General features: G+C 36.9%; 1 non-coding gene across 1 annotated transcript; it reads left to right on the plus strand.

Annotated features, from left to right (window-relative positions):
* Positions 1-137,413: 137,413 nt before the first annotated feature.
* Positions 137,414-137,569, plus strand: LOC125393001 (U1 spliceosomal RNA). Its single transcript, XR_007229667.3, has one exon. It is a non-coding gene; the product is annotated as a U1 spliceosomal RNA (small nuclear RNA).
* The last annotated feature ends 6,610 nt before the right edge of the window (positions 137,570-144,179 follow it).

Here is a 144,179-nt window from a genome sequence, read left to right on the forward strand (position 1 = left end):
TTTGCTCCTAATTGCATCTGTAAAGAGACAGTGCAATTTTCCTTGGCCACCATCACAAATGCAAATGACTATGAACTTGAAAACCCTCAGGCAGACTTTTCCCCAAACTGACTAATGGGATATTAGGGGAGGCTGTGCAAATGAACCTAATTCCATATGAACATCTATTCCTGTGCACAAGACACCACATGAGACACTTTTATATAATTATCTTTTGAAACAAAATCCTTAGATCTGGGTTTTCTCTCACTTCATAGCTGGGCTCCATCTTTTCCTGAGATGATAATGAAAGAAATGCATTGAGAAAAAAAATTCTCTGTAATCTTGGAGGATTTTAATTCATTATCTTTGACCCCAAAGTGTAATTGTTAGTAAAAATTCTGTAATGTAATCCTCAAGATAAATTATTTAAAAGGAAAGAGAATAGACACCATACATTTGCACCATGAATAATACACATATGTGAATTTTTATTTAAAGTAAACAGCACATTTATAAAGACTATGAAATAAAAATAAGAAACCTAAATATACTTGGTGCATCAATAGAGTTAGCCATGTTCAATAATGTGTAGATATATATGTCATATAAAATATCCACTATGAAATAGAGAGATACAAAATTATAAACATTTATGTTCACTTGTGTCTTTAAGACAGTCTGGAGTAAGCTTGTTGTTGGGAACATTACCTTAATTCAGCTCGTCTCCACTCGTCCTTGTGATGTTGATCCAAAAAATTTTAGATAAGATGCGCAAAGTATAGTGTAGAAGATATGCAGAATTAATTGTGAAGGGGAGCACTTCTAATAGGGTAGAGTGGAAAGTTATCAGAGAGACTACTGTTACATGCTATAGTCTACATTTATATTATTTTATAAGCTTCCTAGAATAAGTATGTTTTTCATAGGGGACTTTTGTCCTTTCCAGGTGACTGACAGGCATATTTGAATTGAGTTTTATAGGAGAGAGCAGTGGTCCTTTGCCTCTGTACCGTGAGAAAGTGAAGAGCAAGGAGAGGAGGGTACTTTTTGGAATCACTGCTTTTGACAACAGTGGAAGGTAAGCTGCCACTAACAGAGGTTACTGTTGTTTATCCCATGATGTATAAATATGCCTTGGTGGGAAATAGAAGGCAGAAGGTCAGTCATGGAGACAGAGCTCAGTTTGGAAGTCTAGATGACTGCCTCAGCTTCCCCCGCTGATTTCTGGTGGATATTGAAAGCACTAACTTTATGCTGTCACTTTTAGATCCGGTCACAATCGTGCTACCATAGTCATCTTTCCTGGGTGGAGTGGTTGGCTGATTTGATGATATCTTGCTCTTTGCTTCTTCTTTCTATCTGCCATTTGCTTTGTTTATTTACTTGTATTTTTGCTTGCTCTCTACTTATTGTACCTGTTCAAACCTGGAAACATGGGTATTGTAGGTTATTTTTTGGACCATATAAAACACCTTTTATTGCTCTAACTATGTCCTATACTATATTTTTTCCTCGGCATTGTCTACTTGAGGAAGATTTGAGGAACTATCTCTTTACATTTTCATGTGTTGTTATAATAATTTGATATTCTCTAATTACATATGTGTCTCTTATAACTGATAAACTTTTTAAGGGAATATTTCCGGCTTTAATTATATATACTTAGCAATTTTTTTGTTGAATTACAACATGAGAAACATATCATTTACATATATATGTATATATCATATATACATTAAAAATCTGGTTGTCAGCTATAGTCATTATCTAAGTGGTTTAAGGTAACATGTAGATAGTATTCTGTTAATATGAAAAAAATGGTGTCTTCCACCTGCACAGAGTACTAGTTTACTAAGTGTACACATCTGTAGATTTTTTTGAGGTAGGAAATCTCTCCTTTGTCTTCATTGCCTGTGCATTTTACACATCTCTTGGATTTCCTTTATTAAAGTTGCCTTTTTCTTCACTGTGCCCGACTTTTCCTGGTCTCAGGTTTGAGCCTTATGTTGATAAGTAGTGCTTTGGACATTACAAATTTATGAACACTCTTGAAATATTCCTTTTGAAAAAAAGTGACTTGGTAATCTCTTACCAATGCTGTCTGCACTGTCTAATATTAATGCTACAATTCTTAACGATAATCTCTCAACTCATGTCTGCAACAGGCTTCCATGGACTGCCAGCCCCCAAATCATAACTGGGAGACTTATTATTAGTAATGAATGCGTGGCCTTATCCTATGTTTGTCACACTCGTTCTTATAGTTTATTTTAACCAGTTTCTCTTCATTTACATTTTGCCTTGGGGCTTTTTACCTTTCTTCCATTCTGTATGTCCTACTTTCCCTGCTTCCTCCAGGTCTGTCTGTCTGACAGCTGCCTGGTTAGCTGGCTTTGGGCATCTCCCTCTCTTTTTCCCTCCTTCCTTCCCCTCTTAATTATTCCCTCTGGCCACCAGCTCCACCTATCCCTCTTTTGCCCAGCTATTACCCATTCAGCTTTTTTATTAGACCAATCTGGTGCCGTAGGCAGGCAAGGTGAAACAGCAACACATCTTTACATAATTAAACAAATGAAGTATGAAGAATTATAACACGTCCTTATACAGTTAAAGTAATATTTGACAACATAAACAGATATGCCGCATCTTTGTGCCGTTAATGTTCCACAACATGTGTTTTCATCTATAGTACACTCAAAATTACCAGTACTATCTTGAAGCAAAATAATAATTATCTGTTTTGTCTGCATGAGAAGAATGTAACTGTTTCCCATGCACACCAATGTGCTCTTTTCCTGGGAGTTTGGCACGCCATCTTTCTTGACCTGAAATCTTGATCCTTCCCCTTTTTCCCAAAACCTCTCACTTATGACGACTAGGTCATACTATTTGCCCCCAAATATGCATTTTATTTACGTTCATATAGTTATTTTTGATATCTTATGTATGACAAGATGAATGACTGAGTGCTGTTGTTTTCGGACTGCTAATGCTCATCACACCATAGGTTTCTGTCCATCACGCACACCCCATCCAGGATTACTCCAACCAGGAAGTAGCATGAGCGTAATGAAGTGATCATTCTCTTTTTCCAGCTTTAGGTGCATGACAAGGGATGAGATGCACAAATGCAGAGATGGATAATCATATTCAGTTAGAGTTTGATAGAAGAGATGCCAGTGCCAAAGCTGGCATCAGGCCATCCATGGGTTCCATAGCAGGCAGAGAAGGTAGGTTACGCACTTCTGGATCTTAAAGTAAGATATTGATGAATATTTTGAGAATGTGGCTCTTTCATGGGGTACCACACATTCCCGATATAGTGTGCAGACACAGACTGTACTTTTCCACCAAGAGGCTCACAGGGTCCAATGAGCAGAGGACATAATAAATCCTTGACCACTGAATTGGGCGCCGTAAATATTATTATTTCCCTCATTTAGTGAATGGAACCAGCAGTTTATGGAAGGACCAAAAGAAAAGTCAGGGAAGTGTTCCCATGTAATTTTAAATTTTGTTTGGGTTTACCTTTCTTAACATTTGGAATGAGTTTTTAAAGTTTGTTTCAGAGAGGAAAGAAAATGTCAGTTAGAAGAAACTTGTAACACCCTTTTACCTCTACTTTATATTCTTTCTACAAACAGGATTTTTTTCAAATATACCTTGATAAGAAGGGCAAGATACATTAATGAAAAATCCAGAATGTCACAAAGATACATAATGAATATGGAAATGTATATCTGCAGACTGTAACCCAAGGCTGACTTGTGCCTTATGAAGCATTGAAATAACATTTATTTATATTTTCGAAATTATAAGATTATTACATCATTTCTCCCTGCCCTTTCCTCTTTCAAACCCTTTCATATACTCCTTTTTTCATATATTCATCAATATCTCTCAAATTGATGGCCTCTTTTTGCATTTTTTGTTACATAGATGGATATAAATATATATAATAAAATATGTATATCTAAATATACCATATATACTTACTTATTTCTCTATACAAATACACACTGTTCAGTGTGTACAGTGTCACTTGTATGTGGGTTTTCAGGGATGAACCTTTTGTACTGGATAATCCGTGTGCTCTTCCCTGGGGAAGACCATCTCACTCTCAGCACTTCTTAGTTTTCTGGCGTTCTTTGAGCAGGGTGGAGCATGGTGGATCTCCCCTGTCCATGTTAGCACATCTACTAGTCAGCTCTTGTTTGACAACACTTATTTTTATGCTGCCAGTTAGTTTTTAACTCAATGTCTTTATATTGGAAATGATATTTAATTCACTCTATTTAGTTTTATATGAGAGTTAGGGATGTGATTTCACATGCTAAATTTTATGAAAAGGTACTAAACTCCAAGTTATGGTCAAATGTCTTCTTTAACCTATAATACTATGCCAATCTGAAACAGTGGACAAAATTCTACTCCATATTTCAAACTGATTCAAATGGGATTTTCTCTTTCTAAGATTTTAATCTTTAACCTTTTCTCCTTTTATTCAAGTTTCCAGTTCAAATTTATTTGCATTTCATTCAACTAAATCTTCCATTTACTCATCCCTGACATAGGATAGGCTTTCCTTTAAAAAAACTATGCCGGGGTTTTGTGTCACTGACTTTTATTTTGTATGTGACAAAAAAACAAATGGTGTCCGAAGTCTCAAAAGAAATATTGGAGAAATTCAACTGACATTTCTGGTGAGTTAGCAAGCTCTTAGGATGCTGTCATTGTTAAGAGAATGGGAAAAATAAAAATAGAAAGTGGAGTGATGACATTGGTTTTCTTCTTGAAATATCACCTGCTGATTGCACTTTCTGAAAATAAGAGTGGGAAAAAAAATCAATTTTTAGTTAATGTGTTGTAGCTAGAAGGAGAGGACAATGGCTCACCCCAGTCACTAAAGCTGATGAAGGGTATGATTAGTGCTCAGGACAGAAAAATCACCCCAAATTACCCAGGAATTTATTATTTACCAAGCCTTAAGTGTAATAGGACCCACATCTCAGATAGGTTCATTTGTCTTTCCATCTGTTTCAATCTAACTTATAATTTGCAATTATAAGCATTTCATTAATCAGCTAACAAGGCATATTTATAAGGCACATTAATTCATAGATTACATCAGTAAATTGGCTTTGTTTTAAAAAGCAGCCTTGGTGTTTTATTGAGGAAAAGTTAAAGCTGTTTACTCCATGGTCTGGTTCTATATTAAAGTATTAGATGGGGAATTGAATTTAAGATCTAAATCAATGGGCATGCTAAAAATGCTTTAGATTATTATTACTAGGGTAAAGAGTCAAATTGTTGATTGAGACTGATAATAGACAATAGATGTAAAATGAATATATTTTTTAAAATCCAAGAACAATGATGAACATGCCTGAGGAATTAATTTTTCATGTTAGGATGTCAGGTTCTCATCTTGTTTCTATTAGGTGTGGTCGCAATATCTTTACTATTTCCAGAAACTAAGTTTTAAAACACATAATTAGGAGAATTAACATGGATTTTGAGTTCTTAGAAATATTTTAGTCAACTATTTTACAATATTTTTTAGTTAAGTGTTTTGTTTGCATCTGTGACTTATTAGTCTAAATTGTGGGATTGGTGGTGAATAATTATTACAAATACACTTATAGGCTTGCAATTAATCAGATGCAAACTTTCTTTTCTTGGTCTGAAGTTTTGTTGGTACCTAGACAATTTTGAATGCCTGAGTTAGAATCTGAATTTCCTCAAGTTCTTCGATTAAATTGAACTAACAGCTAGATGACGGTCCCTTCATTGGTTTATATTTTTACACACACACACACACACACACACACACACAACAACCCACATTTCTGTCATTCTGAGTTAAAATATGGTTCTTAGTCACTCTTTGATCTAACTTGACATTGACCGTCTCATTATGTATGAAAAATATTATCAGAAGCATAATCAATATTTGCTGAAATTCCTGTGTCTGAACAGTTAATCCCAACCCCCATGGCTCAATAGCATGTCTTTTTGGTAATTATGCAACTCGGCTACCGTTTTAGCTTGAGCGAGAAATACTTAAACCCAGTTTTGTGTTTTCTATTCAGCTGTGCTGCATATGATTAGCATCTAGTGCCTAGAGCATTAGGAAAACCTATTGATTGGCTTTCACACACAGCTACGGATAGCAAAATGTTGAATTTTGCTGCAGGTAAAATGTGTCCTGTCAAATAATAATCAACAGCCAATTCACATGTGTATCTGAGGAAAGAGTTCACATTTTGCAAGTGCATTAATATTGATTCCAGCCTTCTTATTCATGTCGAGCACTTACCGTACACATTGGTGGAAGTGCTTTGACTTTGGATATTTTTCACATTAATATTATTTTATATATTCTTTCAATTAAAACCTACCCTGAAGACAATCATTTTGTTACTGTTTCTGAATTTCCCATCCCAAAGGAAAATGACTGACTTAAAAAAAATTACGGAATATATTACCAAGGCCATGTAGCAGTTTCCGAGACACGGCTGTGTTCACAGAGACCAGGCGCTCGAGCCAGAGGTCCCTCTGACCAGGACCCTCATGGAGTCTGGATCCGGGAATGAGCAGCTGTAGAATGTTCCATGTATTTCTGTTACTGCAATGTGGGGTGTCTGGACCAGATTAGCACCAAAGTAATTTCCATTTTAAGGAAAAAAATGACTTTCAAAAATGTTAAAGTAGAACTCTTAAGCTATTAGATTCCCCCTCTTTCTTTCCCCGAATGCTACTCATCGGTATTACTTGTAATGCCACTGAAATAATTATTTCTTTTCAGCTTTGGGTGTCTGAATTCTGACCGTTTCTTCACCATCTTTCCCTTTCTAACAGACAAAACAAAGAGAATCCATGTATTTCATAAGGGAATGACTCAGTGAAAAAATGCAACACAACATACCTAGACCTTATACCTTATGACAATCTTTGCATCTGAAAGGCAACCTTGTATTTGTGTTTTTATTACAGAAATGTGACAAGGAGGATATGGATGGGAAAGGACACTCAAATAGCTATACAAATAATCCACATACCACAATCAGTCTAGAGCCACATCATCTCTTATGATTTGAATCGCTCCCCTATGCTCTCAGAGAAAAACCACGTTCATAGTATTATAAGCTCTTCCACTAAATACAATGTTATAGCTTCAATAGAGGATGTCGTGTCTAGACAGAAGCATAGATTTAGGGCAATTTATGACCTTGTTATTAGTAGGTACAAACGAAAAGATAATAACTCTTTTGTATTTTGTATAGTTGTATTTAAAGTTTGTGCCATAAAGATGAAATAAGAACGTATAATCATTAAAAGATTAACTTAATGACTTATCTTGGCCGATAAAATGATGTCTAAATAAGATGAAGGGGAGTGTCATTTGGACAATTCCCCCACTTTCTTGTTACCCGTTTTAGAATCTTAGTGTTGCTTGTGAAGCTTTGTGTTGGGTGAATATGTGTTTGTAGGTGTCTGTGGAAAATGTGTGTATGTGCAAACTCAGAGAGGTCTTTCTGTTTTCTGATACTCCTCCCAATGGCCATGAGAAGTTTAACTTAAGCCATTTGGTATCAAATATCTGCACAGTAACGCAGTTGGTGAACGAAATGAGGACAAACCTGGAAGGTAAGCTGTTGAAAGTCCCAACGTGAGTCAGTGAAGACCCCATTGGAGCTCTTAGTGTTGGTGACAACTTAGATTGTTTTCTATAAACAAATGGAGCTCCAATTGACTGGGGGACAGCACCTGCTGCAGGGGTCAAACTGAGTCACACTGTTGTCAGAAGTTTCTGTCCCACCTGGTCCCCTAGCTGTTCAGTCCCAACAAAGCATACAGAGGCTTATATTAATTATAAACTGGTTGTTCTATTAGCTCAGCACTATTATTAACACGCTCTTACAATTTAAATTAACCCATAATTCTTGTCTATGTTAGGCACGTGGCTTGGTAACTTTTCTCAGCGCAGCATTTTCATCTTACTTCCTTTGCATCTGGGTGGCGACTGCAGACTGAGCCTTTCCTCTTCCCAGAATTCTCCTGTATAGCCTCACCTATACTTCCTACCTGGCTACTTCCCCATCAGCTTTTTACTAAACCAATATTAGTGACAAATCTTTACAGGGTACAAGAGCATTATCTTACAGTACACCCGTGGTTCTCTACAGGCCTTCTGAGAGATGTGAAGGTATTACAAGGAAATGTGAAAGGAAAATACTCTGTAGAAGAGCAAAACAGGAGAAGGAAGGCAGAATGGGTGAAGGACGCTTGGGGTCTAGGAAAAATCTACATAATACAGAGTGGGGAGAGTGAAATGATGAAGGAAAAGAGAGGACGGCATAGTTGAGAACAAAAAGTTGGTGCATGGAGAGAGTTAACAAAGCTCCCAAATTGGCTTTCTTTGAAGGCATCAGTATTATTTGGTGGTTGATGTGGGACTCTGCTATGACTTGTATGTAACCAATAACACAGTAAAACATCATGAGAACATTGTAAATTTCTATAAACTCCTAAAATAGAATGATTTGCCATTTCAATGGGAGTTTCGGTACTTACCATATATTATATTAAATACCGACTTTAGCATCTAAGTTTAATACTGAAGCATTTGTTTTACAGCAAGGCCATGAGACAACATGCACACTCTACTGACCTGGAATTGAAAATTTTAATTAATTTAATTAATTTAAAAATTTAATTAATGAGAATAGACTCACATTAACTTCTAAAAAGCAACCATTTTTTTTTTTAAAAAGCAACTTTGTTAATCAAGTGAGGAAACACGAGGAGACTATTTAAATACTAAGGCAACTTTATTTCAAAGCAAAAATACTTTAAAACTACCCAGTCTTGCATAGGCCACAAAATGAGACCAAAATAAAGAATAAAAGATGCTCCAGTGGGGTAATTGTGTAATAAACAAGACATTAAAGCTGGAAGGGGGCCACTGTGTGTAGAAGGGATAGGGGTGGAGGAGAACCAACATAAACACATTTCTGTTTGGGAAAATGACATGAAAACCTAAAACTTTGTACGCTGTTGAAAAGTAATCAAAAAAAAAGTAATGCCCAAGCTGCAAAGAGCTATCATTATGCTACTTAAAGATCATGTAAGTATATGTTTACTTCTCTCAATAGCTCCCTGGGTCCTCTGACATGCTTACATGAAGCCAGGGGATGCTTTTGCTAACATTTAAATAAGGTCACTGTGGTCAGTGCCATCATCTGCTTACCAAATATCTACTTTTCTCTTTTTGTTAACAGAACTTAAATGTGATAGGAAGCAGCATCTCCAGAAATACATTCTCTTTCCCAGTTTATTTGTAGGTAGGGTTGACTACTTTTCCTTTATATTCAAAGTATGTATATATATATATATATATATATATATATATATATATATATATTCCCATTCAATTATTTACACTTCCTTCCCTCCTCCCAATCCCTTCCTGCTCCCCCCCCTCCTCCCTCTCCCATCCTGCTTGAGAGAGGACAGGGAACCCTGCCCTGTGGGAAGTCCAAGGCCCTCCCCACTACATCCAGGCCTAGGGAACTGTGCATCTATATAGACTAGGGTCCCCAAAAGCCAGAACATGCCATAAAAACAAGTCCCAGTGCCTTTATCAATGGTTTCTCAGTCAGCCCACATTGTCAGCCACAATCAGAGAGTTGGTTTGATCACATGCTCATTCAGACCCAGTCCAGCTGGATTTGGTGAGCTTCCATTAGAAAAGGCACACTGCCTCAGTTGGTGGACCAACCCCTCGCGGTCCTGACTTCCTTACTCGTCTTCTCCCTCCTACTCCCTTTCAACTGGACCTTGGGAACTCAGTCCGTTGCTCTGATGAGGGTCTCTGTCTCTATCTTCATCTGTTGCTGGACGAAGATTCTATGGTGATATTCGAGATAATCATCAGCGTGATAGTGGGACAAGGACAGTTCAGGCACCCTCTCCTCTGCTGTTCAAGGACCTAGCTCGGAATATCCCCGTGGACACCTGGGATCCCCTCTAGAGCCAAGTCTCTTGCCAACCTTAAAATGGAGTCCTTAATGTAGGTATCTTGTTCCCTGCTTCTATATCGGCCCTCCCTCCACCTCCATCCACCCACTCCCCCAAGCTCTTGCCAGTCCTTTCCTTCTCCCTTCCCTCTCCCCCTCTCCCCTTTCCCCAACCTCACCGCCACCCCTGCCCCCACCCCCATGCTCACAACTTTTGCCCTGCAATCTTGTTTGCTTCCAATTTCCAGGAGGATTTATATATGTTTTTCTTTGGGTTCACCTTGTTATTTGACTTCTCTGGGTTTGTGAACTATAGGCTTAATGACCTTCGTTTATGGCTAGAATCCATAAATGAGTGAGTCCATACCATATTCATCTTTTTGGATCTAGGTTATCTCACTCAGGATAGTGTTTTCTATTTTCATCCATTTGCTTGCAAAATTCAAGATGTCATTGTTTTTTACCGCTGAGTAGTACTATAATGTGTATATATTCCACACTTTCTTTATCCATTCCTCCATTGAGGGGAACCTAGGTTGTTTCCAGGTTCTTGCTATTACAAATAATGTTGCTATGAACATAGTTGAACAAATGCTTTTGTAGTATGATAGGGCATCTCTTGGGTATATTCCCAAAAGTAGTATTGCTGGATCCTGAGGTAGGTTGATTCCGAATTTCCTGAGAAACTGCAACACTGATTTCCAAAGTGGTTGCACAAGTTTGCATTCCCACCAGCAATGGATGAGTGTTCCTCTTACTCCACATCCCCTCCAGCAAAGGCTATCATTGGTGCTGTTGATTTTAGTCATTCTGACAGATGTAAGATGGTACCTCAAAGCTGTTTTGATTTGATCGCTAAGGAAGTTGAATATGACCTTAAGTGTCTCTTGGCCATTTGAACTTCTTCTGTTGAGAATTCTCTGTTCAGTTCAGTGCCCCATTTTTTTAATTAATTGGGTTAATTAGCATTTTAAAGTCTAGTTTCTTGAGTTCTTTATATATTTTGGAGAAGATCTTCTCCCATTCAGTAGGATGCCTTTTTGTCTTAATGACAGTGTCCTTTAGTCAAAGCTTTTTAAAGCCAATCTAAGTCGGAAGGTTATATTGAACATCTTTTATGGTTTTGAAGAAAACTTCATCGTTCTTGATGGAAGAACAGATCAATTACTATTGCTTTTTCTTCTTTTCTTTTATATGTTCATGGATTGGGTGCTTGTTCATTTGGTGATATGCATGACGATAAAAGTCAACACTGTTGAAATGGTGGAACACAGTAGAAATGATCTGGATCCCAGTGGAACCTCAACAGTAGTCATTCCATTGCTTGGTTATGGTTCTTGAAACATTTTTTTTTATAGAAACAATCTCTTTGCTCTAATCTGTTAGGTGTTTTGTTATTTGTAGTTCAATCTATTTCTATTTGTTTATTTATTTTTACTTTTTGTTTGTTTGCTTTGAGACAGGATCTAACTGTATAGCCCAGGCTGGGCTTGAACTCATGATGAGTTTCCTGTTCTACTCTCCAAAAAGCTAGGACTGCAGGAATGAGCAACAATATCTGGTATAATTTTCTCTTACATGACATATTAAACATTGAGAGTTGCATGTGTGTAGTTATGAGTGTATATATACTTAACTTGATCTTTCTATTTTATTATGAATGATAAACTTCACTACACAATATGGATTTTTTTCCTCACTCTCAGCTACTATTTAAAACTTTTAGTAAGAAGAAAGAGGAGGGGTTATCTTGAAAGAAAAACAAAGGGTTTTGCTTCTCCGCCTATTGCCTAAAATCAAATGAAAATAAGGGGCACATTTCAGAAAGCAGAAAATTCAAGGTAGCAATAATGATGTTGAAAATGTCATTTAATTAATTTAAATATTCAATCACCTTCATTAATCAGTGTGTTTTAATTTATTCAAATATTAGTGAATGACTATGATAGTGTTGTTCCACAATGACTCAGGCATTTAATTTTTTTTTTTTTTTTTTTTTTTTTTTTTTTTTTTTTTTTTTGTACATTTTATTAAATTATAAAAGTTTCCATTTCCGCCCCCCCTCCCAACACCCTCCCACTCCCCCTACTCCCCCTCCTCCTCCCTCTTCGTCCCCCAGGGCAGTCAGGGTTTCCTGCCCTGTGGGAAGTTCCAGTTCCTTCCCCCTCCCTCCAGGTCCAGGAAGGTGAGTGTCCAAACAAACTGGATCCCCAAAATCCATTATATGTAGAGGAAACAGGTCCCAATGTCATAGTCAATGGCTTTTCAAAAAGACTTCGGGTCAGCCACAGTCAGAGAATCCGGCCAAATTCGGAGAGTCTGGTTAGATCACGTCCTCGTTCAGTCCCGGTCCAACTGGCCTTGGTAAACTCTCATCAGATCCGTTCCCTTGTATCAGTGGGTGATAGCATCCCTCGCAGTACTGATTTCGTTTTTCATGTTCTTCCTCCATCTGCTCCTCATTTGGACCTCGGGGGGCTCAGTCCGGTGTTGCAATGTGGATCTCCGACTGTATCGCCGTCCTTCGTCAGATGAAGGATCTATGGTGATAAGCAAAATATACATCAGTATGGTCATGGGCCACGGCCGATTCAGGCACCCTCTCCTCTGTCCAGAGAGCAATCTGGGGGATCTCTCCTTGGACCTGGGATCCCATATATAATCAAGTCTCCTGTAAACCCTAAGATGGCTCCCTTAGTTAAAATATAATCTTCCCTGATCCCATATTCATCCTTCCTCCCTCCCCCCCCCCCATCCCAGGCCACCAAGCTTTCCCCGTTCTTCCCCTACTCCCTTCTCTCTAACCTTCTCCCCTTCCATCGACCCTCCCTCCCCCCCATGCACCCGAGGTTACCTGGGACTCTTGTCTATTTCCTACCTCCTGGTGGATAGCTAAATAATCTTCATCAGGTTCATCTTCTTAATTAGCTTCTCTAGGATCACGAATAATAGGCTCAAAGACCTTTAATTATGGTTAGAATCCACTTATGAGTAAATACATACCGTGTTCCTCTTTTTGGTTCTGGCTTACCTCACTCAGTAAAGCGTTTTCTATTTCCATCCATTTGCATGCAAAATTCAAGATGTCATTGTTTTTTACCGCTGAGTAAAACTCTAATGTGTATATGTTCCACACCTTTTTTAACCATTCTTCTATTGAGGGGCACCTAGGCTGTTTCCAGGTTCTGGCTATTACAAATAGTGCTGCTATGAACATAGTAGAACAAATGATTGGAAAGGATGAAGTTAAACTTTCGTTATTTGCTGACGATATGATAGTTTACATAAGTGACCCCAAAAACTCTACCAAAGAACTCCTACAGCTGATAAACACCTTTAGTAACGTGGCAGGATACAAGATCAACTCCAAAAAATCAGTGGCCCTCCTATACACAAAGGATAAAGAAGCAGAGAGGGAAATCAGAGAAACATCACCTTTCATGATAGCCACAAATAGCATAAAATATCTTGGGGTTACTCTAACCAAGGAAGTGAAAGACCTATTTGACAAAAACTTTAAGTCTTTGAAGAAAGAAATTGAGGAGGATACCAGAAAATGGAAAGACCTCCCCTGCTCTTGGATTGGGAGAATCAACATAGTAAAAATGGCAATTCTACCAAAAGCAATCTATAGATTCAATGCAATCCCCATCAAAATCCCATCAAACTTCTTCACAGACCTTGAGAGAACAATAATCAAGTTTATATGGCAAAACAAAAAACCCAGGATAGCCAAAACAATCTTATACAATAAAAGAACTTCTGGAGGCATTACCATCCCTGACTTCAAACTCTATTATAGAGCTACAGTATTGAAAACAGCTTGGTATTGGCATAAGAACAGAGAAGTCGACCTATGGAATCGAATAGAAGACCCAGATATTAACCCACAAACTTATGAACACCTAATTTTCGACAAGGGAGCTAAAGGTATACAATGGAAGAAGGAAAGCATCTTTAACAAATGGTGCTGGCATAACTGGATGTCAACCTGTAAAAAAATGAAAGTAGATCCATATCTATCACCATGCACAAAAATCAAGTCCAAATGGATTAAAGACATCAACATTAATCCGTCCACTTTGAACCTGATAGAAGAGAAAGTGGGAAGTAGTCTACAAGATTTAGGCACAGGAGGCCTCTTCCTAAGTAGGACCCCAGCAGCACAGACAATAAGAGAAACAATGAATAAATGGGATCTACTGAAACTGGGAAGCTTCTGTAAAGCAAAGGACACTGTCAGTAGGACAAAAAGGCTGCCTTCTGACTGGGAGAAGATCTTCACCAACCCCTCATCAGACAAAGGTCTGATCTCCAAAATATACAAAGAACTCAAGAAACTAGGCACTAAAACTCTAATTAACCCAATTAAAAAATGGGGTACTGAACTTAACAGAGAATTCACAACAGATGAACTTCGAATGGCCAGAAGACACTTAAGGTCATGCTCAACCTCCTTAGCGATCAGGGAAATGCAAATCAAAACCACTTTGAGATACCATCTCACACCTGTCAGAATAGCTAAAGTCAAAAACACCAATGATAGCCTATGCTGGAGAGGTTGTGGGGTGAGGGGAACACTCATCCATTGTTGGTGGGAATGCAAACTCGTGCAGCCACTGTGGAAATCAGTGTGGCGGTTTCTCAGGAAACTGGGAGTCAACCTCCCTCAGGACCCAGCAATTCCACTCTTGGGAATATACCCTAAAGATTCCCGAACATACTACAAAGGCATTTAATTTTTGAAAAAATATGGTAAAGCCCAGAGGAGGGATGGCTCACTGGAGAATGAGTGCAGGGTACTTTTCACAGGAATGTGGCCTTTTTATGGTATAAGGTTTACTTTTGGGAAAGTCAGAATTAAATTATGCTTCTTCCAGCTTATCAAAGTACATCGTGTCCATAAAAATGGCTCTTGAGGTGAGACTTGTGGGTTTCTGAAACTCAGATGGTGATACTATGGAGGAGACAAAAAAAGGAGGAACTCTGTGGGAAAGGGTTGAGCCTCTTTTCATCCACAGTACAGGAAAAAAGCAACAACAAGCCACCTCTACATTATACATTTATTTTTTGGTGAAAACTAGTTTTTACACTTATGGGGATTTAAAGTTTGTATAAAGGGTGAGCAATGCTTTGCTTGAAAACACTTTAATTCTGTCCACTTTGTTGTTCTGTGAGAATCAATGTAACTTACTCTTTCCTGTCTTCTTCATATGAACTTTTCACTTCTTCAGCACGTAGAAAAGTATATACCTCCAACATTTTTCATCTAGATATATTCAGAAAATATGTTTGTTGCCCAACTCACAGTATTTTAAAATTGTATATTGTTTAACCATGTAGAATAGGGACATGTTGATATACTATCTTTCAATTGGTTGACAAAATTCTCTCCTACCAAATATACAGATATGCATGGGGTCTTATTTCTTATAGCTTTTTAATCATGATTATGTTCTTTTAGAAGTGTGTTTCCATAGAGTCTCAGGTGTATAATGATAAATCAGATCGTGAAGAACCTACTGTGCTCCAGGCTCCTGATGGAAAGCAGTGCACATAAAGTAGCACATGAGCGTAAAATGAAACATAACTGAATGGTGTCGGTAATAAGCAAGGCTAAAGGTCTGTGCGCCTAAGCGTGTGGCAGCTTGACACACAGACTAGAAGTTAGCTGAAAGGAAGCAAACTCAACTGAGAAAATGCCTCCATAAGATCAGATTGTAAGGCATTTTCTTTTTTTTTTGTAGGTCAACAGAAGAGTCAATAGTTTTATTATTTAAGGCATTCATACACAAAAGATTATGTATGATTTGTCCCGATGCTCATTCTTTTTTTGACATTTTTTTATAAAAGTTTATTAATTTATAAAAGTTTCCATTTCCGCCCTTCCTTCCAGCACCCTCCCACTCCCCCCACTCTCCCCACTCCCTCTCCTCTTCCCTCTCCATCCCTAAGAGCAGTCAGGGTTTCCTGCCCTGTGGGAAGTTCAAGTTCCTCCCCCCTCCCTCCAGGTCCAGGAAGGTGAACATCCAAACAGACTGGGCATTTTCTTAATTAGTGATTCATGAGGGAGGGCCCAGCCCATTGTGAGTGGTTCCATCCTTGGGCAGGTGGTCCTAGGCTCTATAAAAAAAAACAGGCTGAGCAAACCCTGGGAAGTAAGCCAGTAAATAGCATCCGTCCAGTGCCTTTACATCAACTCCTGCCTCCAGGATCCTGCCCCTTTTGAGTTCCTGCTCTGACTTCCTTTAGTGATGAACAGTGATGTGGAAGTGTGAGCCAAATAAACCCTTTTCCACACAACATGCTTTTGGTCACTGTGTTTCGTTGCAGAAATAGAAACCCTGACTAAGACAAGATCTCCTGTTTGGATTAAAATTGGCTAATTGGTGGATTATTGGGCACAGCCGGCCTACAGATGCTTTTAAGTTGGTCCAAAGGGTAACAATGATTAAATTTTTTTTAACAAACTATGTTAGTGACTAACATTTTAAATGTCTGATATTTAGTGTGTTATTATTGTATATTTAGTGTATGACAGATTTCATACACTAAACCTGAGCTAACTTCTTTCAAAAAACAGAATTATCCAATGGAGGGACTAATAAAGCCCTCCATGGTTAATGCTTGTTAAAGTTTTTGGGCATTAATATATATATATATATATATATATATATATATATATATATATATATATATATATATTCCTGTACTTTCTAATTTCTTCATTATTTCAAATTAAACTTGAGTCTCCAGGTTTTTAAATTTGTAAGCACTGAGGACCAGTGTTAATAAGATTTTCTTCATAATTTCTGCTTAGTAATTATTTATACATGAGAGTATGTCCTTTTATTTAGTCTCTCTAGCTAACAATAAGGTAGAGATCTTAGTGTCTTATAGAATTAATTATTTACATCCTATTGATATACATGAGAAATGTCTCAGTCACTGACATAATAATCAATTAATAATCTAATCATTAACCATAATCTTTCATGGAAATCAGATTTTAATCTAAAATGCTCTAGAAAAGCATTTGGTTTGTTTTTTGTTTTTGTTTTTAGGAACAGGGTTTCTTTGGGTAACAGTCCTGGCTCTATGGGAACTCACTTTGTAGACCAGGCTGGTGTTGAACTCAGAGATCTGCCTACTTCTGCCTCCAAGTGCTAGTTTAAAAGCTGTGTGCCACCACATCTGGCTTACCATAGGACTTGAGAAAATGTAATATATTTTTGAAAATATCACATGAATATTATTTTTTTCACAAACTATATATCAATACAACAAATTTCAGCTTCCATAAAGTTTATAAAAACATTAATGAACTAAACAGAAGTCTCATGGAAAATGAATTTCACTTAAATTCTAGGTCTAATATTGCATAGCCAGACTGCTAGAATAACAGATTTTCTTTTCCTACTAGTCTTTATGAGTGGGAAGGGTAGAGAATAAGGAAGAAACACCATTGAATTCACATGTTGTAAGAACTATAGCAATGGTGACCTTTGTATCAGATTTTATATCTTTTCCTAGTGTAAAGCCCTCAATCCCAAGTAACCAAAACTGTGTATCAGAATGAACCATGCACACACGTGTCACTTTATAATACCCAAATGAGAGAAGAATTCAGCTATCTAACCAGAATGATACTCTGCCCAGCATGGAGATGGAAAAAAGTCTCGCTGGAGTAATTGATTTTAAAATTCACATATGGATAATGATTTGGAATTGTTAAAAATGTTCTCATGTCTTACAGCCCTCTAGGCTCCTTCTAAAGCTTTATGCCCTCTGTGCAAGGAAGGAAAATGCTATAAAAGGCATCCCCTTTATATTCAAATCATTGTAAATGCACATAATATCTTTTCCACTTTCTACTTATAAATTCTGATTTTTAAAACAAATTAGTTGAATTTATCCATTTATTTTACATCCTGACTTCAGTTCCCCCTCCCTCCTCTCCTCCCGTTCCATTCCCCACTTCCCCTATGCCCCCACCCTAGCCCCAATCAACTCCTCCTCTGTTTCTGTTCAGAAAGGGGCTGGTCTCCCATTGGGTATCAAAGAGCATGGCAAATCAAGTTGCAGTAAGACTAAGCACATTTTTATGTATTAAAGCTGGGCACCTCACCCAAGTATGAGGATTAGGTCATACTCCCTAAAAGCCAGACAAAGCATTAGGGACAGCCCCTGCTGACACTGTTAGGAGTCCCACAAGAAAACAGCTGCATAGTTGTCTCACATATGTAGAGGACCTAGGTTGGGACCATGCAGGCTCCTTGGTTGTTGGTACAGACTCTTTGAATTCCTTTGAGCCCAGGTTAGCTGTCTCTGTGGGCTCCCTTGTGATGTTCGTGATTCCTCTGGCTCCTACAGTCCTCCATTCCTCTCTTTAGCAGGATTCCCCGAGTTTGGCCCAATCCTGGGCTGCGTGCCTCTAAATGTGTTTCTTCTATCAGTTACCGGATGAAGGTTCTCTGATGACAATTGGAGTAGTCACCAATCTACGAGTATAGCAGTATATACGAGTATAGGCATCATTACACTGACAATTTCTTTGTCTCTAATTAGGCTTGGTTCTCTTCTAGGTCTCTGTGCCATCCAGTTTTTGAGTCCTGGCATTCCAAACTGGGAGGGAGGTCAAGGTCTTTATGGAGGAACTCTCAGAGACAGCGGACCAGAGCTCGTGGGAGCACACGGACTGTGGACCAACAGTTAGGGAGCCTGCATGGGACTGACCTAGGCCATCTGCATGTGTGTGCCAGTTGTGTAGCTTGGTCTGTTTAAATTTAAAGATGACACAGGAAAGTTCCCTTCTTCCCCAGTCCCCGTTTAGGGCAGAGGGCCGGCTTGTCTGCACTAAGGGATAAAATTGTAATGTAGAAGAGGATGGGAACCGATGTAACTTGATTTCAAATTCATGCCTTTGAAGTGCATGGGATTTCTTTCTGTTTAATTTTTACAATTAAACAAATCACAATTGCAAATTACAATTTGACAATTATGGAAAATATTTAAGGTAAAGTTAATCGATTTTGTTTCTAAACTCTGTAAGAATGCTTGGCTCTTGTCCTGTTTGTATCACTCCAAGTGATCACAGCGACTATTACCATATAAACATTTCATTACCACCATTCCCATACGATGAGAGTAACCAATTTCTGTAAGAAGCTCCTTTCACCCCTAGAAAACAATATAAAAACCTGGATTAGTGTGATGGGCAAAGGGAGAGTTTAGGAACTATTTATACCACCAACCTCAGATCTAGTCTTCTTTTAAAATTTTTCTTAAATTTCTATCTTTATTTCTCATTTTCCTTATTTTTGCATTATATTAGAGACATGTATTTGGGAAAGAACATCAAGATATAAATAATACATATTCAGTCACCAGCAGGAGCAAATGGCAGTGGTGAATGAGAAAGTTTACATGTTTGTTAAAAATTTAGTTTGGCCCTTTGATTTGTAAAGCAGATATGAAAAAAAATCAGTTTGAACAAATTCTCCTGGCAATTTTCTAGGAGTTAACCTTAAGAAAATACTAATTAATATAATAAATAATTGAAATTACCTAAATTTCAGGAGGCCACTCAAAACTGGTGCTTATAGGTGCCCTCAAGAGGAAAATATTAATATATTGGCAAACATAGTTTTTTTAGTGAAGTATAGTATAATTGCATAGTAAAATAAAAGGGAACTTCTTAACGGTGAGTAAGCAGAATAGATTAGAGAAATAGCTGGCATTGTTTGCTACAGTGGAAGTTTGGGTACCGTTTTATTCTATGTTTTAGGTAGAAAGTTATTCTTCCTATTTGGGGTGGGATTTCCGAGGATGATATCTTAAATTGTTTGGGGTATCTAAACCATAGAAAGCAGGGTTAGAATTAAGCCTACCTACAATGTTTTTCTTTAAAATATGGCTTGAAGAGCCCCAGTGACAGAATCTACTGTCTAGATTAGAGCCCATAGGCAAGATGGATTTGTTGCTTTGCATATTACTGTGCCAAAATACTTGACAGAATTAACTGAAGGAAAGGTTAATATGACTCATATTTTCAGAGAGATTTTAATTCATGATGTCAAGAAAGGCAGAAACACATGGTAGACAGTTCCCTATTATGACAGAAGAGGAACAAGGTGTCCAGGTAGGGCAAGGCAAATGTAATTTTCTAAGACCTGCTTTAAGTGACCTACCTCTTCCAGCTAGGCACCATGTCTGAAAGGCTTCATGTCTTTCAAAAATATTTTTTACCAATACACATTACAGAGATCAAGTGCTCAAAGCGTGGCATGTATGACGTTCAGATTCAAGTCATAACACAGGGCAAGGAAACACATTTTCAAAGTGGATACCAGATCTTATCCTAAGCATCTGGAATCAGAACTTACAGTATTGCCGTGAGCGTGGTCTTGTAAAGCTTTGTGGGGGATTCTATTACAGATTCCAAATATAATAAAAAGATTGTTTTTTAAAAAGGCTTACTTTTATTTTTACTTATGTGTGTGTGACTATGCTGTGTGTATATATGTCACATTCATGTGGGTGCTTATGGAAGCCACGAAAGGGAATAGGTCTTCTCAGCTGGAGTTAGAGCTCACCTAAGGTGAATTCTGGGAATCAAACTTGGGGCCTCTGGAGGAACAGAAGGCACTCTTGCCACTTTGAAAGAGATGTCTCCAGGTGTCCAAACAAGATTTTCAAGACATTTTTATGAAATTTAAAGAAAAAGAATCAATAAACTAAGGTTTTAGTATTCTAACTTTATTGATAAAAACATAATTTTAAATAAATGTCTCTTACTCTTTTGGTCATGTTGAGGTCACAAGAACGAAGAAAATTTCCCCACCAAACATCAAATCTACTGGTACTTACTAGGTAACTCTCACCTTTCAGAACTATGAGAAAGAAATGTGGTTTATGTAATCCATTTTTTGTTATGATAGCCAGTATTAACTAAGGCATATGCACCATTCTCACTTCATATTTGATTAAAAAATACATCAAGAGCAACTTACCATTCCTTATGAATATCCTCTCATGACCCATTATTGTATGTACTTTGCGTTGACAGTGAACGTTCTCCAAACCTGGTAAGACTTGCTATAACAAACTTCCCTTATGTGTCCTTATTCAGAGAGACTTTTTGCTTATGTCATTACATTCATTGGTTTGTGGTACCCTGGTTTTGTATACGATTATATGCATGTACCAGAAACCTTTGAAAGTACCTACTACATCACCTTGCATGATAATAGTCTAAGTCTATACAACATTCAATTAAGAATTGTGCCATAATGAAGGCTTCCCAAGTCTGGACAGCTAACGAATGCCAAGGGACATGGCATTCTCACTGCTTTTGTTGCTGTCATACTTCCGTGTATGTGGTGACAAGGTTCTGAACCCACCTGTCAGTCAGTAGTCAGAAGAAAGGTTTCAGAAAAGAGGCACTTCTGTGAGCTGAATTCAATTACTATTTGAGGAAATAGATGTAATTTATATTCGCATGCTGTAATCTAGTTACCTATGCAATTATAGTGTCTTGAAAATATCCAAAGAAAGGCATATGATAAAAAAGTGCAGGGATAGTTGGATGGAAAAGAAAGTTCAGAGTCTGTCTTCAGACTTCATAAAATGTGTGTATATTTCAATATTATTAAAATGTCTTTCCATTCTTTACTGTTTAAAAGGATATTAAGGGACAAAGATGTGCCTCTACAAGTAAAGATGCCTGCTGACATCCTAGCAACTAGAGTTGGGTTCCTGGAACTCATATAGTGGAAGGATAAAACTAACTCTCACAGGTGATCTTCTGATGTTACATTGTAACATATGTATATGCTCATACATACACAGATGAAAGCAAAATGCAAGGAAAATATTTTAAGATCTAAAGCCATGTCTAATATTGGTTTTATGACTCACCGGTAGTCAGTTATTTACTCTCAATGCAGAACACATGGTTTTAAATATTAAAAATTTCACAGAGACACTGTAGGGTATAATATTAATAATCTCTTTAGAATGATACAGGGAGATTCCTGAAAAGTCTGTCAAAGATTTTAAAAGAAATAGTCAAAAATTTGCTGTGCTACAGTAGAAATCCTTGGTTTGTGAGTTGCTGTAGATTTATTGCTTCTAAGTTTGGGAAGTACAGGTCTTGCAGTAGCATGACAGTTCCAAGAAGTGCCTAGTAAGCTTGAATCTGGAAAAAAATACCTACTTGGAAATAGGGGAATGTTTTATAGAGGAAGACATTAAAAAGTTTTGAGATAATTAAAAAATTTTGGAAGTCATTATTTATTGGATTATTCTTTCAAAATGCCTTGGTTTAGACTGTGACCCCTTATGTCCCCCCTGGTCATGAATGTACTTGGTATCACGGCCCTTAGAAAGGTAATGCATATGCACATAAATGGACATTGTAACAGAATTCATCTAAAAGTTGACCATCATGAGATCTATGAAAGAGGTCTCAGTAGAAACCAAGCACGTTGAAAAGATGTTCTTAGATTTCCAGCTTCCTGAATTGTGGGGAAGTGCATTTTGTTGTGTAAGGCACCTACTCTGTGATGTTTTGTCATAACAGCCTGGCTAAATGAAAGAGAGACTAGGAAAATGCAATATGTTGTGAATCTGGGCTGGGTGGAAAATAGTATGTTATGTTGATTCTGAATTAAGCTTGGAATATTGATGAGCCAGACAAAAAGGCAAGGGGAAGAGGAGTGCGGTGTAATTGTGTTATGGTCACAAATGGGTAAGAACATCACTCACTTAATTAATTTAATTTGCTGAAACAAAATTTAGGGTATTGCAGAGGTATTGAAGAATTCTCATCTTTTTTGTTGTTGTTGGGGGCACAGCACAAAAATGCCACCATCATTGCTTGAGTTTGAATGAAACATCTTAGACAGTCTCATGTGTTAACAACTTGGTTCCCCACAGGTAGCACTATTTAGGCAACTGTGGATCATTCAGGAGGTGAGCCTTCTGGCGGAAGTGAGTTGCTAGGGAACAAGTCTTCTGCATTATATATCATGGATCCAGTTCACCAGAGCTCTTGTTTCCCAACCTGTAAAGTATAAGTAAACAGTTTCATGCTCCTACTGCCAACACCTTCTCCACCTGATGAGCTGGAACTTTATTGAACTTGTTATTTTTCCTTTCAGTTATCTAGATGATTAAAATTATAATTCTACTCTACAATATGCGTTCATCAAAATATTACCCTGATAAACCCAAATTTGGTAGACAGCAAAAAATAACAAACACTGGGACAGAAATTACTGAAATGGAGACTAGTAGAATACTTTATAAAATCAATCAGACAAACCGCTGGTTCTTCAAAAGAATAAACAAAATTGATAACCCACCCTGTGCAAACTAACAAAAGAAAGAGAAGACTTGAATTAATAAAATTAATGATGAAAATGTATTGTTTCAATAAACTCCAAGGAAATGCAGATCAAGAGCTACTTTGATAGATATCTTAAGCCTGGAAAAAGTAGATGAAATGAATATGTTTCTGAACAGACATGATTTTCCAATAGTATACCCAGAAGATACAAACAACTTTGACAAACTCATAACCAATGAGACTGAAGCTGCATTGAAGTTTCCCCTAAAGAAGAGCAGAGTACTAAATGAGTCACTGTTAAAGTCTAACAAACTTTCAAAAAACATTTAATGTAACATGAGGGACGGCTTGTTGGGGTTCCTATCCCACCCAGTACCCCACAGCCGGCAAGTCCCAAAGAAAATCACACAAAGTCTACATTAGGTTATAAACTGATTGGCCCATTAGCTCAGGCTTCTTGTTAACTCTTGTAGTTTATGTACACCCATTATTCTGATCTATGTTAGCCATATGGCTTGGTACCTTTTCCAGCTGTCAGCTCACATGTTGCTTCTTCGGTGATCTGAGCAGGAATGGCAGAGGGAGCTTCCTCCTTCTTAGCCTTCTCCTACTCTCATTGCCCCACCTCTACTTCTTGTCTGGTTGACCCGCCTATACTTCCTGCCTGGCCAATCAGCGTTTATTTAAAATATGATTGACAGATTACAGAAAATTCTCCCACACCAATTTAAGAAATATTTAAGTTGTTTCACAAAATAGAAAGAGAAGGAACACCACCTAACTAAGTCTGTGATGTCCTGATCCTAAAGCTGGAGAAGGGACAGCAAAGAGACAAACTGCAGATTTATTTTCCTGATTAAACAGTTACATCTATTCTCAATAAAATATTTTCAAACTGAATTCTGAGACTCTGTAAGAGTATCAAACATCAGAGCCAAGTTGGATTTTATGAAAGCAATGTAAGGTTCTTTCTGTGTTCACAAATCAATAACATAATGCAGCATATAAATAGATTTAAAAGATAGAAATGAAACATTATCTCAATCGATGGTGAAAATGTACCTGATAAGTTTATGATGTCTTCTTCATAAAAGACCTGAAGAAAACAGGAATAGAAAGAGCATCAATGTCTTAGTTAGGGGTTTTATTGCTATCGATACTGAAAGCAACTTAGAAAAGAAAGGGTTGTTTTAGCATATAGGTTCATATCACAGTCCCTCACCAATGGAAGTCAGGACAGAAATTCAAAAACGGTAGGAATCTGGAGGAAGGAGATGATGCAAAGGTCATAGAGGGGTGCTGCTTACTGGTTTGTTCTCCATGGCTTACTTAGCCTGCTTTCTTATAGAACCCAGGACCACCAGTCCAGTTCAATCCTATCGGATCTTTTTTTCAGTTGAGGTTTCTTCTCAAGTAACTCTAGCTTGTGTATAGTTGACATAAAACTAGCTGGTACAGTCAACATAATAAAGGCTGTGTGTATCAAAGTTACCATCAACCTATGAAATAAGGAACCGTGGAGAATATTTCCTATAAAATTTGGAATGAACTAAATGTGTCCAGTCTCTTGGCTTTTATTTAGGACATTGTTCAAAGTTTTAGCTAGTCAAATAGGATTAAAAACAAACAAAAACCAGGCGGTAGTGGTGCACAGCTCTATTCCCAGCACTAGGGAGGCAGAGGCAGGGGAATCTCTGAGTTTGAGGCCAGCCTGGTCTACAGAGTGAATTCTAGGACAGCCAGGACTACATAGAGACACTCTGTCTTAAAGAAACAAAGCAAGCAAGCACACAAAACAAATAGTAAGCAATCCACATAGGAAAGGATAGGCATTAAAAATGCCTTTACCTTCTGAGTCATCTCACCAGCTAGAACTTATTCCTTAGGAATTTCAGAAATAAATAAGCTAGTTTCGCATCCCATAAAGTTTGAGAGGGTTAGTGCTTGAATTACAGAATTCATGCCATGCCACTTGATAGTCTTTAAGAGCAAACAAGCATAGCTACAAAATGGAAATTTCCCCATGAAAATTTGCATCTGTGCTGTTTGGTCTGATGGGCATACTAGCCAAGGGAAACCAGTTACTGCAGATGTCTATGAAATCACTATTTTCATGAATTTTGAAGTCCAAATTACCCTGAATAGACATTTAGATTTTAAGTGTCTAGATTATTTTAATGTAACTGGTACTTGATTATATGCGGAAACTCAAGTAAGTATTTAACACTTGCAGAACATCACAGCCCAGTTCTAGTTCCCGAGGCAGAAAGGAGTTTATTCTAATGTCATCCTATATATCAAGTGCTCACACAAAGTCAGAGAACTAAATGTAAGATAATACATTGCACTTCTTTTCATTTATTTAAAGTCAAGAGATTATCATCTAACTTAATATTATTATTCTTTCAAATGTAATATTTATCCAAGACAGCATATCTGTACCAACAACTTTATGGATTAAAAGTCATTATATGAATGAAATAAAAGAAAGTGAGTGAGAAAATATGGAAATTGAAGAAATATGTTAAGAGAATTTTGTAAAAACATAATGACAAAACATGTCACATCTTTTGGAAATTAAAAATTTGCATTTGTGTTTTGTCAGTAAAAGATAGATATGTCTGGCATGTTTTAAATCTCTCTTTTTGTTTAAGATTTTAAGTAAACTTTATTAAAAAAACTTAATAATAAAAACTATCACACACTGAAATTTGCCAGATTGAATGCCTATATATTTCAATGAAATTCTGTACAGTTACAGTAGCCATTCTAAAGGTGTGGCACATCACATTAGATGCTACATTTCACTATTTAATATATAAATATGTTTTTTAGTTTTGAAATTATAGTCTGATCACGCCATTTCTTCCCTTCCCCTTTACCACATCAACCCTCCCATGTAACCCTATTTGCACTCTTTTAAATTCGTGACTGCTTTTTTTCATTGCTGCTACCTACAAATATACATATACACATAAATTATATGTGATATATATGATGCATTTATCTGTCTAGGCATACCTATACAAAGTGAACTAGAGATTAACAGATCTTTCTGTACAGGTGAATTACTCATTCCCCACACCAGTACTTTCTAGGAATACTGATGAATTCCTTTCTTTTTTACTGGTGAGACATGGAGATGACAAGCCATACTCTGGACTCAGTAATTTTGGTATATGTGGCAGGTCAATTCTAAGCAGAGGGAGGGTTTGAAACCTCATGGTTTGGATCCAGAGAGCTAGATTAGTTGATGCATCTGGGATTGGGTAGACAGCTCCCTGTAGTGTAACTGCTTTGTAGATCAACCATTTGACATCAGTGAAGGCAGCTGAGGAGCATAAATTCAAAAATGATGAGTGGACAGTCATTAACTTTTTGAAAATATTTACGACTTAAGAAAAATCACTAATGGATAGTAAGAATAGGCATTAAACAAAAGAAAGATTTCTGTTACTTTAATTGTGACAATAATCTATCATTAATGTTATCTTGGAATGTACTTCTCTCTGATAGTTTTTAATTTAGTTTTACTTATGTGTGTGTGTATGCATGTGTGAGTGGGTGTGTGCACATATGGAGGCCAGGGGTCAATGTTGAGTGTCTATTATTATCCACACTATTCGAGACAGGATCTTTCATTGGACCCAAAAGGTCAAAGAATGTCTGGCTGACTGGCCAGTGATCTCTTGGGATCCACTTATCCCTGGCTCACATCATGAAAAATGTGTTTGCCATCAGCTTTTATGTAGGTACTGACAGTCTGAACATAGGTCTTCATGCATGCAAAGCAAACATTTGATCCATGGTACCATTTCCCTAGGCACTGATTGTGTATTCTAAAAGATATATTCTGAATCTGGGTTTTTCATCTGTACTTTTTATTTTATTTTGAAGCATAACTCAAAGAAAAATAAAAATACAAGTTACTTTATTTTTTTTTCCTGCTGGAGATGAAATACAGGGCTATGATTATGCTAGGTCCAAACAGTTTTATCACCCCTGATAATAATGACCCAAATTCTATTTTTATTTAGTTAAAAATGTTAAATTTTACTTATTATAAATATGTGTGTTTATGTGTCTTTCTGTGTGTGTCAAAGAGTGATGTGGACTATGGAGGTCAGAAGACAACTTTTTGGACTTGTTTTTTTTCTGGAGTTTTTTTTTTTTTGTAAGATCTTCCACTGGCTCACCCATCTTAATGACTTGAGTTTTACACTGTACCTTGAGATAGTCTCACTGAGATTGTGGGCTGATCTTGACCTTAACCCTTAGTTCAGGTTGCCGGAGCTTCCCCCCCATTCTGTCTTAGCAGCCTCTGCAGCTGCTGTACCATCAGAACTGCCAAAATAGAACATTTCAAAGCTGTCTACCTAGTGTGACTATTAGGAAATACTGATCTGGTGATAATAAAATATATGCACCACTGACTTATAAGTTTTAATACCTGAGTTTCATGTGACATTCTTCCCCACACACAAGCAAGGCATGTATTGTCTTCTTACCCCCGTATTGTCTCTCTGCTGTTAGCAACCAGATGTCTTTAATCTCCTCTACACCTGACTCCTTGATACTCTGAAATTGTCTTGGGGTGTCCAGTCTTTCAGTCTTAAGACTGCCTGAGTCAGAGGATTGGGTCTGTTATTTTCACATCATATACTGAGTCTACCTCCACGGATTGTGCTATGTCTTCATTAATTCCCACCGCTACTCTTCAGTTGCTTTTAATGTTCCTTTTAATGTTCTTATGACTTTCAAGTTATTATTGTCAATGAAAGAGAGTCCTTTGATACCTTGGAATTTTGGTCCCGTTCATTCATGGGTTGTCTAAATTCGGGATTGGGTAAATGACCAATGTGAACGTTGCAGTTGAAAGCAAGAATACTTAATTGAAAAATGTTCATTTTAAATGTGGAATGCAGTGTATTGATGGAGGAGGGTTATCTGTCTATTGTGTTATTTTCATTGGTCAATAAAGAGACTGCCTTGGCCCTTTGATAGGACAGAAAATTAGGTAGGCAGAGTAAACAGAACAGAATGCTGGGAAGAGGGCAATGGAGCAGACGCCATGGAGCCAGCCACCAGGTCAGACATGCTGAATCTTTTCCGGTAAGCCACCACCTCGTGTTGCTACACAGATTATTAGAAATGGGTTAATATCTAGATATGAGAGTTAGTTAGTAACTAACTCTCTAGAGATAATGGGCCAGGCAGTGTTAAAATGAATACAATTTGTGTGTTGTTATTTCTGGGGCTAACCTAGCCGTGCAGGAGCCAAGCGGGATGAAAAGCAGGCCTGCCCGCAGCTCCGAGCCCTCACTACATATGGCGCCCATGTGGATAACTGAATCCACAGAAAGCTTGAGAAAGCTTGGGAAAGAATAGAGTAAAGCATGTTTTCTTGGTAGCAGCAATTTCTCAGGTCTGTGCTGCTTGCTAGAGGCAAGCAAGAGGTCTCATCTATGAGAGGCTTCCTGACTCAGCTTTAGCTGCAAAACCTGCAGCTCTTTTAAGAGGTCCTGCCGTGAAACACTTAAACGGTGTTGATGAAAAGCTGAACGCATGCTTTTCGGTTTTCAGCTGTAGCAGGAAAAAAGCTGTGCTGTTTTAAAATGCTGGCTTTCTGGGCTGTCCTGCCAGGGAAAACTCTGACTCTTTCAGGCAGGCAGCCCAACTGAGTGTGGTCTGTGAGCAGAATGCTGCAACTTGCTTGCTAGCAAGGACCTTGAAACGCCATAGAGTTGTGACAGTGAAAACAGCTCTGACTGGTATCTCAGCCATGAGGCTTAAAAGTTAAAAAATGAGCTGGATCTAGCCATCAAAGCCATGACTCTCCATATTGCTTAGTAAATTAAAGGCTCATGTAGTCAGAAAAAGAGAGATATACAGTAAAGAGAGATTCAAAGAGTAAGAAAACCTCTAAATGGTTTACAGTGTGTTAAAAATATATGCAGGCTAAAGGTTAAAGTCATTAAAAATAAAACAGAAAAAAAAGGAAGTAGTTAGGTGTGGTGGTACACACCTTTAATCCCAATGCCTGAGAGGCAGAGGTATGTTGACCTCTGTGACTTCAAGGGGCAGAGGTAGATTGACCTCTGTGACCTCAAGGTGTGGTAGTACACGCCTTTAATCCTAGCACCAGGGAAGCAGAGACGCGTGGATCTCTGTGAGTTCAAGGTGTGGTAGCACATGCCTTTAATCCCAGCAATGGGGAAGTAGAGACAGGCAGATCTCTGTGAGTTCAAGGAGAGCCTGGTCTACAGAGTTATTCCAGGACAAAGATATACAGAGAACCTGTGTCAAAAAGTAAAAGTAAAAACAAAAGAAATAGAGGTTAAAAATAAAGCTGCATAAAGATGGAAAATACACAGAGAATCTTCATACTGTATGCTATTATGCTCTCTTTGAATTGTTTGAATGCTGAGGAAGGAGCAAAAGCTGCTAAAAGATATTTGTTTATAGATGCTGCTGAACTAATCCAAGATAGATATTTTGAAAATACCTTGACTTCAAAATTTGGATCTAAGGTTATGATGCTTTGGAAAAGTTCTTTTATTTTCACAGAGGATGAGACCCTGTGGATTGCTTCTATCCCAATATGGTCTGATAGACCATGCCCTCCTGAAAGGTTTCTGTGAACACCCTCAAAAAATTACTTCACTCAACTGCCGACTGAGATGAACCTGGCAGACAGGTTATACCATGAAAGACCTGATTAACTGCGCCCCTATACAGCAGGAAGAAGTTTGGAGAGAAATAACTACGTCCATATTCCCAAATATTGCTTATAAATGTTCTTTTACATTTAAAGGGGGATATGATATAGATATGAATAATTTGCATTGGTATGGATTTTAAGGTCAATTTTGTTATATGTGTATATATTTCTGATTTTGATTGCATAGTTCATATAAATGCAATGTATAATTAAAAATATAGGTTGTTAATGGATAATCATCGATAATAGTCAAGCTTGTAGTAATGTTAGTCTGATTTTCTAGAAATGCATAGATATATTTCAGATAGACATTCATATCTTTCAAAGACTACAGAACATGGCATTTAATGTTTTAATAACTTAGGACTTTTCATGACAATGAGACACATCTGTTCCTGGCAGCACCAATCTACTTCAAGAGGAAGATGGGCATCGAAGAGGCTCCTTATGGAGTTGGTTAACCATTTGGGCAAGAAACTGCTCTTGCTTGGACTGTTATATAAATTGGACACAGAGAACCTGCAGAGAGAGGACTGCTGAACTTGCCTAAAGGTGAGATGATCTTTCGGGGTTCCTGATTCATGAAAGAGTCTGTGAGACATTCTGCAGGACACAGCAGATAGTGACTGAACTGTCTTTGAAATTTCCTGCTTCATGGAAATGTCTGCTGGATATTATGGGCCTAAAGGCCGAAAATAGATGCCCCAATGATACAGAGGAACTTTGGGTGACTGTCCAGGCAGCGAGATGTCTCTGTCATTTCTAGAGTTTTGAAAGTTGCTTACTTCTTGTTTACTTAGGTAATATATCCTTCTGGAGTCTTTGATGGAGTTGAAGAATGGATAGTCATAGTTATAGTTTTCCATTATCATGATAAAGATATAGTTATAAATATTGTGACTGTAATTCTTGCTTGATAACTGTTTTGTTATGTGTAATTTTACTATGTTAAAATGAAAGCCTTTCTTTGTTGTTTAAACAGAAAAAGGGGAAATGATGGAGGAGGGTTATCTGTCTATTGTGTTATTTTCATTGGTCAATAAAGAGACTGCCTTGGCCCTTTGATAGGACAGAAAATTAGGTAGGCAGAGTAAACAGAACAGAATGCTGGGAAGAGGGCAATGGAGCAGACGCCATGGAGCCAGCCACCAGGTCAGACATGCTGAATCTTTTCCGGTAAGCCACCACCTCGTGTTGCTACACAGATTATTAGAAATGGGTTAATATCAAGATATGAGAGTTAGTTAGTAACTAACTCTCTAGAGATAATGGGCCAGGCAGTGTTTAAATGAATACAATTTGTGTGTTGTTATTTCTGGGGCTAACCTAGCCGTGCAGGAGCCAAGCGGGACGAAAAGCAGGCCTTCCCGCTTCTCCTCACTACAGTGTATGTTTTTAATGAAGTTTTTATAGACACAGAAACTAATACCTATTGTTTTAGTTACTGTCCTATGGCTATTAAGAGACACCATTATGACATATTCAATTGGGTTCTGGCGTACAGTTTCAGATTAAAAGTCTATTATCATCATGGTAGGGAGGTGACTGTCATGGCATTGGAACAGTACTGAGAGGTTTACATCCTGATCCACAAGCAGCAGGTAGAAAAAGAGAGAGACAGAGACATAGAGAGACAGAGACAGACAGAGATAGGGACAGACAGAAAGACAGAGAGATTGAGAGAGAGACAAAGAAACAGAGAGACAGAGACAAACAGAGACAGAGATAGGGACAGACAGAGAGATTGGGCTTGATTTGGACTTTTGAAATCTCAAAGCCCACTCTCAGTGACACACCTACTCCAACTAGGCCATCTATATCTTCATTCTTTCCAAATAGTTAACCAACTGGGGATCATGTATGAAAATAAAGATACTTACATAGGTCCATTCTCTTTCAAACCACCACATTTACATTGAAGATGATATATTAATATTAAAAACATTCAGGTCATTGTAACTTCACCCAGAGTATTTATTTTTGAAATACTTTCAAAATTTGCTGTGAGTGGGTATAAAGGGGGTTGCTGGACTGGGATATAAGTCAGAACCTAGAAACAACCTAAATGTTCCTTGACCAAAGAATGGATAAGGAAAATGTGGTACATTTGCACAATGGAGCAGAAAAAAATAATGACATCTTATATTTTGCAAACAAATGGATAGAGCTAGGAAACATTATTTTGAGTGAGGTAACCCAGACACAGGAAGACAGTTATCACATGCACTCACTCATAGGTGGTTTTTAAAACATAAAGCAAAGAAAACCAGCCTACAAACCACAACCCCAGAGAACTTAGACAACAATGAGGACACTAAGAGAGGTTTACATAGATCTAATCTACATGGGAAGTAGAAAAAGACAAGGTCTCCTGAGTAAATTGGGAGCATGGGGACCTTGGGGGAGGGTGAAAGAGGGAAGGGGAGAGGCAGGGAGAGAAGCAGAGAAAAATGTAGAGCTCAACAAAAGTCAATAAAAAAATAAGTCTAGGAAGGTGATTTCAGTATGTTATATTATTATGCAACTGACATCTTATTTTATATAATACAGTTTTTATAACAAATGAATCAGCTTGATTAAGGTTTTCAGACTTCATGGAATGACACTGCAGTCTGGGTGACGTCACTAAGGCTTTCCAGTCTAATCAATATTTTGATTCCAAAATTATCTTACATTAAAGTATGAATGTGCCAATTTGTTAGATTAATTTTCATTAATAAAAGTTATTGTTTATGTTAATTTTAGACTTACAGAAAGATGAACCACACAGTGGAAAATTAGCCATTTTCTCTTGTTGATGAATTAATGGTTCCTCTGTTGAAATTAAAGACATTATTGCCTTCCTTCCATCATTTGTTCATACTTCCTTAGTTTTGACTCAATGACTGTTTTTTTGTTTGTTTTAGAGCAGTGTTTTGTTAGCCCCTTCATAGTTTTGATAATTTCTCACATTTTCCATTGTTTTTACCTTAATGGGTTTGAAGAGTGCCATGTACGCACTGTAGGCTCTCCCTTCTCAGCCATTGCAGTATGATGTTTCTGCTGCTATTAGATAGGTAGTCTGGCTTTTGAAAAGGTGATCACAGAGGTACAATACCAGTTTTTAATATAGAATATCCAGGGCATGTGAAAACTATGCAGTTTATGACTGTTGACTCTGGCCACTGGTGTCATAGAATTGGTCACTTATCTGCTTTTCCTCTTTGAACCTTCCCATTGCTTTTCCATACTATATTTTTTGGAAGAAAATTACTATGTGAAGCTGAGATGTGGAGCGCGCCTCTTTCAGAGTGGTGTATTCTTTGTATTGTGTTACACAAGGGCTTTATATCATCTCTGATTATTAATTGACTCAATTACATGTATTAATATGACGCTATACATGTTTATTTAATCCTCGTCATTATACTCCAATGATGTACTATTGATTTGTCATAGTTGTTCCAGTTTTGGCCTGTAGGAGGCATTTCAACAGGGTTCTGTGCCCTTTGACATCTCCTTATCACTGTATTTTGCATTGTTAGCTGTTATGTAAATCAGGCCAAGGAAATTCCTGCATCTTTTTAGTTTGCTAAGCGCTTTCAACATAAAATAGTAGAAGTTAAAATATATAAATTCTAAACCAATTGACAAAATCCTCTAAATTTTCTTCTGTGATTATGTTCATGTGATCAATTATATTAATTGGTTATCACAGATCGAAAAACTTTATTTATTTCTTATGATACATTCCACTTAGCAGTGATATGTATTTCTGCTGACATATATATTTGACTTGTTAATATTTTGTTGAGAATACTTGGATTGGCATTCATCAGAGATATTGGTTAATAATTTTCCTTATAATGTTTTGATGTGGTTTTTGTATTAATATTTAGTATAAAAGACTTTTTGATGACCTAGGATTTTTATCAATTTAATTAAATACAAGCTAAAGTAATTCAAATTTATTCTACTTAACATCATTATTATATAATGATTACAACATTCTGCTATGGACTGAGGTAGGTGAAATATATTCTGGACTTCTTATTGCTGACAGTCTAAGGCTGAATATATTCCCTTAAAATAGGAAAGTATGGATCACATCAGCCATAGACAGAAGGAGGAAATTCCTATATAAGCTATTTGACCAACAGATGTATGTGTCTACCCAAAAATATTTGCAGTGGTGGAGCATAGATTTTTATATTTTGTTTCTGCTTATTCCAGGAGCTAAGGAAAGTGTAGCTATACAATGAATACTAAAGAAAGTCTTTCCAATAAAGGAGTAAATTGTTGGTATGTTTCTGAATAAAGATCTTCCCTTGGTATTATGATGAGGATCTTAAATTGTCATAAAATTGTCTAAGTGCTGTCAACCCCTTTTCTATCAGTTTTCATTACAATGCTTTCTTATCTTGTCACAATATTTGAACAGCATGACAATTTCTATGAGATTTAAAAAATTATGTTGTGATTTATTTTTGATTAAATACTTAGAAGGGATATAAATAAATTCACTTGTCTAAAAATTTAAATATCCAGTCAGAAGAAGGGGATATATATGCATTTGTGTGTACACACGTATATAGTGTGTACATGAATGTGAATGTGTACAAGTTCATGTGTGTTTTTGGGTACACATATGCCACAGTGTATATTTGGAAGTCAGAGGACAACCCAGGCATTGGTCTTTTTTGATGTGGCATATCCTGTGTTAGCTGTCTTGTCTGAGTATCCATGGGCTCTCCCATCACTGCCTCCCTTCTGTCCAGGCACTCAAGAATTTCTAGCTCTGTACCTAGCTTTTATGTGGCTCTAGAGATTCAAACACAGATTCACTCACTCGTATGACACACACTTTATCCACTGAGTCGTCTTCCCAGATCTCAGTTTTATTTTGATGACTTCACATCCTGAGATACCTGCTCCTTCTTTGCTTTCTCAGTGGAGTGCCTTGGGAACAGCTGAGTATGGCCCTTGTAATCATTACCTTTAATAAAAGAGAAATTACCTGTATTGACCACCACCATAGAGTTTTTTCTTTGCATTGTGCCTCTACTCTTTTCTCAGCGCCTATGTTGAACAATACTTGCACTGTCTACCAGTGCTTATGAGTCAGTTGAGTGAATCTAGTGTCACAGGTAAAAATCACATTTCTCCGTAGGATCTTTATTAGCCTCAAATAAAACTTTTTGATACATTGTGTCAAATATAAAATGTTATTAAGATGAATTCTGTTTCTTTTTTATTTTTTAACAAGTGCTATCTCATTAGCAATTTTAAATTGTATGTATGGCTTATACTCTGTTTTCTCTTCAGATTGTATAAATCTTTCACCTTTTACATGTATGGCTCACATCTTGGTTTTATTGGACAGACTGGAGGACAATTGAGAATATATGAGATTGCTATTTGTCATTGAAATTAAGTTAATTATGGGTATTCAAGTGCTCATGATGCATCTGCTCATTTTTCAGATGCCATCATACAACACAAGCAGCTTGTTACCCGAACATTAATGTTCCCAATGGATTTTACCATGGTAGGAAGTGATGGTAAGAAGTCAGTAGAAGCAATTATGCATCAAAGAATGAAAACAAGTTCTGCAAGACGGAGAGGAGAGGGCGCTGATTCCCGCTTAGGGAGCTTTATCTCCTCTAACACAAGTGTAATCAGTTGTAGTAACCTCTTCCTAAGTGTTCACCAGGCTTGCGTCCCTGCGCTGTATTCCAGTCATATTTGTAGTCCCTTTGCTCTTTCTGCGTGAAACAGCTTCTGCTTCACTCTGTGCACATTCTCATTATCCATGCTATTGACCCTTGAGCCCGGCTAAATTATTCTCTAGGCTTGATGTCTGCACATTCCACAATCTGTAGACCACCAGGGGAGTTTAAAAAACGTTCTCGCAGCAAGTTTCCCTTATGTAACTTATGCTTCATTTATATTTTCGCATAAACAAAACACTATAAACTCATTTTTATTGCTATGTTCTGGAACATTTTCTACATTTCTACACTTAAATTTCTACATACTAGGTCGTAGAATTCTCAGTACTGTTTTTGTCATCTGAGGGTGACTATAGGTTAAATGCTTAGTTTGATTAATTTATGTTCCAAAAGGGCAGGTGCCATGTGACAGTGGGACTGTTCATTCAAATTTTAGCTTCCAGTTATACTGTATACAACACAGAGACTGGTCCACCATGATAGATGGTATCAGCCAAAACATTTTGATGGAAAACTAAAGTATCTTTTCTTTCAATTTATAATGATCCTGTGTATCTTTGGAACTTTTGAGCTGACAGAGATCTCCTCAAAACATTGATGTTTTGGGGAAAAGAACTGAGAGTATTTCTAAGTGAATAGCTGTTTAGCATCAGGGCCTGGTTGAGAATTTGGCCAGTTGGAGTTAGAAACAGTAATCTTCCATTTTGGTGATACAACAGTTAAAATAATTAGTTTATGTTAACTGTATCATAAGGTGGTATCAGCCTTCTCTTTATGGGATAACCCCTTTTACTTAGTGATTTTAGAGATATCTGTGATTGATGAAGATACTCTCAGTTCAAGAAGGACTTTTAACAGCATCAGTACATGTTTACGTAGAAACAAATCCTGGTCACACTATTTATCTTCTTACAGGAGTTATACCTGTGGAACTAGGTACCAACATGGGAGACAGTCTCTTTTGAAGTTGAGGATAAAGGCTGATGAAAAAATATTGTACTGATGACCAGGGATCGGAGGAGAACAGGCAGGTGGATGGATGTTTGACAACTCTTAGAGTCTAACATTCCCTCTCCATATTAGCTTTTCTCTTGGCTAACAGTTGAGTTGAAAAGCAGAAAGTAGAGCTAAGAAGAATCAATAATAGGAAGTCTGAGGTAGTTTACAGTCAACAAAGAGAAGATGAAATAAACTTCCACCCTATTTCAACCAATCTTCTCTCTCTCTCTCTCTCTCTCTCTCTCTCTCTCTCTCTCTCTCTCCCATTAAGTGTGCTTTAAAGATTCTTTACACTGCATTTGCATTTGGCTTACTGTACTTATGGGATGCTTTTTTTTTTTTTTAAGTCCATGGAAGGGTTAGTTATTGAAGACGACTGTCTTGTAACTAACACTTTGGATTCCCAAAGAAAATTGACATATTTAAACTAAGCTCCTTGCAATTCATGGAGCTCATGAGTTTTTGATCCTGTTAGAAAGCTTTTTTGAGAGTTCACTAGAGGTGTAAATGTATCTCCATGTGACTTACAATATACAATTTAGCCTTGTTTCCATTTTACAAATGCCATTGAATCCTGCACATGTTGTGTATTAAACATTCTGCAGCGTTATCCAGATAATCCTATTAAAAGCATATTTCTAAGGTGTAGAATTCTCAGGAATATGAGAAATGATAAAATATCTTTTCTGGATAATTTTCCCAGATGTTTGAAAGCAAGGCTTATTTAAAACACAAACCTAGTGCTTCAAAGGGAAATAATTATTTTTTGTTCTTCTTAATTGCATTATCTGTTTGAATTCATACAAATAGTTGATTTAAAAACAATCTGTGATGAAACAATATATGGGGTCTAGTGATCTTAACCAGTTGCCTCATATTTTATAGTTAGAAAACTCATGTGCAGATGTTCCATGTGCTGATTTATTATAAGTCATAAAACAAACTATAGATCAGAACATCAGGTTCATGTATTTTCATATCCCCAAAGCTCATGAATATGTCCCGTAGAACACAGCTATAACTAAAATGGGCTTTGCTATAATTTCTATTTAGTGATAGCAGAACCTAGCTCTTCCCAACTCAACATACACAAGCATGCATCTGTTTATTTGACACAAATCACTGTTACTCATGTTGAATTAAGAAATTTCAAGATTATTTTAGTTTTTGATATTTACTGCAAAAATACTCATGGCATTATATTATATATTTGGTGGTAATTTTTCAACTAAACTGATTGCATAAAGCATATTAAATATTTTTGCTCCATACTTATTGTTCTTACAGCTCAATTTTCTCTCTATTGGTTTTAGATTCTCTTTTACTGGCTATGGTGATGTAAAAGTGTGAGTAAGGGCTTTAAAATAGATCATAACAGTGTCTTTCCCTAATTTGTCCTGAACCAGTTACCTATTCTTCAACTATTCATTTATGTTTTTAGTGAGAAGATACAACCTCTATGCTTTAAAATCAATCAAGTCATGAAAGTAGAAGGATATCACATATATAATAGACAATGAAGATTCTGAAAATTTTAAGAAACAGATTTGTGAAGGTATATATATCCTTTTAGAGATCTTGAGTCCCTTGTTTTCTTGCTATGTGGAAGTCTATATTAGATGACTGCTCTCAACTTCTAATTCTAAATGCAATAGTCTTTAAATTTTATTCCGGGAGTGATATGGATCTTCTTATCCAACAGACTATAAAGATCCAGGCAGAGCAGTGGTTACTTACTGTTCTACCAGAGCAGTGATGTTCTTGAGAAGTTCTGCACAGTGTGCCTTCTGCCTACACAGCCTTCTTCTCAGCTCCCTAGCCCTTCCTTTATATAAGGAGGACAGTCGTGGACATCAAGTTGAAGCAGGACTGAGCTCCTTCTCCTGCATCAAGGCTGGGCAAGGTAATCTAGCACGAGTAACAGGTTTCCAAAAACCTGCTAAATGTCAGGGACAGGTCAGTTTCTGATGACACTTTGAATACAGTAAGGTGTCTCATTGTCAACCCACTGTCCCAGGGAACAGAAGTTTATTCATTAATGACTTGCCTTAAAATGTGTTCATCCAACTCTGGTTTCTTATTCTTCTCTCTCACTTTGCCAAGCCCTTCAACCCTCCACCCCTCCCTCTTTTTTATTTCACAACCTTCCTCTACTTCAGACCCCTGTCATGATGCCATGTGTATTCCCATGTCACAGACCCAGAAGCAGTTTGAACTACTGACTGACCATGTATTGAAACTCCCCACATTGAGAGCCAGAAGAAGCACTGTTTTTACATCGTTGCTCTCAGTATTTTGACTCCCCGTGCCCCCAACACACTGACTTTGTTCACTTTCGTCTATACTTAATACTGAGTAATGTGTATAGAAAAGAAAAAAATCTGTTTTTTTCTTAATTCTGGAGTTTTAAAACCTGAGAGTGTGGTGCTGGTATCTAATGAGGGTGTTTGTGTTTGTTCATCTCATGGTAAAATACAGAAGAGTCAGTGAGCATATGATTCACGAATCAGGCCAATCTTCATTCTTTTGAGCAACCCGCAGTCAGGGTGATGTTAGTTTGCTCATGTTCCCCATGATCTAATGACAAAAGTCTCACCTTATAATACTGTTGCCATGAAAATTAAATCTCTAAATTTTAGCATGAATTGGTTAGTCAAGCCATAGCAGTTAATCATTCTTTGAAAATTGATATCATAGTGCAATACAAATTTTCTTTTTCTCCTGTGCCTATTTTGCTTTTTGTTTGCGTCACAATCTTGGTATATACTCAGGCTCAATCAGGCCTCCTGTGTGCCTCAGGCTACAGTTCAGCTCCTTCTTCTCCTGCCTCCACTCCTTGAATGCTAGAATTATATACCTGTGTTTGTTGCGACACGTGCTAGAAAATCTGACTTGTCTGACTGACTTAAGCGTTGGACCCTAACTTCTAAGAAGTTCCTGCAGACTGCCCATTAATCTGTTCTTTCCATTAATTAAAAAACTTTGTTATCTTCTGACTCAGCTTGTCATTCTTCTGAGACTTTTATTCTCTTGTCTATATTGCTGTTTGGTTTGGTTTTCTGCTTTGTTTTTTTGAAACAGGTATGAATACGATAGTCCACACAGGTTGATCTTAAACTCAATCCAGTCCTCATGTCTCTGTCCCCAGAATTCCGAGACTCCAGAAAGGAGACACCATACCTTGTTGTATATATGTTTCCACTTAAATATCAATGCCACTTTGGCTAAAATTCCAACTTTGGCTTATTCTTTGTAATATAAATCCATGAAGTTTTACTTTGTACTTCTTATCAAAGTTTCTGTTGAGTTTTGTGCGTCAGAAAACCACCAAAGCAAACCATCCTGTACAAACATACAGAGGTGACTCTGCCAATGCTTTTTCTGAGGCTTCCCCAGCGTGTTACCTGTGCCAAGTAGGTAGACGGGAAGAATGCCAGTAAGGGCACACCTTTAATTAAGAAACAGCGAACTAAAGTTGTTGGCTTGAACTCTGCTGTGGATAATTGAGAAATCCTGCTCTCAAAAACATGTCTGGTTTCTGTTTCCAGGGAGTGTCGCACTCTTGCGATTTTTTTCTTATTTATGAAGATATTCTGACTTTAATAAATTCAGATGGATAAAATTTACAGCTATTGCAAAAGTTGAAATTTAAGCCAAACTATTCGAGTCAGTTTTCATGCAAGTATATCCTTTGGTTAAAGTTAGAATTTGGAATAATTTCATCAGTTATGACAGACAGCTTTATAAGTCATAAATGGCAATGTTGTTTAATTTCTATTTTTTACAAGGTTAAATGAGGTAAAAGACATAGTTAAGCTTAGTAAGTTGGTGAAATTAATACATGACTGACTATAAGGTGGTTAAACTCTGCTGTTGTTTGATTTTATTAACACACAGCACTCATGTTTCTTATCAGGATACAGTGTGGCATAATTAATAAATGTATAAAATGTATGATAATCTCATCTAGTAACTGGCGATGGCTCCAGATCCTTTTTGAAATTTAAATTCTAAACTTCATTGTTTGCCTGGTGGGAGAGCTCTCTGGCATTCTTTGTTCTTTGAGTTTTAATGTCACCATGATGCTGTTCATCTACAGTACGAGAAGAGAAGGGAAAAATCTATTACTTGGTCAAATAATTTATTTAAAAAAGCACTTAAAATAGTTCATTTTATTTATGTGTTTTGTCCACATGAAGGTATGTACAACACACGGGTACAGTGCTGGCAGATCCAGGAGATGGCATCAGATCTCCTAAAACTGGGACTAGGTACTTATTTGAATCATCTTCTGTGTGCTTGGAATTGAATCCGGGCCCTCTGGATTAGCAGACAGTAGTCTTAATCTCTGAGCCATCTCTCCAGGCTATAATTTGTTTTTTACATTATGAGTCTTCTATAAAGAACCCAATAATGTGAATTAATGACTGAGGATACAGCTCCATGGAAAAAATACTTCCTAATATGGGTAAGGCACCAGGCTTAATCTCTAGCAGTGCAAAAATATCATTATTTAATTAATAAAGCAGTAAAGTAAAATAAGCACTGGGAAAAAATAAGGGGCATTTTATAAACTTTGGCCCCACTACAGTAAACTGGTACTTTATGTTAGAAATTGAAATATAGTGATTATTCTAAGTACTTTTAAAAACTTAAAAATACACAGTTGAACTGTTGTAGCAGTCTTGACACTCTGACTAGGAACCCAGGTTATTATTATTATTTAAAGCCTTTGGCATTTTGTCATGTTCACAAAGCATGCCAAGGACTAGGGGAAAAGAGAGCAGTAACAGATTCTGTAGCCTTCAAACACTCTGGGGTTACTATTTTCGCATTTACTCAAATTTTTCTGATTTTTCTCACTGACTACTCTTTAGTTCTTCCATTGATCATCAGAATTTTATAATACAGAGGAAAAGCGTCCTTACACCAAAACTTTAAGAAATTGTTATCTGATTTTGATTCCCAAATATTTGGGTATGCTTGAGAATGGTAGAGCCTTTTTTGGCTCTTCGTTTGGCTTTGCTTAGAAGTTGGGATGCCAGACACCCACACTCAGACAAAGCCTTTACTAAGCCAAAGGCATCTGCTTTTATGTCAAGAACTCAAAGAATGAAATTCATGTGATTCTGAGGGTGATTTAGAGAGGTGTTTATTATAGATTCATAGGTAATGGTTACAAAGAAGAGTCAGCACAATCCTTGTGCAGCAGGAGAAATCCCAAAAATAAAGACCGTTGATCTGTTCCTCTTGGGGACTTAAAAAGGCACCGAGATGAAATACGGTGGTGGTGGTGGTGGGGCGGGCATGTAGAGGATGAGCCATTCAGGCCCATGGCCCAGCCACACTTAGGTGCCACCTGTCAGTTTGAATCTCCGTCTCAGTCAGTGTTTAGGCAAAGGTGCTCACTGAGGAGAAAACAGGAAATGCTCTCTCTGGTATTCCTGGCTTTCTGCAAGGGCTTTCTCCCAACAGCTACTTTGAGCTCTTGCCTTACAGGACCAGTTTCTATTTCCTGTTCTCAAGAGTTTAAAATAGGGATTTTCCTCATTACTTTCTTTGAAGTCAATCTATAATATTTCAGAGAACTTGATAATTACTCTTTTAATGCAGGGGAAACTGAGGAAGGTGATGACTATATGATGGTGATGGTCAAATTCTTACTGTTGTTTGCAATGTGCATTTGATGTAAAAAAAAATCTGCCCCTTTTGATTACTTCTCTCTTCTTCCAACACTGAAAAAACACCCAAGGCTAACATTTGAACCCTTGTCTTTTACCTTACTCATTCTTCAAGTAAGTTTTTAGTTTTGTCACAGATTCAGAGCGTACTCACATTTTATATAAAGACATCTAGATTATGTCAGGCTGGGTCTGAATTGTTCTTTCCTTAAAGGGAAATAATCACAGTATTATTTATTATAGATGCTTTCCTAGAGAAAGACTTACCAGGGTTTCTTTTGTTGTTCAGGGAAAGGTTCTACCGTGGCTAAAGGTAAGGACTTAGGTTTCAGTAAACATGATAGATTTTCTTCCATTTCTTTCTAAGAGGAAAGACCACTGATATCAGTTTCATATTGTTTCATAAAACTTAGTAAGTTTTTTTTAATTTGTCATCTCTATATGCAGAAGCTTACTGTTAACTGCAATATGGGACATTTTGCAGTGTCTCCCTCTTCTTTATCACTTAAGACTATATTCCAAAAGACCTTATTATCTCTGATATTGTATGTGGGGGGGGATCCGCTTCTATTATGATTCATCTCTTTTAAGAATATTTATGAGAGAGAGGTAAATGCATTTTTCACTTATACATAGCTTGTAAGAGAAAGTATGAAAGTAGCAGTAACAGTAAAGTCCCTATGAATATATTAAAGTTCATGAATCAAAGTCAGATATATTCTTTTATTCCACTCTCAAAAAAAAAATTCCTTGTCATGGGAACTTTCTAGTCACAGACTAGCAGAATGAATCTATTCATTCCTGGTGCTGCTGTTCAAATGAAACCTACATGCCTTTGAAGTTTTACTTTAGTTTGTGTGTGGTTAAGTTTGGAGTCTTAGCAGCTGGTGTGAAAAATCCCGGTGTACATGTGAATACTTGATAGGGAACGGCTATATATTCCACAAACAGACATAAAGTATGACTCCTTATAAATCTGTCATTCTAGGTCATAATTAGTGTAATTCTATTTTGTTTTTAGTTGCGTGACATCATTTGGTTATAAAACAAGCAACTTCATCATAAGAAAAATGTTTAAATGTCAAGTCAGCAAATGCCCAGAGCAAATTTCTCACGTGCTAACATAAAGAAAATCTTGCATAGACAAGCATTATAGAAACTTCTGAAAGGAGGTTAGAATAACAAAGGCAAACCTCACTTTGTCTGATACAATTGAAACAATTGTGAGAACCCCCGTCATGTACGTTGCGGCTAAAAGGAGCCATCAGGATAAGATGTGAGCATTTCATTGAGGCATTTAGCATGCCAGGCACATTGGGAATATGCAACAGGTAACATCAGAGAAGAGGTTAGAAACTGTAGGAATTTGACTTTTTGGACTACTTTGCAATGGTTTTCATTTTGAACAAGAAGCAGACAATGTGTTTCCAGGGAATTCCTGACTCCCTTGGATGGTATTTAGTATGGATCCTTTAGTATGTCATCCCTATCCCTGGGTGGAGAAGTATCTTTTTTACAAGTGAAGGGCGGGCTTCTGCAGCCGGATCATCATATGTTTTTCTTTGAATACTGATTTTGGGAATGGCTGTGTTATTTCAAATTCTCCCACACTTGGGGAATTTGTCCTTAGGCCACTTCAGATGGATCCATGCTGGGCTTTTGACGATTGAGCTCTAGCTCAGAAAAGGAGGTTGAAAAACAATCTTTTTCATCACTCAATGAAAGTGCAAAGAGATATTTTTGAAGAACAGAGTGTAATTAGCCTAAATGGAATTGGGCCAAATCTGCAGCATTAACAGGCTAAATGTGTCTCTAGTTTTTAGAGCATTCCAAAGATAGGCTCATTCTTGACTATTGTGGATAAAGGGTGAAGCATCTACAGACGTCTAAAATGAGTAAATGGGAGAGATGAAAAGAAAAAAAACCAGTTCAAACCTCCCAGAAATTAAAGATGACAGCTAAAGCTTGCTTATCCTTTCACCAATCAGAAAATTCACGTGACTAATTTTTCTAAGTAGAGACGGGAATGCCCCGCTGGGAAGAGGACAGACAATATTTGTAACTGGCACTCTTGCCCAAGAGGAACTATTGTTCAGTGTAGGGAATGGGAGCCAAACCCCTTCAAGAGTTAAAGAAAAGCTAATTTAGTGGCACATCTAAAAGCAACTGAAATGAGAAAGGGGCTTAAAAATATGTTAGTGTGCTGTGTGCCAGCAAACCCAATGCAATGTAAAGCAATTCCCCCACTTCTCAAAGAAAGAAAGAAAAATAATTAAAGAGAGAAAGGAAGGGAAAAGAAACCTGCTATTGTGCTTGCTCTACTCTCATTTGCGAATTTTCAGATGCTTTTCCAAATTCAACCTGAAATTTTATGATTCTCCAAAGTTGCAATGTTTTTTTTTTTCTAGCTATCATTTCTGCTAAGCCTTTAAATAAGGAAATCGAAAGGTTGAACATATCTGCAGACTAACAAGTAGGATGAACGTGGGAATTTTACCTAAGGGGTGGGACTGCTTTTGTTAGCTGGAAGTCTGCTTGTGGCGCTTCCTGAAAACGGGTCTGGAGTTACTAAGAGTACTGACTTGATGGAAGAATGTTCTACAGATGAAAAAAAAACTTTCTGCCCAGCAGTTTAATTATTTTAAACAAATGAAACTTTACTAAGACTGTTATTTTATTTAGGTGAGAAGATAACCTAAGTTTTGGAGATAAACTTTTATTTATATGACTTTGAAACTCTGCAGTGGCCTCTCAGATTTTGGATCATCTTGACAACCACCGACTCAGGGCGTTTATTTTAGTCTAATCTGAACCACTTACATGTGAACTTGAGAGATCTACGCAGGGATTTTTTTGCAAGGGTAGTTCATATTTTAGCGTGGGCTAGTAGAGAGACAATACTCATCTGCATATGGAGACAATTGGAAGTAGATTTCCAGCTGAATACCACTGGAAAATTACACAATGTTTTGAAAATATGGTGATAATATTTGATTTCTTATGTAACAGATTTAGAGAAACAGATTATAGAATGAATGAAAATATGGTAAAAATATATACAAGTAATATAATGGAGGATAAAGTTTTCCCTTGCGTAGGACATTTTCTCAACACATATGCTTTATATTTTGAATTGTTCTTTAGATCTTTATTTTTTTGGCTGAATTGCACTTAGACCTTTTTCACAGTTCACTATACAACTAAAGAGCTATTTGCTTCCACAGTTGAGCTTTCCTCAGTTATTTCTGTCACTGATTTCTGGTGTTAATTTTAGAGAGCTGTAATCCAACAAGTTAGATGTCTACATGTCTCAGAAATGACCCTCCATCCTACTTTATCAAAATGTACAATAATTGAGGGAAGAATGGGTTCAAGGGAGTCATGTGATTTCAAAGTGGCCATAACCACTTGACACTGCTATTCAATGTTACCTCTGTGGTTTGAATCTCTCCTCTGAGACTCACGTTGGGATTTAATTGCCGCTGTAATGATTTCCATGATGTGGTACCTTTGGGAGATGACTAGTCCCTGAGAGTACTACTTTCTTGAATGTACTGAGGCTCTTAAGGCAGGAACACATTAGTGATCTATTAAGTGGGTCACTTTGAAAAGGGTAAATCGAGGCCCATTTTCCTCTTGAGGGCTCCCTGGACGTGTGATGTGTCTTCCTTATATTATATTATGATGGCACACTTAAAAGTCTTTTACTAGATTGAACACTTTAATTTTGCATCCCCACACTTTAGAATCATGAGCCATCAGAAAACAGACCAAGACAACAATCACCTATGGAAAATATGAATAAATGATAGCATATTGGGTCAGAGTCAATCATCTCAGAATCTGAGATTCTGGTATTCCAGAGAATCCATCCGCTCTCCTTCCTTTGCCAGCATCAGAGTTGCAGCCCACACTTCCCTTGGCTGGGTTTGTTTCCTTCATCACTCAAAGCCCACAGCACACATTGTCCTCCCTCCTGTCTTCTTTTCTTGTCACTTTCCTATGCACGTGAGATTGCTTTAGGACCCTTTGCAGACCTTTCAGCAGCTTTCTGTCTCCAGTTCTCTGGCTTGTGAATTCTAGAAGCCTTGATTTATTCATCTTATCAACTCAAAATCACTCCTAGGCTTCCTTGAGACTTCATCATGCTGTGCTGGAAACTCCCTTGGGTTAGGTAAGATAGGGCAACTTAGGACTTGAACTTTTTTCCCTTTTCTCAGATGACATAGTCCAGTCCTTCCATTATCCAGTTTCAAAAACTCATTGATTAACATAATTTTAAAAATTGTATTCCTTGGAGAATCTGAGGGAAGCTGGGAGAGGAGAAAACATGATCAAAATACATTATTTGGAAAATTTTTAAATGAAAATAAGAAAAATACATAAAATAAAATCTTGAACCAGAAAAGAAATGTGTTTCATCATATCTGAAGGTAAGGTAAAAACAATTACTCAGGATGTAATAAGGTTCTGATTTAGAGGGTAACGAGAGATCAGCCACATTTTTAGTACTTTTGGGCATAGCACTGAACTCTTTTTTTTTGATTATCTGTTTTTTTTTCTATTATTGAGCTCTACATTTTTCTCTGCTCCCCCTCCCGCCTCTCCCCTTCCCTTCAACCCTCCCCGAACTCTTTGAGGATGCAATAGCTCAGGTTAGCTCAACTTTCCACAGACTTTTTTTTATCTATGCTTGCATAATCAATCACTAGGAAATGAAAAAAAACCCTGAAGTTGGTAGCCATTAATTCTGAAAAATAATAAATGGCCTTTAAAATGTAAGATGCTCACAAATTTAGTTTAAGAAAATAAGATGATTGACATAGAACAATTTGAAAAGTCTTCTGGAGTCCTCATTTTCACAGCTAGATATTGCAAACTTTCTTCAAGTGAATCTAATCTGTAGCTCATATCAAATTTCCATAGCTGAGGAACAATCTTAGTGTGTGTTTTTTCCCAGATTCTGGAAAATGGCTCAGACATAAGGAGCCATAAGACAAGCTGAGATCATCTTGGCATATGGGAATTAGAGGACATCAGAAGAACAAGAAAAAGTGGAAAATGCTGAGCTGAATTGTTGGGCAATGTTGGACCTATTGCTTCCATTGGCAGAACAATGTAAGAAATACGAGATCAAAATTCAGCTGCTGGCCAAGGGGAAATCCTTATGGGACAAAGCAGTGGAAATACAGAGAAAAATGGGCTATGTGCTATGTTAAACAGAGACATACACAGCAGACAGAGCACACAGACACACGCTAGAGACACCTACATATTATATACACATATTATATACATGTATAGTACACATATAACATACACACAGGGACACCAGACACACATACATACTACATACACACATATGTGCACACACACACACAAGAAACACATAAATACACACAAATGTACCTACACCATAAGCATGTACATATTGCACACACACCAGAGACACACAAACACATATACACACACAAGAGACACATATGCATCACACGCACACATCATATACACATGTACATACTACACACACACCAGAAACATATACATGTACACTTGTACACACACCAGAGACACATACATATTACGCATACATCATATACATACATACTACACACATACCACATATATATACACACATGTATACACACTAGAACCACATACATACTATACTCACACACCAGAAGCACACACACATACACTCACATGAGACCCATAGATGCTACACACACAGAAACACACCAGAGACACATACATACTAGACACATACACACCCACCCACCAGACAGACACACACACACCAAAGACACATACATACTATAGACACACACAGGCACACTCACCCCCACCCCAATCCCCCCCCAACAAATGGAGGTTTCTTTTCTAAATCTAGTTTTTAATTTCTGCTGAGGCTCTGCTGAGAATGGTAGGAAATATTATGTAAAGTACGATTGAGTCACCATTAACCAAAAATAACTAAATAAGCTTACATATACCATGCCCTTCATTCTTCTTATAGCTGACACAACTTGGGAATAAAATAAGGCAGATAATCTCAAGAAATATATGGCCATTATAATCTACCCAAAACAAAACAGAGAAACAAATATTTTATTGAATGTACAGATTAAAATTGAAAAGCATATATGGTGACATATATTTTTTTCTTTTTGTGTTTTTCTTAATTTATCAAAATTCAACTGTACATTGTAGTAATTATCAGGATAAAGAGTAGAAAATAGCTAGTCAGAAGTGGTATATGAGGCCATGGAAATAGCATCATCCACATACAATAGGAAAGAAACATACATGAAACAATAAACTATTATGTTACACACAAGACTTACACAGGTTTAAACCAGAACTAATGGGAATTGGATATATGTATGCATATATGTATATATACATATATGTACACCCATATACACACACATATGTATATATATATCTCACATTTCTTTTAATAAGAATAAAAATGAGAAATATCAACATGCGTTGTGAATATTGAGGATTTTAGCACTGTTCTTTGGAGTCTCAGTTTATTATTATTCTTTTCACGATCTTGATCACAGTGGCCTGGACTTAGGGAGTATGACACCATTCTCTTGAAGCAAATGTTTCTAAGACAATACAAAGAATTTTCATGCCCAGAAACTGAGGGTTGGCCGAGTGGAGCTGCAGTGGGAGGTCTTCTTTCTTCCCTCAGAAAGATATGAGTTATGACTTGCTCTTTCCTAGCCTCCGAGGAGTTCTAATGTGTTTACAGTATGATCTCATCAGTCACTGTAATGTCTGGGAGGTGATGTCGCTAGAGCACAGCTGACCAGTAACATAATTTCTAATAAATAAATGTGTTCAACTGCAGAATGATGAGTGACTCCTTTGCCCATGTCAGTTATTGAGTCAGCATAGAATCAGGAATAGGAAGGTTACTACCTTCAGCATCTTTGCATCTCATTCCATGAGATGAGCAATGCATGCCACACCATGACTTCCTGATGACCACTGGATTACATTGGCTTTCCTTCATTGCTTTTTGCTCCAAGTTAATTTTACTGATTAAGTCTGTGAAAAATATGGTTATGTCCTTGAGGCTCCTGAACATTGAAACCGATCAATTTTTTGAAATGCCACACACTGAATGCTATCAAAGTCGTTTCCTTGAGAGAATAAAGGTGTCCTGCAATTTAAAGCAATTTATAAATATCTGTGTTTAAGCAGTGTTTTGCCCTTACCAGACTTCTTAGAAGGGCATTTGGACAGAGCTGCCAATATCATGATTACATTTTCTCTTGTTTCATGCCTAGAGTAACATGCAGGCAACACAGTTCAAGTATTTTCTCTAATACGGTTAGAACAGTGTAAAAGTAATATAATTACTTATAAAGGGGCACAATACAGAAAATTATTTTAAGTCAGATAATTCTCACTTGTCGAAATGTATTCCACTGGGATAGTCGAACCTTTATCGAGATTTTAATACTGTTTTTTAACTACTGAATTTTTAACTACTAAATATATATATATAAATTTATAAATAAAATATAAATATTTTAATGTAAATGAATTAGAGGTTTTATATAGATAACCAAAACTGTATTACATTAATGTCTAACATGATGAGTATTGATAAAGAAGGGAATTCAGAAATCATCACAACGGGCTTGTATTTATACTGCTTAAAAAAGAATTCTGTAAAGAATCTATTTTAAATCAGCAGAGAAAAGTATGTGTGAACTAAGTTTCTACAAATACCTGTAATATATTGTGTAGCTCCTGTATTAAAGTCTGTGTCTCTACAAACGTAAAGAGGAGAAAAAGGAGTCTATACTTAATATATGAAAAATCAAATAATTGAGTCTCAAGATGAGCCTAAGCTTCCTATTCTTTAGATGTTTACTTTTATCAAAGTTAGATACTAATCTTTACATGTCAACATTGTATGTAATTACCATGCAGGTACTAAGCACATGACGATATATAGACCTCTTTAAAGGAGATCAACTTTTGCCACCCGGGCAAAGAAGCAACTGCACAATCATAATAAGGTAGAAGAAATGCTTTTACCTGAGGTATACACAAGAAGGAGTCTCAGGAGGTGTTAACTGCTATAGATTAGTTTGGAAATTGAAAGTATTTGGAGAAGTCTTAACTAGATGTTATCTGAAAAAAAAAGGCAGGGATATGGACTGGCATGTCAAAAGTAAACACTATGCTCGACTGCCAATGGATATTATTGGTTTTAACAAACAGGCATGGAGTAAAAGCATTAAGGTTTTTCTTTTCATTTCCTGGGAAATTAATACAAAAAATCTTTCTAGTAATCCTCAGAAAACACATTGTAATTGAGTTTTGAAAATCCCAAACGTAAGTACAATATTTACATAGTTTTTCTTTCCACAATCAGTTCCTCCCGTGTCTCCCAATTGCCTTTTCATTTTTAATTACTATTGTTGATTATGTATATTATATATGTTTATATAAATATAATTGGCGAGAACATTTAGTATTACTCATACGTACGTGTGTTTAGGGGTGACCACTTGGGATTGGATAATCCATCAGGGTGCCTATTTCTAGAGAACACTGATTCTCCATCTCTTAGTAACTATTAATTGCATATTACTCTTCATCTAAAGGTGATGATATAAATTACTTGTGAGATTTCCCCCCAACTGTGGGATGTTAACAAAAACACAGGTCTTGTTTAGGTGACCATATTATTAAGATTTTGTGGCTACAGCTCTCTGTCATATATGAAGACATTAGATCATAGAACACATGCTGGCCTTCTGGTTCTTAGAATCTTTCCAGCCTTTCTTCTGACTCATTTCCTAAAGCTTATGTGTAAGTTTAGATGTCTTAGTTGGAGGTGGGCATCCAACAATCAGTTCTCTGCATTTTGACCAGCTGTAAATGTCTATAATAGTTGTGGTCTACTGAAACAGAAGCTTCTTTGATGAGGATCAAGAGCTACACTTGTCTGTAGAAATAATCATAGGTATTTAGAATGTAGTTGGAATTTCTATTCGTTTAGGAAATTGGCAGCAAGTTTTCTTCTTGGATTCACAATATCACCAATCACAGTTTGTTGACTAAGTTTATACTACCAGGCACAAAATCCCTCTTAAAAGAGCGGCCTGCAGTTCAATAAGGTGACTGGCTGTTGATTACTCCCTTGATTTAAGTGCCACTATTGCACCTGTAATGGTGATTTGCCTTGTTGGTCATTGTTGGGGTTCATTCAGTTTACGCCTGGGTAGGACTTTTATTTGCTTTTTTCTTTTGGTAGCCTGACCAGCACCTTCACATGTTCATTTACCAGTTATAACAAAGTCAATAATTTGATTTTATATTTGTTCTATTTCTTTTTCTACTTAATGTACTGTTTTTCTCCTCTCTGGTTTCTGGGAACAGGGCATTCAAGTCTTAATCAGAAACTGTTTTGGGATCTTAGAATAAATACATTATCATAGAATTTAATATTTAACATATAACTTTGAGTCATTGTTTTCTCATCGCTTGAAATAAAATTGAAAGTATTCTTATCCCATTTCATTGTCTCAGCTTAGCAGTTCCTTTATACTGTTATAAATTCATCCATTATTTTTTCACATTGATTAATACATGTTACATCTTCCTTTAGAAATTGAAAGTTTTAAAACTTCTACTAGCTTTACCTCATATGAAATACAAGCACAATTCTCTAAAATACCCACCTCTGCTTTCCTTGTTTCTACCTTCTGGTCCCAGATTTTGAAAAATCTAATCTCTATGCATCATATAATTTTTCTTCTTGTTTATTTATTGCTATTTTAAAAACTCAGTTTATAAGAGAATTCCCTGACTGTCTTTTAAATTTCTACTTAAGCCTTTGGTTCTGTGATATTTTTATTCCGTAGTGTAACTTTTAGTATGAAAATTGCATTTTAACAGGAAAATTAAATAATTTTATTTATGGTTACTTTGTCAGCATCTCTGTTCTTAATTAATTAATCTTCATTCTTATAGTGTTAAGTGCACAAAACTGGTAGATCCAGCCACTAAAAATAATGGTAGAGTCAGATTGAACTTTTTAGGGAAGGCATAAATGGCCTTTTAATCATCCTGCTGCACATAACATTTGGGGTATAATATATAATACCTTTGAGGTACTTGGAACCAAAACTATTTCTCATTATTCATCTGAAGCTCAAACCTAGTTGGATTTTTTTTGGGTCTGGAAACTTTACTCACACAATAATTTAGACTCAAAATTATGTAGTTAAATCATCAATTTATTGCATTTTTAATTTCCAAAACATATTATATCTTTATTTTTATATCTCCAGCAGTCCATTTATCAACATTTTCTTGTTTTATTTGACATAATCATTGGTTACAATTGAATTGACGATCTCTTTTTTATTAAATTATTTTTATTTATTGTTAAGCATTATATACATGAATAAATGAAATAACATATATACTGTTTCCCCTTACAACTCTACTCATATACCATCCAAAATGTCCCCTACCCAACTTCATACATTCATTCCCTTATTAAAAGCAGCTCACTAGGTCCAGTTAGTGCTACCCATGGGTGTGAATGACTTGGTCCCATGCTGGTTTTGTAGAGGAACAACAGCTGATCTGAGTTCATGGGTATGATAGCCTCATCATGTTCAGAAGACAACATTTTGCAGTACTCCTCTCATCCTTTATATCTTGTTCTTTCTACCTCCCTTTCTCTTGGTGTAGAGGTTAAGGGGCTCCTTCAGCACTCAAGGTCAAAAGCCACGATTGTGGGAAATGATAGGTCTTAGAGCAGAACTTGCTGTTGCTATTTTACAAATGGTCATGTTATTGCATATATTTCCATAGACCTGGGCTGTTCTCAACATTCATCATAGAGGTTTCTTTTTGTACTGGACAGCTGCACTCAGTACAGAGGTCCATACCTAATTGAAATTTTACTGTGTCGTCAACTTAGAAGCAGTTCAATTTGTTTCTGTCTCATCAGTTTCTATGTGTCACACATCTTTAAATCTTACAGGACTGATTGTTTATTAAATACAAGAATCATGAGAAATTGCTTCTTTTGGCCACTGTGCAGATATTTTTTCCAAAATGCTTTCTGATTGAGCAGGGAATATCCCTTTTCACACAATCAGATCATTTGACTCAGGGTCAAAAAATTTCATGTTTCAAGAAGAACATACATATAGCTTTGGGTGTACTGATTTTGATTAAACAACTGCAAATTTAATTAACTAAAGTTAATTTGGAATTTGCATTGTTGGAGCTACATATAGATATATGTATATTAAAGGTGCTTCCTACGGGTTGTAGATAATATTTCTACTAAAACTTGTCTCATTGCTGTTACTAAGTATCTGACAAAAGAAACTTAAGAAAACCAGGTCTTATTTTGACTTAAATTCGAGGTTAACAATGGAATCACCATTGTGAGAAAGCCATGGCTGCAGCAGTGGGAGGCAGCTGGTCATATTGTGTCACTGGCTAGGAAGACGAGAGTGGTCAATGTTAATGTTCAGGTCACATTCTCTTTTCACTCATTCTGGGACCCCAGCCCATAAAATAGAGCCCCTCTTAAGATGAGTCTTCACACCTCAACATACTCTAGAAAAATCCCTCACATGCATACCCAGAAGTTTGTCTCCTAGGTGAGTCTACACACAGTCAAATTGATAGTCAGTATTAGCCAGCACGGCATCCTATCTCACTTTTGAATGTTAATCCTCACATGACATGGTGTAAGATTAGATACACCAGTTAGAAGAGTAAGAAAACAGATGTGCCTTTTTGCTTGCAGATGACTTACTAAATCATCATTAGGGAGTAGGTCAGGGTCGTACTGCTGAACCATTATACATGTTTCTGTAATCATTTTGTTTGGATACATACTATAATGAATAAATTGATGCTCTTGTTGAACAAAGCACTAATTATAGAATAGCTTAAATATCAAAATAAAGCCACTAGCTTGTGTGGGCATATCAGCATAGCTTTTTAGAACTTTAATGACCTTTTTTTTTCTCGTCCAAAAATTGCACTTCTTGATTTGGATATTTTTGTGTCTATAAAAAATAATTGTGTCAAAGATACCAAGCTATGCATCAAATTTAATGCATGTTTGATGGCATATAAAGATAACTAACCTTCTAGAGGAACATTGTTTCTTACTCCCCTTAGATATAGCCTTATAAATACTCCTGGAAAGTAAAGTGAAATACTGCAGTCAACTTGCAGGTGAGACTTTCAGGGGACAATAGTGCTTCCCTTATAACTAGAATCAGCTAATGATGTAGAAGCCTCTGCTGAGTAGTGGTGCCAGAGTCTGAAAAACACTTAGATTCTTAAGTCACAACCTGAGGAACCTGCAGTCACTGAGAATACAAGCCTCTGAGAAATAACTTTACACTGTATTAAGCTACTAAAATTTGGGGCTCATTTATTACTTCAGCCTCATTTATCCTAATTAATGTAATTGTTCTATTAATTGCATTTGTGTTTTACTAGTGGCATTCTGTCTTATAAAAGTAATTACAAGTTAGAATGTTATCATTAGGGATGGATCAGGACAATTTTATAACATGCAAGATTAATTCCAGTGCTGCTCAGTCACTTTCAAAAGGTAGCATACTATTTATAAAATAAAAGATCCAAGTATTTTCAGTTATTTTTGTAAGTAGTTTAGCCTGTTTTATTGATTTTTGAAAAATATCAATTTCTTTTACTGAAAAAAATTTTAAAAAGTAGAAAAAATAGGCTATAATAAATTTAGCCTTGATGCATGGGATGTGTTTTTCTTCATCACTAAACAACATGAACTAATTCTAAAAATAATAAAATTTCTTGTTTTCCTTTGGTTTATTTTATTTTTTTCCTGAATGCTGGTGAGAATGTTAAAATACTAACTGATGTGACAGACTGCAAAGGAAATAAAAAAAACAAGGTTGAAAAAAGAAGCTTGTATAAGTTTATTGTATATAATAGACTATGAAAGGAGAAAAATTATTTCATGTTTCAGAAACAATGAGCTTTGTAAATATCTGTATATTTGATTTTGTGCCTGCATGCATCTACATACATTATGTGGGATTCCCCTCTGTGTGCTGTGAAGATGTTTTATTGCTATTGGCTGATAAAGAAGCTGCTTTTGGCCAATGGCTTAACAGAACATAGCCAGGCTGGAAAAGTTATCTCTATCTCTATCTATCTATCTATCTATCTATCTATCTATCTATCTATCTATCTATCTATCATCTATCTATCTATCTATCTATCTATCTATCTATCTATCTATCTATCTATCTTTCTATGTATGTATGTATGTATGTATCTCTCTCTCTCTCTCTCTCTCTATCTATCTATCTATCTATCTATCTATCTATCTATCTATCTATCTAGAGTAGGTGGAGTTGAAGAGAGGTCATGTAGCTGCCACAGGGGATAGATGCCCACACTGGAGGCTGCTGGAACTTTGCCTGTAGGTCACAACCTTGTGGTGTTGCACAGATTACTGGAGATGGGCTAATTTAAGATTAAGAGCTAGCTAGGAATATGGTTAAGCTATTGGTCAAACAGTACTGTAAATAATATAGTTACTGTGTAATTATTTTGGGTCTGGGAAGCCAGGAACAAACAAGCAGCCTCTGCCTACACATGCATGTGATTTCTGGGAAAATGGAAATCATTCTATGCAGGCTATAGTAGTAAGGAAACAACAACAGCAAAATATCTTGCTAAGATTAGGTTCTATATTTCTGAGTTCACATCGTTTTTTAATTTCTTGCTGTTTGATTTTGTATAACCAAATATCAAGATAACCCCACTTTCTGTGAAATGATGTATTCCAAAGCAATGACTTCCCTGCATATAATTAACCACATTAAAAAGGGTAGGATAGAAACAGGTGGTGACACCTATTTGGAAGAAGTAGTTAATTGGGAGCTATATCTTGACTCAGCTCCTTCCTGCCGCTTTCTGCTTGCCCTCTATTATAAAGTAAGTTGTTTATTTCCACAAGCTCTTCCTTAATGTAACCCTCCCATCAAGCTAGCTCATGGTTGCTGAGAGTTCTGAGAACCCAAGCCCCAAATCGCCCTTTCCCATTTAAATAATCTCTTAGTTAACTGTCACAGTGTTGCAAAAGGTGGGCATATTTACTTGCAGAGATTTGTTAGTGCACATCTTCATCCCAGTGTTCATGATGAGAGACAGAAACATGATTTTGAAGTTGCCCTGGCTGTGATAAAGAATCTCTATTTAAGTTCACCAACCCACCAGTCAACTGACCATCTAGCAAACCAACTTAACCAACCAACCAACCAACCAACCAACCAACCAACCAACCAACCAACCAACCTACCATCCAACCAACCAACCTACCAAGCAATCAACCAATGAACAAATGAACCAACTAACCAACAAATAAACCAAAAAAACCTGAACAACTAACCAAACAACAAACCAAGCAATGAACCAACCAATGAATGAACAAACAAACGAATGAACCAACCAACCAACAAATGAACCAAGAAACTGACCAACCAATCAAGCAATGAACCAACCAACCAACCAACTGACCAACTAACCAGCAAATCAACCAACAAACCAACTAACCAAAAGACCAACTAAGCAACCTATCAACCAACCAACCAACCAAGCAAGCAACCAAACAAGCAACCAAGCAACCAACCAAACAAGCAACCCACCAAGCAGTCTACCAACCAGCAACACAGCATATTACATCTGCTCCCCCTCCCCCAAATTTGTGGTTGCGTGCATTTATTCTATTGTCAACCAAAATCTGAACATTGGTGGGTAACACTGCAGAGAGTCTATGGACAACTGAGAATTTTGTACCATACTCTTATGGGAAGCTTCTAAGATAGAAATGTATAACAGACTGTTTCATTTAATTAGTTGTTGAGTGATAACTGCTTACAGAATGAAAGTTAAAAGTATTTTATAAAAGTTATTTTTGATATGTACAGCAGCCAGAACTATTAGAAGCCTTTCATCTGCTTCCATATGTATGTCTTATGTATTCATCTTTCTTTTGAGACCGTTTTTTTTTTCAAGACAGGGTTACTCTATTTAATGGTCCTAGCAAGCCTGTAACTAGCTCTTTTAGACCAGGCTAGCTTGGAACTCACAGAGATCCACCTGCCTCTGCCTCCCGAGTGCTGGGATTAAAGGAATGCACCACCACCACTCGGTGAGACAGGAATTTTTTATTTAGCCCTATAAGGCCTGGAACTCCCCACATAACCCATGCTAGTCTTCAACTTGTGATTTCATTGAATATTTCATCTGGTACTGAAATTGTAATTTTTTGAAAAACGAATAGCAATGGGATAAGAAAAAGTTGCATTCCTTAAATTAACAAACCAAATTTTAAATGAAAATATAGTGAATCAAATTTCAGTGTGATTGGTTTGTAGTATGTGACACAACTCAATAAAATTTTAGATACCAAATTTTAAGTTGATCAGTTAAGAATTTTGAAAACAAGTCTGAGAATTAAATGGAAATAAAATACAGCTATATGACACCATTCGGGTTCTGATTAAATTTTATTTGCCGTGATAAAGCAACAACTGTTTGTGTATTTTTTTTCATCCTGAAATTGTATCCCATAATGGAAGGGGCAATTTCTGATTGATTTTTAAAAATGTGTGCCACTAATTCTGTGATGTAGACGACCCTCTACATTACTTCCATTTCACCAGTCAAATTCTATCAGTACTGTCTATCACTATCAGACCAGGTCTTTGCAATGACGAATCCCTCCCCACAATAGGATGTAAGTAGGTTCTGCTGTATTTTTATAGATTTCATCTTTGTTCTCGCAGATATCCATAATATAGGTTTTTTCAATATGAGAATAAGCCAGTTATCAATTTGTTATTTTTATATTGCTCAAGATTCATCTCAAATGTCTATGAAGAATAAAGAAACAAGCAAGCAAGTAAGCAAACAAACTGACAAAACCACAAGCAACATATCCATGTTGCTTTCTCAAAATGTTGAGCTAAACATTCTGAAGGCAAATGAGGCAATGTTGAACAGAACTTCAGATGAAGAACTTGTTTTGTAATCAATCTTTAAATAGGTTAAAAATATCCCCCTAATTGTTCTATTAAGCCTTTACCCCCTTTCCTAGAATTATTTAGCAGGGCGCTGTTATGCCTCTCTCAGTATAGCTCATTATGTCAACAGGACTGATGGCAAGCAAGTTGCTTTGGCACATGCATTGTTTGCTGTTTTCCCTGCCGTCTCTGGCAGTTTGTTATTTTGAACTGTGTTTGTTAGCTTCAAAATGCACAAGTGCCAGTAAGTATGACTGGTATTGTTTCTATGTATATATTTTTAATTTAAAAAAGAAACAGTAATATGGAAAATTATTAATAACAATTTTCTCTAAAGACTTTAGGAACACAAGATTAATGGAACCCAATGGAGGGAAAGTGGAGCTGTAAAATTATATATTAATTAGAAAAAAAGAAATCTAGAGAGATAATGCAAATGTTCAGTGTAGAGAACTATACAGCAACATAACCTTCTAAAAACTAATGCAACATAAGTTGTTCCATTTAAGTAAGTTATCTTTTGTTATATTTAAGTAAGTTACCTTCTTTGGAATTTGTTTTTGTTTATTTATTTATTTATTTTTCCGATGCAGGGTCTCACTATGTAGTCCTGACTGTTCTGAAACTTGTAGACCAGGCTGATCTTGAATTCTACTTGCCTCTGCTTCCCTAGTGCTCAGATTAAAGGCATACGCCAGTATGAGTGGCTTGGAAATGTTTTACTTGTGCATTTTTGTCAGTACCAGAAGGAGCAGAAAAGTGAAAAGCACTTCATTAAATAATCAGAATTCTAGACTATGCATTATCTGCCATAATAATTAAATTCTGCAATGCATAAGCATATGCAAAATGTGGCTTTAGTATGACGATAATGTTCTTTCTTGAAACGATTTATTTTATTTGTATATATGTGGGCATGAGCATGTATGCTTATTTACATGTGTGCACATGTGTGAAGATGTCTATGGAGGCAAGAGGATGACATCAGAACCCTTCAATCTGTTAGCCACTTGATATGGGCATTAGAAACTGAGTTCTGGACCTCTGGAAGAGTTACAAGTTTTAGTCACTGAACTAAGATCTTCAGCCCAACTACAAATTTGTATGATTTGAACCCATGCTCAAGGTGCATAAGAATAGAACTGGTGCTAGATATTTATATTACTCCAACATGTCTTCTATCTTCTTTATCAGCTGAGGCTAAGTCCATAAAATTATACTATTTATAACTAGCAAGTGAGACATTGTTATTATTTGCAGAGTTGTAATCACCAGGAAAGTACAGACAGGAAAGAATTTAGAGGGCTCTAGGGCTTAACTGTATGAACTAATATTAACTAAATATAAATATAATTTAAAAAAATGAAAAATAATACAAAATTGAATTATAGAACTTATTTTGTTAGTTTGCTACTCCAATGGCACGTGGGGGAGGGTGATTGATTTGTAACACCAATAGAATTAAATAATGTTTTGTAACAGCTTCCTCTGAGATGGAAACATTCCATACTTCCCAGAAGTTCTTTGAGTCAAAGGTAAACAACTCAAAATAGTTTCAGAAAGTCCCTAAAACTGAGCAGATTTGCGAGGTTTCTCCCTGGTAGAGTAAGCAATAAAGACATCTGAAAGTCGTTCTCAGTAAAGACAAGCTGCAGAAAATACTCAGGGAGCAGACCAGCTGCCTGGTAAAAGCAGAACCAGTCTAGCTGTTTGGATGAGGTTTAGACCAACTGAACCACGTAGAAGGGACACTCTCCATCTTATTAAGATGTTTGTAGACTGTGCAGTGTACTCCAGTTCTTAGGTTTTATGAGATGTCACCCATGCTTGAGTGAGCTTGGGTGATTCAACTGTCTGATTAATTTCTGCTTCTATAAGTAGCGCCTCATCCATGTTCCTGAAACCCAAATAAAACTCATTGTTTCACCAAATTTTATTTGCATGGTATCTGTATTTTTGTTTATTGTGGGATCCCTACCTGGGGTGAGTAGTTGTGTATTGTGTCTCTCCAGGACACGTCTTGTCATGCAATGTGTAATCATCACTGCTACTTGACTTCTTTCAGAGCCTAGCACAGCCATTCTGTATGTGAGTGCCATAGCTCAATTGGAACTTCTTGCATGGTCCATGTTACAACAGTGGTTACCCCCTTTTAGATTAATCATTTCTTAAGGTGTTAAAAAAATCCTTTGTTTAGTTCCTGTAAACTTTTAGTGTTCTGCCAGATGCTCATAGGCAAAGTAACCTACTATGCTTTTCCTAAGTGGTAGGAAGAACCTCTTTATTGAACAAAAGTCCCTATTCGTTTGCCATAAAGTAGTCCCATAGTCCCTTGTCAACTTACTCATTTTAAAACACATTTTGCTTTTCTAGAACCTTAAGCTTTGGGTTTATTATTCTCTTGATGTAACTCCCATATTGTCAATAATTTTTCAATGTTCATTGTAAGGATAACAAGCACGTATTGGTAGGGTCTTCCAGAAGTCTCATGAAAGACCACCAATCACATATGCAGATTCCAAGAGCGTTTGTTGATAAAAACTGCCAACAATAGGGTGTTAAGTGGTTAAGGCTGGAGAGGTTTGCAGGCCTCCTGAGAAGCCAGGTTAAGGGAAGTCCAAGCAGGAGAGATTAGTCTGGGGGCTGTTTGGTGGGTGGATCTAGTGGCTTAGGGACTTTCAAGTCTCAAGGTAGGAAAAGCTGTCTTTAGTCAGGTGACTGGAAGCTATGGCTGTCTACTGTGCTAGCAGAAGACTGTGGGGCTGTCTGCTGCTGGTTGCCCCTGAGTTGTGGTTTCCTTGAGAACTTTTTGCTCAGCTCCAATCACCTCCAGTAAACTGAAACCAAGGCCTGGTCCCTAGTAGTGATGATTAGAAACCTGTCATGGCTCTGGTCTGGCTCCCTTGTCCTCTCAGTATGAGACATATCATTTCATTTTTATATTAAAAATCCTGTTTCTTATAAAAGATTAACATGGCCTCAGAATCACTGTCAATGTAATTTATCAAAGGTGGTATTTAAGATGCAACCAAAGGACGAAATTGTAGTTTGTAAGCTGAGATTAATACAACTCACCTTCCATAGTTAAATATGGTGCTAAATTATAGAGTGTTTTCATAGATAAGTTTTATGAGACTGTAACGTTACCTTTCTTCTCTAGCCTGAAGAGGTAAGTTTGTTTGAAGTGGACTCAGAGTTTATAATCCATTGTGATGGTCATATAACTTTTAAAATAATTTAAAATTTATTCTTAGAAAATGTCTTACATGTAAACAAAATATTTTGATCATATATCAACCCACCATTACCTCCTTCCAACTACACTTAGTGTCACCAATACCTTTATTATAATTTTCAAATATTTATTTTATGGCTATGGGTGTTTTCCCTGTATGTATATCTATTCACTATATGTGTGACCAGAGAGTCCAGAAGAGAACGTCATATTCCCTGGAACTGGAGTTACAGATGATTGTGTATTGCCGTGTGTGTACTGAGATTCAATCCTAGGTCCTCTAGGCATGCAGACAGTGCTCTTAACCACTAAGCCATCTGACAACACTTCAGACCTTCATTTTTAAATCTGCTAATATGGCAAATTATGTTTATTGAATTTTTGGGAAAATGCAACTTGATCATAATGTAGTATCATTGCACTATCTTGTAGGAGTATAGCAATAAAACTTTGCTTAGTATACTTCCTTTCATGTTTATGAAGAGTGTGGTTTTGTTAAAGGAATCCTAGATGTATAGGGATGGTATCTCATCCTTTTTAGTTTTCTCCATAAATGTTAAAGTAGGATTCACTAGCAACATCTGGATCTAGCCTTTCCTTTTAGTGAAAATTGTTGACTAAAATTTCAATTTATTTAATATGTAAGGTTCCAGGTTATTTCTTAATTTTTCTGCTTTCATGTAAGTTATTGAATTTACTAGGATTAAGTTCTTAATGAAATTCCTACACAAATTTTTAACATATGTGGAATATACCACGATGTCACGTCTTTCCTGTTTTATTTTGCCACACTAAAGACCAATTTGAAAGCCCAATAAACATGTTGCTTAGAATAGTCTTTCCTTTATGGCCCTGTCGACTACTTTCCTTCATATTCTTTTCACATGTGGTTAGGTAATTATAGCTGTTTCTTCATACAATTTGTAAAATGTTGGCTGTGTTTTGTTTTGTTTTTCCCTAAGGAACAACTCTTCCAAAACTGTCTGCATAAAATTTTACTTTGTTTTTCTTGATCTGTGGTTCATTTTGACCACGTATCAATTTACTAAAGATACATGGTTTACTTTCTCACATCATCATATTTCAGTGGTCTGCTTTTTTATGTTCTGTAAAATTATACTGTTTTAATGATTTTCTCAGTACATGTGAAATTATTCTCTATTATTTTAATCATTTATGGATACATCCCTTTGAACATGCTCAAACTCATCTATTGTTTGCATTCATCTTTTAAAGATTTGAACAGTATATCTTTTAATTTAAATATAGACTTCATCTTCTACTTAAATTGTCCTGATATTCTGAATGGAACTTTATTAAATTTGACTTGTGGTCTATTAACTTTCTTTCTAGTTATGCTACATTTAATATACTCTTTTGGTATTATTAACGTTTTATAAAGACCGTATGCAGCCTTTTAACATTCCTTACAATTTTTTATTATATAAATTTTTTTGTTGTTTATTTGTTATTTTGTTTCTGCATTCCAATCAAAGTTTCCCCTCCCTCCCCTCTTCCCAGTTCCTTGCCACTACCTGCCTCCTGCTGCCACATCCATTCCTACTCCACTGTTTCCTTTCAGATATGGACAGGCCTCACTGGAACATCAGCCAGTTATTGTATATAAGCCACAGTGAGACTAGGTCCCTCTTCTGTTAAGGCACATGAGGCAATCTGGCAGGAGCAATGGGTCTCAAAAGTTGGTAAAAGAATCAGAGACGGGGGAGACCAAGTTACACAAGAGTAACATATATGCAGAAGACCTAGGACTGTCCCATGCAGGCTCCCTGGTTGTCAGTTTAGTCTCTGTGAGACGCTTAGAGTCCAGGTTAGTTGGTTCTATGGGTTTTCTTGTTGTGGCCTTGATTCGACTGGGTCCTACAGTTCTTCCTCCCCCTCTTCAGCAGGATTACCTCAACTCCACCTAATGTTTGGTTGGTGAAGCCTCTCTGATGACAAATGGGGTAGGCATCAATCTATGAGTATAGTAGAATGTCATTAGGAATCATTTCATTGATTTTTTTTTGCCATTCATATTTGGTTCTGTCCTGTGTCTGGTGTATCCCCCTCTGGGTCCTTGCCCTCAGGGGTGAGCTTCCTCTTAGGGTATGGGTCTCTTGCTCTGTTAGTCATTAGTTGTCACTCTTACAATTTCTACACTATCTTTACCCCAGTGCATCTTGTAGATAAGACAGATTGTGGGTCAAAGGCTTTGTGGCTACGTTGGTGTCCCAGTCCCTTCACTGGAAGTCTTGCCTAGCTAGTTACAGGAGATGGCCCATTCAGGTATATACTGTATTGCAAGTAGTCTTAGCTAGGGTCACCCTCGCAGAGTCCTGGGAGTTCCCATTACTCTAGGCTTCCAACTCATCCTTACTCATCATTACGGTAATTCTATAATAGATTTTGATGTCAGGGATGGTAATGCCTCTGGAAGTTCCTTTATTATACAGGACTGTTTTGACTATACTGGTTTTCTTTTTCCACATGATGTTGAATATTGTTCATTTGAGGTCTGTGACAAATTGTGTTGTGATTTTGATAGAGATTGCATTGAATCTGTAGATTACTTTGGGTAGGATTGCCATTTTTATGATGCTGATCCTACCTATCCAAGAGCATGGGATTTTCCATTTTCTGATATCTTCTTCAATTTCTTTTTTCAAAGACTTAAAGTTCTTGTTGAACAGGTCTTTCACTTCTTTGGTTAGTGTTGCCCCAAGATATGTCATTTGTGGCTATTGTGAAGGGTGATGTTTCTCTGACTTCTTTCTCAACTTCTTATCATTTGTATATAGGAGGGCTACTGATTTTTTTGAGTAGATCTTCTATCCTGCCACACTACTGAAGGTATTTTTCAGGTGTAAGAGTTCTCTGGTAGAATTTTTGGGGTCACTTATGTAGACTATCATATCGTTTGTGAATAGTGAAAGTTTAACTTCTTCATTTCCAAGTTGTATCCCTTTGATTGCCTTTTGTTTTCTTATTGCTCTAGCTAGAACTTTAAGAACTATGTTGAATAGATATGGAAAGAGTGGACAGCCTTGTATTCTTCCTGATTTTAGTGGAATCCCTTTGAGTTTCTCTCCATTTAATTTGATGCTGGCTGGCGGCCTGCTGTATATTGCTTTAGCTATATTTAGATACATTCCTTGTATTCCTGATTTCTCCAAGCCTTTTATCATGAAGGGGTGTTGGGTTTTGTTGAATGCTTTTTCAGTTGAATTATTTTTTTCAGTAATGAAATGATCACATGTTTGTTTTCCAGTTTATTTATATGGTGGATTACATTGATATATTTTCATATGCTGAACCATCCCTTTATCTCTTGGATGAAGCAAACTTGGTCATGGTGAATGATTGTTTTTTTATGTGTTCTTGAATTTGTTTTGCCAGTATTATATTGAGATTTTTTTTCATGAGGGATGTTGGTCTGTAATTCTCTTTCTTGGTTAAGTTTTTGTGTGGTTTCATTATTAGGGTAACTGTAGCCTCAATAAAAGAATTTAGCAATGTTCCTTCTGTTTCTATTATATGGAACAATTTGAGGAGGGTAAGTATTAGCTCCTCTTTGAAGTTTTGATAGAATTCTGAGCTGAAACCACTAGGCCCTGGGCTTTTTTCGATTGGGAGGGTTTTGATGACAATTTCCTTCCAGGTCTATTTAAATTGTTCACCTGGACTTGATTTAATTTTGGTATGTGGTACCTATCAAGAAAATTGTCCTTTTCTTTTACATTTTTCAATTTTGTGGAGTACAGGTTTTCATAGTATGACCTAATAATTCTCTAGATTTCTTCAGTATCTGTTGCTAAGTTCCCTTTTCATTTCTGATTTTTTTAATTTAGATGTTCTCTCTCTGCCTTTAGTTTAGTTTGGATAAGGGTTTGTCTATCTTGTTGATTTTCTGAAAGAACCAGCTCTTTGTTTTATTGGTTCTTTGTACTGTTTTCTTTGTTTCTATTTCACTGATTTCAGCCCTCAATTTGATTATTTCCTGTCGTCTACTCCTCCTAGGTGAGTCTCCCACTTTTTGTTCTAGAGGTTTCAGGTGTACTGCTAAGTCACTAAAGTTCTATGAACTTTTCTCTTAACACTGCTTTCATAGTGTCCCATAGGTTGGGGTACGTTGTGTATTCATTTTCATTGAATTCTAGGAAGTCTTTGATTTCTTTCTTTGTTTCTTCCTTGATCCAGGGGTGATTTAGTTGAGCACAGTTCAATTTACATGAGTTTATATGCTTTCTGCAATTAGTATTGTTGTTGAATTTTGACTTTAAACCATGGTGATCTGATAAGATATAGGGGGTTATGCCAGTTTTTTTTCTATCTGTTGAACTTTGTTTTGTTACCAAGTATGTGATCAATTTTAAAGAAGGTTCCATGAGGTACTGAGAAGAAGGTATAGTCTTTTGTGTTTGGGTAAAATGTTTTATAGATATCTGTTAAGTGCATTTGAGTCATGACATCTGTTAATTCTCTTACCTTTCTGTTACATTTCTGTCTGGTTGACCTGTCCATTTTGGAAGCGGTATGTTGAAGTCTCCTAATATTAGTGTGTGTGGTTGATGGGTGACTTAAGCTTTAGTAATGTTTCTTTTACATATGTGGGTGCTCTTGTATTTGGGGCATTGATGTTCAGGATTGAGATTTCATCTTGATGGCTTTTTCCTGTGATGAGTACAAAGTATCTGTTTTTATTCTTCTTTGAGGTTTTTCTGGTGTGAGGTTATCTGTTGCCAGTGTTTTTTTGAGTACAGTTAGCTTCCTTGGGTTGAAGTTTTCCTTCTAGTATTTCCTGTAGGCCTGGCTTTGTTTAAATCTGGTTTGTCATGGAATATCTTGTTTTCTCCGTCTATGTTGACTGAAAGCTTAGCTGGATATACTAGCCAGGGTTTATATCTGTGGTATCTTAGTGTCTGCAAAACATATATTCCCAACCTTCTGGCTTTCAGGGTTTCCATTGAGAAGTTGAGTGCAATTCTGATAGGTCTACCCATGTTATTTGGCCTTTTTCCTTTGCAGTTCTTAAAATTCTTTCTTTATTCTGTATGTTTTGTGTTTTAAATAGTATATTGTGAGGGAATTTTTTTTTTGGGTCTAATCTATCTAGTGTTCTGTAAATTTCTTGTGCCTTCATAGGCATATCCTTCTTTAGGTTGGGAAAAGTTTCTTCTATGATTTTGTTGAATACATTTTCTGTGCCTTTGAACTGCAGTCCTTCTTCTACTTTTATTATTCTTAGGTTTAATGTTTTCATGGTGTCCTAGATTTTCTGAATGTTTTGTGTTAAGAATTTGTTGGATTTAAATTTTTGTTACTAATGAAACTATTTCCTATATAGTATCTTCAATATTTGAGATTCTATCTTTTTTCTCTTGTATTCTGTTGGTTATGCTTGCATCTCTAGTTCCTGATCGTTTACCCAGATTTTCCATTTCTGAAATTCCCTCAGTTTGTGTTTTTGTTATTGCCTCCATTTCACCTTTCAAGTCTTGAACTGTTTATTTCACCTGTTTGATTGTTTGTTTTTCTTGTTTTTCTTGGATTTCTTCAAGAGAATTATTGATTTCTTCCAATTTTTGTCTTTCCCTTCATTTTTTTAAAGGGAATTTTTCATTTTCTCTTTAAGGGTCTCTATCTTCATTATAAAGTTATTTTTAAGATCATTTCTTCTGCTTCTTTTGAGTTAGGATGATAAGGTCTTCCTGTTGTATGACCACCGGGTTCGGGTGTTACCATGTTGCTTTTAGGTTGTTGAATGAATTCTTGCATTGGCACCTACCCATCTCTTTCTCTAATTGGTGCCTGCATTGTCCAATCCTTGCAGTTGCTATCTGTGTCTCAGCAAGCCTCTGAGGTCTCTCTTGACCCACTCTCTAGTTTTGCTCTGTGCAGTCAAAGACTCTTGTTCTGCTCTCTGCAGTCACAGCCTGTGCTTCAGAGTTCCTCTGAGCCTGCAGGGGTGGTAGTGGTGGTGGTGGTGGTGGATGGGCTTGGTAGCAGAGTGGACCTTGTAGTTTACAGGGCTGAATTGATTAGGGGCAGTGTTGGAGCAGCTTCTTTGTAGTAAACTTGCCTTCTGGCTGGCTAGTGATGATGAGACAGGTGGGGGAGGGGCTCAAGGTTTTGCTCTGTTACTAAGGGCCTAGAGGGTGGACTGCCCAGCTGACTGGATGCCATTGTTTTTAACAGCTAAGCAATATTCCATTGTGTAAATGTACCATATTTTCTTTATTCTTTCTTTGAGGGATATCTAGAATGTTTCCAGTTCCTGGCTATGATGAATAAAGCTACTATGAACATAACTGAACAAGTGTTCTTGTGGTATGGTAGAGCATCCTTTGAGTATATGCCCAGGAGTGATATAGTTGGGTATTAAGGTAGGTTGACTCCCAATTTTCTGAGAAACAGACATTTTCATTAACAAAGTGTTTGTGCAAGATTTCACTCCCATCAGGAGTGTCTCTATACCCATAGATTACTGGATCTCTCAGACCCCATCAGTGAAGATTGTTTTTAATCTCACAACTAGATTTCATTCCTTTGAGTATGCTTAGTGTTACTCCCTGCAGGCAATGGTGTTTGGTTATAGAAAGAGTAAGAAGGGCATCTCTTTTTAGTCTTCTTAGCTTGTTGCCATGTAATAGAAAACTCTTTCTTTAAACCTTTGTTATTGACATATGATGTCTTTTATGAAAATCGGAGTTCTGCAACACATTTCCAATCAATAATCGATCAATTTCTGCATTATCTTATGCTAGAAGACGTGGCAAACCAGAATGGAATCAGATGTATATTATGTATATAGGAAAAAGCCTATTTCTGATTATGTCTTTCACCTGGATGAATAATGAAGTCAATTCTGTATCATCTGGTATAAATTCAGCAGTTTCAATATACAAGACAACTCTTTCTGCATATTATAAATCAGAAACTATATTGAGAGGTTCTTTAAAATCCCTTAGTACCATAAGAATAGCATATAATTCTGCCTTCTGGACGGAATTATAAGGGCTTTGTTCCACCTTACTTAATTCTTCTGATTTGTAACCTGCCTTCCCTGATTTATTTGCATCAGTATAAAATGTACAGGCTGCAGTTATTGGTGCATCATGTACAATTTTGGGAAGAATTCAAGAAGTTCTCTTTATAAGGTTAAGTCTATCACTTTGGGGATAATTGTTATTAATTTCTCCCCCAAAATTAGCACAAGCTCTTTGCCATGGTTCATTGTCTTCCCATAACTTTTTTATTTCATCAGTAGAAAATGACACTATAATTTCTGCTGGGTGTGTACTTGCTAAATGATGAAGTCTCAATTTACCTATTAAAATTAATTCAGAGAATTTTTTCACATAAGTTTTTAATTTTTTACTTGGTTTATGTGGTTAAAAAGATCCAATCTAAGATAATATCATCCCTCTGCATTAAAATTCCCATAGGAGAAATTCTGGAAGGCAATATAAATAGAATACAATTAAGATTTGGATTCACCCTATCCACTTGTGCCTCCTGTAATTTCTACTCAGTAATCATCAGTTCTTTTTCCGCTTCAGCTGTTAATTCTCTGGGACTATTCAAGTCTTTATCAGCATCTAAGGTTTTGATTAAATGAATTATTATATCAGGTGTTATTCCAACAGCTGGTCGTAGGTCGTAGACTGAAAATGTCCCCTAACAATTTTTGAAAGTCATTAAGAGTTCGCAGCCAGTCTCTCCTAATTTGCTCCTTTTGTGTTCTAATTTTCTGTAAACCTACTTTGTAAGCTAGGTAATTAACAGAATCTCCTTTTTGAATCTTTTCAGGAGAATTTGTTGTAGTGGGCGTGGTTGATCGATAATTAAAAATCAGCCAGACTAGCTTAATACAAAAGATATAGCTTTAATAAATAGAAGGAAAACTTACACCAGAGTCCCAACGGTCCATCCGGAATGCAGGGGCCAAGAGAGGGCGGGGAAGCGCATCCGCCAGGTTTATAGGTAAATTTTTGCCTTAGGGCAACATGCCCCACAGACAGAATGTGATTGGCTGAACTTCCCCATCAATTTGTCTCATAAAGGCTATTGCCTGAAGGACTGGAATGTTTTCCCACAGTATCCCCAATAGTCTCATGTTCTTATCTCCTTGTTTTCCCTCCACTACTGCTGTATCAGGAAAATACTATCCCTATTGTTCATATCTTTCCCATTTTACCTGCTGGAACTCTTACCCACCCATACCTTCCCCCCTTTTCTTTGATTTTTCTTTTCTTCCTTCATCCTCTTTTACCATACTTACTTTCTTAACTTTACATCTTCCAACACCCAAAGTGAGTACATATTACACATTAACCCCAACATAGTAGTAGACATACAATATCTCATTAGATACAACTACTGTACAAAAAATGAATAACAAACACTGTACTCAAATAGCATCATAGACAAAATGGACCTAACAAATAACTATACAATGTTCCACCCAAACCCTAAAAGATACACATTCTTCTCAATACTCCATGGAACTTTCTCTAAAATATACCATACCAAAATGTCACAAAGCAAATCCCAACAAATAAAGGAAAATTGAAACAATATCCTTTTTTTTTTTCTACAGAAATTAACAGCCTCAAGCGAATGAAGTTCTGAGAAATGTTTATTTTGTCATGGCATTACCATACTGAAGGGTCCCAAGGCTTTGGAATAATGGGAGTGTTGGCAAGGTTTTGGGCAGGGGTTGAGGAGAGGCAACTACAATCACTTCTAGAGTATGACACGGAAAGTTTAAGGATGATTGATCAGTGTGTGCACAGATTAGTAACTTGTTTCCACCCTTTGAATGTGGAAGCCCCATACTGCTGGCCTGCAGAGACCATTACCAGACTAGCCTACCCCTCCCTCAGTGCTAAGGTTGCAGGTTACAGTGGTAGCCACCAGAGAACATCATCTGATCCCAGCTTACTTAGGTATGTCTGTTCTTCTTTCATCCCCTCTCTGCCCAAGGTTCTGTGTTTGACATGGCATATTAGTTCTGATGAAAGCTCTCTTTTGAGTGGTACTTTGTTGGTTGTATCTTCTGAGAATCCTGTCTCTGGGGTGCTGGGAGAAACAGTCTGTGATGTAAAGCACCTTTTGAAGGGGTTATGTAGCGTTCATGCTAGTGATTTGACTGAACCCCCTGCCAGTGGGCAAGGGGGAAACTGGCAACAGCTTTCCCCGGAAAAATGCCATGTGCTTCTGTTTGCAAATTGTTACCAGAGCCAGGTGCTGCAGAAGCTGAAGGTTGCATAATCTTGGAACTGTAGAATGTCTGTGGCATATACTTACCTGTCTAAAGAGCACACTGAAAGAAGGAAGAAAAATGTATTTTTCTTCAGTGTGATTCCAGAATTTCCTATTGACTAAGCTTAACTTAATGTCAGTTGCACAGGAGAAGCAATTAAATAGCATTATGGGTTGGACTGTGTACCACCAAAGTTATATCATGAAATAGCCCTGCATTTGGAGAGAGGGTCTTAAGATGTAATTAACGCAAATCACAGCATGATGGTGGTTCATTTTAAGAAGCACAAATGTGCTCAGAAAAAAGACCATAAGAAAACACAATGAGAAGTGAACCATTTGAATGCCAGAAAATGAGAACTCTGAACAAATTCATCCTGGAAAATATCTTGATCTTAGACTTCCAGTCTCAAGAATCTTGAGAAAATCAATTCCCTTCATTTCTACAATCCAGTCTCTAGCATATGAATACCCTGTGTCTGTTTCCATAATGAAGTATAAATTTGAAGTTGAGTTATTACAAATTGATAATACCCTTACCTGTCAAGCTTGGGAAAGTTTGAAAATTCTCTCAACTTGATTTCTTATGCTTTAAAATGAGATCTTTATCAAAATTGAAATCTCAGAGAATCAAATTCTAAGACTTACTTCCATTTTCTCCTTAGTCCGTGCCATTTGAGATGGGGACTCTTTGTTAATGGAAGTAGTTTCAGGTAGAGTTCAACATTTGGAATGATAAAAAGTAGCTTATTGATTATTATAGCACTGTCTATTTAATTCTTCAGTCTGCAGCTTGTTTCACGTGGAAATGGAAGGTTCTACTACTGATCTCATTGTTGCATATAAGGATGAAATGCAAATGAGGAACCATGCATAAAACAATTGGGTTTTTATCACATATACTTGTTACTGGGAAATATATGAAATGTGTGTCTGTTGGGCTGGACTAGTAGAAATTCAATGGGAGAACTTCAGACCTAACAAGTGGCTACCTGCAAGGCATGTGTATGTGTCATATGCCAGGAGGTAGTATATTCAGAAAGAATCAGATTATAATTGGTACTTTCCAAATCACAAAAATGCTTTTGCTGACTCAGTGAAGTAGTTGGGGGTGCCCACATCAAAACATGTTACCTTTTCAAGTGTTAAAGAGAAATACTCAAGAAAGAGGGGAGGGGTTACTAAAACACATGCAGAAATGATTCAAAGAGTTCTTTCAAATAGAATTGAAAGTTGAAGAAAATACAGTTACATAAAAATCTTTGAAAGAGAAAAATAGCATCAAAGAACAGAAGCTCCATCAAACCTTAACTTGTTCTCAGAAAGTCCGCAGGTAAGCCATGAAATTGAAATCTGGCAGGTATGAAATACAATTTCACTTTCATGAGTTTATCAGCATTATATGTAACTTTTCTTTGGATGCAGTTTTAATGCTGGATTTTTCCCCTAACATTTGTGATCTTGGAAATCTTTTTCTTATGACAATGTGGCATGGAATAATAAGATTTCTTTAACTCTTAATGACTAAAAAACAAGGTCGAACAGGGTCTTTCATGTCTCCAACACAGTGACTCTTTGATGCTGAACTTGCTGTGGGGTGAAATCAATATAAGATTTTGTCAAGATTAGAGCAAGAAAAGAAAACATATAATTCTGCACTAGGATTCCTAATGGAAGTGAACAATTGGTTTAAATTAAAAATGTTGTGGCTAAACTTTGTCTTTATGGAACCAGCAGTCACAGACATGCCTGACTCCTTGGTAGATACTTAACCAGCAAAGCAATTCTGTTTATGTTAGGGGAGGAAGAAAAAGCCAGGTAGAAACACCATTCTATTGTGTCTGCAGCTCTCATCTTAAAATGTGAGCCTCATTTATAGGTAGAGGGAAAAATCAATAATCCTTTAAGTTGCCCTGGATTCTAAGTGGAAAATGTTTTAACTGACTGTACTGTGGTGACTTAGAGACATGGTGGGTAAAATACTATTCAATGACATTTAATCAAGAATCTCAACCATCTCATTATGTTTTAATTATCTTGATGATTCTGTCTTGATTGGGGAAGAAACAAATACTGTGACTGCTATCTGAACATGTAACTCTTTCACACTCAATCCTTGGTCTCACCGACTTTCTGAAAGTCAATGGTGTTTTCATATAAGCACTTGAAGATGGAAATAGTTTAGCAAACAGGTGTAGGAACCCAAGTATGTAAATCTATAAACTTTAGTTAGATTATCTTCAATGAACATGTTACTAGCCACCATCTATATAAGGATGGTTAAACACTGATTGGAGCAGCTGAGAAGGATATGAGCAAGAAAATTTTCTGTTTTCAAGAGGTTCTGGTTGACTAGGTAGAATGGATTAAGGAAACAAGCAAATACAATTTGAAATTACCTAGACATTCCATAACAAGAGAAAAGAATTGTTTAGAATTCTTCTAAGACCCAAAGAGGCTCTGCACCAGATAACGTATTAAGTACAAGGCAACACAATCTGCTGTGGGATAATGCTCTTGTAACTTGTAAAGATTTGTTACTTGTATTGTATTGGTTTAATAAAACACTGATTGGTCAGTAACCAGGCAGGAAGTATGGGCAGGGCATCCAGACTAGAAGAATTCTGGGAAGAGGAAAGGCTCAGTCTATAGTCACCAGCTAGATGCAGAGGAAGCAAAATGAGAATGCCTCACTGAGTAAGGTACCAAGCCACGTGGCTAAATATGGATAAGAATTATGGGCTGGTTTAAGTTGTAAGAACCAGTTAAACTTGAACTAATAATAAATGAGTTTATAACCAATATAAGCCACTGTGTGTTTTTTGGGTCTGAATGGCTGTGGGACTGTGCAGGAGAGAAATTTCTGTCTACAAACACAATGAAGAATAGCCACAAATTTGAAATTAGCTAATCTTAATGGTGCTTGCTTATACTGAAGAGGCTGAACAGAAGGGCTATACAACTCAGAATTAGAGGACAGCCCAGACTAAATAGAGAGCCTATATCCCATTGAGAAGTGGTACAGTGAAGTGGCCAAGACACTTGACAGAGACAAGTAATGAAGGTCAATGGAAATCTGCCCGTCTCAGGTTGGGTGATAGACAGTGGAATCAGGTGATTGTTGATGATAACTAGAGTCCTGGTGGCCATGAGCTTTAATAATGATCCTCCTTGAGAAAGTCAGCAATGTAACTAAGACACAAGGCCAGAGAAAAGGCTGCTATGGAAGTAGAGAAGATCCCCAAGATGAATAGGCTGAGGAAGTAATCGAGTAAAGCAAAGCACAGGCTTGACAGGGTGGTGGTGGTGCATGCCTTTAACCCCAACATTTGGGAGCCAGAGGCAGGGAGATATCTGTGAGTTTGAGGCTAGCCTGGTCTACAGAGTGAGTTCCAGGACAGGCTCCAAAGTTACAGAGAAACCCTGTCTTGAAAAAATAAAGCAAAATAAAATAAACAAAACAAAACAAAACAAAAAAGCACAAGATTTATTTTGAATATCAAATACTTTGGGCAGAAGCACATTGTATGCTAATCAATTAAAGATTCGAAGTCTCCATGACTAACTGGTGTAGGAGGCCCTTCTTTCTATGTGTGCTTGTATTGGTTAATGAATAAAGAAACTGTGTTGGCCTTTTGATAGGGCAGAACTTAGGTAAGTGGGAAAGACAGAACTGAATTCTGGGAAGAAGAAAGTAGAGTCAGGGAGACACCATGGATCCTCTCCCTGAGACAGATGCTGGTTAGAATCTTTCCTGGTAAGCCATTGCCATGTGGCGATATACAGATTAATAGAAATGGGTTAAGTTAAAATGTAAGAATTAGCCAATAAGAGGCTAGAGATAATGGGCCAGGCAGTGATTTAATTAATACAATTTCTGTGTGGTTATTTTGGGGCTAAGCTAGCCTGGTGGCTGGGGTAAACAAGCAGCCTCTTCCCCTTGCAACAAATAACTCTGAATTTACACCCCCAAAGCTTAGATTCAGATTCCATTTGTGTGATGAAATGTACAGGCTTCCTAAGAATGACCAAACGAGTATATACATGCAGATCATATGCCCAACACCCACTGTGCATACGGCATCACATGTTCCATCTCTAACATTCCCAGAAAATTTTAGGTAGGCATCAGCAAATTCATTATACAGGTAAGAAATCAAATTAACAAACTACCATAACTTGTGAAATGTCAGAGAATTTACAAATAGTAGGGTTTGGATTTGAGCCAAATATTTCTGGTGAAAGCCTGTGTTTATGCAACCTTATGTCTGAATCTTTCCATACCTCCTCAGATCTTTCATGCTGTTTGAATTTCATGGCTTAGTGTCTTTGAATAAAGTGAGAATAATAATGTCATATTTTTGCTTGGTTCTGATTAAAATGACTGAATCATGGAGCCCCACAAACTTACTTTTAAAGAAAAAAGAAATGAAGGAGATTATAATAATGAATTAAAACAATGTTTAATAACAGTACTTAATTGTCTCTGACATAAGAGATAGCTTTACTAACAGTCAAAAAATTTTAATTTTGGATATTCATGCATCTCTTAACTCATATTGAACTAAAAACTTAATTCTTCTGATTTCTTTTTAGTTCTTCTGCCTCAGGCTATATGCTGTATGCCACATAAAATCTTTAGATTTAAACATGACTAGGAACATGTTAATAGACTAAACTTCGGTAGGTATAGACATATTCAAAGTATTGCATCCCATTTTAAATATTGCTGACCATGGTGAAAGATTAGGGAGCAAAAGAGATTTCTCTCTCATTGTATTTGGTTACATGTGATTTGAAAAAATAGAGGAAAATGCTTTTAGATAGCTCAAGTAGAAAGCAGATGTGGGCCTTTGAGTAATGTATTAAATGTGTTTCGATCAATGTGTACATATTTTTTAAAGATTTATTGCTCATAAAAACTATATAAGAATATATAACATATAAATCATGATGTGTGGTATAATCAGTACCCCAAAATACAGTTAAAAAGAGCAAATACACATGGATCCAGTTTGCCTCTTTTGATTTGAGGTGCTAAGGATTAGACATGGGGTTACATAATACCACAGAAGTGTTTAAATTAAAGTATATCTACAGTCCTAAACAAAATCACTTTGAATCCTTTAGAATGTTTACCTATGATGGGGAGGATAATAGCAGCAAGATATTTAGGGCTATATATTGGGGATTATAAACCACTTTGGTTTGCTTGAACCAATGGCTGAAGTATACTTGAAGTGAGTTAAGATTAGTCAACACTCTATACTTGATGTTTGTTGATAATTGGTAGCATGGGCATCTGTTACAGTTCTCAAAGAGGGAAACACAAGTCTAAGAAGAAATTTTCAAACACTAAAATGTGGGCAGTATAGAAAGCAGTTGTTTGGAGAAACAGAGTCAAAGGGCAAACAACACATGAAGGTTAAAGAATATAAAGCAGTTTCTAAGTGGTATTCAGAGAACCTTAAACTTTTGGGTTCTCTAGCCCCCACCCTGGGGATGACTGCTGTCCTGTAGACACAGCAGGTCTCAGGAAAGAGAATGATGAACTTTGCAATTAAGCATTGCTGAACTAATGTTTAAACTCCACCACTTGCCATTTGTGAGAGACAGAGCATAGCTCTCACTCTTTTTGAACATGAGTGTCTTCTATAAAGTCTCTACTTTGTTTCATGAAGATGTGAAGTAATTGGATGGCATACTCATGTGTCTAGCATAGGGCTTTGGTCATAGAGTGCTCACTGTCAATGAAAGTACCAGCATGTGTCTTCCTCCGACATTGTCCCTTATTATTTCACAGAGCAGATAGATATTCACTGAGACATTATTATAAGTTACACACTTGTTGCACATAAGTTGAAAAAGTATAATGTATGCTTTGAAAACAATTAAAGTTCATTATAGGAAATAAAAAAGATAAATTAAAACTTATGGTATAGTTCAAGGAGGGCAAGGATGAAGGGAAACTCAAAAATTGTCACACTCCTTAGAGGAGAAAACACATTCGTGCTGTCATATGGGCTCAGTAGGAAACATTGCCAAACTTCTGGTCATGACTATTCCAATGAGCCAAAATGGCAAAAGTGCTTACTTCATTATAATACTTAAATTTCTGATAAATAGGTATGGGTTTCTGACTATAAAATAATACTGTAAAATTACCAGCAGGATAACTAGACTATATTTATTTACAGAAGATATTTATTTGCTGCTAGTTTAGTCTACTTTGCCTGGAAACTTAAAGGCCTACGTGGAGCTTCTCTTGTTTTTCACAAAGATAGCATGCAAAACTTTTAGGGCCTTGAAATTATTTGAAGCTCTTTTTCTAGAATTTTACTAATTGTACATAATATTTAGATATATGCTTTGTATTTCATGTAACCATTTGTTATGATCATACTATGTTTTTACATGTTAGGTGTAGATCTAATATCAACTGTCCTTAAAAAGACAAAACAAAAGAAAGAAAAATTCTGCAGGAGTGATGTGTCAAGATGTTTTTGCTTTACAATCTCTTTTGCAATGGCAAACAAGACTCTCCTGAAACAACATTTTATGTTTATTTTCCAAATAAACCCAAGGGTTTATTTCATAAAAACTCAAGAGTGTTTTTTTTTCAATCCCATATCCTTTTCAGGTTTGTTCTTTGCCAAAGGAAACATAATTCAGGCAGCTGACTAAGAGTTCTGGGCAGCAGTCAGATACAATGGTTGTGTGTCACACAGTACTCAGAAGAATGGGGAACTCTGTGGATGTTCTTGAGAAGGGAGAATGGGGAACTCTCTGTGGATGTTCTTGAGAAGAGATGCTATCATTCTTATACTCTTGTCAGGTGACAACTCAAACTTAAAACTGCCCCTGACATCAAATTGCTAAGAATAACTTAAATTTAGTTCTAAAGCAACCATAAAAATGAAGAAATCTAAGTCTTGAAAATTTTATAAAGCCCAGTGGTGGTATTTAAGCAGTTACTGACAAAGCACTTAAATAGATCTATTCCCTGTATGTCCACTTCTGTGCTTCAAATAGTCTAAGATGTAGTGGACCCTGGGAACTTCTCTCTCTCTTCACTTTAAGTATTGACAAGGTTTGAAATAAAATATGTTTATAATGAATCCTAGAAGCAGAGGATTGCTACTGCATCTGTTCTCCCTCACCCTGGCTTTAGAGCAAAGCAGGATTTACCATTTGCTTTGGTGTTCATATAAATGCTGGTCATTGTAGTGATGTACTAGATTAAACTGCACAAAGTAAGGAAAGAAGTATATAGGTGTAAAAAGTGTATACATAACTAAAGGCACTGAGATCTCAAGACATAGTCAATATTATTTAGTTTTCAAGAGTCTGAAGGGACCCACAAAAATGGGTCTGCTCTACCTTGATGGAAAGTCACAGAGTTTAAGTCTGTTACTGCTCTTTCAAGGTTATTGGCAAGAAATCTGACTGAAGATGTGGCTATAAACAAGATATCCCAACCTGGGGTGTGGCTACTTGGTGTTTTGGGTATTGAGATGGCCCACAGAGGTGGATCTGTTCCACCTTCACCAAAGGTCAGAAAATTCAAGTCTGTTCCTGCTCCTTCAAGGATCTGACAAGAGGTTTGGCCCAGGGTGTGGCTGCTTACAGCATGCTTGGTCTAAGGCTAGTCACTGCATATCCTGCCTAAATAACAGAATGCTTAACTCAAGATATAGTTTCTTGATGTTTCTGGTACTGAAGCAAGTAATTGCTCTTTGGATCATGTTAGAGTAGTTTTCTGCCTTCTTCCTAACCCTTTGGATTGGGGTATATAAACTTATGGAAAATAAATGAGGATGAATTCAGTGTTCACTGGATGACTATCCTAGCTCTGTTCTACATCTCTGTTCCTTTTTTTTGTACCTCCATTCCTCCACCTAATATTTCTAATCCATACTTCCTAAACTGGAACCCATCAAGGCTGGATCTTGACAGATGACTTCCCAGTGTGTAGCATACAGCAAGAGCCCCAATTTCTGCATGCTTGTTACAGTCTGGTAACTAATGGTTGCATGTTTCTCATGTGTACAGTGTTCTTAGTAGCAGAGTAAAGGTCTAAGTTACATACTTCAAGCTTCTTTTTAACAGCCTAGTCAATTAGAGACAGTTTTAGAAACAAAATGAAATACAATAAAAAAGTTAATAAAGAAAGTGGCAGAAACCATAACAAAAATTATCTGTTATGGTCTGAAATTCATGTTATCTGGTGGAACTATAGTTGTGAAAGAAGGTAGATGTTACTAGCAAATTTCTGTGGCTTCATAAGGAAATTACTCTTAACCATGTTGTCCACCTAAAATACCCAATATTAAGAATCTCTCTTTCTCTATATATGTATTTCCTAGAAACGAGGAAATGACAAGGTACTCATTTCCCTTCATGGAAATGTCTGGGTGCATGACTTGAGACACTGGGAAGTTCTCAACACATGGTCATGCAGTACTTTGGTTTTTTAATTTCTTTCTTCAGTGCATACCAATTTTTACCTTTGGTTTCAGTAATTAACCATAACTGTCTTATCAGCTTTAACTTTGATGTCAGTATTTATGATACTAGTAATAAATTGAAATGCTTCATACACAGACAATTTTCATTCCCATTGAAAGCATGATCAGTAGTAATTTGCTAACAAATTATCATTACATCTAAAATCACAAACACAAACAGGCATATCATCTAAATTTATTCTCGATGTCTGAATATGCACTAGAGATGAGTAGACCCTTCTATATGAAAGCTGCTATGGAAAATGCTTCTCAAATGTCTTCTTTGCCGAGAGTACATCTATAACTGAAATCTGTAGCAAGTATTTCAAAATTAAGGTTCTTCAGTGATTAATGACGACTATTGTGCATTCGTAGAGAGATTACTAACTTCAAACAATGCCATAAAATATCATTTGTAGCATTAAATTATTTAAAAATACTTATGATTTTAATTATTTAATTGCAATTAGGGCAATAATTTTAGCATATCTTTAAAGTCTTAATTTTTTGTGTCTTGTGAAAATGTGATTGTTATGATTTCAGCCACAATAAGGCTGACACTTCCAGGTTCTAGGACCATGCATGTGCAGACAAGCCCACAGGCAGAAGTGCCTAATGGCCCCAGGGATGTTAAAGGGCCCTGTGTGACCCATGCACATGTGTGGTTGCATATCTACATATGAATCATCTAAGCCCTTGCATGCATGTGTGAGCCCTGTCATCTGCATATGACAGAGTCAGGTTAACTCCCTGTGTGCATGTGCTAGGCAGCTTTTAAAAGCTGGACGCATCCTCTCTCTCTCTCTCTTTCTCTCTCTCTCTCTCTTTCTCTGCACACTGACTTCCCCAGGACTGTACACACCCCATCTAATAAACTCCTAAGTGGGTTTGTTGCGTGTTCCATGTTTCCTTCTCACTTGTGCCAGATAATTTCGGTAATAAAAGTAAAATTTCGAACTAAAATTTACTTAACTCAATCTTAAAACAATAGACCTTACATAATTAATTGATTATGGTTCTGAACCTCTGGATAGTAAACATTGAAACAAGAGTTTTTGGAAATCATTTCTAGAGTCACTCAACATTTTCGGTAGTGAAGATGGAGATTCTGATATTTGCCACGCTGTAGATACAGAGCCCAGTAAGAACACGCACAGGTGCGAGGTTTCCAGTATTATCTTCTGTTTGCAAAACTCTGTAATCATATTATTAAAAGTATTGTTTTATGCCTTATATGTGAAACATGAAGAGGTGTCTTATCTTACATTACCTCAATAGCAGGATAAAATAATGAACAATACCACATTTCTTTCTGCATTGTTCATTGAATCCCGTGTTCTACAGAGCTGATCCTGGAGTCAAAAGATGGAAACTGTCAGGAAGTTATCACCGAGAACATAGCAAGTGTGCAGCCTCTCTGTTTGTACACAGCAGGTGTTTCTTCAAAGAGCATTCACAACATGCCATAGCATCACGAGATAGCTTGCTTTATATCAAAGACTAGTCAAATGACATACAATAACTATGCAAATGTTTTTTATCAGGGACATCTTTAGATGTTTCAAAGAAAAGAAGGCTACATGAATAAAGAAAGTTTAGAATTGTACATTGCCCTTCAAGCAATAATAGCAAGAGATAACCATTAGCTGTCCAGAGAGTCTGATGTCTCAAATTTGGGAAGTTTTGGCAATTCTTACTGATCAGCTGCTGTATGAATCTGCAGTTGTGTCTTCTTCAGAGCTCATGTTAAAACTGGTGTGTAAGCAAGGACATTCAAACAGCAGAAAGAAGCTTCAAGATAATATTGTTAGCTTGAAATCCAATTATAGTGTTTTCCTTGCCATAATTCTAGATCTGAAGAATAGGATTTTTGTTAGAGGACTGAATGGGACTTTATTTCATGAAAACAATAAAAAATAGGAATAAAAAATTTAATCTGGGCTATACTTTCAGTTTGAAAAATGTCCCATAACTCTTTTGAAATGTAATTCTTACATCAGGCCATTGAGTCTCCTAAATTATATGTTTCAAGGGTTCCTAGTATAGTTATAGATTTGCATGAATCATTGCAATCAATTATACAAACTTTCTTATCACAACAAAAGCAAAAAAAATCATAGTTCTTTAATGGTATCAATAATCTCCCATCTTTCCTGTTTCTTCCTTAGGCTTACTTTGACATTTCCTGTAATAGCTCATACTAGAAATGACCATTTGTAATGGGCTTCTTTTACTGGTTATGCTCCCTAGATTTACCTATGTTGTGTAGCACAAATCCTCAAACCATTTTTCCTTATTAATCAACAATGTTCCATTGCTCAACACACCACATTTTGTTGATTGATTTTGCATAGTACTGCTACAAAATGTTTATTTTCAGGTTTCACATAGACAAATGTCTTATTTTTTCCTGACTGTATATCTATGAGTGGAACTGTTGGTCCTATGGTAATTCTATGTTTAATCTTTTGAAAAGTTATGAAAATATTTTCTAATGTGATTACACAATTTTGAGGCCCTCTGAACACTATATAAAAGTATCATTTCTTCCACTAACACTCATTGATGTCTGTCTTCTTTTAAAATAAAATTTGCTTACTTAGTTTACATTCTCTTATCTCCTTCCACTTCCTTCTTCCCTCCCTTCCCTGCTTTCCACTCCTGTTTCTGTTCAGAAAGGTACAGGCCCCCCATGGATATCAACAAAGTATAGCATATCAAATTTCTGTAGGAATAAGCTGTTTCCTTGTATTAAGGCAGGGTGAGGCAATCCAGTGTGATGAATAGGTTCCCAAAAGCAAGCCAAAGCATTAGGGACAGCCCCTCCTCTCACTGCTAGGAGTCCCACAAGAAAAGCAAGCTACACAACTGTCACATATATGTAGAGGACCTAGGAATGTCAGTCCCATGGAGGCTCTCTGATTCTTGGTTCAGACTTGGTGAGGTCCTTTGAGCCCAGGTTATTTGTTTCTGTTTCCCACCCCCCCCTCTGGATCTTTCAGTCCTTCCTCTCTCTCTTCAGCAGAATTCCCAGAGATCAGCCTCAAATTTGGCTGTGGGTCTTTGTATCTGTTTCCATCAGTTACTGAATGAAGGTTCTCTGATGACAGTTGGGGTAGTCTAGGAGTATAGCAAAACATTGTCATGCCGCATTATGTTGACATTTTTCCCTCCTCCAGTTGTGTTTGGTTCTATCCCAGGTCTCTGGGTCATTCAGCCTCTGGGTGCTGATCCTTCAGGCAATATCAGGACTCACTCTCCAGGCATGGTTCTCAGACTGGAACAGTCGTTGGCTGGCCACTCCCACAGGTCATGTTGTGTCTGGTCTGTGTCCCGTTCCCTCCTACCCGCACTTAGGCAGGACAGGACAGAATGTAAGTCAAAGTTGGGTTGGTGTCCTAGTCTTTCCATTGAAAGCCTTACCTGGTCACAGGAGATAGGCCAGTTCAGGATACATATTCACCATTGCTAGGGATATCTGTCTTTTTTAACTTTAGCTATTTTAACAGAGATGTTAGTGGTATACCATTGTGTTTATTTGTATTTCAATTGTGATGTGCTTATTGGCTCTTTTTATGCTCTATCCTTTGAGTAGGTATTAAGCTACATAGCCCAGGATGACCTCAAACTTGCCTCTTGCCTTAACTTCCAGAATGCTAGGTTGATGTGCCTATTCCATCACAAATAACATTTATTCTTTGAAAAATTACATGTCCTTATCTTTTGTCCATTATTATTTTTTAAAATTAAATCTATCTATCTATCTATCTATCTATCTATCTATCTATCTATCTATCTATCTATCTATCTTCCTATCTATCATCTATCTTCTGTTTACTTACTAATTATTTAATTATGTGGAAGGCAATGCATGCTTCAGTGCATGTATGAAGGACAGAGAAGAACATACAAGAATCAGTTCTTTTCTTCCATAATGTGTCCTAGGGATGGACCTCAGGTTATCAGGATTGGTGGCAAGTGCTAAGAGTCATCTCCTTGACCCTCTTTTAACCATTTAGAAAATAATTGCAAAATAGTAACCTTTTATTCTTCTAGTCTGTCTATGTATTAATTCACATTTAACAATAAGACAATGATTTCTTTTCATCAAAATTTATTCAAGTAGTTATAGTGCACTATTGGTATTGCTATTACTATTATTTTGATGCTAACCATTTTCTGGCTTAAATCAATGGTGTATTTCAAGTCAGCATCTTTTTTCTTTTGATATCTCTATCTAATCTTTAAATGCCTTCATTCATCTTCTTTCTACATAAAATTCCACGGATTAATCTTGCCTTTTATCTATGGGATTGGAAATCTTTTGACAAACCAGTAAGGTTCTCCATCACTGAGTTACACCCAAACATTTCAATTAGTTTCATGATTTCTTCACCTATGCCCTAGAACCAGTCATTTATACAGCTATAATAATGACAGCGGCAACAAACTTGATTCTTTAATTGGAGAATGGATTTACAAACTAAAATCTTGGGACAGTGTGAATTCAGTAGAGACTTCCTAGGGAAAAACTGGAAAATGTATTCATTTATAGACAAATCTCCCATTCCATTCTTACTTATTTGTCTAAAAAACTGTGATCATGTTTAATTCTCCAATTGACACAAGATTTTCTTCCTTTTCATATTCTACAACCTTTTCCAACATTGGAAACTCAAGTTTCACTACCGTGGATTAATTTCCTTATTTGTTCAATCCTTTTGTTTTTAATCACGTAGTTCTCTGGGTCCTCTCTTCTTGGCCCAGGACTTGTAAAGTACACAAGATTTGCTGACCAAGTACTTTTCCAGTCCCAAAGCCACTGACTCATGCTCCTGAGCAGATGGGTTCCCACAGGAAAGGAGGTAGCTAGCATAGTTTAAAGAGGCATTTATCTTAAAGACTCATAAAAGATGTTGTCTTGGTATGAATGAAATGAGTAAGAAGACTGTGTGTGACTCCTCAATTGGGACAGATTATCTTCTCTTTCCCAAGAAGTACTTCTGCAGAGTAAGGAAAATAAATAAAGTGAAGGAGCACTGGTGGTTAGCAGTTCCACTTGGAAGTACCAAGGCGTCTCCAAGACTGCTGGGCCTTTGTCGAATTAGGGAAGCTGAAGAAGAATGGAAGACCTGAGAGCTGTGCAGATGACAATGCCTCTCAGAAGAAATTTTTGGCACCTGGAGTGAACATTCTCCCATTGTGTGTTGGCACTGAGTCAAGATGATGGAACTAGGAGATTGTCTCATGGGTGGGAGTAATCCTAAATCTGAAGGAGAGAGGACAAATTGGAAAGAAATGATACTGAGATCTGACTGATAATGTGTTATTTCTTTAGCATTCAAGTTTGTGTATTGAAAATTGTACCTTTTACATAACAGAAATGATGCAAATAACCACTCTAATATAAAACATGAAAATTAATTTTTTTGCAAAATGAGATTTAATGGAAAACACTTTTCTTCATTGACCATTTTGCATATTTATTTTACCTATAAGTGCTTTTGCTTTGTTAAAGGAGTATGCTGTTTATATCTGTCTATACTTTAAGGAACATTTATTCCTGATCTATAAATATTTAGCAGAAATGTTAAAAAATGTTAAAAATGAGTTCTAGTTAACTTCATAAATGACAGGTACTATGACTCATCTTGTAATTTCACAATCATACTTAATACATACAAATGTGGCACGATCCATTATAAAGTCAAAATTTCTAAAATAGTTGTAAAAATTGTAGATCTGTTTGTATGAAATGATATTTGACATTCTCAGAGCACTTCTGTAAAGTAATTATTTTTTATGTTTTGTCATTGATAATTAAAATATATTTGAAACATGTAAAGGGTATACAATATTAAAACATTGCATAGTCTTTGAAAACAACAGAGTCAAACTTTATGGAAAACTAAAAGAGTATGAGATCATTACTTATATGTCACAGCCTGAGGTGACTATAGAATTTTACTTCACATTCATCTTTTTGAAAAATCAATTTCGAATTAATACATATATTCAGAGGAGAGCAGTTCATGGTCATCTCAAATTGCATTATAATTGCATTATATAAAATTTTATTGACAATTTTTCAACCCTTTACATGCACATATCTTTCCTTGTCTTTTGTAAAGTACAACCTCAGGCTGAGTCCCTGGGCAAGAAGCTCAATCTTCTGACATCACCTTAATAAACATTCCATGTTAGGCATGTCTCCTCTGCCTCTGTCGACATAAGGAACAGATACAGGGTGTAGAGTCTAGTTTTGTCCAACATGCTTTGGATTTGCTTTGCTTGTCACAACAGGTTATCTTGGCATCCCTTTTGCTGACTCCCACTTTCCTTTCTTGCTCTGTCTAATGCACATACAACACAGCCTGGCCTTTTTAACAGTATGAGTCTGAATCCCAGAGCAGTATGAAAGGCATGTCTGTCAATACAGCTGTGAGCTCACCTCCTTCCCTGTTCTAAGTGCCCATGTTTTCTATTCTTTTTCTTTCTTTCCATGTACCTCATCAATAATGATATTTTGCTTGTCTGTGCCTCAATTGCCCTTTGAGTCTCTTATGATACATTTTGTTTAAGGACATCTCAACTCTTTTCCATATGGATGAATTTATTTTTTACTTTTCCCTGCTTTTGGTATTATAACTTGTGTCATTGATACAGTGAAGTGAGTGTACTTCTGTATATGTGTTGCTTTTATTGGTTGGTGAATAAAGCTGTTTGGCCAATGGCTTAATGGAGTAAAACCAGGCAGGAAATTTGAACAGAGATATATAAAGAGAGTAGGTGGAGTCAAAGATATGTCATGTAGCACCCAAAGGAGACAGATGCCCTGGAATCTTACCAGTAGGCCACAGCCTCATGAAGATCTATAGATTAATAGAAATAGGTTAATTTAAGATATAAGAGCTAGTTAGAAATATGCCTGAGTCAATGGCCAAGCAGTGTTGTAATTAATATAGTTTCTGTGTGATTATTCAGGTCTGAGCAGTCAGGAAATGAGCCAGCAGTTTCTGCCTACAATACAGCACAGAACTCACTGTTCATGTGGATTAAAACTACTCATCAAAACAAACTTCCATTAGGTGGAAGCTTTATCCTCAGAGAAAACAATGTGGCTTCATGATATTAAGACTTTGAATAAGAGAACTGACTTCTGTGTACTTAACAAATGTATTGAAGAAGAGGAAATGTACAAGAAGAACTCAAAAGGATAAAAATGTTGCACAAAAATCAAGAGTGTGGAAATGGGGTTATGCAAACCATTCTGTAAAAACTACATTGTAAGTATGCTTGCCTTTGTGGGTCATAGTCACTGTTATAACCACTAAGCTTTATCATCTTAATAGAAAAAAGCAGCCAATGGTACTATGTGTGTGTGTGTGTGTGTGTGTGTGTGTGTGTGTGTGTGAAATACCTAGTTTTGAAGAAATTTCCTAATTAAATGTAGAAAATTTCATTTCATCTTTGAATAAATGTCACAATATTGCTAGAATCAACATTTAATATTTTTTCATCAATTGAATTTACTTCCATTCTACCTCTGGATAATTTCAGTATGCCTTTTATTTCATATTCACCATGTCTAAGTAATAAGTAATTTTCTTGTGCCAAGCAACAGTCTTATTTATTTCAAAGATAGAATCATTCCCCCAGGACTGTAACATCTAAATTCGTGTACTCCTTTATTATCAATTGTTATCTGAATTTTTCTCAATTTTAAATGTCTACTGTGGTTGGGAGGGAGATTTCTGTGGATAGCTTGCTTTTGCATTGTAGTCATTTACAATTTTGTATGGACTGTCTTGACACGGAAGTATATGTGTCAAAACTCTGGAGAGATTGAATCTCTATGTATTATTTCATTTAAGCTGCCCCATTCAGTGAGTTTTCCATCTCCTTATCATTCTCTTTCATTTTAGAAGCTTTTTCCAAAACTGGTGGCATGAGGCTACTCATGCCTTTTGAGAGTCATAACTTGCTTTTGTTGAGTAAAAATAATCCTAGGGAAGGACTCTGATTTCCTTTGGTTAATACCTAGTTGGAGAAAGATAAACCGTGAATTTTATGGAGTAGTGTGTGTAGCAAGGTTCTAGTAGAACATAAAACACTTGTTCTATAGCCAATAGTAAGAAGGTCTGTAGTAAAAAGCTGCTTGTTTGTTTTCTGGCAGTCCAGAGTCCTGAACTAACCACATAGAAACTGTATTAATTAAATTTCTGCTTGGCCTATTAGCTCTAACTTTTTATTAGCTAGCTTATACATATTAACTTAACCCATTTCCATTATTTTATATTTTACCACGAGGTTGTGGCCTGCCAGCAAGGTTCCAGTATGTCTATCTCCAGCAGTGGCTCCATGGCTTCTCTACTCCTTGCCTTCATTCTTCTAGCATTCAGTTTTGTTTTTCCCCACCTAGCTCTGTTCTGCATTATCAGGACAAGCCATTCTCTTTATTAACCATACAGAGCATACAGAGAAGAATCCCACTTCATCTCCCCTTTTCTGTTTAAATAAAAGAGAAGGTTTTAATTGAAACATAGTTAAGTTACAAATAACATGACAGGTATAAAGCAAGAATTATTGGACAATATTTATATCTACTTTATCTTTTATCATAATTAACAAAAACTATATCTACTTTCTATTTATTCTTCAACTCCATCAAAGACTCCAGAAGAATATAGTATTACCTAAGTAAACAGAAAGAATATTGTAAGCAAGTTCCAAAACTCTAGACTTTTCAGAGACTTTTTGCTGCCAGGACAGTAACCCAAAGTTCTTCTGTACCATTTGAGACATCCATATTCCTGCCTATAGACCCATAGTATCCAACAGACTTTTCCATGAAGCAGGAAATTTCAAAGAAAGTTCTTCCTTTATTTGCAGTTTGTCAATCACTTTCTTCTGTCTCCTGTAGATTGTCTGGCAGACTCTTTCATGAAGCAGGAACCTTGAATTATAGTCTTACTTTTAGGAAAGTTGAGCAGTCATTTCTCTGTGGGTCCTGCATGTCAAGTTAAGCAGTCCAGGCAAGAGCAGTTTTTTGCCCAAATGGCTAGCAAACTCCATAAGGATCTTCTCTGGTGCCCATCTTCCACTTTAAGTAAATTGGTCCTGCCAGTAACAGATGTGTCTCACTGTCATGAAAGTACTAAGTTCTTAAACATTTTAAATGTCATGTTCTGCAGCTCTTTGAAGTGGTTGAAGAATACCTTCCTGTCTGAAATATATCTCTGTACATCTAGAAAACCTAACTAACATGATTAGAAGCTTGACAATTAAAATGACTCTCTATTAGTCTGTATTTCTTAATTATACATTACATTTTTAAAGAAGCTGCACAAACACAATACCTTAATCAAGGTCAGAAATATGCATATAACAAAATTGACCTAAAATTTGTATCAATAAACCAAGGTCCATATCAATGCAAATCTCTATATCATGTCCCCATTTAAATGTAAACATACATTTATAAACAATCATTTAGGGAATTTGGGTGTAGTTCTCTCTAAACTGTTTCCTATTCTTTGTTGGGTGAAGTAATATTTGGGGGTGTTTATGTAAGCCTTTCAGGGGGTCTTGGTCCATCAAACCACATTAGTCTGGAAGGATTCCACAGGTTCTCATCCTCTGTTAAAACAAAAGCAGATCTTTATCTGGCAATGGGTGGAGATCGAGACTTAGACCCACATTGGAGCACTGGCCAGAGCTCCCAAGATCCAGATGAAGAGCAGAAGCAGGGAGAACATAAGCAAGGAAGTCAGGACTGCGAGGGGTGTGTCCACCCATGAAGACAGTGTGACTGATCTAATGGGAGCTCACCAAGGCCAGCTGAACTGGAACTGAATGAGCATGTGATCAAACTGGACTCTCTGAATGTGGCTGACAGTGAGGACTGACTGAGAAGCCAAGGATAATGACACTGGGTTTTGATTCTACTGCATGTACTGGCTTTTTGGGAGCCTAGTCTGTTTGGATGCACACCTTCCTAGACCTGAATGGAGGGGGGGAGGGCCTTGGACGTCCCACAGGGCAAGGCACTCTGACTTCTCCTAAGATTGGAAAAGGAAGGGGAGTGGGGGGAGTGGGAGAATAATGGGAGGAGGTGGAAATTTTTAATAAATAAATAAATAAAAGCAGAATCTCTTTTCCAAAACAACAAATCTTTAGACCCAAATTTTGAATACAAAATACCTTTAAAGTATATATGGTGGTTACTTAGCTCCTTCACAGTCAAAATTTAAAAAACTATAATATTCATAAGTCACACTCTGTTTATATTCCATCTTTACTTGACTTAATTTTTTAGTCTATTACTTTTTAATACTTATTTTGTTATCTTTACTCCATTAGTCTATGACTGTCTTTACTCTGTTCCTTTAAAGATATTGTTATTTTTTTAAAAAAAACATTTATTTCTTTTTTATAATTCTCTATACTTTTTTTCTTTTCACATTTATCTAACACTGACTAGTTTAGAGTTCCTTAATGTCTGAATATGTCCTATTGTGTATCTGTAATTCTTTTCTGTCCAACAGTATTTCTTTAAATGCTAAGCGATTCTAAGGCTGCTTTGCCTTTTGGCTCTGCCCAGTCTGACATGGCAGGGTGGAGTCATGCTCATAGCCCCCTTTTCAGGCACACAATGCATCTATGTTGCCATTAAGCAAATTTTAACAGTCTGCTCACAAATCCCATTTCAATGCTGGGTCTTCTGAAAGAGCCAGAGTTCATACTGGCAGCACAGCCCAGGAAACCACCTGTTCAAAACTGCATGGCTTTTTTCTGCTACCGCGCAATCAGGAAAACCTCTGGGAAAAAATGCGGCTGAACTGTGTGTGTGTGTGTGTGTGTGTGTGTGTGTGTGTGTGTGTGTGCAGAGTTCCTTTCCAAGCTTTCTTTGGTTTTATGTGGATATAGTCAACCATGTTGGAGCGCCACTGGTTAACACCTAATTGGAGACAAATAAAGTGAATAAAGCTGGAGTAGTGTGTGTAGCAAGGTACTAATATAACATAAACACTTGTTCTGTAGTCAATAAGCACCAGTTGACTGATACTGTCATATTGCTTATTTCCTCTGTAATTAAGAAAAAAACTCTGGTTGTCTGACAAGGACAGTACTAAGGCAGTGCTTGAGAATGAAATTAAATAGAGAAAATTTATTCATAATCTTCTAAAATTATAAAAAGGTATCATTCAAATATCCCTAATGGAATTGATAAAGCAGCAATTTGGAACAGATGGAGACCCACTGGGGCACTGAGCAGTCATTAAACACTATAAAGATTTATTAAGCTCATTATTAATGCTGGTGGCATGCCCTTCAGGTTCTTATAGTAAGTCTTCTTTCTAATATTCACATTCTCATTCATGGAGGTGTTGTGATAATTTAACTCCATAATTTTCCTTGATACCTTGAGTAAGAGAACTAGTAGTTACAGAGCTAGCTAGTCAGTTTTTATGTCAATATTTGCAATTTTAAATACTTCATGGACTCTTTGTGAAAATTTCACACTGGAAATGATTGATTCCTCTTCTGTAGGTGCACCAACAATCTGGACTATTTCAATTTCACAGTCTCAAGCAAAGAAAGATGAGTCTGTAATCATTTCCACCAAGGTCAGATATGGAACATGCCCCCTGGTAGCCCAGTAGAGGAACTGTTATGGTTTTAAGCAGATAGGGAGAACAGAGATTGAAGATGCAAGGAAGTCTATAAAGAGATAGAGAAGAGAAATTGAAAGATCCTGAAGGGCCAAGATTCTCACATCATAAACATGGGAGCTGTGATACTGGCCAGTCAAGGGTAAGAAATACTAAAAGCTAGGCCTGTATAGGTACCTGCCAATGGTAAGGGTGAAGGAATACCAATTCATTTTCCTATACAAGAGCTGTGGCAACTACAGAACCAAGAGCTCTGCTGCATGAGACCTGTAAAAGAACCTTAGTAAAGAGCTACTACCTAGCTAGAGTCAACCCTTACTGTTCTGCATCCTTCCACTAAGACTTAACTTGAGAACCGTGAGTTGAATATGTTTTCCAGTAAGCTATTCTATTTAACTTCAGTCCTCCATTTTACTCTTTCTCAGTATTGCTTGACATCGTGGATGTAAATGTAAAACTCAACTATATCTTTGTCATAACAGCCTCTGTAAGTACTGAGCTTCAGTTTGGTTGCATTTGGTCTTTACGTCTAATATGACTTTTCAATTTTTGAGTGAATGAATATGGTTGTTTACTTATGAGAAGCTCTTAGTATGTAGCCCAGGACGTCCTCATATGTGCTATATTCCCATATGAGTCAGATTGCTCTTGTTTATAAAACACTTCAATGATCTGTCTTTATCTGTTTCTGAATGAATTTTTGTTTGAAAGTAATTTTATTAAATTATGAAAGTTTCCATTTCTGCCCCTCTTCCCAACACCCTCCCACTCTCCCCACTCCCTGTCCTCCTCCCTCTTCATCCCTTAGGGCAGTCAGGGTTTCCTGCCCTGTGGGAAGTTCAAGTTTTTCCCCCCTGCCTCCAGGTCCAGGAAGGTGAGTATCCAAACAGACTGGATCCCCAAAATCCAGTATATGCAGAGGAAACAAGTCCCAGTGTCATAGTCAATGGCTTTTCAGAAAGACTTCAGGCCAGCCACATTCAGTGAATCCAGCCAAATTCAGAGAATCTGGTTAGATCACGTCCTCGTTCAGTCCCAGTCCAGCTGGCCTTGGTAAACTCTCATTAGATCCGTCCCCTTGTATCAGTGGGTGATAGCATCCCTCGCAGTCCTGATTTCCTTTTTCATGTTCTTCCTCCTTCTGCTCCTCATTTGGACCTTGGGGGGCTCAGTCCAGTGCTCCAATGTGAGTCTCTGTCTGTATCGCCATCCATCGTCGGATGAAGGTTCCCTCTGATCTTGCCTTCCTTGCTCACGTTCTCTTGCCTTCTGCTCCTCATTTGGACCTTGGGGGGCTCAGTCCGGTGCTCCAATGTGGGTCTCCGTCTGTATCGCCATCCATCGCCAGATGAAGGATCTATGGTGATAAGCAAAATATTCATCAGTATGGTTATGGGCCAAGGCCGGTTCAGGCACCCTCTCCTCTGTCCAGAGAACAATCTGGGGATCTCTCCTTGGACCTGGGATCCCATATATAATCAAGTCTCCTGTAAACCCTAAAATGACTCCCTTAGTTGAAATATATTCTTCCCTGATCCCATATTCATCCTTCCTCCCTACCCCCATCCCAGGCCACCTAGCTTTCCCCATTCCTCCCCTACTCCCTTCTCTCTAACCCTCTTCCCTTCCAACAACCCTCCCACCCACCCCCCCATGCACCCGAGGTTACCTGGGATTCTTGTCTATTTCCTACCTCCTGGCGGATAGCTAAATAATCTTCATCAGGTTCATCTTCTTATTTAGCTTCTCTAGGATCACGAATAATAGGCTCAAAGACCTTTAATTATGGTTAGAATCCACTTATGAGTGAATACATACTGTGTTCCTCTTTTTGGGTCTGGCTTACCTCACTCAGTAAAGCGTTTTCTATGTCCATCCATTTGCATGCAAAATTCAAGATGTCATTGTTTTTTACCGCTGAGTAAAACTCTAATGTGTATATGTTCCACACCTTTTTTAACCATTCTTCTATTGAGGGGCACCTAGGCTGTTTCCAGGTTCTGGCTATTACAAATAGTGCTGCTATGAACATAGTAGAACAAATGCTTTTGTAGTATGCTAGGGAATCTCTAGGGTATATTCCCAAGAGTGGAATTGCTGGGTCCTGAGGGAGGTTGACTCCCAGTTTCCTGAGAAACCGCCACACTGATTTCCACAGTGGCTGCACAAGTTTGCATTCCCACCAACAATGGATGAGTGTTCCCCTCACCCCACATCCTCTCCAGCATAGGCTATCGTTGGTGTTTTTGACTTTAGCTATTCTAACAGGTGTAAGATGGTATCTCAAAGTGGTTTTGATTTGCATTTCCCTGATCGCTAAGGAGGTTGAGCATGACCGTGAGTGCCTTTTGGCCATTGGAAGTTCATCTGTTGTGAATTCTCTGTTCAGTTCAGTACCCCCATTTTTTAATTGGGTTAATTAGAGTTTTAGTGTCTAGTTTCTTGAGTTCTTTGTATATTTTGGAAATCAGACCTTTGTCTGATGAGGGGTTGGTGAAGATCTTCTCCCAGTCAGAAGGTAGCCTTTTTGTCTTAGTGACAGTGTCCTTTGCTTTACAGAAGCTTCTCCGCTTCAGTAGGTCCCATTTATTCATTGTTTCTCATATTGTCTGTGCTACTGGGGTCCAACTTAGGAAGAGGCCTCCTGTGCCTATATCTTGTAGACTACTTCCCACTTTCTCTTCTATCAGGTTTAAAGTGGACGGATTAATGTTGATGTCTTTAATCCATTTGGACTTGATTTTTGTGCATGGTGATAGATATGGATCTACTTTCACTGAATGAAATTTTTTGAGGAAGACATATTCAATTTTTCTTGTTCAAATTTTCTTTCATCTGTGTCTATGATTGCTATGACTGTTCATTGTTGTTTTGATCATTCTGGTTGATTGTTTCTTTCTTATACATTCACTATCCTATCCTAAGGATAGTTTTCATTTCCAAATGGAAATGGAAGGAGTACAGTTCAGGCTCTGAACAAGTGTATCATTTTATAAAATGTCCATGTGTGATATGCATATTCATGATCTTTATTTTATTATTTTGTTATAATAATAACAAATCAATCTCCCCCATGCATTCACAGATAAATTGCTTCTATATCTGTTGTGGGGCTAATTAGTATCCTCTACTTAATCTTCATCAAAGCCTAAGAAAGGTAGTCTTTCATACAAGAAAGATTCTACCATTGCCTAATAAAATAAACACCATCAACACTTTTAGTAAATGACAATGTAGTTTAACTAACTCTGTGACAATAATATATAAATTAGGGACTGTAGTACAGCTCCTGGCACCCAATTTTATTTGAGGTGATTTGGGAAAATTTGCAATTTGATTGTGATTGTAACGTTTTATAAAAACTTAAGCCTAAACTAATTAACAATTCTCAGAAAGAAGATCATGTGAGTGGCCATCATTAGTATGAACCTAAATAACGAAGACAGCCAAGACTGTTGTTACAGAGAAATTCTGTCTTGAAAAATCAAAACCAACGAACCAAATAAATAAATAAAATAATAAAATATCAATTAAAGTATTTTTTAATTATAACAATTGTGTTGCAACGATATAGAACATTGATAATGGAGAGAACTGGACCTAAGAATTTTTTTATATTTCTTATTTTTTTCTGCAATCCCCAAATAAAGTTTCTCTTAAAATCTAAAAAAAATTATAAAAAGATTTTTAATATTTATGTTTATTTATGTGTATACATGTGAGCCTGCATGTGTGTATTGTCACCATATTCAACCAGTGTGAGGCAGAAGGTGTTTGTTTTCCTGAAACTGGAGTTACAGGCAGTTGTGCACTTCCCAATGGGGATGCTGGGAAGTAAACCCAGGCCTTCTAAAAGAACATCACTTGCTCTTAATTGTTAACCATCTCTAGCTCCACAAGCAGCGTCTCAATCCCAAAGATTTTTCAGGATATCTTTAGAACAAAAGCAAATGAACAACTGAATTTCCTTTCAGATCTAGCCTACCCCAAAGTCTTAAAAATTTCCTAAATCTTCCCTATTTAAGGGAAAGTATGTGTGTGTATCTCACAATTCCAAGTTAATACTTGCTTGTTAAACCCTAATAGTGTAAACAGTCAACCTCAGCTGGGTACTTCCTGTGTGTAATAGTCTGCCTAAGTTGCTTTGTTTAAGGTCTCATGAGTTTTGTGCTTACTTCTGCCACAACACTTAAGGGGAGTAACATTTTCTGTTTTCCCTTTTTCACTAGATTGTAAACTCCTTGTAGATCCAGGTAGCATTTTGCTCGTTATGTATTCCTAAAACCAAGCCGGTGACTTGATGAAAAGGAACTCAAAACTGATTTTTAAAAAATGAAAGCATGTCACTCTAGAGATGGTGCTAACTTCTAGAGCACCCAGGTTTGACCCCCAGCACCCACTTGGTGGTTTACAACCTCATGTCATTCCAGTTCCAAGAGACCTTATGCCTTCTTCTAGCTTCTGTAAATACAAGGCATGCAGACTTACATGTATGCACAGCATCCATACACATAAAATAAAACTAATTAAATCCTAAAATTTAACCTTATATTGCTTACCTTTTATTTCTTTGACATTCTTGATTTTTTTCTTTTCAGTAAACAAACTTAATTTATCATTTATTTACTCTGGCATAAAATGTCCTCGAGAATTAAGCATCTCGTCGTAATCTACATAATGATTTGCAGTTATACTTGCACCTATAGATCTATTGTCAACATTTTTGTGCTTTATTCTTCACCCTAAGAAAACTAAAATGGAATACATTAATGGTCTCTCTGACCCACTACGTTTTCTTTTTTTGTGTGTGTGTATGTGTGTGTGTGTGTGTGTGTGTGTGTGTGTGTGTGGCCAGTAGAAACTCCTGATGCACTCAAGTGGGAAGGATAATTAAAGGGCCAGAATATTTATCGCCCACTTTCTTCCCTTGTGATGATGCATGGCTTGCTTTCACCCCTAACTTCCATTCTTTTCAAGGCATGCTATCTATAACACTTTCCACATCTGTAGAGAACTCTATGCATTGCCTTTCTAAATCCTAGGCAGGTGTTAACTGCCTGTTTCCCCCAGGCTTAATGCAGTAACCTCTTGTTTTATCTGCTTTCAAACCCTCATAATTAAATCAGAGGGCGATGCTGAGCCAGCCTCACCCTTCCCTGTCCCTGGGAAAGCTGTCCCTGCCTTCCTCTGGATACTACATCAGGAGAACAGGCTCTGACTCTCATGGGCAAGCTTCCTCTTGTCCTCCACTGTACTCAGGAGAGATGGCTCTGACCATCTGTGAGAACTGACTGTGATGGCATAGACGAGTTGGCTCCACCCCTTTGTGTGAGGCAGTAGTGACCAGTTCAGCTATCACTCAGGTGATAGTGGGGCCTTGGGTTGGCATACTCTAGCATCTACCCCATTTAGGACCTAATGGAGCTCATGAAGTGATTGGTCATATGGAACAATAGTCACAGGATCTTCATGACTTTGGATGGCTGCAAGATATCCCAAAGGGGTTTCAGTGAGGTCACCATGATAAGGGTATACCAAAAACAAGAGGCCTTGATCCAGACCAATGATTCATTATAATGAATATTTGCTAGTAAAGTTGACTGGACAAAAGGGCATACTATGTAACACACTGGTCCCAATGCCACCAGCAAGAACGAAGGAAGAGGTATTGGGGATGTGTGAAAGATTGAGATGTGAAGGGGTTTTTTTTTGTTTTTTTTTTTTTGTTTTTGCTTGCTTTATTTGTTTTTGTGCTTGATTTGTTCATTTGTTTTATTTTTTTAACATTTTCTTTTCGGGGTCACTGCAGGAGTGAGGGGAGGATATTGGGATACTGAGAAGTGAGCAGAATTAGGGTATACGAGATGAAATTCCCACAGAATCACTAAAGAAGTTGTGCTATAAAAACAGAAACAAAGACCTAGCTATACCAGTCTTGGGCATATACCCAAAGGTTGCTCCATCATACCACAAAGTCACTGGCTCAGCTATGCTCATGGCATCTTTATTCATAGAAACCAGAAACTGAAAACAACCCACGTGCCCCTCAAATGAAGAGTGGATAAAGAAAATGTGATACCTTTATTCAGTGGGGTACTACACAGCCATTAAAAACAATAGCATCAGGAAATTTGCTGACAAGTAGATGGAACTAGAAAAAAATTGCCTTAAATGAGGTAACCCGGACCCAGAAAGATAAACATGGTATGTACTCACTTATAAGAGGACATTAGCTGTAAAGGATGCTACAGCTCGCAGACCTAGAGAAGTTATATAAAAAGGGGGGCACAAAGCGGGAAAGAGAATAGGCTCTCTCTTGGGAAAAGAAATACAATAGATTTTATAGGTTGACTGGAAACACATGGGGATGGGAACAGGAGGGATCAGGTTGGGGGGAATAAGGGGAAGAGTACTGAAAGGGATGGTTGGGAAAGGGTTCATTTCAGGGTGAAGTAGAAACTTAGTGCAATGGAAACCCTCATGAATCTACAAAGATGACCAAAGGTGAGAATTCTAGCAATAGGGGATACATTGCCTGACCTGGCTATCTCCTGTGACCAGGCAAGACTTCCTATTGAGAGACTAGGACAACAACCCAGCTGCATAGCCTTCTACCCACAATTTGTCCTGCCTACAAGATGCACTGGGTTAAAGGTGGCACAGAAAATGTGGGAGTGGCCAACTAATGACTGGTTCAGCCTGAGACCCATGCCATGAAAGGGATCCTACCCCTAACACTGCCCGGAGTGCCAGAGCACAGAGGCTGGATGCCCCAGAGACCTTGGATAGAACCAAACATGACTGACAAAAAAATGGCAATGTAATGATGCCTAATGATATTCTGCTATACTTAGATTGATGCCTAACTCACTGTCATCAGGGAGGCATCATCCAGCAATTTGTGGCATCAGATCCAGAGACCCACAACTAAACATTAGAGTTCACAGAATCCTGCATAAGAAGGATTGTAGGAGCCAGAGGAATCAAGGACAACACAAGAAATCACAGAATTTTCTTGGGCTCAAGGAGCTCACAGAGACTGAACCAACAACCAGGGAGCCTGTATGGGACTAGCCTAAGCCCTCTACATATATGGTACAGTTGTGTAGCTTGGTCTTCTTATGGGACTTCTAAGAGTGGAAGCAGGGACTGCCTCTGACTCTTTTGCTGGCCTTTGGAACTTTATTCCTCAAACTGGGTTGACTTTCTTTAATGTGAGGGAAAGTCTTATTGAAACTTGATATGTCATGTTGGGTTGATATCCATGGGAGACCTGCCTTTTTCTGAAACAGAGAAGGAGTGGATGGTGAGTGGACATGGTGGGGAGGGACCGGAAGGAGAGGGGGGAGGGGAAACTATATATATATATATATATAATAGTAATAATAATAATATCATTAAATAATAGGAGTGTAGGTGGGACTTTGTGAAACTGTGAGTCATACTGTTCAAGCTGTACTATTTGTTATTGGACTGACCCAGGAAAAAAATGGACTATTATACATCAACATTACTTTAAAACATGGAGATGGTATGTGTTAGTCCTAACTTTATCTGCTCTGGGAGGCACAAATAAATAGAATAAATGGGAGGGTAGTTTAACAGGGCTCCTGCTTCATTGCTTTGCATAAATACACTGTCTTGGAGAAAGGACAAGAATGTGTCAGATTCGCCAGCTGATCTGTTTGTTGCCCAACTGTAGCTAGACATGGACAGTGGCTCTCCAGGGTGTCTCAGGACAATGAGAAGAGTAGAGACTGTTGTTTACTGCCCAGATTGTTTGACTTTCAAGGATGGGGTTTTCACTTCCCAGGCTCTTAAGCATCTTGGCAGAAAAGGTTTTCAACTGAGCTCCTTTCCAGGGCTTGCTGTTAGTTGGAGAGGCCACTCATAAATCCATGTTCTCTTTTTCGGATAGCTCAAGTCAGCAATTGTTAAACAGAGAGCTACGAGGGCCTGTCCCAAGGGCACAATATAGAACAAGTCTGAGGAAGCTTCAGGCTCCAGAGTTAGCCAGAGACATCATAACTGGTTTAGTTTCCCCATATTTCATTTCTGTTTCTTTACTTCTTAGTTATTATTTCTCTTGAGTGTCTCTGCCTGTACTCTCTGCTCCTAAACCCTCGAGTCTTCTTTTGAGGATGGAGAGCCTGAGACAGTAAGTGATGGATGATCAGAATCTTCTAGAATATTTGTGAAGTAAACAACTATGTAAGTCCATTAACTAGTACAGAAGCAGACTTTTGTAGATATTTTTATGTTCACTAATTACCCTTTCTTCTTTCACTTTTTTATGAAGTGGGAGCCCCTTAGTCCACGGAGGGTTGCATTTTGAGAGGAACACAGGAATCCCTTGTCTTCTTGCTGTCTTTTTGCTTCCTGGCCTGTGATGTAGGCAGTTTTCCTGTGTCTTGTTTTCTGGCCAGTGTTTGTTATTGACCCTGAGACCCAACACAAAGAGGGACATGAGTTACATAACATATGGAGCTCAAATACTGATACTATTTTAACAAATTTGCATGTTTGGGCGTTTTAGTATAAATAATGAAATTATTTGTCATGAAATAGAAAAAGTTCTATTATTCTCTGTAATTAGTTTGCTATTTGTACCTCGAAGGTGTTATTATGATTGACTGATTATTTGTACCATGATAGATTCCGGACATCACATTTTATATTAGTACTTACTTTTGTTGACCACCAGTGGCCATTTGTTGTTTCTTCCATTCCTTTGTTTCACCCTTAGTAACAAAATATATTTATTTTCTCAATATAATTGAAGCTTCTTATTTTTGTTAATAAAAACCTGTGTTTTCCAATAAGTTTGCTCCAAACTGATTTTAAAGATTGGTTGTTAAGTATGTAACAATGTGAAACATAATATCTAACATCTGTATTTCTTTTCTTCAAATAACTCTGATGTATAATTAAATACAATCCTTTCTAGCATTTTTCCAGAGGGAAATATCGAAGTTTGAGTCCCATTGTGTTTATCTGGTATCATTCTTGTCCTGTGAGAGGTACGCCTTAGCCATAAGGTCAAAATTCAGTAAGCATAGGAAAGCAGAGTTCTTATTTTTCTTTTCTTGGTTTATTATTTTCATAAATTCCATTTCATTTTCTGCAGTTGCTTTGGCTCAAAGTCAGTATAAAATATTCTTTTGCATCTCCTGGTTTTGAGCAGTCATTGAATTTTTATTAGGAAATTAGACAGTGGAGAAATTCATTTCCCAGGCTGCAGTGTGAACAAAGCCTGAATAATCTCACTGCTCATCATATTGGCTTGATCAAAAATTATAACTAAAAAATAAGTGCCAGTTTTAAACAAAACCCTCTCTTTCACCGTTTCCTATTTTTAAACATCTAGACAGTACTTCTTTTGGAAGATTTCCTATTTATTTTAAATTTTCAGACTTTTAGACATTTAATATCTCTCTTTGCTTCATAAGACATTTCTTAAAATTAATTTCATCACACACAAAGTCTAATTGTTGTGCATATTAATAGAATATCCTATGATGTTTTGATATGTTCATTTCTATATTTTACCAGGATGTCAACTTGTAATAATTCTCAATGTTGAATATTCTATATCACATTAAACAGTATTTTAACAACCTCTAAGAGAACATAAGTAAACACAAGAAGAAAATTATTTTTTAAATATTTCAAAATGAGTTTTCTTATAAACTAAAATAAATTTAAATATAAAGCAAAAGCTATCATTATGATAACTTAAATCTAATCTAGAAACGTTTTAATTATTTTGGAAACCTACGTTACATAAAAGAGTTTAGCCAGTATCTCCCATTAAAGAATCTTCTCTTCATAACAAATGAATCTAACGAAACCCTGAGACTGCACAATTCAGTAAAATAGGAATTTGTTTCTAGCAGTTCTTGCGGCAGAAAAGTCTCAGATGACGGTGTTGGCATCTGCAGGCAACCTCTGGCTTCGTTCGCACATGGTCGAAGAGTAAGAGAGGATGAATTTTGTACACTTACATGATGTAAGACGGTAGGAAGAAAATGGCCTCCCACACGTTTGTATAGACCCATTAACATATACCCTAGGGCAGGACTGTGATAATATGAGCAGCTCCAGTGATGCCCATCTTCAAACACTGTTGCTTGAAAATTAAATTTCAAATGTGAATTTAGGGAACAGTAGCAAGCACACAGTATTGTAATGTTAAGGATTCCCTGTGTTTATTAAAAGTCAAACTATGAATTACTGATCACTTCATCCTGTAGCTAAGGCTTCAACTTTGCTCAAAGGATGTATGAATGTTTTCTGTATAATAGGCATGTTTAAGTATTTGTTTTTTAATGTTTGTGTGTTTGTTTACATGTGTACAAATACATGTGTCAGGGTGTCCAAGGAGTCCAGAAGAGGCTATCAGATCTCTGTCAGTTGGAGTTATTGGTGGTTGTGAGTTTTCAGATCTGGTTGCTGGGAACTGAATTCAGGTCCTTTGCAAGAGCAGCAAGTGTTCTTAACCACAGAGCCATCCCTCCAGCCCCATAACAGATTTATTTACTTAACTAATATATTCATGTATTTGCATATTTATTTATATGTATGTATATGTGTATGTACACAAATATGTGGGCGTGCCTATCTGTAAATGCTTCTGCAAAATCCAGAAAAGGATGCTGGGTGTCTTGCTCTGTTTTTTTTTTCTGTCTTATTTCCTGAAGATAGGGTCTTTCACTGAATCCTAGCTCCCCATTTGCTTATCTAACTGACTGACTCACAAGCACCAATAATGCTCCTCACTTTGAGCTTGGGTTACAGGACTATGCATCCATTTGTTTGGTTTGGATGCTGAAGGTATAAACTCCTGCTTGCAAAGCAAGTGCTCTTGCACTTTGAGCCATCTTTCCGAGCCCCATGACAGCATTCTGTTGGTGTATGTTTGATGAGGTGATTGCCTCCCTAAGCAACTGTATCTTCCACCTCATTTCCAAACCCAGGGTTTGCAACAGTCTCTAGGTGGTAAAAAACAAAACAAAACAACAAAAAACATATCATCTCTATATTCCCGAAAATCTCTTTATAGCATGTTCTCCATCCATTGTACTTTATTGTTTTCCTATCAAATGTACTGTGATTTGCAATCGATCTCATGTTTGTATTATTTGCTTTACTGCTCGTTTTTTTGCCACTTATAAAGTGTGTGTGCTTAGCGACTATCTAAATGAAACGGACTGTCTGATGAAAGAGGAAGGCCTTCATGTAAAAATACATTGTAATGTTATAATGTTTTCACACCTGGATAAATCACTCATTTGTGGCACAAATTTTGAAGATAATTTTTCTAGTACAAGTTGTAAAATGATTTATAATGTTATTTTTGTTGCTTTTAAAAATTCTTCCAAGTAAAAGAAGATCACAATGTGGGCCCAAATAGTTTGATTCTGCATTAATGCAGAAGAGTGCAATTTGCAAGTTGAACCATTTAAATAAAATATAAAAGGTGTTGGTAAAGTTTTTAGGTGTTGTGGACTCTACAATCTCCGTCATAGCTACGGTTTATGTTAGTATTGTACTTAAATTGATGCAGCCCGTTGTTTCTTCATGTCTGCTTGGGCTGTTGTAACACAGTACTACATCCCAAGCAGCATGCATGATAGAAGTTTAACTTTCCATATTTCCAGGGTTAAGGTTCTGGACAATTCAATTTCTACTGTTGGCTTTCCTTTCGACTTCTAGTCGGCTATGATTTTGCTGTTTTTTTTTTTTATTTCATAACTTCATAAGAAAGGAAGAGTGAGTCTTGTGGTGTTTCTTCTTGTAACAATACTTTGGATCCTATGTGATCAGAGACTTGCCCATATTTGCTCCTGTTAACCTTAACTACTTCCCCAGATGCCTGACTCCAAGTATAGTTACATCGGGTATTAGTAGCTCAAAAAATGAAAGAGAAACCATCAAATATCCATTCCAGAATACTCAATTACCATGCTTTATACCCATTTTAAATAAATTTCTGGCTGGAGTTCTACACTGAGTTTGTAGGTCTCCATATTTTCCAAAGTCTAATAAGAGTGTTAATTCACCAGGATTACCTGTAGAGGGATGGAGTACATGGGAATAAATTCTTCTTCATTGCCTTATTGTACTTTTTCCTTTTCTCTTTTACTTTTCTATCACACAAGAAAATTTGACAATTCAAATATATGTGAGTTTAGAAATAGAATTAAAGGTCATCAGAAAGGAAGTTATGACCAGACGAAAAAACTAAATTATATTTCAGGATTTGAACATTTTTTCATTAATCTATGTTAATAGATTAATGGCTTTTCAAAATTACATGTTATATGATATAAGAACAGTGTTTAACAAGGACATTGGGAAGAAGTTGACTTTCCCTCCTGACTTGAGTGGCTTTCTTGTTTCACACCTAAAGGTTTATACATGCTTTCAAAATCTTACTGAATAAAAATTATAAACGGAGGTGCCAGTTCAGCAACATTCCTGACCAGCAGCGGCCCTGAATTCTAGCAGAGGGCCATCGGAGGGGTGAGTTTGCTTCGGGCCCGTGGCAGGGTCCCGGTGAGGAGGAGCTCGGGCATTCCCCGACCCCATAGACGCCCAGGTCACCCTGCAGTGCTGGCTCCCCCCTCCCGCCTGCCATCCCAGCTCCCATCCAGGTACGAATTCCTATATTTCTCCCTTCCCCCTGGGGCCATAAAATTTCCCCAACTCACCTGCCTTGCAAGCTGAGCCTGCATTGTAAGGGCATCCCGGAAAGAGGGAGTGCCTGTGCTTCAATAGCCTGCCTGAGGAAAGGTGGGCATTCTGTCAGTGAAGTCCCTGCCCAAGAAGGGAACCTGACCCGGTACCAGAAGTTCCAATAGAGAGCATTTGAAGTAAGAGATGGGCAGACGCCAAGGCAAGACCTCATCCAACAATCTGAAAAACAACATGAAAACATCAGATCCCAAGGACACTACAATAGAAGGACTTGAACACCTTAACCCAGAAGAAGTGGAAAAAAGTGCCATTATGAAAGCAATAGAATCCCTTAAACAGGATATGAATAACTCCCTTAAAGAATTGGTTGAGAAATATAACAAAAAGTTTGAAGAAATGAGTATAGAAATAGATGAGAAATATAACAAAAAGTTTGAAGAAATAAGTAAATCCGTGAATGATACCCTGAGAAACCAAGAAAAAGCAATCAAACAAGTAAAGGAAACAGTTCAAGAATTGAAAACTGAAATGGAGGCAATGAAGAAAACACAAGAACTTTCAAGAAGACCTGATACCTGTACTCCTTAAGGTATTCCACAATATAGAAACCGAAGAGTCATTGCCAAACTCCTTTTATGAAGCTACAGTTACCCTGATACCAAAGCCACATAAAGACACAACCAAGAAAGAGAATTACAGGCCAATCTCACTCATGAACATCGACCCAAAAATTCTCAACAAAATCCTGGCAAACCGATTCCAAGAACACATTAGAAAAATTATCCATTATGATCAAGTAGGCTTCATTCCAGAGATGCAGGGCTGGTTCAACATATGCAAATCCATCAATGTAATCCATCATATAAATAAACTAAAGAAAAAAACCATATGATCATTTCATTAGATGCTGAAAAAGCATTTGACAAAATCCAACATCCCTTTATGATAAATGTGTTGGAGAGATTGGGGATACAAGGATCATACCTAAATATAATAAAAGCTATTTACAGCAAGCCGACAGCTAACATTAAACTGAACGGAGAGAAACTCAAAGCCATTCCATTGAAATCAGGAACAAGACAAGGCTGTCCACTCTCCCCATACCTCTTCAATATAGTGCTAGAGGTTCTAGCAATAGCAATACGACAACATAAGGGGATCAAGGGGATTCGAATTGGAAAGGAAGAAGTTAAACTCTCGTTATTTGCAGACGATATGATACTATACATGAGTGACCCCCAAAACTCTACCAAAGAACTCCTACAGCTGATAAACACCTTTAGTAATGTGGCAGGATACAAGATCAACTCCAAAAAATCGGTTGCCCTCCTATACACAAAGGATAAAGAAGCAGGGCGGGAAATCATAGAAACTTCACCTTTCACGATAGCCACAAATAGCATAAAATATCTTGGGATAACTCTGACCAAGGAAGTGAAAGACCTATTTGACAAGAACTTTAAGTCTTTGAAGAAAGAAATTGAGGAGGATACCAGAAAATGAAAGATCTCCCTTGCTCTTGGATTGGGAGGATCAACATAGTAAAAATGGCAATTCTACCAAGAGCAATCTATAGATTCAATGCAATCCCCATCAAAATCCCATCAAACTTCTTCACAGACCTTGAGAGAATAATAATTAATTTTATATGGAAAAACAAAAACCCAGGATAGCCAAAACAATCTTACATAATAACGGAACGTCTGGAGGTATAACCATCCCTGACTTCAAACTCTATTACACAGCTACAGTATTGAAAACAGCTTGGTACTGGCATAAGAACAGAGAAGTCGACCTATGGAATCGAACAGAAGACCCAGATATTAACCCACAAACCTATGAACACCTGATTTTCGACAAGGGGGCTAAAGGTATTCAATGGAAGAAGGAAAGCATCTTTAACAAATGGTGCTGGCATAACTGAATGTCAACCTATAGAAGAATGAAAGTAGATCCATATCTATCACCATGCACAAAAATCAATTCCAAATGGATTAAAGACCTCAACATTAATCTGACCACTTTGGACCAGATAGAAGAGAAAGTGGGAAGTAGTCTACAAGACATAGACACAGGAGACCACTTCCTAAGTAGAACCCCAGTAGCACAGACAATAAGAGAATCAATGAATAAATGGGACCTCCTGAAACTGAGAAGCTTCTGTAAAGCAAAGGACACCGTCAGTAAGACAAAAAGGCTACCTTCTGACTGGGAGAAGATCTTCACCAACCCCTCATCAGATAAAGGTCTGATCTCCAAAATATACAAAGAACTCAAGAAACTAGACACTAAAACTCTAATTAACCCAATTAAAAAATGGGGTGCTGATCTGAACAGAGAATTCTCAACAGAAGAACTTCGAATGGCCAAAAGACACTTAAGGTCATGCTCAACATCTTTAGCGATCAGGGAAATGCAAATCAAAACAACTATGAGATACCATTTTACACCGGTCAGATTAGCTAAAGTCAAAAACACCAATGATAGCCTATGCTGGAGAGGATGTGGAGAAAGGGGAACTCTCATCCATTGTTGGTGGGAATGCAAACTTCTACAGCCACTGTGGAAATCAGTGTGGCGGTTTCTCAGGAAACTGGGAGTCAACCTCCCTCAGGATCCAGCAATTCCACTCTTGGGAATATACCCAAGACATGCCCTATCATACTACAAAAGCATTTCTTCAACTATGTTCATAGCAGCACTATTTGTAATAGCCAGAACCTGGAAACAACCTAGGTGCCCCTCAATAGAAGAATGGTTAAAAAAGGTGTGGAACATATATACACTAGAGTTTTACTCAGCGGTAAAAAACAATGACATCTTGAATTTTGCATGCAAATGGATGGACATAGAAAACGCTTTACTGAGTGAGGTAAGCCAGACCCAAAAAGAGGAATATGGTATGTATTCATAAGTGGACTCTAGCCATAATTAAAGGTCTTTGAGCCTATTATTCATGATCCTAGAGAAGCTAAATAAGAAGGTGAACCTGAAGAAAATCAAGTACTTATCCTCCTGGAGATTGGAAATAGGCAAGAGTCCCAGGTAACCTCAGGTGCATGGGGGGGTGGGTGGGAGGGTTGTTGGAAGGGAAGAGGGTTAGAGAGAAGGGAGTAGGGGAGGAATGGGGAAAACTTGGGGGACTGACATGGGGGAGGGAGGAAGGATGGATATGGCATCAGGGAAGAATATATCTCAACTAAGGGAGTCATTTTAGGGTTTACAAGAGACTTGATTATAAATGGGATCCCAGGTCCAAGGAGAGATCCCCAGATTGTTCTCTGGACAGAGGAGAGGGTGCCTGAACCGGCCTTGGCCTATAACCATACTGATGAAGATTTTGCTTATCACCTTAGATCCTTCATCCGACGATGGATGGCGATACAGATGGAGCCCCACATTGGAGCACTGGACTGAGCCCCCCATGGTCCAAATGAGGGGCAGAAGGAGGAAGAACATGAAAAAAAACTCAGGACCGCGAGGGGTGCGATCACCCACTGATACAAGGGGACTGATCTAATGAGAGTTCACCAAGGCCAGTTGGACTGGGACTGAACGAGCATGTGATCCAACCAGATTTTCTGAATGTGGCCAGATTCTCTGAATGTGGCTGGCCCGGAGCCTTTCTGAAAAGCCACTGACAATGACACTGGGACTTGTTTCCTCTGCATATACTGGATTTTTGGGATCCAGTCTGTTTGGATACTCACCTTCCTGGACCTGGAGGGAGGGGGGAGGAACTTGAACTTCCCACAGCGCTGGAAGCCCTGACTGCTCTTAGGGATGGAGAGGGAGGAGGAGGGGGAGTGGGAGGGTGTTGGGAAGAGGGGCGGAAATGGAAACTTTCATAATTTAATAAACTTAAAAAAATTGTAAACGGTTTGACATTTTATGGTTGTTTATATATTATACACATTTTTCAAGGCCCCAGGCCTAAAAAAGTAATATAAATAATTCTTCAGCCTCTTTTAAGTACCTGCAGGTTAGTAATAGAAGTTGGGAGATACTCAAGTTTGTATTTCCTCTTGGGAAATACTCAAGTTTGTATTTCCTCTTGGGAAATACTCAAGTTTGTATTTCTTCTATCAGCTATTAGTGTGAAATAACAGTACATAGTTTATGATTTTAGCCACATCATAAGATGTAATAATGGAAGCTCTTCAGTGGTGGTTCACACCTTTAATCCCAACTCTTGGGAGGCAGAGGCAGTGGATCTCTGTCAGTTCGAGGCCAGCCTGCTATACAGAATAAGTTCTAGGACAGTCAGGACTGTTACACAGGGAAACCCTGTCTCGAACTTATGCTCCCCTCCCCTGCAAAAAAAGTAATAAAATGAGATTTGGAGAGCTGGCTCAAAGATTAAGAGGTCTGGCTGCTCTTTCAGAGGACTTGAAGGCTTCTCATTCTGGGCACCTGAGTCCTACTGGAAAACCACTGCCTTGAAATTCTGAAGGAATCAAGATTCCACTTATCCAAAAGGACTTGTATGGTACAGGGTAAATCTCTCAAGTTCAGAGGATCACAGCTTGCTTATTTCTAACACGATGCTTCATTTAGTTTTAGAAATCTATAACGTTCCTTGTTTTTGCCTTTTACAAAGAATCTAAGACCTGAGGGTATACTGGCAATAGTCAACATCCTAAAAGCAAGATCTGTAATTACATCTATGGCAGCAACCACGTTAAGCTGCATTGGGATATAAATCCTAATGACATTTAAAGCTATATGCTTCAAAATGTCTGTATGGTTCTAACTTTGAGATTATGTGCTTGATGGCTGGTGGACTCTGTAAAGGGAAGAAACAAAGACATGGTTGCCTCAACATGTATTTTCACTTTCAAGTCTTTAACTAAATATTGTCTTTAACAAACCAACTAGTATGTGAGTTAAGCAGTAAAATGACCCAAATGTTACAGTTTGATCTGAAAAACAGCTTCTGAAGGCAAGCTAGAGTGGAGAAGAAAGCAGATACTCAGTTGTTTCAAGACCACAGGTAGCTGAGGTCTTGGTGGGTGCAGTCAACTCTTTGTGACATGTATCCCTCTGCTTCATTTCCATGGATTTGGTGGCTAGATGAACTTGAAATAGATGACTAAGTTCAGACCAACTCTCATTTAATTTTACCTTGTCCCTGGGCAATCTAATTGTACTTCTGCAAGCTCAGGCTTTGTCTTCTGAAATTCCAGGTAATTATTTAAATCATAACGATCATTATTATTAGTCTACGTGACAGGCAGGACGCAGTGTTGAGAACACTATATTAGAGTCAAATTCTCCTCAGTGCTCATGAGAACCACAAAACTGCTCAAAATGAGAATCAAATTGGCGGCATATACCCAAAGACAAGATGAAAGTGAGTAAAGGATCTTTTGCAATTTTGCATATTTTCATTATCCTCTAATTTGCTGAAGGCAAAAGCTTGTATCCCAAAATAAGATATTGAACGAGGACGTGATCTAGCCAGATTCTCGGAATTTGGCCGGATTCTCTGACTGTGGCTGGCCCGGGGTCTTTCTGAAAAGCCATTGACTATGACACTGGGACCTGTTTCCTCTGCATATGCTGGATTTTGGGGATCCAGTCTGTTTGGACGCTCGCCTTCCTGGACCTGGAGGGAGGGGGAGGGAGCTGGAGCTTCCCACAGGGCAGGAAACCCTGACTGCCCTGGGGGACGGAGGGGAAGGAGGGGGGGAGTGGGGGGAGTGGGAGGGTGTTGGGAGGGGGGGCGGAAATGGAAACTTTTATAATTTAATAAAATTTACTAAAAAAAAAAAGATATTGAACAATTGCTGGTGAGATATTTGAATTCTTTTCTCACACTTTTAAAAGGGTCACCCATCACTTAGTCAATGTACAGTTACTTGGGCCTTAGCTTAGTGCAATATACCAAGGATAATAGGGTTATTACCATGAGCAAAACCAAAGCATGAATTGTATGTTTTATTATAACATCAGACAAGCGGCTGATAGTCCAACACTTTAAGATATACAAGTGCCGATCATGCTGACAAACATAACACAATGAATTAAAGTGTTTTTGGAGTGTAAAATAGATATGTACTCTACAATGACAAAAGAAAAGTAATCAATAGTAACTGTGACTATTACAAACATTTGGTGAAAAGCTGATTATAATAGTCACAGATAAACTTCATTATTTTCATGTAAAATTTTTCTGTGGCTATTAAATGATTTTTGTTCCCATTTTACATTATGTAACTTAAGTTAAATGTGTATAAATCTCTTAACTTGAAGTTGATAGTCCTGGGCCATATGAAAGTATCTATGGTCCTGAGATTTCACTGTACTTAAAATTAACACCAATTTACTTCTGTTCTAGTAGAAATTATGGGCTGCTCGGGTCAGGGAAAGAAGATGGTTGTTATGGAAATGGCATGAGAATGAGTGGTGGGTGCACCTCAATGATCTTCATGCCCCCGTTCCTAGAACCTGACGTAATGAGGGCAATGTATTCCTTCTCACTGCATTTTAGGAAACGCAGGGGAGGAATACTGACATTAGGAACTTCAGAGCATAAAGAAAGGTTTCCTATAAAGCCTGGCTAACCCCTTCAGAATGGAAACACTAGCATTTACTAGTGACACCTTTGTCTTCACTGTTGTAGAACTTAGCTAACTCTATTGGCCAAATATTCTTGAGAACAGAGTACAAACTGAATCAGCTGCTAAGATATCTGGAGGCAACTGCAATAAAAGACTCCTAAAGTAATATCGCTTCTAAATCAGAATGGAAACTGCTGAATACTGAAAGATAAGAACCTGAAGAAAGGAGAAGAATGAATACCATTCCTCAAAGAAAAAGCTGTGTTTTCCTCTGGGGAGAAGGTGAGGATGTGATTAATTGTACAAAAGGAGATTGTTACTATTTGCCATAGTTGTGTTTCTTTGGACTATAGGTAGTCTTCAGAAATACATATATATGTGGAATAGGGTCTTTTCCCTTTGTCAACTGATTTATTGCGAAGTGATTTTTCTTTGTTGGCCTTCATGGTCCCAAGTTAGAGCTAAGCAGAAGAGTAATTTCTTAAAATCTGAAGGTGCTCATAACACAGTAGCGAGTCATGCAGGGCACCAGAGAGATCCTGTTGCATGTTTCCCATGATTTTGTGGATCAGATAAATCATTGTCTTAGGCTTGCGTTTGCTGTGAAGTTACACCATGACTACAGCAATTCCTACAAAGGAAACCATTTAGTTGGGGCTTGCTTGCAGATTCAGAGGTTTAGTCAGTTGTCATAATGGTAAAAATCTGGTGGCATGCAGGCAGACATGGTGCTGGAGAGGTAGCTGCAAGTACTACATCTGGATGTGCAGGCAGCAGAAAGAAAGAATAAAAGTAGAGCTGGCTTGAGCTCTAGAAGCTCAAAGCCCATCCCCCAGAGACGGCTACTTCCGAGAAAGCCACACCTACTTCAGTAAGGCCACACCTCCTAATCGTGCCACGCCCTATGAACCTATGGGATCATTTTCATTCAATCCCCCACACTAATTTGTATTAGTATGTATTGCCAGCTAGACTAATAGACTTTTTTTTTTTTTTTTGATGATACTGAACGATCCATCTCAATGGTTTTGAGTTCTGGAACAAAGAATATTACTCCTGAGGCAAAGGTTCCCAGGCTTGCCTGCCAGTTCCTTGATTCCAGGTTAAAGGTTCCAAGTTTAAAATGTGCAGTCTAGTGTGCCTTCGTGAGTCCCAGTTCATTCTGTAAACATCAAGGTTATCTTTGCTCTGTTCATCCTGTGGAATGCAACAACCTCAAATCCCATAGCTTGTCCTGATATCCAAAAGGGACTCCAGACACATATCATTCTTCAGTAGCGCTCTCTTCATCAACTTCCATAATGGTAAGTCTCCAGTACTCTGATCAATTCCTTGTTCCATGCCTCTTACAGTGGTTTTCTTCTTTGACCACTCATGGGTTAATGCAATTTCCACATTCATTTTAACCAAAATTCCTAAAATAACCTTTAAGATAATATTTATCTTAATTAGTGCCATTACTTTAGTTCTTTGGAACATCTTTAGCCTTTTGTAACTAAGTCATTATATTTTTAATTTGTGAACTAAAGACATTAAACATATTCTGAAATAATTTTAGATGTTCACTTTGCTCTGAATATCAGAAGGACAAATATGTTTTATTGTTTAAAAATATTGATTGGGTGTATATGTTTACATTAGTGTGCAGTGTACATGCTGTGGTGTGCATGTAGAGGTCAGAGGGCAGCTTTCAGGAGCCAGTTCTCTCCCTCCACCACATGGATCATGGGGCTCAAACAGGTCCTCATGCTCTGCAGGATGTGCCTTTATCTGCTGAGCCATTTTGCGCCAATGAATATCATTTTTCTTTCAACAATGGGGCAATGCGTTCAGTAACAACTAGTACCAATATGAATACACAGTTTCTTTTAGTAGTTACCCATATTGAAATGCTACAAAGGACATGTAACACGAAAGGGGCCGGGCCTGCTTGTTGGGGTTTCTGTCCTGCCCAGCCCCCCAGCTGCTTAGCCCCAAAGAAAATGACACAGAGGACTCTGTAAGTTATAATGCTGATTGGCCCATTAGGTCAGGCTTCTTACTGACTAACTCTCACATCTTAATTAACCCATTTGTCTGATCTATGTTAGCCATGTGGCTCAGTACCTTTTTCAGTGGGGCAGCTCACATCCTGCTGCTTCGGTGATCTGGGCAGGAGTGGGAGGAATCAACTTCCTCCTCCCCAGAATTCTCCTGCTCTCCTTGCATCATTTCCACTTCCTGTCTGGTTTTACCACCTACACCTCCTGCCTGGCCAATCAGCGTTTATTTAAAACATGATTGACAGAATACAGACAATTCTCCCATAAGGACACACGTGTAGAATTCATAGTAATAAAATAAGGAAGAATAGACTCAGAAAGAAACAATATCGTAGTATGGAGCAGCAAGGAAATGCAAAAGAAATTGAGATTCTTTGAATCTAGAGTTGAATCTTTTACTCTCTGAGAAAGATTTCATTGCCCTTGGCAAGAAACAAGATTCTTAATTTGTCTTACCTACAATATGTGCCTATAGATCCCTTTGTAGTATTTGGGAACATTAGGTTCTTCAAAATACTTATCACTTAATCAAATCCTTTGCTTTCTAGGCTTTTCTATGACATGCCCATAAACATAGGAGTTGACATGCTAGTCATCTGTCTGTGTCAGTATTCATATACTTCATTTGGACCATGTTTGTGCTCTAAAATGCTCTTAATTCAAGTCAAAAGACAGCACACACACACACACACACACACACACACACACACAGTGGGGCAGGGAGGGTTGAGAAAGTGGATTCCATTTAGAGGTATTAGACTTTAGAAGAAGAACAATATTGCTAAGTTAACAATTCCATTCTTTCTGCTTTATTATCTTTATTAAAAATTGATTATAATTAGCATATTTTTTGTCTCTAGAAGCTATATTTTCATTTGTGGAGTTTTTTCCAATGTATAGTTCAACTGTTTATCCCACAAAAGATGTCAATTTGATTCAGTCAGGATAAAGAACTTTGTTCCTAAGTCCACAAAGCTTTTGGTCATAATAGAATTAGGTTAAGTGAACCAATAAAAGACAAAAACAAAACAGTTTTCTTTCTACAACCTATTTATAATCAATATATTAAGGAAAACAAACATATCCATGGTTGATTTAAAAACAGATATAATAAGAAATGGATGAATAAATAAAAAAAGAAAGAACAGAGAGCACATAGCCACAAGCAGTAAGACTACTAAATTGTCTTTATTTATTCATATATGTAAAATGTTTCATTCATCCTAAGCACCATCATGGGCTGAGGCTACTAATCAAAATAAAATTCATGCAAATATATGTACATGATTTGCAGATGAGCCATGGCCTCCAGGTTTTTGGAAAGTTGCCAGTATTGTCCTTCACACAGCAAACTTTGTGCTTTTTGAGCACTGAAATTGTCTTTTCTTTGTTTTCAATGCGGAGGTCACAAGTGATGTAGGGTAGAGAGGGAAATAAGAATTCTCCTCACCCAGTCATGGCTTTCCCAGGAGGTGTAAGCTCAAGATTTCTGTGTTACAAAAAAGCACTGCCCTCTCGATTGCCTAAAATTTCAGACTTAAAAAAAGGGTCAATTCAGCCCAAAATGGCTTGAAACAATATGACAATAATTTACGAGCAGATTTTTGCGTTGTGTCTTTTGAAAGAGTCTGATTTCTAGACTCTCTAACCATAAAAACAATCGTATTATTTAAAATGTGTCTTATGAAATGTCCTATGGGATGCTAGCTAGGACCAGTTATCTTTCTTTTGTTCTAACAAGAAACAGATATTACCACATAAGAGTGTAACTTGCCTGAAACCATGGTACTGTGAGGAAGCCACATCTGCCACATTGAATGGCCACATGAAAGAGTGCCAAGTATCCAGACATTTGAGGAAAGCCGTGTTTGTCTTTTTAGCCCCAGGCCAGGCAACCCAGCTTCCAAGCTCAATGCTGCTAAGTGAATGACCACATGTAGTACACAGAGACTCCCAGCTAAGCCCAACAAAGCCAAGACACCTGAGAAATCATATACCTTGGTTGTTTGAAGTCAGTCAGTTTGGAAGTATTCTATTACACAGTAGAAACTAGATAACTGCAACAGAAACAAAACAAAATACAAAAGCCTTCCACACATTGTCATATTTAAATTACACGTTGAAGACAACATTGGAACAAAAGAGAAACAGCCTGCTTAAAGGCATGGAAACAACCATGAGCACATGATTTTTCTCTCTTAATCTTGCAACCTCGCCTAATTAATTTATTAGTTATAATACATTTATGGTGGAGTATTGGAATTTAGTGTATGATATCATCTTCCTGTAAATAGTGACTAATTGACTGCTTTTCCAATTTTGATACTAATTATTCCTTTCTTTTTCCTGATTTCCCTGGATATGACTGTCAGCAATACTTGAAATAAAATGCCAGAGGTATAAGTGCTAATTTATTCATAGATTGTAGAGAGATTTTAGCTTTTCCTCACTTGTTACAATGTTAGTATTTAGATAATTTCATATTGGTGTCTATTATGTGAGTTATATTCTTTCTATATCTAATTTATTCAGCATTTGTTATTGTACAGAAATATTGAATTTTCTGCACCCGAGATATAAAATACCTTTTCTGTTTTGTTGGCAGAGTGTATTTTCTATATTCAGTTTTTTCATATAGACATTTATTGATAGACTTCCTTATTACTGGTTTACTATATCCTCTAGGGTTTTTTGGTGTATTTCATATAGTTTTATTTGTTTCAAGAAGTTTAAAAAGTTGCTTCTTTTATATTTTTATTTATTGGCTATTTAATGTTATTAGTAAATGGTCCACAAATACAATGAAAACATAACAGCATCATAGGTGAGAGAATTATGCTGAGTCAGCGAAACTGTTATTTAATTATGGAAACTAAATTATCATCTTTAGTAGAAAATCTTAAGTACTTTAAAATTAATTTTGAATTATCAGTCATCAACTCTCTGATACCAAAGCTTTATTCATCTAATGATCTAGATCTAAGCTCATGCAAACTTTTATAAACATATAATTAGATGAGAAATGAGAGCTTTTGAGTTTAGCTTTAGAGTATTAACTTATCAGCATAAGATGATGTATATGACTTGTTGAATTTTCTACTTTAATTAGAGAGATTACTTATTCATTAACTTAATTTAATACAAGCCCAAGATCTTAACATTAATGATTTTTGAGATAGCATTTAAACCGGTCATATAGCACAACAGAATAAGAATTAATATCAAGTGTTCTTACAGATATAACCTTTTATAATTTTATTAAGATAAGGTGAGTAGAATGCATGAGTGTACATGATTTGTAGCATGGCATGAGTTCAGAAGTTATTTTAATGCATCAATATTTATAATCTAATCTAGTTAGTAACCTATGTTTAGATTATTACAATCTTAAAAATTCCCTAAATAATTATAAATGATCTTTATCATGAACATAATGTATCCATTTAATAAATTCTAAGTAGATTAGCAGTAGCAAAATTGTAATCACTCTTACCTAAAATATATGCACTGTTATATTAGACTGTAAAAAGTTTTTCTTGAAACTTTTCTCCATCTTAATTCATTTTTCCCTTTCTCTGTGACTTTTGAGCTGCACTCATGGGGAGGTAGAATTATTTTTTATATCTCTTGAATCTGTAATTGAGCATATGACTTGCTTTGGGCCAAGGGGAAGATTAAAAGTATGACACACAGAGATCCCATCACGACCCCAAATGGTAATAATAATGAAAACTAAAAAAGAAGTATTGGAACTTGATTTCTTTTTGATATTGAGATACTTATTCATTGAATGAAGCCAAGTTAATCTGGAGGGAGAAGAGGCATACAGCAATGCCGTTTGCACCGCTAACAGCAAGCTTGCTGCCTGATATATGAGGGAGCTGTTTGAAAGCATTGATTAGCCATCATTCTGAAAAGACAAGAATCAATCAGGAATACAGAAATAATAAATGTGCATTGTTTATATCAAGTGATTTAACACAAAATATAAAATTAGTACTGGGACTAGAATATTTTCATAGCAATATGAGAGACATAGTAAAACATTATCTAATATTATCTGGAATTCAGTGAGTACGTATGATTTGAAGACAGTGAAGTATTTGCTTGTGAAGCTTGAAAATATGGCAAAGAGAGGCCACAGTAAAATTTGCGAGAAAACTTAAATTTCCAGAAATGTGAAAAATTAATAATTGATTCTAGTGAAGCTGTAAAACCCATAACATTGCATAATACAATGCTGAAAGTATCAATGAGCTCAATTGCACTTTTAGACCACATATGGTAAGGTATAGAAAATAGGTATAAACTAAAAACAATGAACTAGTTCATTTTGCAGTGGATTTAAGAGTAGAAACAAGCCATTATTTCCTGGTTTGAATGTTGGGGTCCAGACTCAACAGACTTGTCTATTCCAGGGTAAGGGACACCTTACCTAGAAATATTTCTATGCCTAGAAATATTAGGCATAAAAAAACAGACATACAAAAGAAATAGATAGAGACACAGAATAGAGTTGGGAGGGCAACTAAATGAATATTGAATTTGCCTGCATTTATTTTCCATATGCTTATATACCCCAACTGAAAAAGGAGGGAAGAAGGCAAGACTTCTAACAAAGTAATTACCTCTTCAACACCTGAAACATCAAGTAAATATATCCTGAGTTAAGTATTCTGTTGTTTAGGCAGGACATACAGCAACCACACCTTAGGCCAAGCATTCTATAGGCAGCCACATCCTGTGTCAAACTACCTGTCATAACCTTGAAGGAGGAAGAATAGACTTGAGTATTCTGACAGTTGAAAGGTTATCTTATTTTTTTTACTCTAGTAAGCAAGAAAAATATCACAAAAAACACCCTTAAAGAAAATTTACAACTGAAATCATGAGTTTTGTAGTCATTAAAAAGAAAGCATTGATGATTGTAAGCATGACAAAAATACCCTTTGATAGCACACATATGTTCAGATAATCTTAAGCTAGCCTTCTCTGTCCAACATATGGATGTATTAAGACTTGGAAAAAAGTGGATTTGAGTTTTAGTAGAGAATTTTAGGAGTTACTAAGAATAGTCGTGTCTTAATTAGGCTTTCTATTGCTGTAAAGAAACACCATGATTACAGGAACTCTGACAAAGGAAAACGTTTAATTGGAGGTGGCTTTTAGCTTTAGAGGTTTAGTCCATACTTATCCTGACAAGAAGCAAGGAGGCATGCAGCAGACATTATGATGGAGATGGCACATTGAGTTCTACATCTTGATCTGAAGGCAGCAGAAGGAGACTGTGAGCCACATTGGACATAGCCTGAGCATATGACTATTACACTAACAAGAACACCAAAGGTTTTTTAAAAATTATTGCCATTGTAAATATTTTTATATTTATAAAAAGGGAAAGTTTTCTCAGTATCCAGCCTAGAAATCTTCTAGGTGGAACTTCAAATTCAGAAAATGGTGCAAGCATGTCTTTTGTAAGGGTAGAAATACAGGGATATTCAGAGGATAGAGTGACTCGTGTGAGAGGTCCATGTGTGATTTTGTGAATAATAACTTTATATGTTGCTCGTTGATTTTCCACTCAGATGAGATGCTTCTGTTGCATTTATCTCCATACTATTAGCAATATTATTAGGCAGTATGGCAGATTGTTCCTTCTTCAGGAGCCCTGTGTGCTTGCCAGCTTTCATGGTCCTTCCTCTTTAAGCGAGGTCAAACCTAGTTGTTTATTTCTTCAGTTGTATGCCAATCATCCCACCTTTTTGGCAAGAGATGCCTGTTTTAAATAGATCTCACCCAGGCTGCCCAGTGGCTCAGCAGGTTCAGGCACTTGCTGCCAAGCCTGATGACCCGAGTTTGATCCTGAGGACCCACGTGGTGGAAGGAGGGAAGCAACCCTCAAGCATTGTCTTCTGACCACATGAACACAGTAGCATGTTCACTCCCTCAAATCAATAAGTGAAATAAAAAGACAAATATTTCTTGGTTGTCTGAAAATGTGATTTCCATCATCGACAAAATATGTTGTTCCCTCAGAAAGTTAAAAATGCATCCACTATATGAAGACTGCAGCATTTTGTATTTCTTTCATTTTTTTATTTTTATTTTTGAGAACATCATATATAATGACATGGTTTTCCATTTCCCTTTCTTTCCCACAAATTTCTCATATACCCCATTTTTCTCGCTCTCAAATTCATGGTTCTTTTTTCATTAGCTGTTGTTACATTCATATGTGTGTATTTATTTATATACATACATGCATATATTTCATTTCATACCCTGGCAGTAACCAACAGCTGTCCAATTTGACCTAAGACCCTTTTTCTCAGTTAAGGCATTTAGTAATCACATGGCACCATTATTATAAGATATACTGATTTTTAGGTTCATGAAAGTTTTGACAATATATGTGCTCAGTGACTCTGGAGGCCAGAAAAGGGCATTATAATCTCTGGAGCTAGAGTTACAGATGGTTCTGAGCTACCTTGTGGGTAGTGGGAATCACACCTGGGTCCTCTATAAGAGCAGTAGATTTAACCATTGAGACATTTCTTGAGCCCTGGCCCCACTATTATAAAGGTTAAAAAAGTCATTAAGTTAGAAGAAAGTTGAAGGAATTTGAGCAACACCACTTGGTGACTGAATTTGAGAGATGGATTTGCTCGTTAGTGGTTCTGATTTCAGAGCGAGATTTCCTCAGTATCCAAAACTCAAATTCAGATGGAGTACACGTCACTCACTTCCTGGAGCTACCTCAGCAGCTGAAGGAGGAAGAAATTGCCCATTTGTCTGTATTTCTCCAGCAAAATAATATATACTTGGGGCCAAAAATATTTCCAGTTGGAAACAGTAAACTCACTTTCAATACCATATAACTATTTAATTGCATTTCCCCTTCAATTTAATTTCTCATATGTCAAAATGTATTAGTGGATATTGATTAAGAGACAAGATAGGTCTTGAGGACAATGAGTCCATAGAAGTGACCTCGGAGATGATATGATCTAACGTTTTCATTTTATTGATGAGGATGTTCTGCTCATTTTCAGTCTGAGTAGAGATGGTATCCAAACAGAAATCAAGTCCTGAGCGTATGTGTCCCTTACTCTTTCACAGCTACGTTGGTGTGGTCCTGACACCATCTCAGAGATCTAGAAGGTCTCTGGCTTTCCATAACAATACCCACATCATTTTTCTTTCTTAGTCTCATTCTCTTTTGAATTTACAGTGAGCTCTTTCAGAATCTGCTTTGTATATGACTTGACAAGTATGCAAAGGGTGAAACCAGAATGTAATCAGACAATAAAACTGAAAAGCATAGAGGTATACAGAAATGAGGATGGATGTCTTCTCACTAACTCACACAAAAATCCATTGTACATATTAATATACAAAATTCTTATGGTTTATTTTGGTTAAATTTTCTTCACTTTTGCTTCTAATTTGTTAAATCTTGGCAGGTCCAATCCATAAATTTCTTAACAAAGAAAAGAAAGGTAAGGTAAAATAACTTCTGTTAGAAAGCGCTCCTTAAAATATTTTTCAACTGTGCATTTTAGAACGACAATATTAGTGTAATAATTATTATACTTTAGAGCCTCAAACTTTATGTATTCTATATTTTCTTCATTTTTTGTGTTTGTGACCTACAAAAGACCCTCTTGCTGTAACTTACTCCCAAATCCTGTATTTATTTGTTTAACCATGCTTGCATGTTGTACATAAACATCTCCCTTTTTATTTTCTTGCACAATATTTCAGCTTATAAGACAAGTTTATAATCTATGATAATTTACTATCTTAATTACTAATTTAAATTATATTTCTCAAAGTTAAGGAAGCATATTGTTTCAGGAAAATTACTTCCTTTGCTGTGATATTTTGACACATTTAAAATATATGCTAATATTGCAGTGAGAGTCATTATTGGGTTTCTCTATATAGCACTAAAGAAAAACAATTAAAATGGTTTTAAAGTGTCAATAATTTATGAGGGAAAAGTCTATTCCTACTAGATTACATCTTAAAAATCCAAGTGAGACAGGAGGGAGCCCACTGAATCTTTCCCGAGAGAGTAACCTTGTCTTAGGGAATGCATGCTGCCCTTGAAACACTGTATTTTCCAATAGTCTTCAAATATCTTCTCTGGCGATTTACATGTAGGAATGAGGTGTTCATAGGAAGTCATTTATCAGACAAACCCAGCTTCTTTCTGTTTAACCACCGCTACCACTTGCTTGATTTCTCCACACAGAAAGATCCAGCACTCCGGGTTTCAGATGTTCCTGCCCCACCAACTGTTCAGACATCTCTTCCCTCCAGCTTTGCTTCACTCTCCACCCGCTTGAACCCTGGGGTTTCCTAAATGATTTCCAGGCCTGTTCCCATATCCGATTTTTAATAGGAACCTCTAAAGTGAACTATAATTTGAAAGTACGTAATCAAGGACACTGTGGGATTCTCAGCTTTAGGCAATGTGTTCTTTCGGGTAGAAGAAAGCATTGGCAAACGGCGGACCCAGATCTTTGCACCAGCTGTGCCCTGGGCTTTTGCTAAAATTCCAGTGAAGTCACTCAAGCCTCCATTGTCTGTCTGCTTGACTGCTGGAATCTACAGAAGTCTTGCCTGCTAGACCCCTTAACACCGCTCACGTGAGGATTCGTGAGATGAAGGCTGAGGAGACAGAGCCTCCTTTGAGGAAAGGCACTGGGAAAAGAAAGGTTTTAGAGTGAAGCTGTGCTGATGGCTTCCAAAAAGGCAGACTCCGCAGTCTCATGTTGTTTGCAGGCTTTCTGGGAATTAGGTCACTATTTCCTTTTCTCTTTGAAATAAAAACAAATTTAAAAAGTCTTCGTTTGAAATTGAACAAAGCCAGCAAGCTTTTCCTTTTGTTTCTTTCATATACAATGTCATGTTTTTCTTCTATTTTTTTTTATTTTAAGCATATTGCATTATAGTACAAATTGGCAGCCTTATCCTCAAATACACTCCCATCTGCTGACTGGACCTCAATTGAACATGCCCAATTGCACATTGTTTAATTGCCCAGCTTGGTTACTAGCATGAATATATTATAATTTACAAGTGTCTCCATATCTGCTTGCATGCACTTATAAACATGTTTTGGCCTTGTTTTTCTGAGTTCTTCTACTGCAAATTAAAAATTATGATCCATCTCTTAGCAGCAATAGCCCTCAGTTTCTGTTTAAACTTATGCCCAGAGGCATAGACTCCTAGGATGCCTGCTGCTGTTCTTTCACTTGCCTGTACTCCAAAAGAGTGTGCACTCGTTTATGATGGGAGAATGGGGAGCTGGAGAAGAGGGTTAGGAAGGAAATCCCGTGTGGGTATGAGACGGTCTCTGTGTGTTCTTCAGCATCGAGACATCCGGTGTTTTCATACAGTTCTTCAATTTAAAGTGTTGGCTTTGATTGTGTCTTATCACAGACTCATCTGACAGTCATCACCAAATCCCCTGGTGATACTTCTCTCTCTCCCATCAATTGTTCTCTCTCAAGCAAAAGAAAAATTTGCTTTTAATTCCACATTAAGACAAAAGAAAGCTTTGAAGTTTCAGTGTAATGAAAAATAGGATTTACTGTGAACAAAATCCTTCCAAACAAACCATCAGATTGTTCTCTGTGGTGATCTGAGATGAGGGAGCCTGCTGGCCCTGTGGTTTTCTCAAGAGATATTCCAATTTCTGCCTCTGAGTTGGGGGAGATAATTGATTCAACAGCACCCATAAACTGGCAATCTTAATTGACACAGTAAAATCTCTGATGGAAAATCTGTATATAAGAATTCTGCTCCCTTGCAGCATTGAGAACAACTAGTGAAGACTGACAGTTTTGAAATCTGTAGTAATTCATTACCCTGTAAGGCCCCATCCATGACGGCTAAAACAGATGTAGCTTATTTGTTTCTGAAATATGTTTTCCTTGGAAGAAATACTTATTTTTTTCATCTTTCTTCATTTAAGGATTGAAGGTTAAGAAAATGATACTTGCTTTTAGATTGGGATGTATGTTAAATTTCAATATTAAATAAATGGACACATGTTTATAGTACTATAACATGAAATATGATATTCATGCAGGAACATTTTTGCAATCTATACTATGATTAACACTTCTTGCTATTGTAAAGTATTAAAAACTAAACAGTCGTAGTGAAAACTTCCCTCTGAAAAAAAATTAATTGCATACATATGCACTCAAAATACCAAAAGAATCCTATACAAAAAGTAGACCATACACATCCAAGTATCTGGACAGCTCATTCTCCTTCACCGTCTATGAAATGAATTCAGATTCTTACTTATCACAAACCTTTTATGATTTTGAATTCACCAAAAAACCATAACAACACTCATTATATAAATTCATGTTTTAAAAGAAAGAAGATCAATATCCACGTTTTTGATTCTTTGTGGTCATTATGTTTTTACATATAACAGAAACACCTATCTGTTTTTATGCCAATACCAAGCTATTTTCATTAATGTAACTCTATAATAGAGCTTGATGTCAGGACTGGTGATGCCTCTGGAAGTTCTTTTATTGTACAGAATTGTTTTGGCTATCCTGTGTTTTTTGTTTTTCCATATGAAGTTGAGTATTGTTCTTTTGGGGTCTGTGAAGAATTGTGTTGTGATTTTGAGGGGAATTGCATTGAATCTGTAGATTGGTTTTGGTAGAATTGCCATTTTTATTATCTTGATCCTTCCTATTCAAGAGTATGGGAGATCTTTCTATTTTCTGATATCATCTTCAGTTTCTTTCTTCAAAGACTTAAAGTTCTTGTCGAACAGGTCTTTCACTTCTTTGGTTAGTGACACCCCAAAATATTTTATGTCCTTTGTGGCTATTGTGAAGGGTGATGTTCTCTGATTTCTTTCTCAGCTACTTTATCATTTGTATATAGGAGGACTATTGATTTTTTTTGAGTTGATCTTGTATCCTGCCACATTACTGAAGGTATTTATCAGAACTGTGGGAATTCTCTGGTAGAGTTTTGGGGATCAGTTATGTATACTATCATATCATCTACAAATAGCAAAAGTTTGATTTCTTCCCTTCCAATTTGTATTCCCTTGATCTCCTTTAGTTGTCTTATTACTCTAGTCAGAATTTCAAGAATTAGGTTGAATAGATATGGAGAGAGTGGACAGTCTTATCTTGTTCCTGATTTTAGTGGAATCACTTTGAGTTTCTTTTCATTTAATATGATGCTGATTGTTGACTTGCTGTGTATTGGTTTAATTATGTTTAGATACATTCCTTGAATCCCTGATTTCTCCAAGACCTTTAACATGAAGTGGTGTTGGATTTTGTCAAATGTTTTTTTTAGCATCTAATGAAATGATCATATGTGATTTTTCTTTCAGTTTATTTATATGGTGGATTACATTGATACTTTTTCATATGTTGAACCATCCCAGCATCTCTGAGATGAAGCTGACTTGATCAGGATGGGTTTTTTTTTATGTGTTCTTGAATTTGTTTTGCCAGTATTGAGTATTTTTTGCATCAATGTTCATGAGGGATATTGGTCTGCAATTCTCTTCCTTGGTTGAATCTTTGTGTTACCTATATAAAAAGAGTTTGGCAGTGTCCCTTCTGTTTCTGTTGTGTGGAATAATTTGAGGTGTATAGGTATTAGCTCTTCTTTGAAGTTTTGGTAAAATTCTGTGCTGAAATCATTGGGCCCTGGGTTTTGTTGTTGTTGCTGGTGGTGGTAGGCTTTTGATGTTGATGACCATTTTTATTTCCTTACAGGTTATAGGTCTATTTAAACTGTTCACCTGGTCTTGAGTTAATTTCGATATGTGGTACCTGTTGGCCAAGGCTGTCCAGATCTGAAATAATCACACAGAAACTATATTATTTGCAATACTGTTTGGCCAATAGCTTAAGCATATTGCTGGCTAGCTCTTATATTCCGAACTAATCCATCTCCATAAATTATTGCATCACAAGGTTGTGGCCTACTGGTAAAGTCTCAGCAGGCTCTGGCATAGGTTCTGTCTCCTGTGGCAGCTGTATGCACTTCTCCCTGACTTTGTGTATTCTCTCTCTATATATCTCTTTCAGCCTGGCTTTACTCTGTTAAGTCACCGGCCCAAATCAGCTCTTTATTAACCAATAAAAGCAACACATATACAGAAGGACTTTCCACACCAGGTACCTATCCAGAAAACTGTCCATTTCTTTTACATTTTCCGGTTTTGTGGAGTACATGTTTTCATAGTATAACCTAGTGATTCTCGAGATTGCCACAGTATCTATTGTTATGTCCCCCCTTTAATTTCTGATTTTATCAATTTGGATGTTCTTTCGCTGCCTTTTGATTAGTTTGGATAAGGGTTTATAAATCTTGTTGATTTTCTCAAAGAGTCCGCTCTTGGTTTTATTGATTCTTTGTATTGTTTTCTTTGTTTCATTGTTTTATCTTAGTTATCAATTGGATTATTTCTCATTGTCTACTCCTCCTGGGTGAGTCTGCTTTTTTGTTGTTGTTCAAGAACTTTCAGATGTGTTGCTATGTTGATAGTGTGAGATTTCTTAACTTTCTTTATATAGGCACTTAGAGATATGAAATTTCCTCTTAGCACTGCTTTCATAATGTTCCATAGATTTGGGTATGTTGTGCCTTCATTTTCATTGAGTTCTAGGAAGTCTTTAATATGTTTTTTATTTTTTTCCTTGATCCAAGAGTGACTCAATTGAGCCCTACTCAATTTCCATGAGTTTGTAGACTTTCTGCAATTAACAGTTGTTGTTGCATCTATTTCCTCTATGGGACCTTCAACATCTAGATTCTCTCATTCATCTCTTGTATTCTCTTGGTTTTGCTCGCATCTGTAGTTTCTGTTTATTTACATAGATTTTTCCATTTCCAGAATTCTCTCAGTTTGTGTTTTATTTATTGCCTTATTTCAGTTTTCAAGTCTTAAAATGTTTGAACTGTTTGCTTCACCTGTCCTGTTGGATTATTCTTTCTTTGTTTTCTTTAAGAGATTTATTAATTTTTCTGGTTTTTGTTGGTCTTTTTCTCCATTTCTTTAAGGGAATTTTAAATTTCCTCTTTAACAGTCTCTATCATCCTCATAAAATTATATTTAAGAGTGTTTTCTTCTGCTTCTTCTGGATAAGGCTGATTAGATATTCCTGTTGTATGACTACTGGGTTCTGGTGTTATCATGTTGCTTTTTAGGTTGTTGATAAGTTTTTGTATTGGCATCTTAGAAGAAAATGAGTCATATTCTCTTAGAGTTCATGATAGTCCATTGAAGTTGCCCAGGCAGTGTTAGAGGTAAAGGACTAGAAGAACACCATGTAATCTCACTCTTAAATTTGTGTTGCAGAAAAATGACTAATAATTTTCCATTTTTACGTGGCTTATTTTTCTTTACTCCTTTTAATCTATGACTATATGTACTCTGTCTCTTTAAAGATTTATTTTAATTATTTACTTCTTTTCCACTTCTCTATACTCTTTTTCTTCTCTCTCCCAAGCCTACATACATTTATTTAACTCTGTGACCCATTTAGAGTTCTTTTATGCTGGAATCTGTCCTTATGGCTTGAAGAGCTTTTAACATGGTAAGCAACTTGGTTGCAGCTGCTCAGGATACTGACTCCACCTCTCCCCAGTTTCAAAATGGTGGATGTACCATTTCTTCTAGTTGTGGGTTGCCACGTAGGAGAGGTACTCAACACTTTAACTTTGAGAATGCGCATTCAGCACATAAACCCCTTTTTATCTGAGTAAGAGTTAAATCTGCCATGCAGTGCACTGCGTGGCCTGGAAAATCTCTGTATATGGTGGCAGAAATCCACCATGCTTTCCTGCTTGTGCATGCCTAGTAGACCTGATCCTGCCACTTGCCCAGGTAGGGAGCACTGAGCGATGGGTGTGGCCTCAACTTCTTTCCTCCCGACCCCGAGTGGGAATACAGACACCTGAGCCCACAAATGTCATTCAAATGTTCCATAGACTGAGTTTGCACTGGCGGCACAGCCCAAGAAGCCATGTATTAAAATTGCACGACTTTATTTTTTTTCCTGCTATGACTGAATCAGGAATCCTCTCTTAAGGGAGCTACACCATGCTGCCAGCAAACAGCAAGAAGCTGTGTTAAACTCTGCATTTTTGTGTCTAGAATTCCTTTTCAAGCCCTCTCAGGTTTAGTGTGGATTTAGATAGCCATGTGGGCACCAATCTATTGCCGGAAGTCCCACTTGTTTGTCCCAGCCGCCCAGAACTGAAATAACTATAAGAAATTGTATTAATTAAATCACTGCTTGGCCCATTAGCTCTAATTTCTTATTGGCTAACTATTACATTTTAATTTAACACATTTCTATGAATCTCTGTGTTACCATGAGGTCGTGGCCTATCAGCAAAGTTCCAGCACATCTATCTCTGGTGGCAGATTCATGGCATCTCTCTCTCTCTCCGCCTTCCTTCTCCCAGCATTCAGTTCCATCTTCCCCATCTACCTAAGTTCTGCCCTATCAACAGGCCAAGGCGGTTTCTTTATTCATTAACCAAGAAAAGCAACACACAGACAGAAGTACCTCCCATACCAGTCAGTCAGTCAGTCACCTAGCAAGCATACAAACAAGCAACAACCAAAAGAGTATTCTTGAAAATTTAATATCATAGATACTATGATTTTAATAAAAATGTTCAAAAAGATCAGAAACACTGATTTGTGAGATAACATTGACCTTATTATTCCATTAAAGCTAAATGATCACCAAGAGAAAAAAATGAATTGTAAGATTTGTGTTTTTGCTATACTTACTTAAAAAAACTTTATCATGTGCAACATATTGTTGATGTTCATGTCAGATTGCTCTCATTCTGCTCAAGCACTTTTCAATAAAAAAGGCCAAGAGTCACTCTAGTATAATTGAGATCTAAAGTTATCTTTGCATGTGGCTGTTACAGGAGGGACCCAAAGGATAATTTTACTGTTTTGATACAGAAGAAAACTCCTAATTCCCCGTAAGCCTAAACATGCTTTCTCTAAATGTACTGTCATGGTTGGTGTGTTTTGATGTAACATTGTATTGGAAGAGGAGATTTTGTTTGGACATATCCTCATGTACTACTGACTGTTGCTATAAAAATGATGCTTAATCTCTCCACAGTTTCCATTGCTTTTCCATTAAAATCTGGTGTTTATTGCAACAGAATTTTAGATTTTGCAACATGATAGCCTGAAAGACAGGCCAACACAGGCAGCTCATTGGAAACAAGAATTCTTGTAATTCCAACAGCCAAAACACTGGCCAAACACCACAAAGAGAGAAATGATGCTCAGGTAGATACTGGCAATTTCCCAGGACTCTAAGGCCTTTGGCAGAATTTCTTTTTGTCAGTCTGTGGATGTCATTTTGCTGTGACTGTTGTTGATATGGTTTGCCTGTATTTCTGTTACCCATACTATCCTGGAAGAGACTTCACCATCTGGATGTGGTTTTTGTTTCTGGGAGAGATAAATTTGGTGTCATTGACATATTCCTTGTATAAACATATTCAAATAAGAAGAAAGAACACAGATCAGGATGATCTAGATTTCCAGGCCAGACAGGGACAAGTTGTTTGATATATACAACTAAGTATGAAAGCACAGACAGCATATTTATGGCAGGAAATATTTGTGGCTGATTCCAACATAAGCCGGCAGTACATTTGGGGCAGTCATGTGGCCTGCATGCAACATGGACATCTGAAAGTTCAAAGGCAGCATGAGTCTCTGCACTGGTAAGCTTGTGAGAGTTTTATAGTCACAGTTCTAAGGATCTTGAGATGATTGCTCCATTATGAAGGCAGCTGTGAGTTTAAGACGAAAAGCTGAAACTTGCGACAAACTCTATGGCAAGTTGAAAAGTGAGCTACATGATAACAGTTGGCTGCCCTGCGAAATTTCCCCTTTATTCTATGGCATTTCTGTCAGCATATTTTTTCTCTAATAGCCTCGGTATCTTATTGAGCAGACAGTCTTATTTTCTTTTGTGTTCCTGTACACGTTAATTTTTGTCATCTTGACACAAACTTGTCACTTAGGAGGAGGCAACTGAGGTTACCTCTGTCAGATAGGCCTGGGAGCATGTCTGTGGGCTGTTTTCCTTGGTGATGAGTGATATGGAATGGCATAGGCCACAGTAGACTATCCACCATTGGCAAGGTGGTCCTGGGTGGTCTAAAAAAGCAAGCTTAGCTAGTCAGGGGAACGGAACAGGAAGCAGTATTCGCTGTGTCCTTTGCCTCGTTTTCTACTTCCAGGTCTGCTCTTGAGTTCCTGCCTTGGCTTTCTTTCAGGACTTTTAACCTGTGAGCCAAATAATCCTTCCTTCTTCCAATTTAGAAGAACCAACTTTGACCATGGTCTTTATTAGAACAGTAGGGAAATAACTAAGTCAGAAATAAATCTGAAAGTCGAACAATAGAGGAGATAGGTTCTTAGCTCATTCAAATGTTCCATACTGGTTCTTTGACTAAAAAGTATACTTTGGGACTGAGGAGATGGCTTAGAGGTTAAGAGCAGTGGCTGCTCTTCCAGAGGTACTGAAACCAATTCCTAACAACCATATGGAGACTTTGGCATACATGCATGCAGAACTCTGCATACATAATAAATAAATAAATCTTTAAAAAATTAAGTATACTTTGTCTTATTTAATTAGCAAAATAAAGACGAGTATCTGAGGCCAATTACAGACTCATTTCTATACCTTCTTTTAATGGAGCTAAATTCCCAGTTTCTCCCAGCTCTGTACATATAATGACTGAAGTTTCAGAAATTGATGTGGGATTCCCCTTTGTATGCTGTGATCATGTCTTATTGTCATTGGTTAGTAAAGAAGTTGCTTTCAGCTAATGGCTTAACAGAATATAGTCAGGCTGGAAGAGCTATATAGAGAAAGTAGGCAGAGTCATAGAGGCGCCAATGAAGCTGCCACAAGAGACAGACACTGGACAGAACTTTACCAGTAGGCCACAATCATGTGGCAATGTACAGATTAATAGAAGTGGGTTAATTTTGATATAAGAGTTGTCCAGGAATATGCCTAAACTATCATCAAAGCAGTGTTGTAATTGATATAGTTTCTGTGTAATTATTTGTGCCTGGGTGGCCAAGAAACAAATGAGCAGCCTCTACCTACAAAATTGTGCCCAAATGTTTGAGGATGGTGCCTGCCACTCACTTCGGGTCCAGATGCTTGTGTGCCCTCTCACAGTTGGGAGAAAAGTAGTTGGGACCATGCCTGCAGTTCAGTGCTCCCTGTTGGGCAGGTGGACAGGATCGGGTCTATTACTAGGCATGGACAGGCAGGAGAGCATAGCAGATTTTTGCCACCATACATAGAGATATTTTTAGGTTACATAGCGTGCGGCATGGCAGATCAGCTTTTACTCATAAAAAAGGTTTATATGCTTTATGGTGCTACCCAGAGTTGAAGTGGTGAGCATGGTTCACAGTTCCCACCTGGTAGTCCCAGAGCTGGTGGTAAACTACCTCTGCCATATTGAAAGTCTGAGAGAGGCAGAGCCAGCATCCAGGGCTGGGGCAACCATACTGCTCAACATGTTAAAGTGCTCCTCGTCAGAAAGTAATTACAGATATGCAATAAAGACAGATACAGGCAGAAATAAACCTCTGAATGGATTACAGTGTGTTTGAAAAATGTACATAGGCTTTAGAGAGAAGAAGAAGAATATAGAGAAAATAAAACAAAGTCTTTAAAGAGACAGAGTCTCATCCTACCTTATATTCCTCTTCAGTGATGGTATTAAAGGTGTGTACTAACCTTACCTGGCCTCTACAACCAACTAGTGTGGCTGCTGGGATTAAAGGTGTGTGCCACCACTGCCTGGTCTGTATGGATGACTAGAGTGACTAGATTTGCACTCTGATCTTCAAGCAAACTTTATTTATTTAGATGACAACAAAGTATCACTATATGTATCACTTATTATATGCATTATTTTCTTCTTTTAAAATTGTTTGACTATTCTTCATTTACATTTTTTTACAAGTTCAAGAGTCACCTTGTTGTCAATGGCTTCTTATAATTTAATAAAATTACTTTCAAAAGAAAAAAAAAAGAAAAAAGGGTAAGAAGTAAAAAAAGAAACAAGCTGAATAAAATTTTGTCTTAAACAACTTGAAATTACAAATAAATATGACAAGTTACCATTTCTTAAAAAAAAAAGAGTCACCTTGTTGATATTTGCAAAATCATGCTTTCTTGTGAACCCAGATTCCATTGAAACCAGAAATCCACTTGGAGAAAATAGATTTGCTTATTTCATCTGTTACCCTATTACTGTATACCTCCTGTACTATGATTTGTTCTGGTGTCATACATTGAAATTCGTGCTGGGCAGAGAGAGGCACAGGCAGGTGGAACTTTGTGAGTTTGAGGTCAGTCTGGTCTACAAAGTATGTTACAGACAACCAGCACTACATAGAGAAACCTTGTCTTGAGAAAAGCAAGTAAACAAACAAATACACAGACACACACACACACACAAATAAAAACAAAAGAGAAGAGAGAGAGAGAGAGAGAGAGAGAGAGAGAATTTTGCTGTTGTTGTGTCTCTAATCTCTTATATGATTTCTAATCTCTTATTTGCTCTCTAATCTTTTATTCTGCAAATTATGCTCTTGACAAAGAGTCTCAGATGTTTCCTCGTGTTATATTTAGGTTGTTTAGTTTTGGAAAGAATGGCATATAATAGTCCTTCCCCCTTCCCAATATAACACATAAGTGTACTTTATGTCTTTACTCACTATTTAATTCAATCATTTGGTTAAGGTGGCATATATAATTTTTTCCATCCAAAAATTACATTCTTTTAAATTAGTAGGTATGTTATAGAATAACTGCTTTTATTAATATCCTTTCAATTTTCCTAGGTTTTTTAATATTCATTTTCAATGAATACTTTAATCAACCCTGTAAACTTTTCTTTCAACTATTAACTCTTTTGAGTCTAAAATTTCCAGTTTTTGAATTTCAGATAGATATCCTTTTAGTCAACATAACTTTAATTTCATTTAGTCACCTAGTGATGTGGGATTCCCCTCTGTATGCTGTGAATACTATTGATTAATAAAGAAGTTTCTTAGGCCTATGACAGGGCAGAATAGAGCTAGGTGGGAAAAATAAACTGAATGCTGATAGAAAAAAAGGCAGAGTCAATGTGCTACCATGTAGCTGCCAGAGGAGACAGATGCCAGAACCTTGCCAGTAGGCCATGACCGTGTAGTGTTGCACAGATTAATAGAGATAGATTGATTTAAAATGTAAGAGTGATCTAGAAATATGCATAAGCTAATAGGCCAAGCAGTGTTGTAATCAATATAGTTTCTGGGTGAATATTTTGGGTCTAGGCAACCGGGAAACAAATGAGCAGCCTCTGTCTACAGATTGTGCACCAATGTGTGCCAGCTAAATCCACATAAAACCTGAAAGAGCTTGAAAAGGAATTCTAGACACAAAAGAACAGAGTTAAGCATGACTTCTGAGGAGCCGGCACACTTTTTTTTTGGATGTGCTCTCTTTCCTGGCAGTGAGGAGGAGTGGCATGGCTCCTTTAAGAGAAGTCATCCTGATTCAGGATTAGCAGCAAAAATGCTGTGTGGTTTCGAAAATGTGGCTGCTTGATTTTTGCTGCCAGCATGAACTCTGGCTCTTCAGGAGGCTGAGCACTTAAATGGGGTCTGTGAGCAGATTGTTACAAATTGCTGACTGGTGACACGGAACTGCTGCATACCTGGAACTGGGGTAGAACATAGAGCTTGCAGAGGCAGTGAACAGGTAGTGCTGTGGAGTTGGTCCTAACCATGCCCATTTAGCATTTAAAAAGAAAAGAAAGCACTCTTAGTCAAAAAAATAATTACAGATATGCATGGAATAAAAAAAATTCAGATGGAAAAGACCTCTCAATGGGTCACAGTGTTAGATAAATATATTTAGGTTTGGGAGAGAGAAAAAATAGTTATAAAAAGAAGTGAATGGTTTTAAAAAATAAAACAAAAGTCTTAAAAAAGACAGTACAGATAGTCATAGATTAAAGGAGTAAAGATGATAAAATAAATATTAAACTTGCAGAAAACGTAATAGAGTAAAAATAATAAGCCTTGTAAAGATGGAATTTACTAAGAGAGTCTGGATTATTTATATTATTGAGTTTTCTTTGAATTTTTTGACTGTGAATGAGCTAAGTACAGGGGGATATTTTATTGTACGTGCTGCTAAGCTTAACCAACATATATGTTTTAAAGGTATTTTTACTTCAAAATTTAGCTCTAAAAATATGTGGATTTGGAAAGATAGTCTGATTTTGTTTCCACCAAGAATGAGAACTTGTGGATTCCTTCTAGTCTAATGTGATTTGATGAACCAAGGCCACTTGAAAGGTCTCCCTGTGCCCCCCAAAAGAAACACCCAATAAAAAGCAAGAAACATATTGGAGAGAACAATGCCCAAATTACCTAAATGATTATTTATAAATATTTGTTTACATTTAGTGGAGGATATGCTATAGAGATGAATACTTTGCATTGGTATGGATCTTGGTCTATTGACACAAATTTTAGGTCAATTTTGTTATATTCATATTTCTGCTCTTGATTAAGGTATTGTTTTTGTACAACTCATTTAAAAATGTAATGCATAATTAGGAAATACAGGTTAATAGATAGTTATCTATAATAGTCAAGCTTATAGTCATGTTAATTAGCTTGTAGTCATGTTAATTAGGTGTTCTAGATATATAGAGATATATTTCAGTTAGATAATCTTCAAACATTTCAAAGACCCATGAAATATGGCCTCTTAAATGTTTAAGAAATTAGGATTTTTCATGACAATGAGTCACATCTGCTACTGGAAGCACCAATCTACTTCAAGGGTAATAAAAAGGCTACTTATTTAATTTGTTATCCATATGGGCAAGAAACTGCTCTTGCCTGAACCGGTTGATGTTATACTGTATGAATTAGACTTGTAGGACCCACAGAAATATGACTGCTAAAGTTGCCTAAAGGTGAGACAGTCCTTCAGAGTTCCTGCTTTATGAAAGAGTCTGTCAGACATTTGGCAGGACACAGAAAAAAGTGACTGACAATCTGCCAATAAAGGCAGAACTGTCTTTGAAATTTTCCTTGTTTATGAAAATGTCTTCCAGATAATATGGGTCTGTAGGCGGAAGATTGGATGCCCCAATGTTACAGAAGAACTTTGGGTGACTGTCCAGGCAGCAAGATGTCTCTGTCAATTCTAGAGTTTTGGAAGTTGCTTACAATGTACTTACTATTTGCTTAGGGAATATTATATCCTTCTGGAGTCTTTGATGGAGTTGAAGAGTAGATAGTTATAGTTTTCCTAAGTTATGATAAAAGATAAGTAGATATAAATATTGTAACTGTAACTATTGCTTAATATCTGTTTTGTTATATGTAATTTTATTTTGTTAAAGTTAAAACATTTCTTTTTATTTAGACAGAAAAGGAAAATGATGTGGTATTTCCCTCTGTATGTTGTGAATATGTTTTATTGTCATTAGTTAATAAAGAATCTGCTTTTGGCCAGTGTCTTAACAGAATATAGCCAGGCTAGAAGAGATATAGAGAAAGAAGGTAGAGTCAGATAAATTCCATGTAGTCACCACAGGAAAGAGATGCCACAACCATGTAATAATGCACAGATTGATAGAAACGGGTTAATGTACATTGTAAGACCTAGTCAAGAAAATGCCTAAGCCATTGGTCAAGCAGCATTGTAATTAATATAGTTTCTGTGTAATTATTTGGGTCTGGGTGGTGGGAAGCAAAAGAGCAGCTTCTGCCTACAAGAAATTAATTGGCATTGGTTAATAATCAATGGTAACTAGTTTTCCATGCCCTTAAGGCTGATTTTGTTTAGTCTTGTTCTTGAAACAGAATACCTCCCTTTCTTGTCTATGGGTCTCAGGAGGCATGAGTATGCCACTAAAGTTTCTACCTGTGCCATGTGTTTGTGAATGACAGTACATCTAAAAGAGTTAATACTGGACACCGTAAGAAAGATTCTTATGCCTTACCCTTTTAACCAGATATCTATTATTTAATCAGGCTAATTTATAGAGAATATTTTTAGTAAACTTTTCAATGGTATAGATTAGTCTATGTCCAATAATATTACATAAAACATGGCAGATGTGTTTTGAAAAATTCTTGCAAACATTATATTTTCAAGGTTATGTTATTTGGAGTCTTTTAAAATGTTGCATTGAATTCATGGAGTTTTATCTAGCTCTAGCCTCAAGTATTAGTTCTCTATTAAAACAGCATCAGATCTTGGAGACTAGGAAGAAGACAAGGCACTTTGTAGCATAGGGAGAATCTGGTCTAATCAATGTGTTTGTTCACTTGGTTTAAGAAAATAGTCTGCTTATATGATATGCCAGGCACTTTAGAAGTGAAAGCAGATGCTTTAATTAGGGTTGATGTGAACTCTATAGAATGTGCAATTATAAAAAAATGAGCTAAGAAAAGGAGGTTATGCTCCAAGTTCTATAGTCTAAACATCAATATTAGGCATTTGTCATTGGCCTTTTTAAAAGCTGTTGCTTTTAAAATAGCCATAGTGATGGATGATTTAAATCCAGACAATAACAGCCCTTAAAAGCAAGATTAACCACAAAGAATTACTTCCTTTCATTTTAAGAAATCTTGGACCTCTTAACAAATCAGTAGATGATATATTATAATGATTTTTATATTAATATGTTATGTCTGCCATTAAACTGGTTGCATTATCTACAAAGTTAACAGACAAATAGATTTCTCTAAGGACAGGTTGCTCAATAGCTTGTTGTTAATGGGGAGCAAGCAGGTCTTTAGGGATGCGGATGTCAACCTGGGATTGCTCAGGATCAAATGCTGTCTTAACCAGCTCCATTGCACATAAATGATGTAATTCACAGGAAGACAATACAATTAAAGCCACAATAAATTTAGGCCACTTTATTACACATAAACTGTTACTGTGAACATTTGTGCCCTTCTTTAGAAAGCTATGCTATAACTCATCAGGGCGATTATTACTTAAGTGTTACTGCTTGATATTTTCATGATGCCCTTTCCATATTATTGGCACGAGGAAATTTTACATTATAAAACCAATAGCACCACCAGCAAGGGGACAACAGAGAAAATAGCAAACCTCAGGAGAGAAGGATAATACACCTCTAGGGTCAAAGAAATAGGTTATCACGGCATTTTACACAGTCATACTTTGTGCTATGGTTATAATCAACATCTGTGTATGTAGAGATACACCGTAGAATTGTATAGCTCACCTTTGAAAGTGTACCTTCTGTTATTAGACACGTTACATGTAGAAACTTCTATGTCAAAAGAATTTCTTAGCTGAACTTTGGATGGTGTCACAAAAGTTCTTAATGCAGTAATTCCTGTGCTATGCACAACTATTGAAAAAGCATTACAGAAATTAGCAGATAGTTAAAAAGAAAACAGGTGAAGGAACCACTTTAGCAATGCAACTCAAGCGAAGAAAACGGTTTCCTGTGTTTTAGGTATGAATAAGCAGGAAATCAACTGCAGGAATCCTAAACTTTGAATCTGTATTTGAAGTATTTTAAAGAATGTAGTGCTTCTATGTAGACTTTTCTATTAGTCAGAAGCCCAGACTGAAGAATTTATAAACAACAGATCTTTTCTTGAGACAGAATATCTATTAACAATGAATGATGTTGTTTAGAGATTTGAGGATATATATATATATATATATATATATATGCATACTACCAGTGACTGAAAAAAGACCTAAGATAATAATATCATTCATATTTCTTTTTCAGTATTTGCCTTGTGAGCAAGGATCTCTTATTGCCTCCAGTTACGTTATCATATTTCCTGTCAGTTAGGGTAATTATTCACATGTAGACCTTTCCTTCGGGTACTGCCTGTTCTGGTCTACACAGTTTGATTCATGACGTGTTCTTTACTGAAACAGGACTGATGAAATGAGAAGTAGGGAATCAATAGCTTTGCCTCAAGTACTAGATACAATTTGCTATTCTTTATAGGTAGAGATTCAATAAAGTTTAAGACTATGAATAAGGTAGAAAATAAATCTTAGTTTATATTCTAGGATTCTTTCCAAGGTCAAGAAAAAGCCAACAATGATATTCATTATATGTTGGTAGCAATGTACCAAAGTGTTTCTTAAAACTTTTGATATGTGGCAAACTGATAGGTTAAGAGATACACCGTCATAGTTTGTAATTGTTGTGTGGAAATGACATTGAGTATCATTTCATGTTTAGAATAACTCTTTCTCTGTTTTGTGAGTATCCAAAAGTTTTGTACATTTTCTACTGAATGGTTGAAACCCCTACTTTGTTAGAATGTTGTAGTATGTTCTAGTTACTTCTATCAACATTTAATTTGATGACTTTCTTTGTGGCATATCTTCTTCTACATATTTTTTAAAGTAAATTTATGAATCATAATTTTATTGACTTCTAAGTGACTTTTACTTATTTTTTTCATGCTGATTTGACTTTGAAAGACTGTTGGTACTTTAGAAATGCTGTTCAATGCAAAAAACAAAGGAATGTCTTAAAATTCAACAGTTTAGATGTCACTATAAATTTTTTGTGTTATTTGCTGATAGTAATCACTTATACTTTGATGATTCCAGGAAATGACTGAAAATACCCAGAAAAACATGTATAAAATCAAGAGAGGGTAATCAATAAACCACAGAGAAGCTAATTAAATCAGAAACAAATAAAAAGAAATAAGCTTAAAACTTAAATCTAAGGATGCTTACCTGGCAGGTCAGATACTGTGATAACGAAGGTGGTTTTCCTAGGGCGAGGCTTATTCATTGCACTCTGGATGTGCTGACACCTGTGATTTCTCCAAATGCAGGAAACTTGACTGCATAATTTGTGCTAGAGAGGGCACATCCTCCCTCTCTCCTGAAAAGAATTTATATCTAAGGATGTTCGATAATCCTTAGAGAGGGACATTATACCTACTATGTGCATATAGAAGAAGTCGCAATATCATAGAACAGATTATGCCCTTAAATTAATCAATGAATTTAAAACAATTTCTCTAAATTACTTGATGTTGAAAATTTGATTTAAAAGCTTACATTTGAATAATTAATGAGAATAGTGATTCAAAAATGAAATATCTTTAAGGTCTGAATATTTTTTTTGCATACTGAGCCAGACACAAAGCTGAGAAAACTGAAATAAGAGTAATATTGCTGTCAAAATTTAAGAGTACAAATGGAAAGAAATTTCAGATGTGAAAAATAGAGTCATATATACTTTAAAATGTAATATTTTAAATTTATTCTATTTAATAGAGAAGAGTTGGCCCACACCACCAATGTACAAGTTTTTTTTTTCACATCCTTGCCAACATTTGGTGTTTGTTTGCTTGATGTTAGCTGTTCTAACTAGAATGATGTGGAATCTCCAATACTGACCTTTCATTTTTACCAAATAACTGTGCAATCATGAAGTAATTAAATTTATGAACATAAACAATAAAAGTTATTGAGGAAAAATCTCTTTAGAATTTCATCAAAATGTTACAGTATGGAAGTAGCAATTTCTAAATTGCAATAATATATTTCTTCTTCTATAGGAAGTATTGCTGAGTAACAATCACCTAAACAGAAAGTGAAAATTCAGATTAAAAACTGGAAAAGAATGCTTTGAATTAATTGGTATATTGTTAAGAATGAGGAAAAGTCCCACTATCTACATTTAAAACAAGTGACTAGAGATTAAGAGCAGAAAAGAAAATTCATGTGATTCTTAGATATGAATGAAACTCAGCATGCCACATGAGAGCTACAAAATCAATCTTGTTTGTTGTGTCATTTAACCTAGAAATTTGTCAATGGTCTGAGTTCTTATTATTTACTCTTTTGGCAGAGATTTTTTTAAAAAGTACTTCACGTATAAACCTGTTTGTTTCACTGATTTCTTTCTCAGTCCATTTATCATCTGTGTAAAGGAGGAGTTAGTTTTTTGAGCTATCCTTGTATTCTGCTACATTACTGAAAGTGTTTATGAGTTGTAAAAGTTTCTTAGTAGAGTTTTTGGGCTCACTTATGTAAACTATCATATCATCAGCAAACAGTGAGAGTTTGACTTCTTTTCTTATTTGTATCCCCTTGACTTTCTTTTGTTGGCTTTTATTGCTCTAGCTAGAATCTAAATGCTATGCTGAATAGATATAGACAGGGTGGACAACCCTGTCTTCTTCCTGATTTCAGTGGGATTGCTATAAGTTTCTCTCCATTTAGTTTGATGTTGGCTTGCTGTCTACTGCCTTTATTATGTTTAGGTGTGTTCCTTAACTTATGCTGGAGAGGATGTGGGGTAAATGGAACACTCCTGCATTGCTGGTGAGAGTGAAAATTATCACAGCCCCTTTGGATATCAGTATGGCAATTTCTCAGAAATTTAGGAAACTACTTACCTCAATACCCAGCAATACCACTTTTGGGTATATACCCAAAGATGCTCAATCACACCACAAGAACATGTGCTCAACTATGTTCATAGTGGCATTGTTTGTTATAGTCAGAACCTAGAAACAACCTAAATTCCTTTCAACCAAAGAATGGATAAGGAAAATGTGGTACATTTACACAATGAAGTACTACAGAGCAGAAAAAAATGACACCTTGAAATTTGCAGGCAAATGGATGGATCTAGAAAACATCATTTTGAGTGAGGTAACCCAGGCCCAGAAAGGCAATATCACATGTACTCACGTATAAGTGACTTTTGGACATAAAGCAAAGAAAACCATCCTACAATTCACAATCCCAGAGAACCTAGACAACAATGAGGACCCCAAGAGAGACATACATGGATATAATCTACATAGGAAGTAGAAAAAGACAAGTTCTCCTGAGTAAAGTGAGAGAGGGTTGAAAGAGAGTGAAGAGAAAGTGAGGGTAGCAGAGAAAAATGTATAGCTCAGTAAAATCAATAAAAAATAAACCCATTTGTGATTATTTATGTCACTATTAGTTTTCAAATAATTTTTATCTAGCTATCCAAATTAAAGTGTCAATACCTTTGACCGAGCAATCTCACTTCCAGATTTTTTTTTTGTTACAAGAATGTGTAAATTCTATAGTTTACAAACATTTTATCTCTTTAGGAAATGACATTTTGTAAGCTTCATGAGATTATGCAGAAAAGAAATTTTAGCTCTTAGGGACACTGAGGCAAGGGGATAAGAGTCCAATCTGTGCAACACCCTAAGAAACCGACTCAAAAACAGCAATAATAAAATTTTAAATGACATATGTTTAGAGTAAATAGAGGCAAAGTCATTTCTCCAGTGAATATGTAAAACATTTAGACTTATTTTGTATACTGATGAAAAAAACAGGATTCATTGTTAAATAAGAGTGCAACCAAGTGAATAAATATAGTATCTTATCATATTTGTTAAAGAGGAAACATAAGGTAGTCTGTCTTCTGAGTTTTAAAGCCTGTGCCTGGGAATGTAGCCTAATGGTAGAACACTTGTAATGCCCATAATCCCCAAGTTCAATCCCCAGCACTACTGAACAAACCCTCTAAAATATGTGAAGTTTATCAACTGTTTGGAAATAGGATTCTAAGAAAACATGGATATTAGATAAGACTATTTTTTTAAATATTCTAGTTGTTTTTCTGAGACCCTGTCATAGTTTTATTTCTGTTGCTCTGACAGAACAGCAACTTAAGGGAGATAGGGTTTATTTCAGCTCACAGTTCCAGATAATAGATCATAACCCCGGGGAAGTCAGGGCAGCAGTAATGGAAAACAGCCAGTCACATTACAATCACAGTCAAGTGTGGGGAGATAGGAATGCACACGTGGTCATTTGGCTGCTTGCTTGTGGTCAATTTGATTTCATTAATCTTCTATAGTTCCCTTAACTTCGGGATGGTGCTGTCCACAGTTGGCTAGGTATTCTTCCATTAATGAACTTAAGACAATTCCCCACAGACATATCCCAAGCATGTATACTGTAGCAAATGCCACATTGAGACTCTCTTGGTGATTGTAGGTTGTGTCAAGCTGAGAATGAAAACTAACCACCAGAGACCCCAGGCCTTCCCTTCTTCTTCCAAAGCCAGACACTCTACTCACCGAGGGTTAGAGACATTAAGAGATGTTGTGCCATTCGGTATTTGTTTGGTTAGCTTATAACATAGAATGATAGGGAATGCAGCTTTAAATTGACATTATATAGGGGTTCTAAACCAGCCATTCAATTCTTATTTACAAATAAACATTTCTTCTTCTTTTGCTCCTAGTAATTTTTCAAAATTTTTGTGTACGTGTGTAATGTGCATGTATGCATGCAGATGTGTGTGCAACAAAAGATGGTATTAGACTCCCCTGGACCCGATATGGATGCTGGGAACTGAATTTTGATCTTCTGTAAAAGCAGCAAATGCTCTTAATCACTGAACTACCTCTCTAGCCCCCTGAGGGACATTTTCTAAGAGGAGCCCAAAATTGTTTAGCTGTTCCTCATTAGGAAAAATTTGTTTAGGAATTCTCTATACCACTTAGCAAAGAGTCATTTGAAAATATAATTCTATTCCACTTCCTTTAGTTCTAGGTTCTGTAACATTTATTTGTTTTCTTGGAAGGTTATTAGTACTTATAGTAGCAGTAGACAATTTACATCACTTATCTTCTAATTCCTCTAGGCTAAATTTTGGAAGTGTTTTCTCCTCGAATCTGTCCATCTTTTCATCATCAAATGTCAGTTCTTGCTGTCAGGTGTTCAGATCTAGACAGATAGACCAGTCCCCTGGGTTTTGTTGGTTTTTTGTTTGTTTTTTTAACTTTTCCCAATTAGCTTTCTGATTAGTCTGTAGTCTGTTAGGGAAAACAAAAAAAGGAGAATGAGACACTAGAAACTATGTCTTATTCAAACATTTTAATATTGAAATATTTAATGTTGTTGACTAAGGGTGGAAGAAAAGTCTGGCTTAAAATAGAAAGTTGAACGTAGGTGGATAGTATGTATAGAACCAAGTTAAGTAGGGAAGCATAATGTGTTGAAGTCTTCCAAATGATATACTATTACTTGGAAATGTTATGAATTTCCAGGCTACCTCCATGAATAAATACGAAAGAAATCCACACACTTCAAAACTAAATAAAAATCATTGCTATTATACTCTTTAATTGTCAATAAACTGCAGTAAAGCATATATTATGGAATAATAGGTGTATGAGCTGCTGTATCTGAAAGCTTTTATTAAGCCCTAATGTGATCTACAAGTGCTAATTATGTTTTTACAGCAATAATTAAAATTGTTGTTACTACAGTCCATGTGTCAGCATTTGTTGAAGGTTTTTATTTTGCCATCAGAGTCCCCATAACCACCACAGAAGCTTTTCTATTAGAGTAGAAACAGTCTTTGAGAAGTTGTCTTGGTAGCATTTATACAAAACACTGACAGCCAATTTACATGAGCACACATGAGCATGTAAAAGCACACTTGAAGAAGCATATAGGCAGATATACAATCAAAGAAGAATAAATTGTTGGAGATGTGCAAAGAAAGCAGGCAGATATACAAAAAGAGGGAAATTCATGTTTGAGGTAAAATTTGGAGCTAAGTTTTGAGAAAGTGATAATAGAAATCAAGTGAATGAAGTTGGATCATCAGGGCAACAGGATACATGATAGTAAAACTAGAAATTTGAAGAACATAAAGGGATATGGCCAGAGCAGTGGTGGTGCATGCCTTTAATCCTAGCACATGGGAGGCAGAGGCAGGCCGACCTCTGTGAGTTCAAGGCCAGCATAGTCTACAAGAGCTAGTTCCAGAACAGGCTCCAAAGCTACAGAGAAACTCTGTCTCTCCCTGCTCCTAAAAAAAGGATATATGGAATCTGAACCAACCTGAAATGGGAATAAAAGTGAAATTTGTTCAGTGTGACATCAGCTTAATCTGATCAAAATAGTCTGCTTGCCAGTGACTACTAAATTTATCAGTTTTTCTGAAGCTCAGTTTCAACTGAATCTTCAGTAAACCTTCATAAAACATATTAATGTTTCCCTTTTCTCCTATTGAATATTTCTATACTTACCCTTTAGTTAAATTGTATCTCCTTTGTGTTTTAATTGCAAGTTAAATAATTGTTGTACTGAGACCTCTTTTTTTTTTCCTGGCTACCCAGACTCCTGAAATAATCACACAGAAACCATACTATTCAAATCACTGCTTGGTCCATTAGCTCTAGCTTCTTATTTGCAAACTCTTACATCTTAATTTAACCCATATCCATTAATCTGTGCATTGCCATGAGGTCATGGCCTACCAGCAAAGTTTCAGCATGTCTGTCTTCAGCAGTGGCTTCATAGCTTCTCCTTAACTCCTCCTTCATTCAGTTTAGTTTTCTCCATCTACCTTTATTCCCTGCCCAAGACAGTTTTCTATTTACCAATGGTATTCACAGTATTCAGAGGGGACTCCCACATCAAATAATGGTATGTATATTTATTATTCTTTTTTTAAAATTGAATAGCACTTGTCAAACAGGTCTTTCATTTCTTTGGTTAGTGTTACTCCAAGATATTTTATGCTATTTGTGGCTATTGCGAAGGGTGATGTTTCTCTGATTTCTTTCTCAGCTTCTTTATCATTTGTATATAGGAGGGCTATTGATTTTTTAAATTGATTTTGTATCCAGCCACATTACTGTAGAAGTTCCCTAGTAGAATTTTTGGGGTTATACACACACACACACACACACACACACACACACACACACACACACACACACACATATATATATATATATATATATATATATATATATATCACTTATATCATATGCAAATAGTGAAAGTTTGACTTCCTCCTTTCCAATTTGAATCCCCTTGATCTCACATTGCTGTCTTATTGCTCTAGTCCAAACTTCAAGAACTCTGTTGAGTAGATATGGAGAAAGTGGAGAGCCTTGTCTTGTTCCTGATTTTAGTGGAATTGCTCTGAGTTTCTCTCCATTTAATTTGATGTTGGCTGTGTTCTTGCTATATATTACTTTGATTATGTTTAGATACATACCTTGTATCCCTTAACTCTCCAAGACCTTTATCAAGAAGGGGTGTTAGAGTTTTTGAATGATTTTTCAGCATCTAATGAGATGATCATATGGCTTTTCTCTTTCAGTTTATTTATATGGTGGATTGCATTGATACATTTTCATAAGTTGAGCCATTCCTGCATTGCTGGGATAAAGCCAACTTGATCATAGTGGATTATTTTTTATGTGTTTTTGGATTTAGTTTCCCAGTATTTTATTGAATATTTTTTGCATCTATGTTCATGAGTGAGACTGGTCTGCACCTCAGAACCCAGAAATACCACTCTTGAACATATACCCAAAAGATGTTCAATCATACTACAAGGACATTTGTTCAACTATGTTCATAGCAGCATTATTTGTAATATCTAGAATCTGGAAACAACCTAGATGTCCCTCAACCAAAGAATGGATAATGAAACTGTGGTAAAATTACACACT

The sequence above is a fragment of the Myodes glareolus genome, chromosome 2 (genome assembly GCF_982192425.1).
Source record: "Myodes glareolus chromosome 2, mMyoGla1.1, whole genome shotgun sequence".
Lineage (NCBI taxonomy): Eukaryota > Metazoa > Chordata > Mammalia > Rodentia > Cricetidae > Myodes > Myodes glareolus.